Source organism: Canis aureus, chromosome 6 (assembly GCF_053574225.1).
Source record: "Canis aureus isolate CA01 chromosome 6, VMU_Caureus_v.1.0, whole genome shotgun sequence".
Taxonomy (NCBI): Eukaryota; Metazoa; Chordata; class Mammalia; order Carnivora; family Canidae; genus Canis; species Canis aureus.
Window position 1 is genome coordinate 42871560 of NC_135616.1, and position 113213 is coordinate 42984772.

At 49.3% G+C, this 113213-nt stretch overlaps 1 protein-coding gene and 4 long non-coding RNA genes across 9 annotated transcripts; 2 read left to right on the forward strand and 3 right to left on the reverse strand.

Moving 5' to 3' along the window:
* Positions 1–1358: 1358 nt before the first annotated feature.
* On the reverse strand, positions 1359–15810 carry LOC144315971 (uncharacterized). 2 transcript variants are annotated; one of them, XR_013381705.1, is made up of 3 exons: positions 15671–15810; positions 14901–15160; positions 1359–1961 (listed from the first exon to the last, which is right to left on the reverse strand). It is a non-coding gene; the product is annotated as an uncharacterized LOC144315971 (long non-coding RNA). The 2 variants fall into 2 exon arrangements; XR_013381703.1 differs by lacking the exon at positions 15671–15810 and having other exon boundaries at positions 14901–15648.
* A 17334-nt stretch (positions 15811–33144) lies between these two features.
* LOC144315972 (uncharacterized) lies at positions 33145–35771 on the reverse strand. Its single transcript, XR_013381706.1, has 3 exons — positions 35449–35771; positions 34171–35273; positions 33145–34070 (listed from the first exon to the last, which is right to left on the reverse strand). It is a non-coding gene; the product is annotated as an uncharacterized LOC144315972 (long non-coding RNA).
* On the forward strand, positions 35468–45785 carry LOC144315973 (uncharacterized). The gene is made up of 3 exons (XR_013381707.1): positions 35468–36651; positions 44475–44552; positions 45550–45785. It is a non-coding gene; the product is annotated as an uncharacterized LOC144315973 (long non-coding RNA).
* A 10017-nt stretch (positions 45786–55802) lies between these two features.
* On the reverse strand, positions 55803–66221 carry LOC144315185 (uncharacterized). Its single transcript, XR_013380946.1, has 2 exons — positions 65741–66221; positions 55803–56530 (listed from the first exon to the last, which is right to left on the reverse strand). It is a non-coding gene; the product is annotated as an uncharacterized LOC144315185 (long non-coding RNA).
* A 68-nt stretch (positions 66222–66289) lies between these two features.
* PSEN2 (presenilin 2) lies at positions 66290–91403 on the forward strand. Of its 4 annotated transcripts, none has more exons than XM_077901322.1 (12): positions 66290–66382; positions 71663–71746; positions 75493–75653; positions 78017–78231; positions 79446–79638; positions 81439–81506; positions 82131–82351; positions 82996–83094; positions 85662–85745; positions 86109–86210; positions 89640–89758; positions 90721–91403. In XM_077901322.1, the coding sequence occupies exons 3-12, from the start codon at positions 75513–75515 to the stop codon at positions 90874–90876; spliced, it is 1398 nt and encodes a 465-aa protein (XP_077757448.1). In that variant the 5' UTR covers positions 66290–66382; positions 71663–71746; positions 75493–75512; the 3' UTR covers positions 90877–91403. The 4 variants fall into 4 exon arrangements, with proteins under 4 accessions (XP_077757448.1, XP_077757450.1, XP_077757449.1 ...); XM_077901324.1 differs by having other exon boundaries at positions 79497–79638; XM_077901323.1 differs by lacking the exon at positions 71663–71746.
* The last annotated feature ends 21810 nt before the right edge of the window (positions 91404–113213 follow it).

Here is a 113213-nt window from a genome sequence, read left to right on the forward strand (position 1 = left end):
CTTCAGTGTGCTGCCCAGCCAGACATATCTCCAAAAGTGCAGAGAGGGAGAGACCCCAGCTTTCTACGGCCAGCACTCCATCCACTGAGCTTCCTGCCCCCGAGGTCCCCTGAACCCACAACGACACAGAGAGAAAAACAAACTGATCTCAGGTATAAGAGGGCAGAGTCAAGAAGTCACCCACCCTCCATCAGAACGAATTAAACCAACGGGTGCCCAGGGTGTGAGCAGATGGGAAGGAGAAGCCTCACAGCTATGAAAACAGGCCACAGAGGGAAGGGGGGATGCAGCAGGAAAAGGCCAGCCTCCACGTGAGAAGACATCATAACTCAAGCATCAGAAGAAAGTTCCAGAAGACAGGAGTTTGTGCTCTACAGCTTGATTTGAACACGAATCCAGCAAAACGAGGACTCAGAGATGAGACAACAAAACAGCAGGATGAGAGAGAGGAGGAGGGAGATCCCAAGGCAAGGTCATGATAGAATTAAAGTATCAACTGGAAATAAGAACAGAATAAATACTGTTGACATTTGAATTGTGATGTTCAGGAGAGGTTAGAGGCTTATGATCATCACCATGAATATAAATGAGAACAGGAAAGAAATAGATGTTGGAGAGAGAAAAGCAATATTAAATAAAAGGATGATTGATGGGCCTGAGAGGAGAGAGCCCAACACGCAGGACAAAGGTGTGTGCAGATGTATGATCAGTCAAATTTCCTTGAAAAGAAGGGCTGCGTGCACAATTGAGCAGAATAAACCGTGTTCCTAGAAAATGTCAGGTAGAAATGAGTGGACTTTGGTGATGAAGAAAAGATTCTTTGAGGCACCTGGATGGCTCAGTGGTTGAGCATCTGCCTTTGGCTCAGAGCATGATCCTGGGGTCTTGGGATCGAGTCCTGCATTGGGATCCCCACAGGGAGCCTGCTTCTCCCTCTGCCTATTCTCTGCCTCTCTGTGTGCGTGTGTCTCTCATGAATGCATAAATAAAAATATCTTTTTTAAAAAATTAGAAAAAAATTCTTCAACCATTTTCACAGAAAAACCAAACCACTCCAGGTGAGCAACAACAGGCCATGGGACTCTGTCTCCCACATACAGTGACATTCCAGGTAGGGAGATGGAGCCAGGGGAAGGCCGTCTACCATTGTTGCTGGCTTGTTTAACCTCTAACTATCTGGCATTAGCTGGCAAACCTGAATGTGTACCTTGGCTGCAATCTTACTGATTTCACACTTGGATATATTATATATATTCTACAAAAGTGATCGCAGTTATGCGGGAAGTCAGGCACAAGAATGTTCGTAACAGTACTGCTTGTGGTAGGGGAAAAAAAAAAAAAAACAGAAGCAACCTGACTGTCTGCTGAATGGGTAAGGACATTGCAGTTTATTCATAAATTCATACATTGATTATGCTCCTTACCGCAGCCATAATAAATGAACCACAAACACACACATCCGTGTTGCCGAATCTCAGAAACAGGCTGTGTTTATCACATTAAAAAGCAAACAAAATTAAAAAAAAAAAAAAAGCAAACAAAATTAGGTGGTGTATCACTGGAAGATAATGTCACGGTCAATCTCCGAAGGAACTAGGGTAGTGCTTCCCTGTGAGGACTGGAGTGGGAGGTGAGCATGGGAGGAGCACAGAGAGAGCACCCACAGCAGCGACGCTCCAGGTTCCAGCTGCTTGATGAGTTCATGCGGTGTGTTATGATGACTTTTCATCTGTACATTATGCACATTCCTGCAGGTGTCAATATTTCAGAAGAATAAAGGAAACAATATTCTAAACATTTCACAAGGTCTTTTTAATCACTAGGGAAATAACTAGGGAAGAAAGCAGCACTGTAAGGAGAGCATGACCAAGAAGGATAGCCAGACGGGGTGCCACTTCAGTAGGAAGACAAAAGGCAGGTGTTCACAAAGGGCTTAGGGAATGGAGCACCCTTAGTCCTTCCTGGAAAAAAAAAAAAATAACCTGCTTGTTATAAAATCAAGCCTGTAGGGAATGAATGAAATGAAGAACCAAGAATGGAGAGATCACTGTAAAAGACCTGGGGGAGAATACTGAATCCATTTAAATATAGAATTGTTGCTGGGATGCCTGGGTGGCTCAGCAGTTGAGCATCTTCCTTTGGCTCAAGGCGTGATCCTGGGGTCCTGGGATCGAGTCCCGTATTGGGCTCCCTGCAGGGATCTTGCTTCTCCCTCTACCTATTTCTCTGACCCTCTCTGTGTCTCTCATGAATCAATAAATAAAATCTTTTTTAAAAATACAGAATTGTTGCTAAAAAGAAAAGAAAGACTGCCTATAGAACATACATGTTATAAACCTGGACAGTGTGTAGAAACAATAATGCAATTTTCTGCTAGAAACCAGGGAAGGGCTTTCATATCTGGCCATGTCGGAGGGACAGGTACTAGAAATAGTGGGCAGCTTAAACAACAACAAAAAAAAAAAAAAAAAAATGGGCAAGCAGCTGAGACACCTGTTTCTAGAAATTGGACAACCAGCAACATGGGGCTGAGGTGGTAGAGAGCAGGGGCGCACACAGGTGGCCCCACATCCCCCAGGGCTTCTTTCTCCTGGAGCCACCCTCTAAGCCCACACAAGTAGATGCAGAGACAGATGGTCTCGGTAAACTGGGGGCAGAGCTCAGTAGTAAGGGTGGCTGAGGGCCCTGGAACTGGTGGGGACAGAGATGAGGAGAGGAGGGACACTGAACTGTCCAGAAGTCAGGGGGTTTGGCCCCTGCATGGTCTTAGACAGAGGGTGGATTCTGGGGGAAAGCCAAAAGCTGCCTGGAGACCCCCAAGGTGGAGCAGGGCTATGAGCAGCCTGCCTTCCCACCAGCCAGAGTGCATGGACTCTGCTGAACACCCACCCGCCTGGCTGGACCCTGGGAAGAAAGACACAGGAAGCGAAAGTGTTGTGGCCATGGAACCTGCTGATGGTCTAAAGTCTGAATTACCAAAAACAATATTGAGTTCAGAGGCAAAACATAAATCAGGGTAAGGAAACAAAACACTTTAAAAAATATTTTATTTATTTATTCATGAGAGACAGAGAGAGAGAGGCAGAGACACAGGCAGAGGGAGAAGCAGGTTCTCTTCGAGGAGCCCCATGCGTGACTCCATCATACAGGGATCACAACCTGAGCCAGAAGCAGATGCTCAACCACGGAGCCACCCAGGCATCCCAGAGCTGGTTCTTTAGGGCAATTAATGCCTTCTCTGTTTAAATGACTTGCATTTGGTATTTATTTTCTATGCATCATCTCTCCTTTCAATGTTTTCCATTACAAATGTCTACTTCAGGTAGAGATTTTTTTCATTACTGAAATATATAATCTACAAGCATCATATATTTCCTCTTAACAACCATAAATTGTGCATTTATTATTATATCCTTTTTAAAAAGGGCAGCTTCTGAAAAACCTATTATAAAACCCTACCACAGAAACATGACCCATCGTTTGTTATTATGTCATTCATTCACATTTAAAAACAAGTAAATTAAGTGTGAAAATGCAGGATATGATTTGGGGGACATCCCAAGAATTCCTGGGAATGATTTGTGCCTGAATCCCAAGGATTAATGTTACTTCTTTATCTGATAAAATTCTGCATGTTCTTCAAATTTCAGCTCACATGTTCTCTCCTTTAAATTTTTCTGTATTTAAAGTAGGCCAAAAATGTTCTGTATTAGCCAAGGCTGATTATTGCAAATGTGTGAAACCCAACATAATCTAGTCTTGGCAAAGGGGTGCTTTACCGGCTGATATAACTAGGAGTGGTTGTAGCTTCAGGCATAGCTGGCTCCAGAGGTTTAGAATGCCATGATTCCTCTCTGTGTCTCTCTGTTTCTTTTATCTCCCTGTCTTTCTCCCTCCCTCCCAGCTTTATCCTCTGACATAGGTTCAGTCTCTCTCTACTTACAGTTAGAGATAGTCACTAGGAGCTCTAGGCATGCCTTTTCCTTAAAACTCACGATCCTAGACCAAGAGAGAATGAAAGCTTTTCTGGTAGGTCTGATGAAAGTCCTCAGTAACTTTCTGATTGTCCCCTTGTGTGTCACCTGCTCACCCCTGAGCCAGTGATTGTTGCCGGGGATGTAGATATTGTGATTGGCCATACATGGGTCACCGGCTCTTATCTGGGATCAGCCCTACCTGCCTAGTGGAAGGGATGAGATACTGGGTGTAGGGGAGCCACGGATGTCCACCAGACCTTCCATTCTTCTCTCCCGCCCCAAAAGAGATCAGCACCTCCCTGTCCACACCCCCATAACTGCTGTTCCTCCTGGGTTACATCATCTCCCACGGTTCGCTGCTGTGCGCATGCCCTTCTCCCCTCCATCCGCTCCCATGGGGGCCGGCCTTCCTCCTTTTGGCATCGGGCATCTAGCACGTGCCTGGCCTGTAGCAGGTGCTCCACAGCTAAAGTTTATTGGCATTTTTTTGTAGGGCACCATCCACAGTTCTCTATGAACTGCTCACTCTTGACAGCCATACTATGATGTAGGTAGTATCAACCCCCATTTAAATATTTATGGAATAAATGGATAAAGATATGTCACGGCTTAAAAAGGTTACAAGCCGAACCCAAGGGGTGCTTGTCACAGTCCCATAGACTTGGTGCCATCAAAGAGGCTATTGTCTTATGAGCCCTTCCTTGAAGGTAGTGAGGGTGACCAGAGAATGAGGCTGGGGTGACCTCCATCGGTGGGTCTCCGCCATCTCCAGTGATGAGGGCGCAGAGACAGGGGGCCCCGGCTGCCAGTCACTCCCTGGCCCATAACATCATAAAATTTCCGGGCTCCCCCTGAGGCCAACAGACAAAAGAACAACTGCTTTTTGGAGTAAGTAATCCTGATACTGGACATAGTCCAAAACACACAGAAGGAATCCCTCTGGCAGATCAGCCGTGGAGTTCCAAAGCCAGAGAGACCTTAAAAATCACCTAAGACTATGCTATTGTTTTCAAGATGAGGAAGCAGAGGCCCGTAGAGGTTAAAGCAATCGTCCAAGGTCGCACAGCTAGTTAGTACGGAAATGAGAAACTGGAAGTAGAGCCCAGGTCACTTTCTGTGTTCCCCAAGGCTTCACCTCCCCTAAATCTTTGTTCAGAGGGTTCACAACCCCGACTGGAAGCATCTCTGGGAGGACAGCCTCCATGCGTGGTCCTCAGCTCCCTGCAGACACACTCAGGAGGAGCCTTGGCTCAGGGATAGTCAGAGGTGGGAGCCCCAGGACACGGCTCGGCAGCCTAGAACCTTCCGTGCTCAGAGTGGTGGAGCTGTGAGTGCACCCAGGACCTGGATGCAGCCCCACTAGAGAGGCGTGTGGCATTCCCTCCAGAGCAGGATGGTGCCGGGTATTTAGCCCCTGTTCGGATCAGCCAAGCAAGCAAAGGACCTTCTGCACCCCCCCCCCACCCAACCAGCCTCCACAGGGATCCTCCCCCTGCCTCCGCCCTCCCATCAGGGCCAGCCTGCATGCTCTGAACCCCTCCACTAACCCTACTGGCCCGCCAGGTGGCTTCTCCAGCCTTGGGATGACCTTTAGCAGGTTGCTGGGGTTTCCAGCTTAATTCGAAGCTATCATTCTGCCTTGTTCTGAAGTTTAGGTTTGGGCCTGACCAGAATATCAACATGTGTGCTGGGCTGGCTGCTGCTCTTCATGACACACCAAACACCCCAAAACCCTCAGTCTCCATGGTAACAGCCCCTCACCTGATGCACGTGGGCCCCAGGGCAAGAGCACAAATAGAGCCCCTCATGCTCTGTGTCTAAATAGTGAGAGGCAATAAATCACACCAATAAGCTCCTAAATAAGACAAATTCCACTCTTGTATTATTTTTATAGCAAAAACATTTAAAAATATGTGTAAAGCTATGATTTTTATGTGACCATAAGTCACCAAAATATCAAAGACATCCACATTTTATTATTATAGGACATGCCTGCTGTTTGATGATGGACTGGTGGCTTCTAGATGAGTAACAAGATAAAGACATGCATAATTCACATATTATCATAGTATTTGGTCCATATAAATTTTTTGAAAGACTTTGAGAGAGAGAGAAAGTCAGAGTCAGGGGGTGGGGACAGAGGGAGAGGTAGAGAGAGAGGGTCTCAAGCAGACCATACCTTGCCCCCCAAGCTCAGAGCCTGGCATGTGACTTCATCTCATGACCCTGAGATCATGACCTGAGCTGAAACCAAGAGTCAGATGCTTAACCAGCTAATCCACCCAGGCACCCCTCCATATAAATTGTTTTCATTTTAGTAACATTATTCATTATAATTATAATTAGATATTCACATAATTTATTTTCCAAACAGTAATGATCTAAAGGGTAAATAATAAAAGCAATTATATTCAAAGTACACAAAATTTTATTTTTTTCACAAAATTTTAGTATATTTTCACAAAAATATAAAGGAAACATAAAATGACATGTTTTTTTAGAAAATTATTTTTCTTTTTCTTTTTAATTTTTTTATAAATGTAATTTTATGTATTTATTCATGAGAGACACAGAGAGAGGCAGAGACATAGGCAGAGGGAGAAGCAGGCTCCCTGTGGGGAGCTTGATGTGGGACTCCATCCTGGAACTCCAGGATCATGACCTGAGCCAAAGGCAGCCATGCAACCACTGAGCCATCCAGGTGCCGAAAATTATTTTTCTTTTAAGATACTTAAATATCAAAATAAAATAAAATACTTAGATATCGAGTGCCTGGTTGGTTCAGTCAGTAGAGTATGTGACTCTTGATCTCAGAGCTGTGAGTTTAAGCCATGTTGAGCATGGAACCTACTTTAAAAAGCTAAATAAATAAAATTTTTAAAAATCTCTTTAAAAAAATTAAAAATGAAAAAATAAAACATATAAACTTGCCAATTAAAAGTAAAAGCCGGGATGCCCGGGTGGCTCAGCGGTTGAGCTTCTGCCTTCAGCTCAGGGCATGATCCTGGGGTCGTGGGACTGAGTCCGGCATTGGGCTCCTCGCAGGGAGCCTGCTTCTCCCTCTGCCTGTGTCTCTGCCTCTCTCTCCATGTCTCTCGTGAGTACATAAATAAAATCTTTAAAAAATAAAAAAATAAAAAAATAAATAAATGTGAAGACCAAATCATTCTAATTAATGAATATAAACATTTTTATCAAAATTATTTAAATAAAATTTTTATAAACTCTTGAAAATTTAATTAATTTAATTACATTTAATTTAATTAATTTAATTAAATTTAATTACATCTTTTTATAAAAATAAAACTATTTGCATCTTAGCCTTCCATACTTCACTAATTAACATAATAAGAAAGTCGGGGTCTCATTTCATGCTAGTTACATGGGGATCAACACACACGCCATCCTCCTTACTCATCATTGTGTGTGTATGAATTCACCTACGCACTAACATTTTTGTAACCCCTGATCAATACTTGTAGTGCTTCCTGAGTCATTTGCAGACATGCCCAGCCTCATGATGACGGATCGCCTGATGCGTGTGCTCCAAGCTAAGGTCCAATAAGATGGCACTCTGTCTCCTGTTTCACTCTTAAGTGCTGAGAACAAGTGTCCTTCCTGTGGTCTATTTAGTCCCACATTTCTCAACTTTCTGTGCTTTTTAGGGCGTGGCTTTGCTGTCTGAATTGGTCCCCAAGCACAGAGTGGTGTGCAGTGCAGCAATCCTGAACATAGAAGGCTGTGAAGTGCCTATAGAGAAAACTGTGTTAGCTACGTCTTATTCAGGCACGAGTTCAAGGTCAGTGAAACAACAGTATGTACTAAATATGGTTTCTCTATACAGAAACACACATAAAACAAGGTATGTACCAATCAGTTGACAAAGATACTGTGAGCAGAGACACGTAGGAATCTGGTCCTGCGTTTCCAGTAGGAACAACAGTTTGGAATCAGTCGCTCAATGTTTGTGGTGATCTTACAGACCACGATCACTGCAAGTCATGAGCACCAACTGTGTATACAGATTAAAGGGTTGGTTAGCACTGCAGAATGTTCCATGACCGGCTTGCTCAGCTGAGGCAAACTGCTCTCTGAGGGCCTCCAGAACCACATCTGGGAGCCCACGGTGCTGGAGGCCCTCCTGGAAATGCTGCTGTGTGGCCCATGAGCACGTCCCACCCACACTGGGCAGAGGGCTGAGCCACTTAACTAATTCATCTCTTACCCACATTCTTCCAGTGCTCAGATGTCCCTGCTCCAGAAACAGCATCCATCCGCAGTTTTGGCAGCCACACAGCCCATAAGCTCGTGGCCTTCAGATGGAATCACCTTGTGTTTTGAAAATACAGGGCAAGAGGAATGGAGAAGCCCTTCTCTGGGGGCCTGACCACTATTGGTCAACACAATGGACCTTTAGGGTTACAGACCCCGCTGTGTCAGCTCTGAGCCCCAGAGCCCAGGGACTAAGCCTCCTGTGTGTTGTTGGATACACCACACTTTGCTTGCCGGGCAGAATGGGGTGCGGGCTGAGGACAGTCTCCTGCACTCCGAGGCCTGGGAGGCATCCAGACCCAAAACTGCATCCACGTGGGTCTCTGTCTTTTATCACAACCCAGTGCCATCAGCTCTGAGGCTCTGGTGGTACGGTGAAATGCTATATGCAAGTTTTTTCAGAAGAGTTGTGTTTGTGTTAAATCGCCATTGTGGTCCCCTTTTTGTAAGAGGAAGTTTGTTGTTTTGGAGAAGGGACAGGAGATGGTTCTCTCTGGTCCCCCAGCCAATGGACTTTAAAACCTAGAGTAGTTTCTTTCTTTCTTTTTATTTTTTTAAGGAAAATGTGTATTGCTTGGCCCACAGTCCCTTGTGCTAGCTCTTTGCCCCAGCTTCTGGAAGACGAAGATTATCTCATTAGGGAATCCTAATGGTTTTCCAGGAGGTGTTATACTCTGCTGCTCTCTTTTTCCTCATTCTTCCCTCATTTGCCTTTTTGCTTCTTATTTCCATCTTACAGGGCTTAGCATCCAGGACTGCTGGTCGCTAGCTGTGTGACCTTTAGGAAGTCCCTCTGTGCCTCCATTCTGCATTCACACATTGGGGACGCTTGTGCCCAGCACAGAGCTGGTGAGACACTGACAGCCTCTCCGTTACATGTGGACCAGGGCTGGCACACATTCCGGGCCTTGTGGCAGGGGCGCAGAACTAATCTCTCTACTCTCCTCTATCAAGAGAATTTCATTGAGCCTGGAGCCCTTCACAGGTTAACAAAATAAGGAATCACTAAAGATTAATGTCACTTTCCTATGGTCCTGGTGGGACCCTGGGCAGAGCGGGGAGAAACCAAAGCTGACCCTGGGCAGGTCGCACTCCTTCTAAACTAAGAAAATAGTTTCTCATTACACATAGTGCCGGAGAGTGAAATGAAACATAGGAGCCTATGAACAAAAAAACATGGGTCTTGAGCTAATAGCATCTCCAGGTTTTGGGTCTGTCTCACGGGAGTGGGAATCCCAACAATCCCGGCAGGCCTGGGGAGTGAGGGCGGTATCCTGGGGCAGCCAGAGCATAGGGGAAACCGGGAACTGAACCCCGATATGTGCGGGGCAGGGGGAGCACTGGGGAGCCGGGTGGATCTCACCCAGGGATGGGGGGGTGAGGTGGAGGTCTGATGCGAGACATAGGAAGAAGGAAGCTGGGGTGAGTAGGCAAGAATCTGAGACAGGTTGGGGCTAGGGGTTTACTGGAAGGGTAGGTGGAACTCATGTAATTGACTGGGAGCTGGAGAACCGGACTGGGACCACCCAGGGAGGATGCCCAGCCCACCCAGCAGCCGTCCACTTCGGCCTCCAGTGTCATCACCCGGCACGCAGTTGTTGCTACCCAGACCCCTGACACCTGTCCATGTCCCCCAGGACACTTGCAGCCCACCTCTGTGCTGGATCCTCCACCATGGCCCTAACTGGTCCTGTGACTCACTGTGCTGAGTCCTGAGTAAGATGCTGCTGATCTCAAGCATCCCTGGCCCCTCCCTGGCCCTGACCTGTGCCGTGACTCCCCCAACTGAGGGCCATTCGGCAGCGGGTGACCCTTGTGTCCCTCTGCACACCTGGTTTTACCAAAGATTTATTGAGCTCCCACTCCCCATCAGGGGACAGGTCACAGCTTCCATTCTCAAGAAGCTTGCATTTAGAGGGGGAGAGAGAAATCGCCAGGCACATTGCAAACCGAGAGACAGATGTGATGAGCACAGCAGCCCAGTGAAAGGTGGTAAGAGGCTCTGGTCACCACCTTGGGGGTGGGGGCCTCCCAGGAGGGGTCTGAGCCAAGGCCCCAGAGTAGGGAGAATGGAGTGGCCTAGAGCCAAGGCATCTACCTGTTCTGAATTGGAAGAGCATGGTCTTGGGTACCGACTCCAGCGGAGTGGGCTGCTTAGAGCACTTGGCGGGGAGTAATTTTTAGACTGAATCACAGCTTGGTGGAAGAGTGTAGTTCCGAAGGAATGAAGTGGTGGGGGGTGGCAGGATGCCACCTGCGAAATATCAGGCCTGTCTTATAGGTGGTGGTAGGGGTGTAAGATACTGGTGCCTGTGTTGGAAGCTCCATACAGCATGACTGTGACAAGCACAGAGTGATGGGTGTTGATTCATGGGTCAGCTAGCACAAGGAGCTCTGCCTTAGCTGATGGGATTTCCTGAAATGGGGACCTGCTCTCAGTGAAGCTCTGGATAAAGTGGAGGCCAGTGTTCCCTGGAAAGCCTGTCTACTGTACATTGCGGAGAAGGTGCTCTGGGGGCACCTACCTGGCTCAGTTGGTTAAATGTCTGACTCTTGGTTTTAGCTCAAGTCATGATTGCAGGGTTGTGGGATCCAGCCCCATGTTGGGCTCCCCGCTCAGCATGGAGTCTGCCTGAGATTCTCTCTCCCTCTCCATCTGCCCCTCTCCCTGCTCACATGTGTGAGCTCTCTCTCTCAAATAAATAAATAAAATCTTTGAGAAAAAAAGAAAAAGAAAGGAAAGGTGCTCTGGGTTTTCACTTGAATGGATTAGCTTCTGGGCTCCATTGTCTGTAGTCAGGTGTATCAGATGCCCCGTGTCCGCTCAGACCCTCCTCATGTATGCACTTTCCATGGCTGCAGTAACAAATTTCCACCAAACATAGCCACTCCTAACATGCTTAAGTCACTCTTAACATGCTTATTCTCTTACAGTTCTAGAAGCCAGAAGCCCCAAACCAGCTTCTGTGCTGAAGTCAAGGAGTTCCCGAGGCTGTTTTTTCTCTGACTCAGACTCTCAGGGGCCGCTCTTATCAGAGGTGTGGTGATGCCATCAGGCCACACCAGATGACCCAGGGCAATCTGTCCACCTCAAAGTCCTGCACACGAGCACACCTGCAAAGTCCCTTTTGCTGCAGGGCAACACATACAGGTTCTGGGGATCGGGACCGATACTCTGCCTGCCAGACTGGTATTCCAGCTCTTGTGCTGCTCACTCCTGTGCAGACTTCGGCCTTTAGCAAAGGGGGGTTTGCCTGGGGGACACTCCAGGACTCCGACTTTCTGTTCTGGCTTCTCCATGTCGTGGCTGCTGGAGGGGAGGGGGGGCTCTCTTTTTATATATATATATATATATTTTTTTTTTAAGATTTTATTTATTTATTCATGAGAGACACAGAGAAAAAGAGGCAGAGACATAGGCAGAGGGCTTTGTGCACAGAGCTTGATGCAGACCTTGATCTCAGGACCCTGGGATCATGCTCTGAGCCGAAGGCAGACACTCAACCACTGAACCACCCAGGCATCACCCAGGGGGGCTCTCTTTTTTTTTTTTCTTTTTTTCTTTTATTGGTGTTCAATTTACTAACATACAGAATAACCCCCAGTGCCCGTCACCCATTCACTCCCACCCCCCGCCCTCCTCCCCTTCTACCACCCCTAGTTCGTTTCCCAGAGTTAGCAGTCTTTACGTTCTGTCTCCCTTTCTGACATTTCCCACACATTTCTTCTCCCTTCCCTTATATTCCCTTTCACTATTATTTATATTCCCCAAATGAATGAGAACATATAATGTTTGTCCTTCTCCGACTGACTTACTTCACTCAGCATAATACAGGGGGGCTCTCTTACAGCACATGCACAGAGAGGAGGTGGCAAGGAGTGTAGCCTCTGGATATTCTCAGCCAGCAAGGAACCATGGGTGGATGCCTTCGCCTCTCCTTCTTCAGGCAGGATTGAACCTATGACTACCAGTGGCCTTTCTCCTTCTTTATGTCACCCTCTGGATTAGTCAGTGTTCTTTAGAGAAACAGAATGATGGGAGACCTACATCTGCGGGCTTCCCCAGCTATCTGAAAGTAAAGTGTTCCTACAAAATCTTTCACGAGCCCAACGGTGTACGATGAAGAAGCAGCTATCTTAATTTATATGGAAAATTATTTGAGCATTCCCAGACCCCCCAAAATAACCCCTGCAGGCCTTTCTAATACCATAAGGACTCATCTTGCTAATGGATGCACAAACCAAGTCAAGAAAAAGCACAGAGGCTCACAGACACAGTTCAAGGTTCTGGCGGCCCGATGCTGAGATGCTGCGTGTGGGTCCTGAGGAAGGAGCCGGGGGGCCCTTCTCACTGCTCCAGGTGCTGCCCCTGTAACAGCCTCCTGCAAAATGGATGCTGAGGCAATTTTTTCTTTTCACCTTTTCTCTTAAAAGTGAAAATAGTCTGTGAATATCTTTCAGTTAGTGAGAACAGGTACTAGCACAGATCTTTCATTAAAAAGTACATAACATGGGGATCCCTGGGTGGCGCAGCGGTTTAGCGGCTGCCTTTGGCCCAGGGCGTGATCCTGGAGTCCCGGGATCGAGTCCCACGTCGGGCTCCTGGTGCATGGAGCCTGCTTCTCCCTCTGCCTGTGTCTCTGCCTCTCTCTCTCTCTCTCTCTGTGTGACTATCATAAAAAAAAAAAGTACATAACATGAACTTTCAAAAAGTGGGGGAAACCTTTATGTACATATCCTTTCATATACCTGTATATACCTTCGTGTGTGTGTGTGTGTGTGTGTGTGTGACACACAGGTGTTTTATTTATTATGAGGAACTAGAACTAGCTCACATGAGGATGGAGGCTGGGAACTTCCAAGATCTGCAGTTAGCAAGCTGGAGATCCAGGAGAGCTGATGGTGTAGTTCTATCCAAGTCTGAAGCCTGAGAAGCAGGAAAGCCTATAATGTACATTTCAGTTAGAATCTGAATCCAGGGCAGCCCCAGTGGTGCAGCGGTTTGGCGCTTCCTGCAGCCTGGGGTGTGATCCTGGGGACCCAGGATTGAGTCCCGCGTCGGGCTTCCTGCGTGGAGCCTGCTTCTCCCTCTGCCTGTGTCTCTGCCTTTCTCTCTCTCTCTCTCTCTCTCTCTGAATGAATAAATAAATCTTAAAAAAAATTCTAAAAAAAAGGAATCTGAATCCAGGACAGCAGAAGACCCATGTCCCAGCTCTAAGATGCAGAGAGAGTTGGACACAGCCAACTCAACCTTTTATCCTATTTAGGCCTTCAACTGATTAGATGAGGCCCACCCCATTAAGGAGAACAATCTGCTTTATACAGTCTATTAATTCAAATGTCAACCTCATCCAAAAACACCTTCACAGACACACCTAGAATGTTTAGCCAAATGTCTGGGCACTCTGAGGCCTAGTTGATTTGACATATAAAATTTATCATTAAATTCTCTCTGCTTCCTAAAATTGCCTCCTAAATAAGCCACACATAAGCTTATACTTTGAGCTCTGCTCCTTGGGACAACCCAGACTAAAACAACAGAGTTTTCACCAACATTGATGTCAAATAAGACATACATAAGTCTTGCAGGACTACAGAGTTCTCGTTGAGTAGAAAAGTCAACACATTACAGAATACTTAACATCCCTAGCACCTGCAAATGAAGTGCCAGGAACATGCACCATCCCCAATCACTGTGACAACCAAAAGAACCCTATACATCTCTGAAATGCCCCAAAGGGTAGTGCCACCCAAGCCACCCCTCTCTTCCCCCCCTTCTTTGATTGAAAAGCGTTTGTCTGGAGGAAGTAGCTTCAGGCACAGCTTAATCAGGATTCCAGATGTGTTTTCCTATTCTCTCAGCTACGCCCTCCCCCGTGGGTCAGCCTAATCCTCAGCCTGCCCTTCTTGGAGCTGCAGCTAAATCACCTGCAGCTGTTTTAGGAGCATATCCACATCCTACAGAGGACAGAAGTGAGAGCGGTCTGCCCCCACATTTCCAGCAAGATTCCTGAGATCCATCCTGACTGGGTCAGACGAAATCACGTAGCTGCCTCTCCTGCTGACTTGGTGGGAGTATAGAATTTTTTATGGGTTTTGGGGCCCCAGTCATGGTCCAGTCTGGAGTGGGACCCGGGGGGTGGAGTCTGTTGCTCTGAAGCCCATGGGGTGTGGCTGGTGATGTCTAGATAAAAATGTGTTGTCAGAAGGGGGAAAGGACCCTGGCTGGGGAGCTAATAAATCTGCACGATGGAGAATCTCAGTGCAGGCTGTTTGTGGGACCGTGGGGTGGGGATACGAGACCCTTGCATTCAGCAGATTTCACTGGTTCCCCTTGTTGCTTAGCCACGCCTACCAGACATCGTCCCCCATTACTCACCATCAGCTGGGAATGTCTGCCCGGTGCTGCTGGTGACCGAATTCCTCACTCTGAATCAACCCTGGGCACTCTGGTCTATACATCCATCTCCGTGGGACAGGGTGGCCTTAACTGGCCACTGTGGGAACACACACCCTCGTGGCGAGTGAGAAGAGGTTCCTGAGCCTGACCCATGGCAAATCTGCCAAAGCTAACTGTGACCACAGGAGGCCCTGTGCCCATGCCCCAGCAGCACCAACCCCCCAGCGACCCCAAGCGACCCCTGTCCATACCGCCACATTCCACTCGCCCTTGCCTTCTGCAGTGTTCTTAGTTCGATTTTCCCAACGAAGCAACTGAGTCTCACGGAGGCTCCATGGCTGTCCTGGGGGAACACGGCCAGTAGGTGAGCTGCCAAGAGTCGGAACCCAGTGTGTGTGACGACACGTCTCCTGTGATGCACACCCTGCCTCTCCTTCCATCAGTGACATCAGCCTGCAGAGTTCCCTTCTCATCAAAGAGAGAGTCCGCTGTGTCCACAAAAGCGATGGCCCTTCATAACACCAGGATGGACGTAAACAACATATGTACTCCCCCGTGTCTTTGCCTCATCTTCTGAGTTTTTTGAAGGACCTTCTGGGGGGTGCCTGGGGGGCTCAGTCATTTGAGTGTCCCACTCTTGATTTTGGCTCAGGTCATGATCTCAGGGTCCTGGGATCAAGTCCTGCACATGGCCTGTTCACCGGGGTATTGGCTTGAGATTCTCTCTCTCCCTCTGCCCCTTCCCTACCCGCTCAAATAAATAATTCTTTTTTTTTTTTTAAAACCCCTCTGTCCTTCTCTCCCCCATGTACCAACCAGCACAGTACGAGGGCCATGACTCAGCAGGGATGTTTGGTCGCTTCCAAAGACCAAATAAGGCCCGGGCCCCAAGAACAGCAATAAACCCCACAAGGTGTTGTCGATTTAAACAAAGTGAAAGCTGTGGTGGGGAGGATTTCTCTGCTACCACTGGAGCCTGTATGACTCCCAAAGGAAAAGACGGGGAACGGGTGCTGCCCACCTCTGTTTATTGGGAACGGTGCTCCTCTGCCAAGCCGCATCTCCATAATAGGGAAGAACAGTGCAGCCCTCTGGGGGAGTCTTTATTCCTGGAGCCGGAAAAGAGCTAACGGTGTTTCTTTGGTCTGCAGTGTGTCAGCCTGAGACTGCTCACTCCCGTCCTGTCCCTCTGCCCCACCCCCAACCCCTGGTGATTCTGGCCTGCTGCTGGCATGAAAATTTATCTCGCGTTTTGACACTGTTGAGACAATCCCCAGCACCTTCTTAGGGATGAGATGAACAGGAAGCTGCTGGAAATGGTATCAAAATTTCCACGATGTGGGCAGCTGATCTTCTGAAGAATAAAATGGAGAAATCTGAACCCTCCTTGGTGGGAAGCCGAGGCCTGGAGGGGCTCTGCTGCGGGGCCAGTACACGGGCTGCTGCGATCCCAGTTGTCACTGCTGGCCACTGCGCTGTGAAGGAGGCCAGAGGCAGGGAGGCCAGGGTGGCTTGGAGTCCTGACAGCCTCTGAATCGTGAAGACGGCTGGCCATGTGCTGCATTCCTTGCTTGCCAGTTTTTTCTTCCCTAACAGCATCCCAATGTTGTCCTAAGAACCTAGGAGAGAGCTCTTGTTTTTGAGAGTCCCAGAAGTCTGAGAGAACTGGTTCTGGCTTAGGGCAAGCACAGCTGGACAGTTCATGGCAGATGGCTGAGAAGACATGGATGCCACCTGATGGAGACCAGATCTTCTTGGGCCAGCTTCCCTGGGTGTTCAGGGCTTACTTCCAAGCTGTCAATCAGCATAAGACATGGGCTGGGTCAGCCAGCCCCACTTCCCCAATTACCAGGGGCCCCCAGTAGGAATGTACTGGGTGTGTGTGCATGTGTGCATTTGGGAGAGCATTGGTATCCTCCCTAAAATCACCTTGAAAATTTATATAAATCCCTGTATTGTCAGAAACTTTTCTGAAAACTCCACATACTGGAGCACCTAGGTGGCTCCATGGTTGAGCCTCTGCCTTCAGCTCAGGGTGTGATCCCAGGGTCCTGGGATCGAGTCCCACATCGGGCTACCCACAGAGAGCCTGCTTCTCCCTCTGTCTATGTCTCTGCCTCTCTCTCTCTCTCTCTCTCTCTCATGAATAAATAAATCTTAAAAAAACAAAACAAAACAAAAAACCTCCACGTAGTCATTGCCCACTGCAGGAAGCTGAATGTCTTGGCCGAGATTTACTTTTTCCAAGTCTCAGAGGAGACCACCCTGGTGAATTAATGAGTGTCTCTCATACCCAGGCCATGCTTGCTTCATCCCTCTCAATGGAAACCATTAGTTTCCCTCTCCTCCACCTCTCCAGACCCAGGGTCCTTCCTCCCACAGGCAAGCCTGGGGTTCTATGCATCCTTCAAAGTTGATTCCTTCCATGTGAAAGTGAAAAGGTCAGGAAAAAGACTCTAGCCAATGAGCGAGACGTTCTGCCTGGGAATAGAGGTGACCCTTCTATGCTACCTTCTAGAAGCAAGCTGCAAGCATATGGCAGAGGGTAAAGATGCAAAGCTTGTTATCCCCTTTTTCTGGGGCATACAGCTGAACTACACTTCCCTGCCTCCCTTACAGCTAGCATGCTCAGGTGATGAAGATCAAGATCTTCATCTTTCAGTAGAAGTGCTACATGCAACCTCTGCAGGATATCGAGAGAAGAGGCATCCCTCCCCAGGGCTTTTCTCTCTTTCCACCAACTGAGCAGTTGGAACTTGCAGGAAAAGCTTTGGTGAGCAGATGACAACAGTGTCCCTGGAGTGATAGAGCAATGACTTGGAAGGAACCTGGGTCTCTGAATGACCAGGCAGAGCAAAGCTGCCTAACCTCCTGTAATTGTACAGGAGAGGGGTTTAAACACACATGTTCTTTTTCCCTTTAATTATTTATTTATTTATTTATTTATTTATTTATTTATTTATTTATTTATGAGAGACACACTGAGAGAGGCAGAGACATAGGCAGAAGGAGAAGCATGCTCCATGCACGGAGCCTGATGCAGGACTCGATCCCAGGACCCTGGGATCACGCCCTGAGCCAGAGGCAGACACTCAACCACCAAGCCACCCAGGCATCTCTAAACACATGTGTTCTTAAAACCTCTGATGTTGAGGTCTCTTTACTACAGCAGTCTAGCTACCATCCCACTGATGCACAGAAGAAGCTCTACTCCCCTTCCTCTCCTAGAGGAGGGTGTGAGGCACAGGTTCAGACCTGTAGACAGCCACTGTTTGATGGAGATTTTGGCTTTTGTTTTCAAGGCAAAAAGAATGGATCGCCTAGCAGAAAAAGTTGCAAGATTCAAAAGTGTTTGAACCATATTCAATTCATTCCTTCATTCTGCTAACATTGCCTGAGCACCTCTCTGTGATAGGCAGCATGCTCCGATCCCCCATTCCAAACATTTTCTGCCCTCCCTATGCCCACCACATTCAGGAAAGCTCCTTCCCGAGTCTGCAGGAAGGGGACCCACAGGGACAAAATGTGAATTCCTGGTCAGATGCTTTGATGTGTGGGCAGAAGTTGGAGAACGAGGGTGGCATGTTTGGGTCAAGAAAAACATTCTCTGTCCTTGGGGACCAGGCTCATTCCGGCTTTTACAGACTTGCAATTGTTTCCTTTCATTTATCCACCATCAGATTTATTCCTGACACACAAAGCTCCCTCCTACCCAGACTCTGTCCTTCACTGTGGCTTTTGTCAATGGTAAGTGCTCAGTAGGGGCTAGATCTGGTCATAAGACCTGGCTTGCATCCTGACTCTTACCACTTCCAGTCAGGCCCCCTGACTTCAGCATTTAGGTTCCTCATCTATAAAGTGGGGAAAATTTTTTCCATCCTGTTTGTCTCACAAAGTTGTAAAGCTGAGAAACAAATGAGGATTATAATTATGAGTTTTTCTGAACCCTGCCGGGGGAGCTGAGTGCACTCTCAAACTGAGGGTGTTATGGGCTGACATGGTGATCCCAGGAGGATCTCGGTTCATATTTATGAGACCCTGTCTAAATTTACAGTTTTCCAAATAGTTCCTTTTGTAGGAACCTTGCTGAAAGCAAAGGGAATGGCCTAAAAGTTCACTAACAGATAAGCAAATTGTATTATGTGCACAGGATGGAGTATTTTTCAGCCATAAGAAGGAGGTACTAATATGCTCTACAATGTGGATGACTCTCGCAAACATTATGGTAAGTGAAAGAAGCCAAACACAAAAGATCTCATATTGTTTGACTTCATTTACATAAAATATTCAGAAGAGGTAAATCCATATGGACATAACACAGATTGGTGGTTGCTAGGGGCCAGACAAAAGGGAAGACGGGAGAAAGTGCTTAATGGGTTTGGAGTTTCACTTTGGAGTGGTGGAAATAAATATTGTGGAGCCAGGGAGAGGTGGTGGTGACACCACATTGTGAATGTACCAAATGCTATCGAATCGGTCATTATTTATTTATTTATTTATTTATTTATTTGAGAGAGAGAAAATGTGAGCAGAAGGAGGGGGAGAAGGAGAGGGAATCCAAGCAGACTACCCACTGAGCACACACCCAGATGCAGGGCTCCATCCCACAACACTGAAATCATGACCTGAGCCAAAATCAAGTCAGACACTTAACTGACTGAGCCACCCAGGTGCCCCAATTGTTTACATAATTTTAAATATTAGTCTATACACTGGTAAGAAATCATATTCATTCATGAGAACTTTAGAAGCCCATGTAGGTGTGGTGCTTATAAAATAAGGATGTCCATTCCCCAAGAGAGTTCATGGGGATAATCACCCTCTTATGATAGTAGAACCCTTCGTGGGGCACCTGTGTGGCTCAATCAGGTGAGCATCAGCCTTCAGCTCAGGTCATGATCTCGGAGTCTTGGGATTGAGCCCTGCATCAGGCTTCCTGCTCAGTGGAGAGCCTGCCTCTCTCTCTCCCTCTGTTGCTTGCCTGCTTGTGCGCTCTCTCTTTCTCTCTCTCTCTTTCTCAAATAAATACATAAAATCTTAAAAAAAAAAAAAAAAAAAGAAGAAGAAGAGGCCTTCAGAAAGTTATATAAAGACACAGCTCTATGGAAAGGTGTATGGATTCTACCTGGAGGAGGAGGAAAAGACTTTATAGGGCTATCACTAGAGCTAGACTTTGTTCCAGCCAGCTGGTCTACCCATTTCCTTCACTTCTCTGGTCCTTGAGGTCATTCCTTTTCCTTGCTTCTTAACCATACCCTCCTCCCAAGGACTGTAATTGTTTCCTCTTTCAAGTCACCTTATCACTTACTGATGACACCATTCTTGTGGCACATGTCCTATGCAGTTTACCTTTTCACACGTATTGTCCCAATTACATCATCATCTTTCTGAGGATGGGCACTGCTATTCTCTACCTTTCCATAACCACAGCATCCTTAAAAAGTGTGTCATTGAGAATTATGATATTGTACACGTATTCTGACTCCATCAATAATGTAATGGACATGCCAGAAGAATCTTCACTGTTTGGTTTTAAAGATTCTGAAGATGTAAGGAAAAGTCACTTTCATAAATGAAGAACCCGGTCAGTACAAAGCCAGGCTACTCACAAATGCTCTTTGAAGGAGACAAAGTAGGTGAAAGAAGTGGCTGAAAAATTAGTTTCAAAGGTCATCAATTCCATTAGCTGTGTCAAAACTGGAAACTCTGAATAAAATATGTTTCCACCAGTTCAGTCTTGTTTAAATATGCGAGGTAAGATCAGGCACTAAAGGAGTCATCATCTAGGTTTGAAATGATTCTTTCTCTAGAATGAGAGTGATTTCTGAAAACTCTTCAGATAAACAATACCATTTTCAATTTATCATCAGAGAAACTTGCTTCATTAGTTTGGTTTAGGCCTGGCGGCAAATACCAGAAGCCCAGAATAATAGCAACTTCAGTAAACTAGAAGCTTACTTCCTTCTCATATGACACAGCCTGGAGATAGTTGGTCTGGGGCTATGAAGCCCTCTACGTTGTCAGGGTCTTCTATCCTGTTGTGCTGCCATCTGTGGCTTCCATCCCCAAGGCCCAACAGAACTACTGCAGCTCCAGCCATTATGTCTGCAATCTGGAATCAGGAAGAAGGAAGAGAGAAAGAAGGACAGATTTCCTCTTCTTAAGGGCTCTTTGAAGAAATGGCAAACACCATTTCTATAACACAATGTTTGTCAGAACGAACTAGGAAGTGTCATCTCATTGTAGGCAGCAACATGCCCAGCTAAACAGGGATTTCTAGCCTCTTTTTTTGGGTGCCAGGACCCTTTTGGCAGGCTAATTAAGCTTGTGGACCCCTTCTCAGAATAATGTTTTTATAGAAATAAAATAAAACATGTAAGGTTACAAAAGAATCCAATTATTTTAAATATGGTCCTAGTGACAAACTCTCTGAGGTCTGTAAGACCCCAAGTTGAGAATGCCTTCTACAACATAGGAAAAGGGAGTGAGTTATCAGTGTCCCACATGTGGCATAGGAAATCCCATGGAAGGGTTTTACACACTTGGTTGGCAATCTCTGAGCACCAACCTTCCGGGTCAAGCCTAGCTCTGTGTTGTATGGTATGACAGACACAGAGAAAGTCCGGCGAGAATTCTCCTGAATTATGTCAACACATGCCAAATGGAAGTGTTCAACCTACAAGAATGGGTAGCTGCCCAGGAAGGGGTGGGCAACCAGGGGGTCGACGGAAGGAGCATTTCCACGGTGTTCAAGGGGAAGTGCTTGGCCAGGGCAGGCTCCAGTCTGTGCTGATTGCAAACAGAAAATTACCCTGACTCTTGAAAACTAAAGGCATGAAAAGTCATTGAGAAATGTCTCAGTGTGCATAGGGGGATATGTAGAAATACTTAACATATCCTAGAAATGGTCTTTGAGGATGCCTCATGAATAAATGGATGGAATCTTTAAAAAAATAATAATAAAAAAAGAAATGCTCTTTGCATTTCTGATAGCCATGGTTCTTGCATCTGGGGAATCGGATGGGGTGATGGTTTGAGGGGCCAAAGCCTCACATGTCATGTTTTATACTTTTAAAAATAAAATGAAAAAAAATAAAAATAAAAATAAAATGAGACTGGAGACAAATATGACAAAATGCAAACAATGAAGAGGAACTTTTTCTTATATTATTCTTTGGGCCTTTTCCCTCCTCTCTGTGTTTTTAAACATTTCACTAGTTTAAAAATAGCAGTCACCGCTTTAAAAAAGCTTAAATGCATTTTTCCTCTGATCTAGATACGATTGAACCTACCCGTTAAGTTCTGGCTGCGCGTTCTCTGAGGTTCTATAATTATTTTGAGAGGCGGGTCTGTCCGCATTCCCCTGGACAAGCCATGATGGTGCTTTTGTCAAATTCTTTCCCTAGTCTGGAGCCTGCTCTCGTCCCCTCCCTGCCCGGCCATTGTCTGGCTTCCTCTCAGGAGCTTCCAGCCTGATTTGAGTCTTCCCTCATGGGAATTCCAATAATACTGCTCACGTTAGCATATACCACTGGACTCTGAATTTTTCTTATAGATTTTATTTATTCATTCATGAGAGACACAGAGAGAGAGGCAGAGACAAAGGCAGAGGGAGAAGCAGGCTCCCTGTGGGGAGCCCAATGCGGGACTTGATCTTGGAACTCTGAGATCATGACCTGAGCCAAAGCAGACGCTCAACCACTGAGCCACCCAGGTGCCCTGGACTCTGAATTTAACCCACCTTTCCCATCATGCTCATTGAAGGCCTAGACCCTCACATGTTTGGAATGACAGGAAGGGCTTCCATCCCATATTCCCACGCCAGGCCCAGGGCAGACATAATTAATCAACCACATCACTGACTCCCACATGGATGTGGCCTGAGACTCCTCCTGGGAAGTCCAGCTGTGTACATGGAGCCTGCAGACCAAACCTCTTTCCATTGTTCCATCTCACTTTAGCCATATGCTGGTGGCTGATTCGGGGGTTTGGAAGTGTCAAGGCCTGGCCCAGACAGGGCCTCGGGCAAAGTCAAGAATGGACAATAGGGCAAGAGACGAACAGAGCCCCAAACACCTATATGCTGACTAGGACTGCTTGGCCCCCAGGCTGCAGGGGGGACGCCCAAGCCCAGAAGCCTGCCATCGCCATCAAGCCCAGCCAGAGCTCCCCACAGTCTCCGGAAAGCCCTTGGGCCAGGGAGGGGACAAAGATGTGGGAATGGCTCCTCTGTGGATCCAAGAGATGGCTGCAAGGGACAGTGGAGACGCAGGCCCTGGAGGGTTACCTGAGGCCAAGGCCCTTGAAATTCTCCTTCTGTCCCCAAGAGACACCAGCGTCCTGAAGAAAATCTGCCAACACGCTGTGTTGAACCCTTTTCATGATGAGATCGCGAGTGATTTTTTTTCCCAGACTCTTGAGGCTTTTTTTCTCTCTTTTTCTTTTTTTTTTTTTTTTTTTTTCTTCTTAGGGGGGAAGGAGCAGAGGGAGGGTGGAGGATCCCAAGCAGGCTCCACATCCAGCACAGAGGCCAACACAGGGCTCGGTCTCACAACCTCGAGATCAGGACCTAAGCTGAAACCAAGGATCCAACACTTAATCATCTAAGCCATCCGGTGCCCCCCACTTTTAAAAAATTTTTTAATATTTTTAAAGATTTTATTTATTTATTCATGAAAGAGAGAGAGAGAGAGAGAGAGAGAGGCAGAGACACAGGCAGAGGGAGAAGCAGGCTCCATGCAGGAAGCCCAACGCGGGACTTGATCCCTGGACTCCAGGATCATGCCCTGGGCTGAAGGCAGACACTAAACCGCTGAGTCACCCAGGCTGCCCCAGGTGCCCCTTTTCATCCTACTTTTTAAAATCCTTGTAATGACCATATTTTATTTCCATGGTGAGAAACTGAAAGAGGAAAACAAAGAAGAAAGCAAAATGGCCCCAAAGGAACATGGATTTTTTTTTTTTTTAAAGCAGTCTTTGGGATCAGAGGAGTATAGAAAAGCATATCACTCTCATCTCATCCTTACCCTAACCCTAAACTGGAAGCAAACAAAACGTTCAGGCTTTCTGAGAGTGCCCGGCGTGGTGACTGGTCACTTGGTTGTCAATCAGTCATCCACTCATCCATTCGGTCCTCCAGTAATCATCTGTGGAGAGGCTGCCGAGTGCTGGGGATACAGGAGAGAGGGAGGGCATGGAACCAGGGGTCCCCAGACCTTAGCCAACACCCACACTGGGACGGAGACACTGCATTATCTGGGGCAGGGGTTACCTGCCGCAGAGGAGAGGCTGGGATGGGCTGTGACAGCCAGGGTAGAGGTGAGGTCGCCTGTCATCAGCCAGCTCCTGCACAGGCTGTGGGTGGTGACAGGGCCTCCTCCAGCCCTCCCCGCCCAGGCCGCGCTGCAGCACCTCCCACCGCCACACCCCGGCCTGCTTCCCGCACCGGGAGCTCCCTAACACACTGCTGCTCCTTATTGCCCACTGTCTCAGTGTTAGAGAACTTTGTCAGGCTTGCGTGGTCCTGGGGCCGCTCACCTCCTAGGGCACTGATGGTGCAGATTTTTAAGAGGTGGCTCTTCTGACTCCTCCCAGGGACACTCTTGGAGAGCAGAGATGGGCTAAAATTTCAGTCCCACTCTGCTTTCCTGTTTTATCGTCACCAGCAGACTATATACCTCTTGAGCTGGAGTTTCACCCTTTTTATTTGTTAGTTGCCATGGAGCCAGCACTGGACATTGGCACCATACCTCACTGGGGACAGATAGGACAGAAGGAGCGAGTCTTACGTGACAGGAACGTGTGGACTCCCTGGGGTTAGCTTCCTCATTTGCTCTATGGTTTTGGAAAGGGCCCTCTAACTTTCCAAAGGCCTCTATTTCTTCATCTGCAAAATGGGAGGAACAGCTGAGCAGTTCATGAGCTGACGAGAGCTTTCTCCCTCGATCTGCGGGAGCTCACTGCAGGAACTGAGAAGCAGTTGGCTGCTTGGAGGAGGGTGCCTCTCACGAGGGCGGCCCCTAGTTCTTTGCAAGAGCCACCTCCTTCCTGGGCCCCAGCCACCTGTGGTTAACTGAAGCTCGAAAACGAAGTTTGACCCAACCGCACACCCCAACCCAAACACCACAAGACGTACTGGATTTTCCAGGGCAGCCCTGATTTTGAATGGTTTGTCTCACTGTCTCAATGTGATACCTTCAACCACATGTTGTAATTTGGGGCCAAAACCTCACCAGCTGCTGATCGGGGGGTCCCATGGTGGAAGGATAACGTGGAGGCCTGCACGTACTTGCATTGCACTCTGTGACCTGCAGCCACCCAGCGCCACCGTTCCTACTGACCCTCCATTCCCTTAGCTCTGCCATCATACCGTCAGCCCAGGCCTGGCCTCCACCACCCCTAGACTCATCTGGCCATCAGGCCAATGGCAGGTCCCCTGGGGTCTCTGGACGCCAGGACCCTCACTGGCTAGTTCCTTAGGGACTCTGGCAGAGGGATCTTCAGATCTAGGTCAACGGCTGGGAAGCAGAACTGTGGGGAGCTGTTTTGGGGTTGATGGGTCAGCAGGATGGGTGCTGAAAGCAGGTTCAAGTCAGGAGAAGCCCCTTTCCCTCCGACGGTGCATGGGTGAACAGAAACAGGAAGCAAAGATGTGACAGGGTTTGCAGAAGGCAGAGCTGAGTGTGACCCTTGCTCTGCCTGCACTACTGACTCTTCCCAGAGGCCCATTTTCTCATCTCTGAATAAAGCAAACACCTGCACCAGCTCTGGTGCAGAACAGCAACTCTGGCCCTTTCGGAGTTTGGGGGGCCCCGTTCCACATGCAGCCCACCTTCCCCCCTGCTGACTGAGCCTGGGAACCTGGACAGTCCAAGGCAGCCTTGTGGCCATAAGCAGAGATCCTCGATGTGGGCCTGCAGGAGGGCCGCAGCCACTGTCCCAGAGATCAGTGGAGGAGCCATGCAGAGGGGACTCCCATCGGGCACATAGCAGTGAGGGCATCTGTGGAGTAGCAGAAGCAGCAGCAGAGGGAGGGATGTAGAAGGCACAGAGCCGGGGGGGGAGCGGGGGGGAGGGCAAGAGAGGCACTTGCAGGCCCGCGGTGTCCCTTGGGCGGGACCCGCACACACACCGGCCACTGCAGGATCCCAAACACCATCCTGATTCTCCCCAAGGTCCTGATGTCCAGGCACCACAGACCTTGTGTTTCTTCATCTCTGGTATGTCTTTACAATCGCCCTCCCCAGCCCGGGGCAAACATCATTTGTCTCTACCCCCTGGCAACCTAGAAAAGTCCAAGCCAGGGCCTGCCTTGCAGGATTATTATGAAAATTGATCAAGACCATACACAGAATACGGCCTGTGAGTGGTCATGCTCAAGGCAGGTGGCCTGTGCAGGGTGGCTGCTCTTGCACAGTGCCCACTGCGGATCCCAGATGTCCCCGCAGCCCTGAGCAAAGAGTGGCTTCTCACAGGTGAGACTGGCCATATGGACCTAACCACCCTTTCCTGTTCTGTCCCCCAGGGACATCACAGCTTTACCAATGGCACTTTAGAAATGAAGTATGGGACCCGTGCTGGAACAGGTCACGCTGTGCCAGTCCCGGTATGTAGGGTAGTCTCGGGCACTGGACAGATGCCGACACATTGGATTTCTTGGCCATTTTGATGAGGACATCTGCAGACAATATTTAAAAAGAAATTAGGGCAGTCCTGAGTTTCCCAGAACACATGGGATAAAGTCATCTGGATCGTCCCTGACCTTGGCCTCCCTGGGGAGGGTGGATGGGATGGGAAGAAGTGGGAGCCCCATTCCATGGATACCAGGTCTGCACAGCTGGATGAGTGATTGGCGGCTGATCGCCTTGATGCTAGACTCATTCCCTGTGTTTATGTCCAGTAGATTTTCATGGCAGCCCCCTCCCATGCTGAACTGCATCCCCCAGGATCTCTGCCACCCTAAGAAAGTCCACACTGGGCTTGGTGGTTCAGCTCAGCTGTATAGAGGAGGAAACCCAGTCAGAGTGAGCAGTAGGTGCTGGAGGTAGGATTCAAACTCAGATCTGCTCAATTCCACCGCATGAGCCCCCAGTGCAAGTGCTGAAGAAGCGAACCCGAGGAAGTTAGAGCGCCCAGGGCAGGGGTGAGTCCCAGGAGCTACCGGGTTGTCACATTGCACTTTGGACCTGATGATGGAAAGTGGAAACATGCCAAATTGGTCTGGGAAGAGGTGGGGAAAGGAAGTGGTGGGGCAGGAGGCAGGGGGAGGGGGTGTCAGGTTGAAAATGCTCGGCTGCGTCATTAGGAGAAAGGAAAGGGGGTGCTCCCTTCATTTTTCTTAACAAAAGCAACACAGGAAGAAAACAGTCTATTAACACACTGGATGCTTGAGCAAGCGAGCAGAAACACTGCAGTTCTTAAGAAGGAATCTTTGCCAAAGAAGAAAAAAGGATAGTCGAATAGATTTTTTTTTTCCTTTTTAAGAAATCCTAAATGGATTGGGATCCCTGGGTGGCTCAGTGGATTAGCGCTGCCTTCAGCCCAGGGCCTGATCCTGGAGACTCGGGATCGAGTCCCACATCAGGCTCCCTCCATGGAGCCTGCTTCACCCTCTGCCTGTGTGTGTGTGTCTCTCTCTCTCATGAATAAATAAACAAAATTTTTAAAAGAAAAAAAAGAAAGAAATCCTAAATGAGCTCTAGCGAGCAAAAGCGTATTTGAGGTACTTTGTTTTACTTGAGATCATCCAAAGTGCACATAATAAGCTGTCAGGTTCTGGGGCTGAGGGCTTCTTGACTCACAGGTGGACCCCACTGGCTCAGGGAGGGTTTGACACACAGTAGGTACACAATAAGTGCTCAGCACATAAATGTGCCACCTGATTACCCACCAGACACCAACAGCTTATAGAGGCATCAAGGTCCCAAAGAGACAAACCCAATGTCGACGGGCCCCAAAGCCCCTCTCAAAGGTACCAGCCCTGGAAAGGACTCGCCTCAGAATGATCTTAAAAATAGGCCTCCAAGGAGGCCAGCAAGGAGAGAGATGAGCACTCTCTCATCTTTTTGAGATGTCCTGGGTGTTTGAGGGTCCTGGAGATCCTTTCTGCCCTCTGTGTCTCTAGCTGGCTCCATTCTTGGCCATCTTTCTTGGGTAGGACCTCTGACCTAAGGGACCCAATTCAGTGGTTAGATGTCAAAGGCAATGGGCAAAACCGTCCTCACCCATCTTTCGAAACTGAGTTCCACTGCCTCCTCCTCCAGGAAGTCCTCCAGGAAGTCTTCCTTGAGGCTCTGTCTCCTACCCCAGCTCTTGCCATTCTGGACTCAGTCCGTCTCCTTTGTGTTCCCAGCTCCCCCTGTGTAGCCATGCATCTCTACTCTGGTATTCATCATGCCAGGTTAGACGCTCAAGTCACTCGTCACTAAACAGCCAGGTCCTCCGGGGTAAGAGGTGAGTCTTCTTTAACTTTATATTCCTAATGCTTAGCCAGGGGCTCAGTCTACAGTAGGTGCTCAGTAAATGTTAAGTGAATAAATGTTCTGGGGAGAATACTCTGGGAAATAAGAATATTTCTTTTTAAAATTTTCTCCTTGTTATCTGCTGATCCTTGTCCACACGTGACATTTAAAGGCCTAGGTTCTGGGACACCTGGGTGTCTCAGTAGTTGAGTATCTGCCTTTGACTCAGGGCATGATCCCAGGGTCCTGGGATCAAGTCCTACATCCAGCTCCCAGCGGGGATCCTGCTTCTCCCTCTGCCTGTATCTCTGCCTCTCTCTGTGTCTTTCATGAATAAATAAATAAAATCTTATTAAAAGAAAAAAGAAGAAGAAGAAGGTCCCTATTTGTTTGAGGTAAGATTGAACAAAGCAAAGTAATCTGAAAGCATTTTCACTGGCTGAGATGACTTGGAATCTTCCAGATTTTCTGATGCTCCAGCTTGGAGCTGCACTCAGTTCTCCCCATCGGTGCGGTGGTCATGGGCTTGTGACCTCAGGACCCTGCTTGTCCTCCATGTGTGTGCACTGGGAGCAGCCCCGTGGAGGCCTCCAGTTAGAGCCCACTTTCTGAACCAGTCCTTTAATGGACCCCTTCCTGGCTTTCAGGGAGGGACCATAAGAACAGGGTTCTCTAGGAAGTGGGGGATGCTCTGCTGCTCAAACAAAAATCTTGTTTAAAGGTAAAATCAGGAGTAACCTGAGAGGGAAACCAAGACAGAGATAGCCTTGAGGGAAACCAAGACGGAGGGTGGGGGTGAGGGTTTGAATTCCTGCCCTCTGCTTGCAGGGCTACAGCGTGGGGGTGCATAGGTACCCACTCCATCACCACCCCTACCTCTGAGATGGCACCGACCCAGGGAGGAGAGCAACTGAGTCTAGCTAGGGGGCAGAAGGGCCAAGTGGAAGGTCAGTAAGCAAGAGGTGTGCATGGTGTCACCTGGCCAGTGAGTCAGTGGGATCATTAATGTTTCATGCCACACACGGTGGCAGAGCACTGCTGGATGTGTGCTCATTCACATCTGTCTGTCTCTGTGCACGGTGCACAATTCCATGCACCTCCGTGGATTCCTGCCTCCATCCCCTGACAAACCCTGGGCAGTGGCCGGTGGGGGTGGGCTTGAGAGTCAGAGCTGTCCCTCTAGGAACACCCACCAGGATTCATAACAAAGAAAGTCCACCCAGTTCTCTTCCACCTGGTTATCTTACCCGATTTGGTAGGCTTTGAATATTTTAACCAGAACCACAATAGAGTAAGTATCTGTTGGCTGAGATGGAAGGCATGTCCCATGGTGGCCATGGCTGTCCCTTCAGAGCCAAATAAAAGCTGGGTCAGGTGGCCTACAGGCCACTTTGACTTGAGAGCCCATCTGTCCTGCAAGCAGTTGGGTCCCATGAGCTCCACCCCAGCCCAGCCCTCCTGTCCTGGCTCTTTCTGCCAGCCTAGGCCTGTCCCCCACCGCTGAGCCAGGACACCTGGCCCATGGATGGCCTGGCTTCGACTGCAGTAGAGACGCAGGTCCCTGACACAGAAGGGGCCACAGGCATCGTGCAATTTCATCCCCTCTTTTGGTGGCCCAGGGAGGTAAGTTGACATGCTGGGTGGGGGTCACAAAGCAGTGAGGGCAGTGTTGTCAACCATGGTTTGTGGGAGGAATCAGCCCATACGGTGCTTTCAAAATAAGAAAAAAAAATTTTTTTTAAAGATTTATTTATTTATTTATTCATGATAGACATAGAGAAAGAGAGAGAGGCAGAGACACAGGCAGAGGGAGAAGCAAGCCCCATGCAGGGAGCCTGATGTGGGACTCGATCCCTGGTCTCCAAGATCGCGCCCTGAGCTGAAGGCAGATGCTTAACCGCTGAGCTACCCAGGCGTCCCAAAAAATAAAAATAAAAAAATTTTAAGATATATTCATTTGTGGGATCCCTGGGTGGTGCAGCGGTTTGGCGCCTGCCTTTGGCCCAGGGCGCGTTCCTGGAGACCCGGGATCGAATCCCACGTCGGGCTCCCGGTGCATGGAGCCTGCTTCTCCCTCTGCCTGTGTCTCTGCCTCTCTCTCTCTCTCTCTGTGTGACTATCATAAATAATAAATAAATTAAAATTTTAAGAGATATATTTATTTGTGAGAAAGAGGAGGAGAGACAATGCATGCGCAGGGGGACTGCAGAGGGAGACGGAGATGCAGACGCTCTGCTGAGCAGGGAGCCTGATGTGGGACTCAATCCCAGGGCCCTGGGATCGTGATCTGAGCTAAAGGCAGATGCTTAACCGACTGAATCCCCTGCTCCTCAGGGAGTCTGCTTCTCCCCCCCCCCCCTCCCTGCCTGCCTCCAGCTTGCTCTCTCTCTTGCTCTCTCTGACTCTCAAATAAATAAATTTTAAAATAAAACAAAATAGAACCGTATAGCATATAAGAGTCAGGTTATCATGTTTGTTACTGGTTACTGAGCCACGCATTGGTCAATTCCTTCAAATGTTTATTGAGCACCTAAATGTGCCAGGCACAGTTCTAGGTGTCAGGGACACAGTGGATGACAAAGTCCCCACCCACAGGCAGCTTCCGCTCTCGCAAGGAGGCAGAGAGCCAGACGGAACATGAGCGTATAATCCATAAAAGCCCCCCCGTGCTTTGAAGTAAATGGCAGCAAGCTGACCCCAGGGGCATGGGCTTGGAACCTGGTCTATCCCCCTGCTGACACTAGTGGAACCACCTGGCCACCCTCCCTCCTCACCCGTGTCGGGTGCTCACTTGGACCCTTGAAAAGGAAGCTGGCTGCCCATCTCCTCATCCAGAGATGGGCCCTCGGCCCCGGCAGGGAGGGGTGCCAGGGTGAGCACGGACTGGCTACCCCAAGGCCATCAGGTGGCTCTTCCTGCTGTCAGAGGCTTCTGCCATCTGCTCTGTCTGGGGTGGCCAGGTCCCACCAGGACATGCCTGCAGAGGTTGTCGAGGCCTCCGAGGACCTGGGCTGGGCCCTCTTTCTCCTCCTTGACTGTGTATATACTAGCTCCGCCAGATCAGGCCTTGACCACTCAACAGAGCCACTGTTGGAGCCTTCTGGGAAGATATATTTATGGCAAAATCTCGCTTCCTTCTGTTTTATGTATGACATTTCCCCACAAGGAAAAAAAAAAGGAGTTGGAATAACTACTATCATTATTCTTCCATTGCTTTTATTTTCCACCCCAGAACCATCTGTCATCAGAAGACAGTTTACTTTACACCTCTTGGGCTGATTTCCACATCCAGAGGACACTGGACAGGGGACAGCAGTGACCCCTGGATACCCCGCTGCAAGGGGCCAGGAGGGGCGGGAGAGCAGTGAGTCATCAGCCCTGAGGTCGCTCAGGAGAGAGCAGAGGTAGACGCAGGAGTGTGAACACCAGGGTGGACGGCCCCCGGGATGGTGAGAGGTTGTGTGCCAGGTGTCCCCTCCTGCATTGCTTCTCCCGCTTTGGTCCACTCGGGTGAAAACACAGTGAAGTTCCGCCATGGAAGGGGCACCATCTGTGACAGGAGGGGAAGCATCCATGGTGAACACTAGCACAAAATTGAGCTTCATCCTAAAGTGTGTGGGGTCCCTCATGGACCAAGAGAAAAGAGGGCCTGAGCTGGTACTGATTTGTTAGCCAACTTCGACCTTCTGTGCCATGCACGTGAGGACCCAGTGGGACCCCACATTGAGGCTGTCATAGGAGGCCCCAAGTGTGGGTCGGACTGGGGAAACGCGCCCATGTCCTCACACGCTCGATCTGCTTCATCAGACATCCAGCCATTGGACCGTGGATGTTACACGTCTGGGTTTCTGGGCTGATGCTAAGCCGAGGAACCTGACCTTGATTCTTCGTTTCAACTTGGGTGAGCTTCAACAAATGCATTGAGCTACAGTTTCAGGGAACCCAGATTGAGGACATTTCAGGCCTGGCAATTGGAACCCACGCTGTCCTTGCACTGTCCCCCTGACTGGAAGACTGGGGCTCTTCCCTGGCAGAGGGCCAGGCTAATCAGAACCTTGTTCTGTAACCCATGAGGAGCCCCTGGGGGGTGTTAGAAGCACAATAGCAAGGCCAGATCTGTGCTTCTGGAAGAGTGTGTGAGAGGTGAATTACAGTGGAGAGCTGCCATGGTCTGAATGTCGTGTCCCCCTAAAATTCATATGCTGAAAACCTAGCCCAAAGTGGTGTTGGGAGGTGGGGCCTTTGAGAGATGAGCAGTCTTGAAAGGAGGCCATCGTGGGGGCATTAGTGCCCATGCGAAAGAGACCCCAGAGAGCCCCCTCGCCCCTTCTGCCACATGAAGATACAGCAGGAAGAGCCATCTATGAACTACAATAGTCCTCACCAGATCTGCCCACCCCTTAACCTTGGACTTCCAACCTCCCAGAACTGTGAGAAGTAAATTTCCCCTGTTTATGTTGTAAGCCACTGTGTCTGTGGTATTGTGTCATAGCAGCCCAAACAGACCAAGGCAAGGGCCCGCTGGAGTGACCCAGATGGGAGGTGATGACGTCTGGCAGCAGGCGAGGGAGGAAGGTGCGGGCGTGGTGGGCAGGTGTAAGGTGATCAGGATGGAGAACGAGGAACATCTAATCAGGCCTCAGCCCACTGTCGCCTCCCTGCATAGGTCCTAGGGAAACATGCAGGGAACAGAAGCTGAGCAAGGAAGGGAATATACCCCTTCGGTGATTCCCCTCTCTTCATGTTGCCTTCCAACTGTGGGAAGGACCAGCTTTCCAGGTACCATTAGGGCAACGCCCTGGTCTCCCTCCAACCTGCCGACTCGGCCCCGGGAGACAGCACACACTGTGGTCTGCTGGTCCATGGTTCATGGTTTAGGGGAACTGGCATCTGCCTCTCTCACCATCTGGAGGCTGCCCTGGTCCAGAGTTGACTGTAAGGTAGGGGGGACCTACTCACTTCCAGGACAAGCCATGTTCTCCAATATCAGCTTTATCTATAACAGAGATGGCAATTCGATATCCATATGCCTTATTCCTCCTTTTTAAAAAATATTTTATTTATTTATTCATGAGAGACGCACAGAGAGAGGCAGAGAGACAGGCAGAGGGAGAAGCAGGCTCCCTCTGGGGAGCCCAATGCAGGACTCGATCCCAGGACCCTGGGATCACGACCTGAGTCGAAGGCAGATGCTCAACCACCGAGCCACCCAAGTGTCCCTGTCTGCATGCTGGCTCCTTTGAGGCTCAAGAGTAGAAGAAACGAACTCTCCTTTTCAGAGAATGCTTGTCAGCGCCAGCTTTCTCCTGGTATGAGCCTTAGGGAGGTGAGCCGGGAACCACATCCAGTGACAGGAAATTGATCATGCAGCCAGAAATGGAAAGTCTGTCTCAGGAGTGTCTTTCTGTCCTCCTTTTGCATGATTAAAAACTTTTAATATATACATAATTGTGTGCCTCCACCGGGGTGTGGTTAAAAGGGCAACGTCCAAGGGCCTAGCTCAAATACTAAATAAATGTCAACTGCGTTCCCCAGGAGCACCGGGAAGGATCAGCACCCTCGTGCCAGCATGACTGCAAGGAAGGGTCTTACCTGGGGATTTCACCTTGTTTGGGGAGGAAAGAGCCCAGCCACAACTGTCGCTAAGAGCTGTGTGGCTTCAGCAAGACACCTTGCAGGGGCCTCTCCATATCTGGACATGATGGGCTAACCAGGCTCCGTGGTCCCCACCCCAGTCTGTGCCTCAGAATTTCCTGGGGACCCTTAAAAACACAGAGTTGGGGCTCCAGGTCTGAAGACTTTGATTCACTGAGTCTGGGGTGAGAACCCAGGGGTCTTATTAATAAACAGCCTTTCGGGGCCGTACAGAGCAGGGGGCTTGTGAGGCTCAGGACTCCATTGTGACCAGCAGTGATGGGATCAGGATTGCTGCGGGGCTCTCAGCCTTGGGTCCTCAAGCATCTGAGAGAGAGAGCAAGAGTGAGACAACAGGAAACACCGGCTTCCTCCTTCTGGCGTCAGAGGAAATAAGTCAGGCCCGCCCCTGGGGATGCTCCCCTACCTGTAAGCCCCGCCAGGATCAGATGCACAGGTCTGGGTGGCAGGGTCTCTCTAGCTGGGGACTTCCTTGTCGAGAGCCTTGGAATAAATGTGGTTGTAGAGATTCAGGACACTAGTCGCTCCAGGGGGCTTGTAGGGCTGATTTCTCCACCCAGCCCCTGACCACACTTTGGGGAGGGGGGAAACAGGTGCTTCCCGCAGCTCCCTACGGAGGTGCTCTGCCCTTTCTGCAGCCTTCCCGCCACCAGCTCCCGTCTTCCTGGCCCTCCGCACAGCTGCCAGGGCCTGTTCCCTGATTCAGGAGAGAAATCCAGGCCTCTCTGGCTGGAGCTCCAGCCACGGCTCACTGGTCCAGGGCCACGGATCTGCAGGAGGAGTGCAGCCAGATCCACATAGCAGGCACGGCGGTGGGGGTGGGGGCTGGGGGGTGGTGACAAGCCAAGTCGGGATCTCTAAGGAGGGCTCAGCAGCCTGTCCTGGGCTGGGTGTCAGAGCAAGGTGGGGGTGGAGGAGCGCAGAGCACCACGCATTCAGAATCTGTGTCAGAGCATTCTTACACAGTGATCCCAGTCTTCTGTGGTGTTTGGAGGCACGCTCCCAGATGTCCGCATCACACTGGGCATAAGGGTGCAGGTGTGTGGCCACCGGGAGGTGCATCTAGCTGCTGTGTTCCTGGGAGACCAAACTGGGGACAAGTGAACACAGCTGGTTCCAGAAAACGTTGGGTACCCAGAAGGTTAGCAGAGGCTGACAGTGAGTGTTCTGGGGGTGCTCCGTCCGTCTCCCTGGCACTTCTCCAAAGAGCCACCTGCCCTGGCCTCCTGTGGCAGCTCCATCCCCAGACTGCTGGCTTGGCGGCACCCAGAAACACAACCCAGGTCTGGTTCAGGGTCCTGGGGTGCTCCCAAGTGCTCTCCGACTTGGACACAGGAGTCTTTCCGGGGAGGGTGGCTGGTCATGGGAAGGAGGGTGAAGTGATTCCGGATGCTCAGTTTTCTGTGGTATGATGGGAGCGTTCCTGTGCACCTCCTCTGATTCCCTTGGCCAGTCTCTGGTCAGTTTGACTCGCCAGGGCGATTTTTTGAGCGTCCTTGGCCAGAGCTGCTGCAAGGGGTCATGAGACTGTACTCACCAGGCTCTCCGGGAGGCAGGGCGGAGATCCCGCCTCCTCTCACAGATGGAAACACTGGGAGGTCATTTGACTCTTACAGAACAATCCCCCCCCCCCCCCCCCCCCCCCCCCCCCCCGTCCCCCCAAGACCGCTGATTTCCAGCTCACCACTGGAGACAGAGAGCGCATTCCAGGTCGGCTTTAGCAGTCACCAGGGAAACTGCCTAGTGACCGTGTCAGCAGCTGGGGGTGTGCTCTGCAGCGAACACCACACGGCATGCTGAGAAGCTGAACGCCAGATGACCTTGAGCCACTTCACTTGCGATTTCAAGTGTGCTGAAGACGAAGCCCATGCAGAGGGAGGGCGTGAAGAACGTGCAGCACCCAGATGAGTTCCTTGTGGGCGCCCAGGCCTGCAGCCCACGAGAGGCCCGAGGCCGGCTGTGGCCTCCCTGCCTCCTCTGCTTCTATGGGCATCTACGCAGTGGCCAGGAGGAACCTCCCACCACCCCAAGCAAACCCGCTGTCGTGGATGAAGGCCTTGTCACACTGGGACCGAGCAGATGGCCCACCACATCCATGACTGTCTCCCTACTGCTTCATCTTTGTGCTCAAATTTTCCCCTGTGGTCGATACCAGGGGCACACAGTCTCTTTTCCTAAAGAGAGAAAGAACTCCCAAAGTGAAAAAAATGAGGTCAATGGATATAGGAGTTTTTCTGACACTTGGCAAATTTCTTTCCAAAGTATGTGTGCCGTGTTATGACATCACCGTCAATGTGTGAGGAGTACCCAAGCCGCCCTGGCTCCGCTGGATATTCCTCTTTTAAAAGTATTTTTTGGATCCCTGGGTGGCACAGCGGTTTGGCCCAGGGCACGATCCTGGAGACCCGGGATCGAGTCCCATGTCGGGCTCCCGGCATGGAGCCTGCTTCTCCCTCTGCCTGTGTCTCTGCCTCTCTCTCTCTCTCTGTGTGACTATCATAAATAAATAAAAATTTTTAAAAAAAGTATTTTTCTAATTCAATAGTTACAAATGTGTGGCCTTATCAGTATTTCAAGCTGGATTCTTGGCCTACTAGTGATACTGAATATTTTTCCATGTTTGTTCACTGTTTTCCCATTTCTAACAGATTTTATTTATTTATTTGAGAGAGAAGGAGAGAGATAGCAAGAGAGAGCATGAATGGGGAGCAGAGGGAGAAGCAGACTTTGTGCTGAGCAGGGAGCCCAATGTGAGGCTCACTCCCAGGACCCTGAGATCATGACCTAAGCCGAAGGCAGATGCTTTACTGACTGAGCCACCCAGGCGCTCTGACTTCCCATTTCTAAATTGTGTTTTCTCACCCTTTGCCCACACATCTACTGGAAGGTCAGTGTGTTTTCTTGTCAATATGCCTGATGTTAATGCTTTGTGATGCTCACTATGTATGTATTAGGGGTTATAAAGCACAATTGGGTGTCCTACTCAGCTTTAATATGTCAGAGTGTGCCTGGGTGGCTCAATCAGTTAAATATCTGACTCTTGATTTCTGTTCAGGTCATGATATCAGGGTTTGTGTGATCAAACCCCACTTTGGGCTCCACCCTGAGCATGGAGCCTGCTGGGGATTCTCTTTCTCTCCCTCTGCCCCGCCCCGCCCCCACCCGCCCTGAGCACTCTAGCTAAAAAAAAAAAAAAAAAGATTTTAACATGTCAAGATGGGATCCTAGTTTTTCTTCTACAAACCTGCTGTACTTTCTCTGGTCACATTAGGTGATACTGCAATCCACCCTAGCCCAGAACCTGAGTCCTTCTGGATTCCTCTTGTTCCCTGATGCCACAAAACTCATCCACCGGCCAGGCTCCCTCCTCTGACCCTCCCCAACCACCCAGTCAGGGCCAGGCCCCTATCCCAATCACTATTCATCACAGAGCCCTATATTTTCTTCCTCAAAGCACTTACTACAATCAGAAATTCTTTCATTAGTTTGTAAATCTGCTCTGTACCTTTTCTAGATTCTGGAGTATAGAGCATAACCTCCATGAGGTCAGGTGCCATGGCTGCCAATCCATCATTACACATCCAGTGCCTCAAGCCGTGTCTGTCCCTCAGTGTGAGTTCAATGAATGAGTGAACAAACTTGGCCCCTGGAAGCCTATTTTAAAGATTTTACTTATTTATTGATATATGTATTTTAGGGAGGGAGAGAGCATGGGAGTGGGAGGGAGGGGCAGAGGGAGAGGGAGAGAGAGAATCCCAAGGAGACTCTGTGCCAAGCTCACAGCCTGGCCTGGAGCTTGATCTCACCACCATGAGATCATAATGTGAGACAAAATCAAGAGTCGGATGCTTGACCAACTGAGCCACCCAGCAGCCCCATGTAAGCCTATTTAAATTCATGTGGTTAAAAAAAAAAAGTTCATGTGGTGGAGAGCTCAGACAGAGGGTTCCAGCATTGGCTTTGGGGGCACATTCCAGATATAAAGCTCCACACCTTTCTGTATGATCTTGAGTGAGTTACTGGACATCTCTCTGCCTCAGTTTATTCACCTTTAAAAATGAGAACAATGGTACCACTTCCATAAGATTGGAAGATATACAAGATAATGTGGACAAAGTGCTTTAAAATTGAGACTTAGATGGTAAACTCTCAACAAATGTCAATCCTGGTCAACATTGCTTTATGATGTTCCCGTGTGGTTTCCAGGGTTAGTAGTTATTCCCTTCTTTTCATTAAAGCCTTAATTAATATTCATTTATATTTTATTTCAGTATCTATGATATATTTTTATTTATTTAAAAGATTGTTTTTCATCTATTTGACACAGAGAAGGAGAGAGAGCACAGGCAGGGAGAGCAGAAGAGGGAGAAGCAGACTCCTTGCTGAGCAGGGACCCCAATGAGGGGCTCAATCCCAGGACCCCAGGATCATGACCCGAGCTGAAGGCAGACACTTAACCGACTGAGCCACCAGGTGCTCCAATGATATACTTTAAAAATTATTTTAAAAAATGTTTACTCTTTAATTCATATGGAACTTACTTCAGCGAATTAAATAAAGTGAATTTTCAAATGCTATCGGTGGCATATGTTGACTCATCTGTCCCATCTGCTATGCTTTCTTTAGCACTCATTCAGTTTGTATATATAATAGGGCATTTTTCCTGGCTATCAGGTCTGTCCCCCAACCCCTCATGGGGTCGCCCTATTCCACTGAGCTCCTCAGGCTTCCTAACTATGTCTGTGCCTTGCAAGATTCAGGCATCCTCCCCAGATTGCAAAAACGTCACATCTGTTTGGGATGAGTGTTTGTTCTGGTTCCAGTCCCTCTCAAGACTGCTTGCCCATCTCACCCTTGGCTTCCCCAAGACACCAGTTTATCCTGGTGTAAATGCCTCCTTTTCACTTGAGCCAATTCAAACAGGTTTCTGCAGCTTGTGACCAAAAGAGTCCAAAAGTAAACTTCACCCTAATAATGTGCTTGAGGAACATCCCCAGCCAATGAGGCTGCTTTACTGCACCACGTGGAGATTAAAGTGCTGTCTCTAAAACGTCATCAGACAGTTATCGGCCAACAAGATCAGTGAAGGACAGGAAAGCCTTTGGGGCATGCACATGTCATGCCACACGCACCCACCCTGTGAGCACCTTGACCATGGTGGGTGCCCCAGCCCTGTGTCCCGGTGCTAAAGATTCAGGAGAATCCAGGAAGGCAGCTGTTGAGACACAGGAAATAATGTGTGTGCAAGTACTTGCAAAAACCATATTCAACATTTTTAAATATGTTTCGGGATCTGTGCTTTGAAAATATCAATATGGTTTCTCAGTCTATGAAGGTGATGAGCGTAGAGATGACTCTACACTCACCCTAGAGCGCAGCTGATCCTCCGCCCCTTCATTTTGTTTTAGAAATTCTTGACAGCTGCTTGGTTTTGCTAAGTACTTTATTCTTGCTTGGTTGAAGCGGGGAGGGTGTTTGTTGGCCATTTGACCATTTTTCTTAGACACTCGGTATGGGAAGAAAAGTGTATCATGGGAAGTGTGTTCTGGATTCTAGTTATGATTGGTTTGCTGTCCTTAGAGAAGGGAAGAGCTCCAAGGGAAGGGAAAAGATAGGCTGGCACATGGGAGCAGAAAATGTGTGGCGGGGCTCCTCAGGCAGAGGGAGGGAAGAGTGACTCAGTCTGATGCTCCATCTGGGCAGGAAAACCGGCCAAGCTTGCGCACTTCCCATCAGCCCTGCACCTGCTGGGATCTCCTGGCTGGAGCAGACTCTGTACGGTCACCTGGTGTCCCCAGCACAGGACACCCTGGGGCCTTTTTCCTATTCGGTCTGATGCCAGAGGGTGTGGCCATCTTCCAGTTACAGACAGAGCTAACAGCAGCCACTCTGCTCTCACTTGTGCTGTGCTTAAAGCACGGTGAAATGCTTGTACACAACAAAGAGATGGAGCATAAGCAAAGGGTCAAGTCCTTTTGATTTATCCCAAAATGATGGAAACCAATTTAGAATATGAAAACTCTGACCCTCTCGACTCCCCTTCTGTGCTGGTCTCACACTTACTGCTGGCCTGGGCCCTGCCCTTCCTTCATCTTTGCCACTCATCCATGGTATTTCTTGCAGGAAGCCTCCTGGGGTTGCCACATCCCCAATCCTTCCCCTTCCTCTGCTTCTTGGGAGAAGACTCTCCCAACGCCCACCACCGTGCATGCAGAGGGAACGTGAACGTGCAGACTATATGCTCAGACCATTGTAAACCCTGAGACTCTGAGCTAGAAGGAGAGAAGTATCCTCCTCTTCTGGGGTTCACCATTACTGGGTACTTCAGGTGAACCAGGGCAAGTAGTTTTGCTCTCTTCACTCTCCTTACCTAATTCAAAACAACCTCTACCAGCAGCTGATGTTATCAGGAAGCCCTGGTCCCCTTGTTTTTTGCCACCTGGCTATTCAAACATTCAGAGCAACAATTTACATACATCCTATTAGGAATCCTCCCAGATTCAAATGAGTTACTGCTAGAGGACATCTTTTTTCCATAACCTAGAGATTTGGTTGAAGATGATAGAGTCTTCCAGGAAAGAAAGGGCAAGTGATCTGCTTATGTTGGCAGCTGATACCTGCCCTGCCCTGTGGCTTAATGGTAGGTGAAGGCCAAATTCTCCACTGGCCAGATAATTTATCTCCAGAGTAAGTTTCCTGTGGCTCTCTCTGGTCTGGGGAGTGTGCCTAATGCCCCAGGAATTATCTGAGTGGGTCGTCCATGCCTGCCAGATACCTGAACACCAGTCTTGGGTTCCCTGATTCTAATAGGCCTGTGGATATGGCTCAGATGGCTCAGGAGAAACTGATTGATTTTAACAAACTGTGAGTCAGTGCGGCATGCGATTGACCATGCCAGGCCTTGAACATGGTTTCATAAGGGCGTTACTTTCCAACACTATTCCTGATTGCATTAGCGATATATTGCCGTGTAACAAACCATGCCAAGGCCTTGCAACTTCAGACAATAAAGATTTACTGTTTATTGTTCATGAGTCTATGGGTTGGCTGGGCTCAGCTGGGTGGTTCTTCTGCTCTGGGTCGGGTTGGCCTAGATCACCTGCTGCAATTGGCTGGCAACTTGGTAGGAATTAGAAGACCCAAGGTGGCTTCACTTGCATATCTAGCACCTTAGCTGGGGTCCCTCTCTACATGCAGACACCTGTCATTCAGCACTCTGGCCTGAGCTTATATGTAGTGACTGAACCCCAAGAGCCCAGAAGCAGGTACCATATGGTCTTGTAATGCCTGGGCCTAGACTGGCAGAGCACTTCAGCCATATTGTCCTGGTCAAATCAAGTTACAAAGACACTCTGGGTTTACTCATAGGGAGGGGAAACAGGCTCCACCTCTAGATGGGAGGAGCAGTGTGTGGTCTGGGGCTGGGAGGAATTGTTGGCATCATCTTTGAAAACAATTTACCACACTAGTCAAGGAAAGGAAGTCAACAGAGGGGTAGATTTTATGTGGTAACATACAAATTGCAATTTTTTTCAAGGTTGAACTGTCTCATGTGGTCCCCTTCCAGGGAGGGTGTCAAGCAGAAAATGTAGAACTCCACTTTTTTTACTACAGTATATTCTCATTAAAATCAAAGCCCTTCAAAGTGAGTCTATAGTGGCAGAAAGCACATCAGTAGTTTCCGGGAGCCAGGGGTGGGGAGGGAGGTTGACAGCAAAAGGGGAAAAGGAGACTTTTTGGGGTGATGGAAAATATTCTACATCTAGAGCATAGTGGTGGTTACACAGGTGTATACATTTGCCAAAACTCATTGAACCATATCCTTAAAACAGGTACATTTTATTGCATATAAATTATACCTCAATAGAACTGTTGAAAAAAAAAATCAAAGTTGACCTATGAGGACTGATCAGAAAGCCTGTGTTTGAAATGTGGTTAAACGAAGCTGGTGCTAGGAGTATACTCTATTTACAAACAATAGCAAATTCCTTCGGGGAGGGAAAGGAAGCTGGAGGCTAAAGGGGATGTTTTGTTCATTCCAAAGCAGGATATAGTTAACGTTACCATGTCCTCCTGCTGTGATTGTACTTAAAAACATTCGCTATCATTTGCAGAATGTTGAGTAGGTGATTCTTGGTATTTTATAGATTATTGAAGAGTGACTGCATCCTGCTTCCTGGGGTGCAGGAAGGGCTGGGGTCACCTCCAAGCAGAAACAAACAACAAAATGTGTGGGTCACTCCGTGTTAGACCATCTTGGAATTAAACTGGTGCCAGCATTGGGGAAAAGGAATTGGTGACCTTTGCATATCGCTCCAGGGACTTGCTAAGAACTTCAGGAGCCAGGATCCTGCAAAGCCGGGGATCCAAGGAAAGTCTGCACCTTGTTTGGATTCTGAGCGTCAAGGAGGGTTGTCTTGGAGAACCTGGAGATGAGGTGGGCGGATGGGTGCCTTGAGTTCCCGACTGCCAAATGCATCTCACCTGGGCTTGTGGAGACGGGGCCAAGGACTGCCAGGCTCTGAGATTCAGCTCCAGGGAAAGAGAGTGTCTGGGGTGAGCAGGAGAGGGAACAGTGTTTGGCTTTTCTTGAGGGGGCCAGAGGCTGGCCAAGAATGCCCATCAGAAAAGCTATGCAGTGGCTGCAGGACTGGGAAGGGATAGGGATCCTTGCTCCTGGGTGAACTGGGTGGGGATCAAGGAGTTCCTGGTTGGGAAAGGTGGCCCTGGGTCTCCTGGGCTTACTGCATATACCAAGTGGTGGGTTGGGCCCTGAGCTGGAGACCTTCTATAAAGAATCTTCTGTAAATGAAGATGTGTTTGGGAAAACAAGTGTTAAGTAGAAGTAGTGGAGGTGCCTGGGTGGCTCAGTTGGTTGAGCATCTGCCTTCAGTTCAGGTCGTGATCTCAGGGTCCTGGGATCGAGTGGGGCTCCCAGCTCAGCGGGGAGTCTGCTTCTCCCTCTGCCTCTGCTGCTCCCCCTGCTCATGCTCTCTCTCTGTCAAATAAATAAATAGCCTTTTAAAAAAAGAAGTTATTGTTCAGATGAAATTCGCTGTAGCCACATCTGCAATGATTGCAATTTATTACAACCTTGTCAGCAAAGCACAATTTTACATGGACCACTGATTCTTGTATCACGATGGGTGGTAATCTTGGTTACTATCAGAATTCTACTTGAACTTCTAACTTGTAGGGTCAGGCCCAGGCCAAACCCTCTCTGGGGTTAAACTTCTGACTATAATGAATAAAGCACGTGGGCCGTTAAGGAGGGGAGGCTGTGCCCAAGATGTCATTCTAGCTTTCCTCTCAAAAGGGCTCCCTGTGAGGGACTGGTTTTCCCCTAAGTATAACTGGCTTATCAGTTAGTGTCCTCATGTGCCCCCTCCCCCAATTAAAACACAACTGTTAAAATAAATTTCTTGGGAAATTATTCTGCTCAAGGGATGTTGGAAGAGTTCTGATCACATACATATCTTCATTATTAATTATTAATCATTAATTATTGGCAAGGTCTTCACTTTTACCCTTTTAGAGATTTTGGATTAGGGTGTTTTCCCCTCAGGCCAAAGGAATAAAAATATTGAAGGGTGGATTTAGGCATTTGTAATCCAAAAACCTCTCCTGGGGGAAAAAAAAAACAACCTCTTCTTAAAATATTTTGTAAGGAAAAAAAAAATCTTCCTGGGATTAGCATTCTTTCAGTGATGCCATATATAAAACCACTACTGTGCTTGCCCCTGTGAGATCCAAGAGAACACAAAGCATTCCCTGGAGGCTGTGGGATCCTTTTGAGCTGTGGGTTTGATTTTATAGTAGCTAAAACTGCCTTCCTGCATGTCCATGAACTATTTGTTACCCCTTCTTTAAATGCTTTTTAACTCTCAAAAGCCTCCGTGCAACATTTAATTTTCTGGTCAAGGCTCTGTGTTCAGGGTTTCCAGAGCATTCTTAGGAGCGAAGGCACAGTGTGAAGTCTCATTCCCAGAGACACTCACATAATACATCGGGTTTCCAAAGTGCTTATAAATTGTTGGTGGCTCCAAAACACCTAGGATGAATCCCGACAGCCCGGGGGGTGGGGGGATGATGACTTCAGGTGAAGCGGCCCTCATCTCTCTTACCCCTAACCGTGTCTCCTGAGCACGAGCTCCTGGGAGCAGAGGCGTAGGGAGGCTCGGCTCCCATCTGGGTGCCTCATCCACGAGAGCTCTCAGGCCCAGAAGTCAGGAACACCTCAGGCACTGTTCCCCAAACCGGACGTGGGGACTCCCTACCCCCCAGGGAAAGCAGCCCTGAAAGACGCTTCCAGCAGTTTCCTCACCGATGTCTGAGAACAGTGTGCCAGTGACCCGCGCCTCGCCCAGAGAGGCCTTTCTGCAGCCACAGAAACCCATGTAGAGCTTTCCCCTCTCTGGTGACCAGGGTCTCTCTCCTCAGCCACTCCAAGCATAAAGAGGACCAGCTGCTCTGGGCTGGCGGTGATGCTCTGCAGCTGTAATGAGCGTGAGCTCCAACACCTAGTCTGAGCAATTCTGTTGGTTGGAAAAGCTGAACACTTCACCTTCCAGCTGCTAAAATTGACAGGCTTCTGACGACCATGCCGTGAGGCGAGGTGGCAACCAGAGTCCTTAACTGCAAAGAAAAAAATCCACACTGCAAGGGTTAAGGAGCAAACCTATTAATCAAAGGACACCTTGTGGCTTGCAGAATCTTCCGGAAGGCCAGAAAATCAGGCCGGGAGACCCTACAGTGGGGAACAGCACCCAGATCATCTTCCCACCACTGGTGAGTGCAAGTGCCATTGGCACTTCAGAGACTCAGAGGGGACCCTGCCAGGAGAGCTCAGGGATTGCCCCCCTGAACCTAGGAGAGAATGCCTCCAGAGGCTTTCTCACCAAGATGCGTCTGATTGTTGGGCCCAGGTTACATGCTCATGTCCTAGCTGCAAGGGATCTTGGGAAATGTAGTTCTGGCTTTAAGGTGTCTCAAACTAGGGAAGGTTTTTCTAGAAAGGTCACTAAACATTCTTCACAGTCCCTCATTTTAGTCACTGTGGCCTGGAAACAGACATTACATATATTATTCATTTATTTTATATCCATGTGTTATTGGATATAATTCATTCCTTCAGTCATTTGAAATCTCTGTTGTTTCTTATTGCAGCTGTAGCAACCAATCACAAACACAGTGGATTAAAACAACACACGTTTATTATCTTATATTTCTGGAGGTCGGAGTTTTGAAATCAGTGTTGCTGGGATAAAATCCAGGGTTAGCAGGCTGGTGTTTCTCCCAGAGGCCCTAGGGGAGACTCTGTCTCCCCATCTTTGCCAGCTTCCAAAGACCACCCACTCTCCTTGGCACAGGGCGCCCCTCTCACTTCACTCTATCCTCTGGCCACCACGGTATGTCTCCTACCACCCTGGTCCTTCTTGTCCTGCCTCTAGTGACTCTTGTGATTCCATCAGCCCCACCCAGATTATCTCCCCACCTCAAAGTCCGTAATGTAATCATATCTGCAAAGTCCTTTTATACCAGGTTAGGTAAGTAGTTATAGGTTTGGGGGTTGTTCATCACCCTACCAAATCCTACGAGGCCAGCAGGCTGTCCACCAAAAGACCTTTGGGAGCAGAGTGAATTTCCTCTGGTTGGGGATCCAGTGTCCATCCATGCCGTGCCACAGAACCAATCAGATTTGGAGATTGTGGCTCAGGACCATCAGACACCCAGGACATTGTTGAATGTTCTTTATTCATTCATAGCTGGCCCTATTCCTTTGCAGGGGGTGTCAGGAGGTCCGCCTGGTTTCTGAATGTCTGGGTTCCAAGAGAAGGCTGTTTGGTGAACATGAACTCAAGCAACCAGTGGTGGATCCCTATTGCCATCCCACAGACCAAGCCATCTCACCTGGACCATCCTGACAGCCTCCTAATGGCCCTTCCTTGTCCCTGGTCCTGGTCCCCTTGCACTGAGTACTCCTCCTTGCAGCCAGACTGTTCTTTTCCAGATAAAATCTGATCACACTGCTCCCTTGTTTAAAGCACTTGAGGTACAATTAGAGTTAGGATAGAGCCTGTGTGAGTCCAGATCCTCCCAGAAGCAGACATCAGGTTAGGATTAAACATGCAAGGGTCTTCTTTAGGAAAACATTTGTGAATCAGGAGAGGGAGCTGGGGGAGGCTGGGAGAGCCATTGGGGCAAGAGAGGGGGAGGATACAAATGTCCTGTACTGCTGTGTGGCACCAGGAAGGCTCAGCAAAGCCACTGCATGGTCCTTAAGCCAAGCAGGTGCCTGAGCAGCCCCAGCTCCTGGGACTGAGCATGCCCCAGCCCCAATATCTCCCTCCCACCCCCCAAACACTCAGTCACAGCCTGGGGGCAGCCGGGGAGGCCACTTCCAGAGGGACTTAGACTATTGCAGCTTTTGCTCCCTGGGGTCAGAGGTCTGCATGGTGCCACCATCTCATCTTGGCCACAGCCCACCTCCTCAGCTCACACGCCCTGCTCTCCACACGAAGGATGAAGGATGTCCTCTTCCCTGCATCCAAGTCTGCAAATGTGGTTTGCTCTGCCTGGATTACCCATCATTACCCTACCCCCACATCCCCTTTGCCTTCACCTAATGAACCAGGGTCTCAGCTGGAACACCCCCATTCCTCTACCCTGTGTGCCCATCACCTTGGTGCTCCTTCCCCATTCATTCAACTGTCGATTTAATACCCGACTGGTTCTTTACACTGGATCTCAGCAGAGCCAGAACCATGATGGTCCTATTCACTGCCATATCCCCCAAATCTGGCATATACCAGGGGGGCTCCCTAAAGTTATGGTTGTCGAGTTAGCAAGGTCACCCGAAAGGCAGCATGCCTCCTGAGAGGACCTGCTGTGTACAAAGAAAGAACATCACATTTGGGAGAGTGGTCACCCACTGAGGCCCAGGAAAGGGAGACACAGGGAGGACAAATGTGACAGAGCCCATCCAGGCATCATTGTTCGACTGAGCCCAACATCGTGAGCACCTAATATGTGCCATTGAGCACCTACAATGTGCCAGATGCTGGTAATCAAAGTGTGGAACCCCCTGAAGCCTAATGAGGGGATTATAGTCAGTCCAGCTGCTAGAAATCTGGACTCCTGTAGCAGCTGTATGCTTACTTGTGGTAAAGGTGATGTTCAGAATATTTAACTGATATGACAGAGACACCAACCAAAATGGACTCCAGTCATTAATAACCGATACAGTTATGAAGGGCATTTCGGGTGAATGTCTGCTCTGACCAATACAAGCAGAGACCCCTGCTGAGTACAGTGGATCACACTTCCCACCGAGCTTGTTATGAGCCATGGCCACCCAGGAAAGGCCCCTGCCCCAGCCCCTGCCCCTGCCCCTGCCCCTGCCCCTGCCTGGTGAGTTGATTGGGCTGATGGAAGCATCCGATCTTATTTCTCACTGTAAGTGATGGCTTCGTGCGTTGGTTTCTTGTGAGCATCTGTGACTCCCAGTGCCAATGGAGCCATGGACAAGATAGTTTCCCAGCAGGCAAGGCCACAGTCTGAGACCTGAGCCCCAGTGGTCCGCCTTGTCTAGGGCCAGGCCACCTCAGGAGCCCCCTTCCCTGCGACCCGGGCCTGTGTGTGCTGCGTGGTCACTGTCGTTGATGGCTGCCCTTGGTGCTTCTGAGCTGATGCTTGACTGGGGGTCGTTGGAGGGACCTCTCCGAAGACTGGTCCAGGAGCGTCTTCCAAGAGATTGCCTCTTGACATTGGGGTCATATGGGGGCTTCAGGACCGGGTCATTACAAGCTGGCGACAGATTTAACCCAAGATCTCAATACCAGATCCAGTGAAGATCATTAGGGGCTGCTGACCAGGGAGGGGCTCAGGACTTAGTACAGGATAAAGCAAGGGAGAGCTGAAAGCCAGAAGTAGCGGGGACTGGGCATCCCTGTGTGTGTCCTGAAGGTGGAGCCCTCTGTGCTGCTGGGCATCTCAAACACACCATTTGTATCAGACTAACAGGGGCCTAAAGTCCCCCTCCCAATTACTTGTGGCTTGTGCATCCAGTTCTCCAAAGTGGGTTTTTGTCCTGCAGCAATCACCACTGGCTCTCCCCGACCTGGCTGGGGTAGCCACGGATTCTCAAGCATGTTGACATCCGCTTTCACCAAACACCAGCAGAGCAGGAGGCACCACGCAAAGCCTAAAAGTGAGCTGCAGTCCAACAGCTGGGCTGAGTTCCAAGAACTGTCACACCTGTCAGAGTACCGCAGCGTGTGCGTGTGCGGGCATGTGGGGGTGCGGGTGTGTGCGTGCAAGCATGTGTGTGCAGATGTGTACCTGAGTTCGTGGCTGGAGTTGAGGGAAGCCCTGACATTCAGGAGGGGGAGGCACAGGCCAGATTCTCATCACAGGGCTTCTGTCCCAGGAGGGCAGGTTTCTTCCAAGAGCTCCGTGAAATAAAGGACAGCAGTTTAAAAGGCTGCTAGGCCCAAGGGAGTCACAAAGCATCAGGGGTAGGAGGTAGAGCAAGGCGCCTGGAGGGCTCAGTCAGGTGAGCATCTGACCCTTGGTTTCGGCTCAGGTCTGATCTCAGGGTTGTGAGATCTTGTGAGATCGAGTCCTGCATGTGGCTCTAGGCAGACTCTGCTTGAGATTCTTTCTCCCTCTCCCTCTGCCCCTCTCACTCATTCTCCCTCCCTCTCTGTCTCTCAAATCAATAAATAAATCTTAAAAAAAAAAAAAAAGTAGGAGGCTGAGGGTCCTGAGTGGGAAGCAGAATTGAAGTGGGGCTTCTGGGAGACCCCACATTCCAGACCTGAGGTGAGGCCTGCTGGGGAGCCCAAGCATTACACAAGAGACTTGGTCTCTTACTGAAATATTAAAATGTGAGAAATCCCTGCATGGGTCTTTCCCTCCTGGAATACAGAATTTACATTTGAACTCTCAGGATGATGCGAATGGCACCGCAGCATCGAGTCCAGCGGAAAGTTTCTCAAAGGATTATCTGCCTGAGAATCAAATGAGGTGTTTGCCAAAAAAGCAGATTCTTGGGCCACACCCTGTACCTATTGGGTTGGAACCTCCGAGGGTGGGGCCAGAATATCTGCTCTTTTAACTGGTGGCTCTGAAAGCTTATGTGGTCCAAGTGCCACCAGGAGGCTGTGTGATCAAGTGATGGGGAAGGGGGGCGCCTTCCTGTGCCTCTCACACCACCTTCGGCTTTTAGGAAGTAGCACAGAGGGAGGCAGAGCTCATGAAGGTGCTTTCCTTCAGACCTTGCCGTTTTTTATTTCAAAATTGTACTTTGATTTTGGGAACTCACAATTCGAGGCTAAAGGTACACCTCTCTTCAGCCATGGGCCTTGGGTGGCCGGGGGAGTGTGGTCTGTTTACTCACCCTCGCAGCCGGTTCCCCCAGAGAGGGTCAGTGCCAAGGTCCCTGAGAGCGATGTGTGTTCCCTGACTCAGTGAAACTTCTGGGCCTGAAGGCCCAAGGCCCACTTAAAGGCCTAAAAAATAGACTCCAGAGGCCGGGCTCAACCTGCAAGAGTGAGAGGCCTGCCTCCCTGGGTTGCCAAAGAAGGATCTAGACAAAGGAGCCGGCTGCCCTCTAGTGGGAGGGAAGCTGCTTCCCCGCTGGGCTCAGGGACTAAGGTGCAGGAACCCAGGTGGACAGGCGTGGGAAGAGTTGAAAAACCCAGGGGGGCAGCCCTGGTGACCCAGCAGTTTAGCGCCGCCTTGAGCTCAGGGTGTGATCCTGGAGACCCTGGATGGAGTCCTTACATGGGGCTCCCTGCATGGAGCCTGCTTCTCCCTCTGCCTGTGTCTCTTCTCTCTCTCTCTCTCTCTCTCTCTCTCTCTGTCTGTGTGTGTGTGTGTGTGTCTCCTGAATAAATAAATAAAATCTTAAAAAAAAAAAAAAAACACAACCCAGGGACAGGGGCAACTGTGTGGCTCAGGCAACTCAGGTCATGATCCCAGGGTCCTGGGATTGAGCCCAACATCCAGTTCCCTACTCCACCGAGAGCCTGCTTCTCCCTCTCCCTGCAACTCCTCCTGCTCATGCTCTTTCTCTTTTTTTTTCTCTAATAAATAGATAAAAATCCTTTTTAAAAAAACAAAACAACCCAGTGATGATGGAAGGTATTCATTATTAAAACAGTAGACATCATAGTAACACATTCTAAAATCACGTGCCAGTTAGTAAACCAAGCAGCGCAACTTAAGGTGATATTATTATTATTTATTATTTATTTATTTTAAAGATTTATTTATTCATGAGATACACAGAGAGAGGTGGAGACACAGGCAGAGGGAGAAGCAGGCTTCACGCAGGAGCCCGATGCAGGACTCCATCCTAGGATCTCGGGATCACCCCCTGAGCCGAAGGCAGACAATCACTGAACCCCCCAGGTGCCCCACTTAAAGTGATTTTTAGAACATGTTGTCTGGGATGCAGGGGAATCACTGCTCAGAAGTCACCCAGGAAGAAAAGCGGTCATTCTTCAGGTTGGAAAATCGGCTTTGCATCAGCACCCCCCATCCTCGAAACCATCCAGTGGGAGCAAGAGAGGAAGAAACAATTAGAAAAAGAATGCAAAAATGTCAGAAGCAGCCTGCCATTTGCTTCCACTTTCAGCAGAGGAGGAGTCCACGAGCCATGTTCAGGGCCGGTACGCGCTACATCGTGTGGTGCCAAGGACAAAACTCTGAAAGAAATGCCACATTGGTGTGCAGGAGAAGTGGGACGATCAGCCCAGCAGGCCTGATGTGTCCAAGTGAGAGAAGCCTCTTGGGAATAATCTCCATGGGGGAAGCTACCAACAACCTGATGTCTGTCTGAAATTCGCCTGTAAAAATCAGGAGCCAACAGCAAGCTCCTCATTTAGAAAGGGAGGTCATTGACATAGGGCCTTGCTTGGTTTTACGGGTACAACATAACGATCTGATATGTGTATCTATTGCAGGATGATTACACAAGAAACTCGCTTAACACCCATCACCATCCACAGTTGTAATGCTTTCCCTGTGATGAGATCTTTCCAAGTCTACTCTCTTAGGAACATTCAAATATGCAATAAAGTATTGTTGACTCTCGTCACCGTGCTGTGTTACATGCCGAGGACGTATTCATCTTATAACTGGAAGTTTGTACCTTGTGACCCCTTCATCTACTTGCCCCACTTCCCACTCCCATTCCACCTCTGGCAACCACCAGTCTGTTCTTTGTATCTGTGAGTTAATTTTTTTCCTTTCAGATACCACATAAAACTGGGATGACGTATTTGTCTTTGTCTGACTTATTTCATGCAACACCATGTCCTCAAGGTCCATCTATTTGTTGCAAATGGCAGGAGTTCCTTCTTTTTATGGCTGAATAATATTCCCTACCTCTGTGTGTGTGTGTGTGTGTGTGTGTGTGTGTACATCACATTGGTTGGTGTATATATATTGGATACATCTTCTTTATCTTTTCATGTGTTGATGGACACTTAGATTATTGCCATGTGGTGGCTAGATAAATAATACTGTCATGAACGGGGGGGTGCACATAGGTTTTCAAGATAGTTGATTTCCAGCACATTCTTTTATTATCTTCAATGGTGGCAAGTCTTTGTTTTTACAGGGGCGGGTGGAATTTTTGGGAACAACCAAAAGTCATTCACAGCCAATGAATGTGAATGAAGAAAACCCAGCTGATGTCTCCCTTGCGGATCTTATGCCGATTCTGTTGGCATCTTTAACAGAAGAAATCCAGAAAGTACCCTGAGTCAGGCATCCATGCAGCACTCTTTTAGTGATTGAAAAAAGCGGGTAACAGCCATGTAGCTATGAGTTGTAGACAATTTTTCAAACAGCTTCATCATGTCGCATTTTGCAGCATTCACAAATCCCAAATAATTCTGGCTCACAGCTTGAAACACTCTCCAAGAGAGTGCTGTGAAGATCTATGGGAGATCAACAATAATTGCCTGGCTGCTTCTTGTACTTGAACCAGTTGTTGTTGCTAACAGCGGTTGCCATGTAGACCTGGCTTCAGAAAAGGCTCTGAGACACGAGTGTTCTTTTCAACTTACGCCAAGACCAGCTGCTCTGGAGCTGGAGGATAAAGTGTAGGTGCCACTAAGCCTGGCACTGAAATAACTACATATGCTTCCATGCACCCCAGCCCCCCACCCCGCATCTGATGCCACAGACTGGATCCAATCACTCAACGGTCACCACTCCTGGGGTTCGTGTATAATACGCATATATATTTCAAGATGCTTTTATTCCATTTAGAGGATTTTCCTGTGTTTTTTTTCCCCCAGGGGATGATTTCTGTTTTTTTTTTTTTTTTTTTTTTTGAGCATTTTCAGGACTATGCCTTTGTTTTAACTTCAAGAAACCAAGCTAATTTCAAGCTGTATGAACCAGAAAATGAGGCCATTTAGAGAAAGATGGTCATGTGCAGGGAAGGGACTGCGCCCCTTTGTGGAGAGGCTGACACTCTCAGGCTCTCCGCAAACAGCTGCCACCTCTTCCCTTTGGTTCAGGCTCTCCGCAAACAGCTGCCACCTCTTCCCTTTGGCCGGAGGCAGCAGACACCTAGAAGCAAGGAGCCCAGGGGAGGGAGCCCAGGGGAGGGAATGTCACTGTGAAAAGAAAGGCCTTTGCTCTTGCCCCATTGCAGTCAGGCATTCTTCCCTCCAAATGGGTTCTGGACAGATTACAGAGAAATGAGAAGAAAAAAAAATTTTTTTCCCCCAAATTTCTGTCTGGGCAAAGACTTTTTAAGCTTAGACTGTAGAGAAGTAAAGGCGAAAGAAAAGACAACATACAACACTTGAAAATCTTTATTATGTATTTTAACTTAAGGCATCATGTCTTTACTATGGCCAAAAAAAGAGGAAAAAATCGCAGTGACATGTATTTTATTTTCCTTTTGATCTGTACCTTAACTAGCACTTCTTTGGATATTGGAGTGCCCATAACAAATATATATATTTTTATGTGTTGCATATATTTATCTATACTACATATAATACATTAAATTTTATATACAGTGAAACACAGGTATTAAATACATAGTTGAGCGGACCTAGGTGAGTGTATACACCCATGTAACCACGACTCTGATGGAATATATGGTTCTAACACCCTGAAAGTTCTCGAATGTCCCTTTCAGGTCCCTTTCACCCCCACAGGAAATCACTGCTCTGATTTCTAGCCCATAGATGTTTTCATCCATTCCTACCCTTTATAAACATGGTATGGTACAGCAGGTACTCTTTCATGTCTGACTCCTTTCACTAGGATATCTTTGAGATTCACTCATGTTGTTGCACATGTATCACTATGTTAGTTTTATTCTAAGATTTTATTTTTTTAGTCATTTCTATTCCCAATGCAGGTCTTGAACTCACGAACCCGAGATCAAGAGTTGCACACTCCACTGACTGAGCCAGCTGGGCACCTCTCACTACATTATTCTAATTGCTAAGTATTCCACAACAATTTGTTTATCTATTCTGATGATAGATTTTGGAGCTGTTTTCAGTTTTTGGCAATTGTGAATGAAGCTGCTACAAAGATTCTTATTCAAGAGTTGTTCTGGACAGTATGTTTTATTTCTCTTGGAGAAATACTTAGGAACGGAAGTACAGGGTCATAGGATGGATGCATGTGTACATTTTCCAAGTTTCCATTTTACCCTACTACCAGTATGAGAGCTCCAGTTGCTTAGCCCCCTCAACACATCTGCTGTTGTCACTCTTTAATATTAGTCATTCTCGAGGATGACAACTTGTGGTTTTAACTTGCATTTCCCTGGCAACTAACGATGTTGGACATGTTTTCATGTTCCTTTTATCCATTTATATATCTCCTTTTGTTAGGTATCTGGACGAATCTTTTGCCCATTTTTAACTGGATGGTTGGTGTTTTGTTATTTGTTTGTAGGAGTTCTTTATAAATTCTGGATATAGGTCTTTTGTCGAATGTATGTATTGCAAATATTTTCCAACAATCTGACTTGTCTTTTTGTTTCATTGATGGTGTCTTTCAAGAAGCAGGAATATTTCATTTCAAAAATAACCAATCTAATCAATTTTTAATTTTATGTTTAATGTTTTTGTGTTTGTGTCTGCTCTGAGAAAACTTTCCCTTTTGCAAGGTCATGAAAATAATCATTTAATTTTTTTTCTAGAAGGTATCCAGTGTTAGCATTTACGTTTAAATCTATGACTTAAATAGAAGACAAGGTTCATTTTTTCCCCCTACATTTATCCAATAGTTCCAGCACTGTTTGTTGAAAAAACTTTCCTTTCCCTATTGAGTTACCTTGGCATCAATTGATTATCTATTAGACTCTATTCTGTTCCATTGATTCATTTGCCTATATGCTAGTACCATCCTGTCTTGGTTACTATAGCATTATAGGAGTCTTGAAATCAGGTTCGGTGAGTCCTCCTGTTGTTCTATTTATTTTCTTTTTTTTTTTTAAAGATGTATTTATTTATTCATGAGAGACACACACACAGAGGCAGAGACTTAGGCAGAGGGAGCAGAAGCAGGCTCCATGCAGGGAGCCTGATGCGGGACTCCATCCTGGATTCCGGAATCATGCCCTGGGCCAAGGGCAGATGCTCAACTGCTAAGCCACCCAGGATCCCCAGTTGTTCTATTTCAAGATTGTTTGGGCTATTCTAGGCTCTTTACATTTCCATTATAATTTTTTTTTTTTGAGAGAGAGAGAAAGAGTATATGTGTGTGCATGAGCTGGGGGAGGGGTAGAGAGAGAGAGAGAGAGAGAGAGAGAGGGATGCCCCAGCGGACTCCATGCCCAGCACAGAGCCCAATGGTAAGCTTGATCTCACAACCCTGAGATCATGACCTGAGCCAAAACACAAGAGTTGGATACTCACCCGACTAAGCCACTCAGGTACCCCTCCATTTGGATTTTTTAATCAACCTGTCAGTTTCTACCAAAATATATTTTAATTTAATTGAGACTATAATTAGTATGACATTGAATTTATAGATAATTTTGGGGAAACTCAACATCTTCTACTCCATAGACATGATACATTTCTCCATTTATGTGGGTTTTCTTGAATTTTCTCATGATTTTCATGTTGTTTCTATGGTAGAGTTTTTGCATGTACTTTGATAACTTTTTTCTGAAGTACTTTCTTCTTGTTTTGGATGCTATTAAAAAGGGCTTTAAAATTTTTCATTTTTCATTGCTTGCTGTAAGTATATCAAAATACACTTAATTTTTGTGTGTTAACTTTGTATAATGTGATTTTACTAAAGTCACTTATTAGTTCCAGTGGTTATTTTGTAGCTGCCTTATAGATGGTTATGTTAGATGCAGATATGGTTTTTCTCTTTCCTTTCTGATCTTTATGCCTTGTATTTACTTTTCTTTGCCTGATTGCAATCATTAGGAGCTCCAGCACAATGCTGAATAGAATTGAGAACAGACAGTCTTGCCTTCTTCTCAGTCTTAGGGGAAAACATTCAATATTTTACCTTTATTAGCTATAGGTTTCTCATAGATAGTGTTTGTCAGAATGAGGAAATTGTCTTGTATTCCTAGTTTTCGGAGATTTTTATTATGAATGAGTAAAGAATTTTTCAAGTTCTTTTTCTACATCTACTGAGATGGCCACATGGTTTTTCTTCTTTATTCTGTTCATACAATGGATGACAATTGATTTCCCATATGATACCAACTTTGCACCCAAAGGATAAATCCCATTTAGAATGATGTGTTGCTTTTTTTTATATATTGCTGGGTTCCATTCATTAATATTTTGTTAAAGATGTATGTAATGTATGTATCCATGTTCACAAGGGGTATTGGCCTATGATTTTCTCTTCTCATAGCATCTCTGTATATTTTGGTTTCAAGATGGTTGCTGGCATCATCAAACCGATTGGAAACTACTCCTTCCTTCTTTGTGCTCTGAAAGGGTTTGTGTGAGATTGGCATTATTTTTTCCTTAAATGTTGGATGGAATTTACTAAGGAAACCACCTGGCACGGGAGTTGTGTTTGTGGGAAGATTTTTATTTATTTATTTTTAAAGATTTTATTTATTTATTCATGAGAGACAGAGAGAAAGAGGCAGAGACACAGGCAGAGGGAAAAAGCAGGCTCCATGCAGGGAGCCAGACGTGGGACTCGATCCCAGGTCTCCAGGATCAGGCCCTGGACTGAAGGCAGCGCTAAACCGCTGAGCCACCCTGGCTTCCCTGTGGGAAGATTTTTAAATTGGGAGTTCAATATCTATAATAGACAATATTTGTTTTTAAAAAAAGTGCTGCTTATAGTAAAATTCGAGAAGTAACAGATATGTTGAGCAGGGGAGAACTGTTAAGATAAGAAGAGCCAACACTAGGAACACCTGGCTGGCTCATTTGATAGGATATGTGGCTCTTGATCTTGGGGTTGTGAGTAGGGATTTGCTTAACTAAATAAATTAAAAAAAAAAAAAAAAAAGCCAAGACTTGATTTGGGAAACTCTCAGGCTAACCAGATCACAGAATGCAAAATAAGGAGATTTGCTAGCTGTCCAGAAAGCAGACCACTTGCTAGTGTTGGAGCGACCAGCCATGTGAACTGTGGGTTCCCTCAGCCACTGGAACAGAGGCCCAGGGTAGTGATAGGAGAACTCAGGAAATGTCTGTGGAGGAAGCTTGTGTTTATGGTGTCGCACCTGTGACATGCACAAGGCGTTGGAGAATCCTGTGTCGGCAGAAGCCTGCAAGCTCTACCTGAAAGAGACAGAGGATTATATGAAAGAAGGCCGTCGGACTCCCTGCATTCTAGAGGCAGTAAACAGGCTGGCAAATCTGCTCAGCTACCCCTCAAGAAAAAGAAACATGACTCAGGGGGTCCTGGAGCCATAAAGGATCCCTCCTGGGTCTTGTGACCCAATAGAGTTTACCCAGATGGAGTTCAAAATTGCTTGGGGCTGGTGATTCCTTTCTTCCTCCATTTTCTCCCATTTGGAATGGGAGTGTCTGTACCTGTTATCCTGTGTTGGTCCCACAATTGAATTTTGGAAACAGTTAACTCGTTTTCTAGTTTTACTGGTCCACAGACAGAAGGGAACTTTGTTCCAGGATGCACCATGCCCAGGGTCTCCTCCTTACCTGATTAAGATGATACACATGATGACATTTGGAAATTTCAGACTGGGGAAATTTAGACACGATTTGGGGCTTGAGTTGATACTGTCATGGGTTGAGACTTGGGGATGCCAGAACGGGGTGAGTGTGTTGCATGTGGGATGGACGCGAATCTTTGAGGGTTGAGGGCTGAATAATGCCCCCCACCATATCAGGTCCCAATCCCTGCAACCTGAGTGTTGCCTTATGTGGATAAACAAAAGCTCAGTCCTCCTCTGGTCTCCTACTACCACCCCCATAATGCTTCTGACACCAGATTTGGTGGAAGCATTCCCCACACTGAGCAGTTCCATGACACCAGCAGCATGTCCTACAATTTGGCTTAATTCTTTTTATTTATTTTAAGATTTTATTTATTTATTCATGAGAGACACAGAGAGAGAGGCAGAGACATAGGCAGAGGGAGAAGCAGGCTCCCTGTGGGGAGCCTGATGTGGGACTCAATCCTAGGACCCTGGGATCATGACCTGAGCCAAAGGCAGGTGCTTAGCCACTGAGCCATCTAGGTGCCCCTTGGTGTTTCTTTCAAGTGCTCAGAAGCTCTAGGACCAGGAACATACATGGGATGGTGATATCTTCCTGATGTGTCTCTTTCACTGTCAGAAAATGTCCTTCATCTCTGCTAATATCGTCATACAGTTTAGGGAATGGCCAAGGATTCAAGGTGGAATTTATATATAGATTTGGGGAGCTCACCCTGCAATGGCTCCATCCTCAGGTTTTGGGTACCTGACTGTGCATCTCAAAGAAAGTCTGAATGTGGCTGTGACTCTGTCTTTCTGCTTGACTTTTAGTTACCCCATGCTGTCACAGACTGGTCATGCCCCCTGGGAAAAAACCATAAAAAACAAGACCCCACAGTGCAGTTTTCTTCCCCAAGTCAAGTACCTTCCAGTTTCTGCCTGCTTCTAGCTGCTCTTCCGTACTTCAAAATTATGTATTTCTAAACCACCTTGTCTAGAGTTATCATTGTTTGCTAGAGGAATAAACTAGTATAGGCTACTCTGTCACTATCATAATGAGAAATCCCCTGAATTACAATAAAAATTTTTTAGACTTCAAGAGTCAGAAAAAAAAATTAAATTGCAAACAGCTGCCTTGGAAAATGGAGAAGTAGAGAGGCTGGCTTGTGACAACTTCTCTGATTCTGGAAGGACAGGGAAAGTAAGAAGGCAGGTGACCTGGTCTGATCTCCTCATGAGGACATTGACAACTAGGTATTTGCTAGGAGCAGAGTGGTTAGTGATGAAACTCTTTCAGCATGGTGTTAAACAAGCATAGGCTCTATAGCTTTATGACTGGAGAAGGCATATTAGTTATAGAACTATCGGGGTGTAAGATGGAGATGTCTCAAACCTGAATGCCTCCCACCTTCTGTGTGAGGTGCCCTGAAAACCTTGTTAGAGACCTCATATATTACTGTGAGCCAGAGGGCACATGGGAAGAATGGACCTGGGGCCAACAAGGCTCCCAGCTTCAAAAACTACCAGGGGTACCTGGATGGCTCAGTCAGTTGAGTGTCTGCCTTCAGCTCAGGTCATGATCCCAGGGTCCTGGGATCAAGCCCCACATGGGGCTCCCTGATCCATGGGGAGTCTGCTTCTCCCTCTCCCTCTGCCTCTCCCCTCTGCTGGTTCTCTCTCTCTCAAATTAATAAATAAAAATCTTTTTAAAAAATTCTACCAAACTCTCGATGAAGAAAACTGTAGAAGAAATACCAGAAAAAGACATAAGATGGGCAAAGTGTCTTCTACAACGTATACAGTTTTCATAACAAGGAAACTGCTTGTTTTGTAACAAGAAATAACTGCTTATTTTTAAGTACCCACCATGAAAACCATAAGTTCATTAAATGAACCTTCCAGAAAAGTTTACAAGGAAAAATATTGCATGGAACTATAGGATGCCAAATGTCAAAGGTATAGATCAGATCAGCCTAAGCTACTCTGCAATGACAAATGGCTCTGGGTCTCAGTGGCTTACAACAACGCAGATATGTTTCCTGCACAAAGGACATGGCCCTCGTTATGCTAGCTGTGGATCCAGTCTAGTGGAGCTGCTTCTGTCTGGAACACAGCTGATCTGTCAGAAGGATAAGAGAGCAGGCGAAACATGCCCAGGATGTTAGAGCTTCTGTCCAGAGCTGCCACACAGCACTTCTGTTGACATTGGTCAAAGTCACACTGTCAGTCCTGCTCAACAGGACAGAGAAGTATGGCACCCCAGAAGTGGGTGGTGTAGAATATTTGTGAACAGTAAAAGTCTGTCATTTCAATGTTAAACAAAATCAAGCTCCCACCTCAAATAGAGGAAGGAGGTAGAGGCAGAAGGATGGCTTATATTTGCTGCAAGCCAGTTGTTCTCTGGCCACTGTTATCCTATTTCCCTTTTAATTCTCCCACCGTCTTCAGCAGATATCATTATACCCTTCCCAGATGAAGAATGTATGCCCAGCAAGACTAAGTACCTATCCTGGGCCATGCAGTAATAAGTGGAAGAGATGGATTTCTTTTGTTTTGTTTTGTTTTGTTTTAAGATTTTATTTATTCATGAGAGACACAGAGGCAAACATATAGGCAGAGGGAAAAACAGGCTCCCTGCAGGGAGCCCAATATAGGACTTGATGGCAGGACCCCAGGATTACACCCTGAGCCGAAGGCAGATGCTTAATGACTGAGCCACCCAGGTGCCCCAGAAGAGATGGATTTCAAGCCCAGGTGCACCTGGTTCTCAAGTTCATGTGGTCTCCACTACCCCCCACTGTCTCCCAGTGTTAAATACACACACATAATCGGGGTAGGGGGGCTGGTGGCACAGTCAGTTAAATGTCTGGCTCTTGGTTTCAGCTCAGGTCATGATCTCAGGACTGTGGGATCGAGCCCCACATTGGGCTCTGCGCTCAGTGCAAAGTCTGCTAAAGGTTCTCTCTTCTGCTCCCTCTGTCCCTCCCACTTGTGCTTTCTCTCTCTCTCTCTCTTTCCCTCTAAAATAAATAAATAAATCTTAAAAAAAGATTAAAAAAGAAAACATAACCCCCCAGAACACCAAAAAACCTGAGACAGAAGCCATCCCATCACAAACCGAGAGCAGGTCGAAAAAGACACTTCCCTATCCCTCACAAACCAGCATGTGAAAAGCAGCTGATGGTGATGACCTCAAAGGAGAACCATGAAGGGAATTAATTCATCAAGGATCACTTGACCTAGCACTGCTGGGGCCCTGCCATGGAAGTTTCTAGCGGGGGAGAGAGGTGTGTGGTGTCAGGCCAGGTGGACTTGAGTTCCATACTTAGCACTTCCGCTCATCATCTATGCACATTTGAGAAGCCTCCTTGTCTCTGTGAACCTCTGTTTCCTCATATGTAAAAGAGCAAGAACAATGTGCTGCCCCTCACAGAGTTTCTCCAACAATTAACAAATAAAATGTAAAGCACATAGAATTGGGACCCAACCAATGTCCATTCCTGATCCCACCCTTTCTTGCCTTAAAGAAGCTGATTGCATGGCAAGAATCTGAGAAATGGACAATCTTTGCTCTGGAGATGTTCCAAGGCAGTGAGGCAGGCAAGTGAGTAAGCCCTTGTAATAGCTTGCACGGGGAGTTTAGGGTAGCTGGTGGAGCCAGTGATGTAAGGGGAAGAGGGCTGGGATGGCTTGGTGTATTAAGTAAGCTTTGTTTAGCTGCATGTGAAGGAATCACAAAATAACAATTACCTAAACAGATAAAGGTTGTTTTTCCATCCCGAGACTAAGGATGTAAGCAATTCTGAGCTAGAACCTCCACAATTGTCAGAGTTCCTTCCATTTTGTGCTTCACAATCCTCACGATCATCACACTCCAAGATGGCAGCTTGAGCTCTGGCTATTACCTCTGTATTCTAAATAGGAAGAAGGAGAGTAAGGATATGCCCCTTCTTCTTCTTTTTTTAAAATTTTATTTATTCATTCATGAGAGACACACAGAGAGAGGCAAGGCATAGGCAGAGGGAGCAGCAGGCTCCCCAGAGGGAGCCTAATGTGGGACTCAGTCCCAGGACCCCAGGATCACGAACTGAGCCAAAGACAGACACTCATCTGCTGAGCCACCTAGGTGCCCCAGGACATGACTCTTCTTGTTCCATCCTTTTAGACAGAATTTACTTACATGGCTTTACTAGAATGGCCCTGTGGTATTTCTAAGTGGAACAGTCTGAGAGCAGTTGTCCACATGTCTGGGGCTCTAAGGACTAAATTGGAGACTCAGTGCCAGGCTTCATCAACACAGATGTGGTAGCTCTAGGAGTACTTGGGTTCCCCAAGAAAAGTGTATACAGTGAGGACAGCCCCTCCAGCCCCCAAGGCCTGGAAGCAAGGATGGGCAGTGGAGGTGAAGTTCACAAGACAGGAAGGAAATAAGAAAAGCATAGTATCAAGGACAAAATTTCAATCAATAGTGATCAGTGCTGAAAGTGAGGCTACTCAGGAAGATGTCATGGAAAATGGCAGATAAGAAGCTCCAAGCCTCAGTCCCTCCATTTAAGCAACCATTAAGTTGGCAAACACTGATAGAATCAGCTTTTTTGCTGTTCCCAGCAACAGCCCTGGGAACAACAATATGGACCTTGTTCTCAAACATGTGGTCGTGCACATTGACCTGGCTGGCAGTTTTCTGAGGGAGTGCTGAACTTTGCTTCATCCTCTGGATGGAGCCATTCCCAGGTAGTATCTGTTGAAAGCATTTAAAGACATGTACTACACATAGCTGTCTGGGGCAAGGGAAGGAAGATAGGGTAAGAAGCTGACAAACCAGAAAGACCTGGGAAAAGGAGACTGAGGAGGAAGGGTTTTGAAGGGCTACTTCATATACCAGGTAGTCGAGGCATAGACTGTGCCCAGGGCCAGAAAAATGCTGAGAAAAGACCTGAGAGACCCAAGGTATACACCTTTGGCTAATCTCTGGGCTTCATGCAAGCAGAAAGTAAAGGCTAAAGCAGAGTGGCAGGTGTCCTAGAAAGGCGGAGCAGAGATGCCCAGCTCAGAGACAATCTTAAAAGATCAAGAGTGTTTCCTTTTAGTTTTGTTTTGGTCTGGTTGTTTGCTTTTTGTTTTGTTTCTTCTTGCCTCCAGGTGTTTAAAGAAATCTGTGTTTGGTCGGTGGCTGACAGATAACAGAACAGAGACTTCAGTGACTACACATGATAAGGAATACAGTCTGCAAAAAACAGTTTGGAAATATCACTAAATAAATGGATGATTGTAACCCTTAACAAGAAATAACAGCAAACCTTCCAAAGGGGGAACAGAATCTAATTTCCAGAGTTATAATATTCAAAATGTGCAATTTTCAACAAAAAGTTACAAAGCAAAGAAAAAGAAATGCATAACTCAGGGGGAAAAAATGGACAGAAACCATCCCTGAGGAAGCCCAGATATTGGACTTCCTAAGACCAAGACTTATTTATTTATTTTTTAAGATTTTATTTATTTATTCATGAGACACACACACGTACACACACAGAGGCAGAGACACAGGCAGAGAGAGAACAGGCTCCATGCAGGAAGCCTGATGTGGGACTTGGATCATGCCCTGAGCCAAAGGCAGATGCTTAACTGCTGAGCCACCCAGGCATCCCAAACCAAGACTTTAAAGGAACGATCTTAAATATGTTCAAATAGTGGGGTGCCTAGATGGTTCAGTTGGTTAAGCGTCTGCCTTCAGCTCAGGTCATGATCCCAGGGTTGTGGGATCAAGCCCCATGTTGGGCTTCCTGCTCAGCAGGGAGCCTGCTTCTCCCTCTCCCCCTATCCCTGCTCATGTGTTCTCTCTCTTGCTCACTCCCTCTCTCAAATAAATAAATAAAATCTTTAAAAAATATGTTCAAATAGCTGAAAGAAACTTTGGACAGAGAACTAAAGGAAGCCAGAGAACAATCAAAATATAAACAGAGGGTATCAAGAGATATAGAAATTATTAAAAGGAAGCAAATGGAATAATTCTGGAGCTTAAACGTACAACAATTAAAATGAAAAATTTGAAAAGCTCAACAACATTGATGAATCTTTAGGTAAACTAAGAAAAAAAGGAGAAGATGCAAATAAAATCAGGAATAAAGGTGAGGGCATTACTATAATGCTTGCAGTGAGGAGAAGAGAATACTATGAACAATTGTACACCAACAAATTGGACAGATGAAACGGACAAACTCCTAGAAACACACAAATTATCAAAACTGACTCAAGAGGGAAGAGGATATTGGAACATACTTCTAAAAAAAAAAAAAAACAAGATTGAATTAGTGTTCAAAACTCCCCCCAAAGGCAGGACAAGATGGCTTCTCAGGTGAATTCTACAACATCCTTAAAGAAGAATTAACACTGGGGGGCCTGGGTTGCTCAGTTACTTAAGTGGCCGACTCTTGATTTCAGCTTAGGTCTTGATCTCGGGGTCATGAAATCGAGCCCTGTGTTGGGCTCCAAGCTCAGTGAGAATCTGAGGATTCTCTCTCCTCTCCTATGTCTTCCCTCTGCACTTGCTTGTTCTCTCTCTCTCTCTCTCTCTCTCTCTCAAATAAATCTTAAAAGAAAGAAGAATTAACATGAATCCTTCTCAAACTATACCAAAAAATAGAAAAGAAAATATTCCTAACTCATTTTATGCGTCTTTTTGTTCCATTAGGGTTGAAATTCAACCCCTCACTAATGTACAACACCAAAAGCTCCCAAAACAACAGATCTGGCTGAGCAGACCTTCCTTAGGGATTCTGCAGAGGGTGCTTACATATTAGCGTTAGAGTTTGTGACCCTCAAATGTCCCTTCCCTTTTAAGAACTTATTATTGTAGGGGCACCTGGTTGGCTCAGTTGGTTAAGTATTGGACTTGTGATTTCAGCTCAGGTCATGATCTCAGGTTTATGAGATTGAGCCCCATGTCAGGCTCTGTGCTCAGTGGGGAGAGTCTGCTTGAGATTCTCTCTCCTTCTGGCCCTCCTCTCACTTGTGCATGTGTGTGCATGCATGCATAAATAAATAAATCTTTAAGAAAGAACTTATTATTTTGTGATTCTGTTCATTGTAATTCATTTCCCTAATTTATCAAAGATCATTATTTGCATATTATTTTATCTGTCAAAATGTTGGCCTGTGCAAGTTCCAGCTTGGGTTGGGTTAATTTGCATTTAAGCAGCTTTTATTTTTTTATTTTATTTTGTTATTTTTTTAAAGATTTATTTATTTATTTTAGAGAGAGAGCATGGAGGGGAGAGGTAGAGGGAAATAATCTTGAGCAGACTCCCCACTGAGCATGTAGTTCAACCTCACACAACCATGAGATCATGACCTGAGCCAAAGTCAAGAGTCAGACACTTAATTAACTGAGCCACCCAGGTGCCCTGCATTTAAGCAGCTTTTAAATAATATTTGATTTTTTCCATTTGTCTATGGCTAATTGATTTCTGACAAGTGAGCCATGGCCATTTATTGGGGAAAAGACAGTCTCTTTAACAAATGGTACTGGGACAACTGGATATCCACATGCAAAAGAATTAAGCTGGACCCAGGCCTTATACCATATATAAGAATTAATTCAAAATGGATCAACCACCTAAATAGAAGTGCTCTTATAAAACTCTTAGAAGAAAACACAGAGGTAAATGCTCATGATTTTGGATTTGATGATAGGTTCTTAGATATGACACTGAATGCATAAGCGATGAAGGGAAAATAGATCAATTGGAATTAATAGACACTAAAGGCATGTGTGTTTTAAAGGACATTATCAGAAAGTGAAAAGATAACCCACGGTGTGAGAGAAAATATTTGCAAACTGTGTATCTGACAGGCGTCTGGTATCCCGATAGGTAAAGAGCTCATACCACTCAGCAATAAAAAAGCTAACTAAACTTTTTAAATGGGCAAAGGAAAAAAATAGGCAAAAGACTTGAATAGATATCTCTCCAAAGAACACACACAAATGGCCAATGAGCACATGAAGATGCTCAACATCACTAATTAATAGGGAAATGCAAACCAAAACCAGAATGAGGTGTCCCTTCATACCCACTGGGAAATCAATAATAATAATAGTTTTCCAAATAACAAGTGTTGGACAGTGTGGAGAAATGGGAACTTTCTATTGATTGCTTGAGAGATGTAAAATGGTTCATCCTCTGTGGGAAACAGTTTGGTGGTTCCTCAAAAAGCTAAACATAGAATTTCCATATGACCCAGAAATGTAACTCCTGGCATGTACACCAAATAATTGAAAAAGATACTCAAACAAATACATGTACACTTGTGTTTATAGTAGAAGGATGGACAATAATCAAAAGTTGGAAAGAGTCCAGATGTCGATCAGTGAGTGAATGAATCAACAAATAGTAGGACATTCCTACAACAGAATATTATTTAGCCATGGAAAGGAATGAAGGCTAAAAACACCACAGGAAGGATGAACCTCAAAGATATTATCCAAATCAAAGATGCCAGACCGCAAAGGGCAAATATTGTATGATTCCATCTATATGAAATGTTAGAAGAGGGAAATGCATGGAGATAGAAATCGATTGGTGATTGCCAGGGGCTGGGGGAGAAGGGGATGAGAAGAAACTATATAACACGTAGGAGGTTTTCAGAGTGGTGTAAAGGTCTGGGAACTACGTACATCCTGCAGTCCCGGGATCGAGTCCTGCGTCGGGCTCCCGGCGTGGAGCCTGCTTCTCCCTCTGCCTGTGTCTCTGCCTCTCTCTCTCTCTGTATCATAAATAAATAAATCTTTTAAAAAAATAAAAAAGTTAATTTTATGTTATGTGAATTTTACCTTAACTTAAAAAAATGGGAAGCCACTCAGAAATGTCAGATGGCCGACCATCTCAGCTCTGCCCGCAGACCCCAAATCCAGGAGTCACAGCTCCTTCGGCCAATTCACAGGTCATCGGTCGCAACGTCATCCCTGTACAGTTTTATCTAGAGCTCCTTCCTGGGGGCTCTGAGGCTCTAGAAAACAGAGCAGGAAAATTCTCCTGATGTTAGCTCACAGCAGGCCGCGAGTGCTCCGTTAACGTGAGCAAAGCCTCGGGGGGGTCAGAAGGGCGGAAGGTGGGGAGGTCGCGGGACCAAGCCCTCCAAGGAAAGCCATGTCTTCCAGGCAAACGCGCTACTGCTCCAGGGAGCTGCGGGCCCTGTGAGATGGCAGGCGTGGCCTCCGCTCCTCCGAGTGTCGGTGCCGGGCCAGACGTCAGGTGCACCCGGCGTCCCCGCCGCGCCGCACCCGCAGGTCAGGCCGCCGCGAGCCACCAACCTCCCCCCGCCGGCGAGAGCGCCCTGCTCCGGGCGGGGCGGGGCGGGGCGGGGGCGGAGGAGGGGGCGGGCCCGGGGCGGGGTCTGCGCCGGCGCCGGGGCCCGGGCCGGACGGGCGCTCCGCCAGCCGCGTAAACACCGCCGGGGCGCCGCGGCCGAGCAGGTGAGCGGGCGGGGCCGGGGCGCGCGGGCCGGGCCGGGTCTGCAGCGCGCGGACGGCGCGGGGTGGGGCTCGGCTCCCCGCGCGCCCCTCGCCGCGGCCGGTCGCGGCCCCTTCCCCGGCGCGGGGCTGCGGTGTGCGCGCGCGGGTACGGCCTCTGCGGCCGGCGTGGGGGCGGGGCGGGGCGGGGAGCGCGCAGGGCGCAGGGCGCAGGGCGCCGGCCCCGGCCCGGGGGGCTTAGAGGAGCGCGGGCCGCGACCCCCGGGCCTGGGCCTGCCTCCCCGCGGCCGGACCCCGCCGGAGGGCCGGGCGTTTAAAGGAGCAGCGCACGTGGGTCTGGGCGGCGGGGGCGCGGCGGGGCCGGGGCCGGGGGCCCTGCCGGGCGGGGTGCGGCCAGGGGCTTCCCGCCGGGGTGGGGAACCGGCCGCAGGCCCGGCCTGGAGCCGGCGATTCCGTGATCAGCGGCGCTTGGCCGTTTTATCAGGCATTTACAGATGCAGCTTTTGAAGCCGAAGGAACCTGAGACAGAGGCTGCCCCCCTCCACCCCCACACATTTTATGGATAAAGAGACTCAGGCCACCGCGCTAGCGAGGCTGTCCAAGGCCACCCAGGTGGGACCTAGCGGGGCCAGGCTCCGAACCCGCTCGTGGTCTGGCCTGGCTGCGTGCTGTCCAGCCCTGGCACCAGACCTCAGCCCTTTGGCGCTTGGATGACACGCTCCTGTCTGCTGAAGTAATGATGTCCCCTTTTAAAGAAATGAACTGTTGGTTAGGGGACTAACTGCATCCCCATTTACAGAGGCATCCTCTCCAGAACGTTGCAGAGGCAGCTTGACTTAGAATCCTCAGCCTGGGCTCTCAGGTTCTGTCCTGACAGGAACTTGATCAGGACAGACCCTGGCCTCTGCTATGGATGCCCTTGAGGTCCATTCTGTGGACACCTGAGCCTCCAGTGCTTTCCGCCAAGACCTTCAGCCCTAATTAAAGGCTCTGGATAAGCTGTTTCAGGTGTGGGAGCCTTAGGTGCCTCTGCGTGCAGGTGGCTATGTGGGAGCCCGGAGGTGTGTCAGCAGCTGTGTTTTCTGGGCCCAGCTGGTGAAGGGGGTTTCTGGCGGCAGCTCAGAGCTGCAGCCTCTGCCATCCATCGAGCAGACAGGCAGGCTGGCAGTCCAGATTCATCCCTGGGGTGCGTGAGGGGGCCTTTAGGTCAGGGGCTGGAAGTAGGGGGCTTGCAGGAGCATTGCTGCATGCAGAGTGGGATGAGGTTTCAGGTTTTCAGGGAACATTCCACTCGGTTGGGTGTTGAAGTAGCCGTGCACCAAGTCTGGAGTCTTACTTGGTGTATGTACAGGGGATGAATGAGATGAATGCTCTGTTCCTATGTTTGAGAAAGAGCCTGGCTGGAGGCTGCCTCTCTCATGTGTCTGGAGGCCCGCTGTGTGTTGCCATGCCTGTCACCCGTCCCCTCAACACCTCGATGGCTGCTCCCAGTCTCACTGCGCACACAGAGTTTGCCAAAGGAGAGGCTCCTCTTACCTTGGCCTCTGAGTTATTTTTTTACTTTTATTTTTTAAGGTTTTATTTATTTAAAGATTCTCTATGCCCAGTGTCACTATGCTTGAACTCACGACCCCGAGATCAAGAGTCACACACTCTTCCGACTGAGAACAGCCAGGTGCCCCAAGCCTCTGAGTTATTGATGATGAGCATGAAGTGTGTCATATGCAATAAAAAGCCACTTGGTACAGTACTTACGTCTCTTTACAGCTACAGTCACACTCAAGTAGCTACTATTTTTTATCTGCTACAGATCAAGAAATTGAAGTTCAGGGAGTTGAGCCACTTGTCCTGTTGGGTGACCAGAGCACCAGGATTTGAACCCAGATGGCTGGGTCTTAATCTTTTGAATTTTTGCATAGGGAAGTTTCGCACATTCACCCCCTACCGTGTCCCTGCTCTTCTGCCCAGGACATTTCTTTGTGCTTTCCATTAGTAACTACTTGACAAAGCAAAGTAACAATAAAAATTATTTTTTTAAAGATTTTATTTATTTATTTATTAGAGAGAGAGTGAGAGCCCCAGCATAAGCAGGGGGAGGGGCAGAGGGAGAGGGAGAAGCAGAATCCCAACTAAGCAGGAAGCCTGATATACAGGGCTTGAAGATCCCAGGACCCCAAGGTCACAACCTGAGCTGAAGTCAGATACTCAACCAACTAAGCCACCCAGGCGTCCCCCAAATAATTTTTTTTTTCAACAGATCAAAGCAGTGTGTGTGTAGGTCACATGCATGTTTTTGCCAAAGATATTTTTGGCTGTTTCTCAGCTGTTGCTTTGAGGTTCGGACACTGTTTAGTTGAGGACTGGCAGGACAACCAGTGTTTCTGCAAGTGTTCCCACCTGTTTCCCGACTCCAGCAGCTGAGGGAGGGTTGGTGGAGGGAAGGTCAGGGCTCCGAGGCTGGTGCAAGCTGCCCCCAGCCAGGGCCTGGGAGGGAGCTTGGCTGGACATGGGCTTCAAGCCTCGTGTGATCAACATTGGCTTCCGGGCCTGGAGGTGGCAAGGCTGCCATAGTAAAGTCTGGGGGAAAGTCTTCTTTCCAATCAGTTCTCAGGAAAGACAGATGCCAGGATGTCAGGGAGGAGATGTGTTTTGTCCAGTGTTTTTATTGCCTGGGAGGATGAGTTGCAAGTTCGTCTTTGCCACAGTATGGTCGTCTTCTGGAGCATGGGAAGAAAAATGGGAAGAGTGCTTTCTGCTACACCTTACCCAGGGAATTCTTGACTTTGTAGAGATAAAGGTCACACATGTTTGTTCTAGAAAATTCAGGAAATATTTTTTTTAATTAGCTCTCAGCCCTGAGATATCCACTCTCAGCACACATTTATTTACAGCACTTCACACATACACATGTATTCCTTTATTAAAGCGTTGGAGACAGGAAGCTGGAGATGAACTTTTTTTTTGAAAAAAGATGTTATTTATTTATTTATTTATTATTTATTTATTTATTTATTTATTTATTTATTCATGAGAGACAGAGGCAGAGACATAGGCAGAGGGAGAAGCAGGCTCCCTCCTGGGAGCCCGATGTGGGACTCAATCCCAGGACTCTGGGATCATGCCCTGAGCTGAAGGCAGACTAGTTTAACCACTGAGCCATCTGGGCATCCCGGTGGAGATGAAGTTTTGTATTCTGTTTTTTATGCAAATGGTAGGTCTTCAGAATGTTCCCTTCACGGGCATTCTTGTGTATAGAGCACACGAGTGTGCCATCACTTATCTGGAAGCAGTGCCCCGACTCTGGCCCCCTCTGTGCCATGTGGAGCCCTGTTGCCTACAGAGGGCAGGGTGGGCCCCCAGGCTAGGGTTGAAGGGTTCGGGCAGGAGACAGCCTGGGTGAGGCCACAACTAGGAGGCCTTTGTAATTTGGTGACCACTTGCCTGTGTTTGGAGAAGCTGTAAAAGACGCAGGCAAAGGCTTATGCCTTGTAGGTATGGGCGCGCCCCCAGAAAGCCCACGTGGGGTTGCTGTGCTGGCCGCCTGTGTGACTGTGGCCCTGGGCCAATCCCCGAGTGTGCCAGCCTCATGTGTGCTTGGAGTGGGCAGTCCGCAGACCTGAATCAGAGCTGTGGCTTTGGTCCCTGTGGGCTTCAGTTCCCTTAACTACAAAATAGGGCACTGACCAGATGGCCTTTCAGGTCTGTGCCAGCTCTGGCACGCGTCCTGTGACACGGTGTTCGTGGTGCCCGCGTGTTCAGGCTGGGGCTAGGTGGGAACGGTGTCTCCCCAGGGCCCGGGTGAGGGGTGACCTTGGTCTCTCAACTCTTGTGTCCGGAAGGGGGTGGTTAGCACATCTCATAACCTTCCGAGGGGGCATCAGCAGCTTTCCTGCCCCTCCTGCCATACACCTACATCTGTTCCATCTTCATGGTCACTACTGTTTACTGAACACCTGCTCTGCACAGACACCTTGCACAATCTCTCCAGTTTCCACAGGACTCTTGCAAGGTGTGCTCCTTCTGCTTTTTCCAGGAGAGGAGATGGCCACAGGAAGTTAACTCACTGGTCTTGGGCCAAGGAGTGTGTGCATCACATCCCACGGCTCCTTGGTCGCTTAAAAGAATCTTTTTTTTTCCTGTGCCCTATCCACAGGTGGTGCGTTAGGGCCCTGGCCTCTGCAGCTTTCCCCAAACTGCCACCTTTCCTGGCTCCTTGAGAAAACGAGGGAGATTGCTGGGTTTGGACAGTTCTGAGGGCCATCTAGAGCCTGGGTCAAAGTTTAGGAGGCCCCATCAGAATCCCCTGGGGCGTCTGATGTGGGAGGGCAGAAGGGCCCTCCATCCCTTCCACCTGGAGGCATTCTGGCCGGTGAGGCTGCCTCCCTGTTGGGGAGCGATGCACATCCCCATTTGGGCTCAGGTGGACAGATGGAGGAAGGCCAGCCAAGGTCAAATACAGAATCAGCTGCCCTGGGCCTGGGGAGACAGGCAGGCAGGGAGGCTGTGGGCGTTCCTTAAGGGAGTTTTGTCACCGTTACAAACACCTCCCCGGCTTTGAGAGAACCTCGTGGGGGCTGTGGGCAGGCTGCTAGGTCCAGATGACTCTAGGGAGGGGCCACCTCCTTTGAAAGTGAGGGTCCCCCGTTCAGTTAGGCCTGCTGCAATCAAGAAAGAAGGTACGTTGACAGAACCCTGACCTTTCTCATCGCCCCACTGTTCCTGGTAAATGTGGTAACTCCCACTTTGCTTTTGGAGTGGCGATTTCCATCTTTTTCCAGCAAAACGCCGGCGCTCACGGTTACTATGGCGTTTTACAGTCTGGCTCTGAAAGCAAGAGAAGGTCAAGGAAACTGGGTGACGGCGGGGTTTCCTTAATCGCAGGAGCTGCTGACACAGGCACACTGGGGGAATTCTCTGGGTCAGACTCGCCCGGTTTGGCCAATTCAGCATTTCGATCCCATTCAGCTGATTAATGGGAGGAAGCGGTGGCTTCCCCGGCTGTGTGGGTTCTGCATTCTAAGGCCGGGGGCGCCTGCAGTCCCCGGGAAGGCCGCCCTCCTCCCGCCCTCCCGCCCTCCCGCCCGCGGCTCCCTCGGCCCCCTCCCAGCCGAGCCCGAGGGCTGGTTGCTATGTGGTTGGTAGGACCAGCCTCGGCGCCCTGGGGAGCCACCCCGCCCCAGCCCCCCCACCCGGGCGTTCCTGACGTCACTGGCGCTCAGCGGCCGACAGATATCGAGTAAGATTGTTGATCCGCAGGCATTTAGGTGGTGATTTTCCCTCCAGGGATTTCAGATTGGCGTCAGGCTTCCATTCCGGCTTGGAAGCAGAGAGGTGTGCCTCCCAGCTGCTCTGTTCTCCAGGAGCCAGGTAAAAAGGGGCTGTGCGTCCACCTGCCTGCCCCCATCCAATGAGGGCATGCAGGGGCAGCAGGATGGGAAGGAAGTCTGTCTCGGTGTTGACATTCCATATTTCCTTTTAAAAAAATAATGTTTTGGGGCGCCTTGGGGGCTCAGTCGATAAAGCATCCGACTCTTGATCTCAGCTCAGGTCATGATCTCAGGTTCGTGAGTTCAAGCCCCATGTTGGGCTCCGCTCTGGGCATGGAGCCTGCTTTAAGAATAAATTAATGGCTTAAAAAATAAAACTCTAGAGACAATCCATGTTTATAATAGGTTTGAGAAAAGCAGAAAAATATGCAGTAATAGTGACCTACAGCCTTAGTGTCTAGAGGTAACCACATTTGGTGTTTTGTCATCTATCTCACCAGTCTTTCGTACACGAGCGTTTTTCTGAGACCGTTCAGATGGTCGAGTATGTGAAGTTTGACATCTGTTACGTTCAACATCCTGTCGTGTTGTTTCCTGTTATGAACTATTCTTTGAAAGGAGGTTTTTTAAGTGGTCCTATAACATACCCCATTGGACGGACGTGTCGTAGGCCAGAGTTGGCTGTTTTGGCAGTTTTTACTTTTTTGGACCATTACAAACAACCGCAACAAACATGTTTTTACAAAAATGTTTTATTATCTCCTTAGAACAGATTCCGAGAAGTAACATTTCAAGATCAAAAGGTATGAATGTTTTTAAAGCTTCCCCTGTTTACTGCCTTCAGAAAGGGCGGTCCAGGTGGCAATGCCCAAGGTGTGTGAGACCTAGTTTTTCCGCATTCTTGTCCCTGGTGGGCATTGCTTGGGGACTGTCTCTGTCTGGAAATCCCTTTCTCCCCCTGCAGCTCGGTTGGGTTTCAGGAGAAGGATTGTTCTTCCGCTCCGAGTGGAGCTGAGCCCCACCGGGGGACAGGGTGTAGACTATGACCTGACCCCTGTTGTCCTGAGCCGGGGGCCAGGCCTAGCCCCCTGACCGTCAGCCAAAGGGCCATCTCAAGGGGCAGACCCCTGGACCTTTGGTTGGAATGGAGCCTTTCACCCAGCGGTCTACCCTAACGCTAAGTACAGACCCATCACTCACTGCCTGCATTCAGGGGTGACTTTGAACCTGTCATGTTTCATACCTGTTACCTCATCTGTAAAATAGGCAAGAACAGCAGTACCCAGCTCCCCGGTCATTGGGTTCAGTACATGCTCAGGGCTCAGCTGGAGGTATCCCCCCTCCCCTGCCCCAGGTGGCATGGACCCCTTAGAGAAAGGGCATGTTAAGGGGCCCAGCCTGTCCTGAGTCCTCAGTCCCCTGTCAGGTGTTCACCTGTCCCTGCCCAGCCAGCAGACCAGAGGGTAGGGATTGGATAGGCCCCTTGCCCTGACAGCCGGCAGGGGCAGCCCTGGGGCAGCCATAGCCCCCTTGCGCCCAGTTTCACGGCAGGTTTGGGAGGCATTTTGGGGAGCTGGATGAGGGAAGGAATCTGCCCAGGGAGCCTTTGTTTTCTTGTGAGGAGGCCGTCATCCCTAAGTTAGTTCTGACTCCTTCAGACGTCAGGGAGCCGCTGGGAGGCAGACGTGCTCCCTGGGGACTGCCTTGTTAGCTGCTGGCAGCCGCTGAAGAATAGAAATTGGAAGGATTAAACCTTTTTGCTCCTGGTCCCCACCCTCCTTGAGCAGCTCCCCTCTCCCTCCCTCCCTCCCTCCCTCCCTCCCTCCCTTCCTTCCTTCCTTCCTTCCTTCCTTTTTTTAAGATTTTATGATTCATGAGAGACACAGAGAGACAGAGACACAAGCAGAGGGAGAAGAGGGCTCCCCGGGGGCAGCCCTATTCAGGACTCTATCCCAGGACCCCGGGATCACGACCTGAGCCCAAGGCAGACGCTCAACCACTGAGCCACCCAGGCGCCCCTCTTTTTCATTTTTGAAGTATAATTAACATACAGGGTCCCATCCGTCCAGATGGGCAGCGTAGCACCCTGGCAGTCCTGTACGACATTGTGTGTCGCGAGAAGCGTCTCTTCTTCCCCTTCCCTGCTTCCCGTCCCCGCACCCCACCTCCCTCTGGAAACCACCCTGTGGGGCTCTGTTTAAGGGCCTGCTTCTTCATGTGTTTGATTGTTCTGTTTCATAAACTCTGCCCTGTCGCATTTTGAGTCCTGCCTGGGAGCCTTTGGTCACAGGTCCTAATCCGTGAGGTGGGCAGATGCGGGCCTGTCATGGGCGGATGGAGGTGGGGTCCATTCTAGAATGATCCTGGCCAGAGCCCAGGTCATCGGCTTTGAATGGAGCAGCTGCCGCAGACCCTGCCAAGGCACACAGAGCTGGCTGCTGGTGGAAGGAACCTGCCTGCGTCACTTGGAGATCACACGTCCTGGGGGGACTGACATGGAGGCTTTTGTCCATCCCCAGCGCCCCAAAGCTCAGCCCCCAGGGCCTCTGGGAGTTTGGGGGGGGAGGGAAGAACAGGTCTGCCCAGGAAGCTGGAGGGACAGCCAGGTCTGCCAGGGCTTATCTGAAGCTCTTCTAGGCCCTTCTGCCACGTTGGCCTATAGACCCTCCAGCCCTGGCCTCCCTGGGGTGCCTGCCCTAAGCTGTGTTTTCCCACATATACACCCCGCCCTGCATGGTCTCACTCCTCCCCTGCATCCCAGACTCCTTGTGCCATCTTAACTCATGTAACCCCTTCCCACTCAGCAGGTTCCAGACTCCGTCTTTCCCCTGAGCTGCTTGTCTTCTGCCCGTGGCTCCATGCTTGGCTGTCATCCTGGGTTCTGGCCTGTGTTTCACTGCCACATCCAGCACTGACTGCTGTCTTCCTAACCCCCTCTGGGTCCGGTCCCCTCCCTGGCATCTACCCTGCTGTCCTGGGTCAGAGCCTGTCCCCTCCCACAGTGGTCTTCATGGGGGTCACCTTCCCTTCTGTCTTAGGGGATGTGGTGCAGGAGGCCCTACACCTCCCCAGGCCCTGACTGGAGTGTCTGTCATGCCCTCTGCCCTTTCCCCTCACCTGGAAAATTCTGTCTCCATCAGGGGTGCTATCTTCTCTAGAAAACATTCTTTTTTTTTTTTTTTAATTTTTATTTTATTTATGATAGTCGCACAGAGAGAGAGAGAAGCAGAGACATAGGCAGAGGGAGAAGCAGGCTCCATGCACCGGGAGCCTGACGTGGGACTCGATCCCGGATCTCCAGGATCGCGCCCTGGGCCAAAGGCAGGCGCCAAACCGCTGCGCCACCCAGGGATCCCTAGAAAACATTCTTGATCTCCCTCTTTGTGCTTCTGTACCTCTAGGTGAATGCTTAGATTATATGAGTCACATGGGATGGTTGTTGGGCTTTTTTTCTTTTCTTTCTTTGTTTTTTTTTTTTGTTTTGTTTTTTTTTTTTTAAGGACAAATGTATTTCTCGCCCATCCTCCTAACCCTGGAGCCCCACATGGTTGTTGTTAACTGCAGGTGCTCAGCAGATGTTTGTTGATTGAATGAATGAATGTGCTGGCAGTTTGGAATGGCCGTGACTTTTCTAGCTGGACCTTTCCCTCCAGAGGCTACCACGGCCCTAGAGGCAACCCATGGGAAGTCCTGCTTTCCAGCAGCTGCTTGACACATGCGTCCTGGGCGGTTGTCAGGCGGGACCTGTGTCCAGGTCTTCTTGTCGCCTCTGGCTGTCCCCTCGGTCCTGTGTGGCCTTTGCCTTGCAGGAAGATGGACCAAGCTCCCCTGTGCTGCTTCTTCCAGGCGCTTCCCGAGGCAGGGCCATGCTCACATTCATGGCCTCTGACAGTGAGGAAGAAGTGTGTGACGAGAGGACATCCCTGATGTCGGCTGAGAGCCCCCCGCCACGCTGCTGCCAGGAGGCCAGGCAGGGCCTGGAGGATGGAGAAAATGCTGCCCAGTGGGTAGGTTCCTGCCAGCAGTCAGGGGCCTTGAATCCAGGCCCTGGGCTCCTGGCCCTCCTGGGTGGAAGCCAGACGTGCCCTGATACAAGGCAGGTTGTGGTCCCAGTGGGTGAGGGCTTTGCAGTAGACTGTATATCTGCAGCCCACCAGGCTGGATGGTTCTGTCCCAGCCCCCACCCCGCAGGCTCCCCTTCCTAGTGCAGGTGCTGTGCCGCGGGAGCTCTGGGAGCATGAGAGTGAGTCTGGATGCTGGGAGGGTTGCACGGGCCCAGGGAGGTAGGGGGAGTGCTGCAGAGGGCCAGGGGCCAGACTGGGAGCCACAGGACCAGCATGTGCATCATTGGTGACTGTTGAGCTGTGACGTGCTGTGGTGCGTTCAGGCTACCGAGCAGGGGTACCATAGACTGAGGGGGCTTGTACACAATGCACATGTGTTTCCCTCTTCTGGAGGTTGGAAGTGTGAGTTCACAGTGTTGGCAGATCCAGTGTCCAGTGAGAGTTCACACGTGTCAGTGGCTTCTCCCTGGGTCTCCTTGTGGCAGGAAAGACAGAGAGCTCTCTGGGGCCATTTTATTTTATTATTGTATTTTATTTTTAGTTTCAGAGGTAGAGTTCAGTGATTCATCAGTTGCATATAATACCTAGTGCTCATCACATCACATGCCCTCCTTCATGCCCATCACCCAATTACTCCATTTGCATACCCACGTCCCCTCCAGCAACCCTCAGTTTGTTTCCTATGGTTAAGAGTCTCTTATGATTTGTCTCCCTCTCTGATTTTGTCTTGTTTTATTTTTCCGTCCTTTCCTCTGTGCTTCTGTTTTGTTTCTTAAATTCCACCGAAGAGCGAGATCATACAGTGTTTGTCTTTCTCTATTTCATTCAGCATAACACCCTCTGGTTCCATCCATGTAATTGCAAATGGCAAGATTTCATTCTTTCTGATGGCTTAATGGTATTCCATTGTGTACATACCATATTTTCTTTATCCATTTGTTGATGGACATCTGGGCTCTTCATAGTTTGGCTATTGTGGACATTGCTGCTATACAGATTGGGGTGTGGGTGTCTGGGGCCCATTTGTAAGAGCTCTCATCTCATCAGAAGGGCCCCACCCAAAGGTCCCAACCCCAAGTGCCATCACATTGGGGGTTAGGGTCCAACATGTGAATTTTGGGGGGACACAGGGGTTTAATCTTAATTCTGTAGCCCACAGGGCAGGAGGTTATAACCTCATGAAGGCAGGGGTGCCCTGGGGGGGAAGTATCTGGATTAGCCTGAACCCCCACCTCAGTCTTGTGTATTACAGTATTTAAAACCTTCCATGTGGACTTTTCCTGCCAGCCGGCCTTAGTCCCTATAGTTGGAATTAGAGCTCATTCCTTCCACCCTCTGAGTTCCCAGTGAGCTGGTCTCATTGTCTGCCTCTCAAGGCTACCGCCAGCCGCTCCTGACTGCTCACTTGTCTTGTCTCCCGGAGCTCGGAGCTCGTCTGTGCATTTTAATTGTTGACATTCCCGCTCCTTTATGCTTTGCCATTTCTTAGCTGAGCATCGGCTGCAGTTCTCCCTGCAAAGAACCAAAGCAACGTCCTTTTGAATTTTTGTTGTGCTTGGCTCTGTCTTTGGCGGTTAATCTAATTAACAAGGCAGTGAGTGACTGAATTGGCACAATTCTGAAGCAGAAATTCTCGCAGATGGGTTTGGGCCAGCGCGTGCGGGTGTCTTGCCCTCCCACCTTCCTGGAGGATGGACACCCCCTGCCCCTCAGGAGCTTGGTGCCAGTTAGCCCGTCTGGGTCTGGTTTGCTGCTGCCAGTTCTGCACGCCCAATTTTGTGCATGTTGGGGGAGTTCCAAGTAATGTCTCCTCCGCAAATTTCCAACGTCTTACCGTCAAGGACAGTCCCCATGTGAGCTCACTATTCTAGGGTGGGTGCAATCTGTTTTCCTCCTTTGTCACCTGGCTGGCTCCTCTTGAATCCTTATGGCTCCTCAGCCAGAACTGAGTAGCGTCTGAGTCCCTGAAGTAAGATGGGGGGGGGGGGCGATCCCTAGAAACACTTCAGGCCCATGAGCCGCATGTGCTAGGCCTGCAGGCTGCCCTGTCCTGTGGCTGCTGTGGCCCCTTCCTGCATGTGAGGTGGCTAGTGCCGGCTCTCTGCCTTCCCTACTGGTCCTCGTAAACGTTTCAGATGCCCTGGCCTCCTGGCACCCGTGCGTCTGGACCCCAGCCCGCAGGCTGGTCCTTCCGTCTGGAAAGCACCACTCAGACCGCCCATGTCCACTTCCACGACACCCGTGCACGGCGTCGCAGAGCCCACCGTGGGCGCAGCCTGTGGCCCTCACCGTGCGGTTTTCCACAGAGAAGCCAGGACAGCGAGGAGGACTTTGAGGATGATGCTGACCACTACGTCTGCGGCGGGGTACCTGGGCAGCCGTCGGGCCTGGAGGAGGAGCTGACCCTCAAGTATGGGGCAAAGCACGTGATCATGCTCTTTGTGCCGGTCACCCTGTGCATGATTGTGGTGGTGGCCACCATCAAGTCCGTGCGCTTCTACACAGAGAAGAACGGACAGCTGTAAGTTGGGGAGTGGCGTGGGGAGTCAGGGGTCCCCTGCACCTGCAGCTCCATGCCAGGGGCGTGTGCAGAGCTGGGCTGGTTGCTACCTGACTCCACACTCTGCTCTGTCCACTGCCTCCCGGCTACGTGACCTGCAAGGGCTCTTTCCTAGCTGCTCCCTGCCTCAGTTTCCTTGTTTGTATAATAGTCCCGATACTAGGAGAACTAGACAAGTTAAACAGTGCCTGCCCTCGTGCAGCACTAAGGCATGCTGGCTTTCATGGCAGAGGGCATGCTCTCACCCTGTGGCACGAGCGGGAGTCCCAGGTGCAGGGTCATGGGCGCGGGCATGCCATGCCACGCAGTGTGACTGGACAGGCGGTTTTCTCTCTGGGCCTCTGCTCTCGTGGATGGAAACCTGAGTGGTGGGCCGGGTGATTTCTTAGTGTGCTTTCAGCCTAGTGAGGGAGGTTTTGATCACTTGAGTGAGAAGAACACAGAAAGGGAGTGGGGAGCAACAGCACAGACAAGCTGCCTGTAACTACCTGCTCTGAACTTTTTATATTTTTTTGATTTTTTAAGATTTTATTTATTCATGAGAGACACAGAGAAAGAGGCAGAGACACAGGCAGAGGGAGAAGCAGGACTCAGTCCCAGGACCCCAGATCATGACCTGAGCTGAAAGCAGATGCTCAACCATTGAGCCACCCACGCATTCTTGTTTTTATTGTTTTTAGTTAGGGAGCTTTCCTTTCATCTTGGTTTGATTTTTCCAAAGAAAGGGGCAGGAGGAGAAGCCCCACCCTCTACTGGGCTGGGGTGCAGAGCAGGTGGGAGGGGCACAGCCTACAGTGTTCAGGGGAGGTGAGCACTTAGCAGGCAGCAGGCTTCTGCAGTCCGGGCAGACAGGTGGATAGGGCCAGGGGCTGGCTTCCCAAGTGTACTGGCTGTAGCAGGTGCCACTGCTGGCCTGTGCTGGGTGGGGTAGGGGAAGCAGTGGGCGAGTCCTGGGCTGGGTATGGGAGGAGAGCACATGGGGAATGGGAGACCTGGGGGAGGGGGGGGGAGTCCTTGGGGAGGGGGGAGAGCATGGGGGAGAGGAGAGGGAGGACTAGGGTGGGAGCCTGGTGGGGACGGGGTGGTCTGGTGGGGAGGGGGAGGCCTGGGGGGGGCCCCTTCCTTTTCCACTCGGGGCTCAGGCATCAGGCTGAGGCTGGGTGGCTCACGGGCAGGCCCTATGGAGCAGGCAGGGAGCAGAGCCTGCAGCCCGCCATCTCCCTCAGCATCTACACACCATTCACCGAGGACACGCCCTCTGTGGGCCAGCGCCTCCTCAACTCTGTGCTCAACACCCTCATCATGATCAGCGTCATTGTGGCCATGACCATCTTCTTGGTCGTGCTCTACAAGTACCGCTGCTACAAGGTGAGTGCCAGCCGTGCCCCGCTGCCCCGTCCTGTCTGCCCGGCCCCCAACGCCAGCCCTCCGCCCCCCAGCCACCCACCAGGTCACCTACTGCCAGAGCAGACGCCTCAGTTCGGTTCTGCCCCACCCTGGCCACCGTGGGGATTGCCCACTACCACCATCCTTGGCGCTTGCACAGAATCTCCCCTGCCCAAGCACTTCATTGCTGTGCTCCACACACCCCTTCTCATGTTCAGAAGTTATTTTATTTTGCAGCTTCTTCCAAAGAAGCGAGATGTTCTATTTTCGGGTTCCTTCACCCCACACTTCCCCTGCAGGTTTACTCAACCTTCCTATTTTCCTCTGCACAGGGTGTGCAGGTGCCGTGTGGGGTCCTGCAGCCCCGAGACTGGAGGGCCCTGTAGCTGCAGCATAGCCCCCAGGAGCAGCGGAGGAGCAGGGGCCGGGGTGCAGGCCAGTCTAGCGGCCCACCTGGCCTAATTGGGGGCCTTGTTTATCCCTGGGCAGACTGTTAACTTTCAGACTAGGGGGAGGGGTTGTTTAGGGTCTGAAACCCTGAGGCCTGAAAGAAAGATTTAACTGGGAATCGTGACTTAAAGCCGTCCTCATGCAGGCTGCCTGCTGCCCCCTGGAGCAGATAGAGAGCAGTGAGGAGGCTCAGCCCAGGGCCTGGAGCCCATCCCTGCTGGCGAGATGCCAGGATAGATGCCAGGAGGGCTGTCCACAGGGGCTGATCAGGATGCTGGGGCTGATGAGTGCATAATTACCTGTGGAAATAAGGCAATTTTCACTGGGGCTGGGAAGCAGCATAGGGGGCTGCGTGGTTGGAGCAGAGGCCACAGTGCCCTTGGAAATAAGCTGGTCAGGGGATCGAGGAGCTGGGAAGCCAGTACTGCTGTGGTCAGTGGGTGTCAGGCAACCAGTCCCAGGACTGGCAGGAGGCAGATTGGTGAGGTTTACCTGCAGGTTCCGTGGCACTCAGGCAGGAGGTGATGGCAGTCCTGGGGGGCAGGGGTGGCTGGGATGAGGAGGGTCAACACATCCCAGAGGTAGCTGTGTCCATAGCATGGCCTGGGCTGCTGTTTGTTCTAGGTAGACCAGGTTCCCACTGAGGTCCCTGGTGGGTCAAGCAGGTGACTGACCGGTCCATCCCCTGAGGGGAGGCTGGTGGTCGTGACACCCCTGTGCCACGGACTGCCGGCTAAGGGACTGGCTTAGGATTACTCTACTGTCATCCTTGACCCTCCCCGGTTGGCCAGGACAGGAGGCATGGGTCTCTCTGAGGGCCTCAGGTGGGAGGGCTCCTCCTGGGGTGACCAGAGAAAGCTCCCTTAAAGGCTGCCCTGGCCACTCCAAGACAGCACCCCAGCAGGTCTCCTGCCACTTTGTCCTGACGCTCTTTTGCTCTTAGACATATTCACAGGTAGTCACGAGGGCTATGTGTTCCCCAGCTGAGGCCCTCACGCTGACACACGGCAAGTGGGACTCCACTAGCTTCTTCCCTGGAGCCTAGGGCTGTGCCTGGTGGGTGGGAGTCATCCAACACATCCTCTCTTGGGGTGGGGGCGGGGGAAGGTAGGGGGGACAGGGGTCTGGCTGCTTGGACCTGAAGGATTTTCATTCCGTGCACTTGCCAGGTGACCTTGAGAGAACTGTAGGAACTTCTTTGCACTCTATGTCTGTCCAGTGGCCACTCCTTCCAGTGTCATCACAAAGGAGCCTAATGAAGATTCTTGAAGCTTGGGCGGTAGTCCCACAAGCTGGGTACCCATGCTCACTGTACCCATTTCTGTTGTCTAGTTTATCCATGGCTGGTTGATCATGTCATCCTTGATGCTCCTGTTCCTTTTCACCTATATCTACCTCGGGTAGGTAGCCCTGAGGTCCTGTCAGACACGCAGGATCTGGGTGGGGAGGGGCACCCCACCACCACCGGCCTCCAAGAGCCAGACCTCCTCCCAGGGCCTTGATGGGAGGCAAGGGTGCTGTGAGGCAGGCCATATCCCTTTCTGCTCCTGATTTAAAACAAATGAGCCCAATCACTATGGAGGAGGATCTCTATGAACCCAAGAGATTCCAGTCTTTGGGCCAGGCTTGGGAACTTCCTCGTTTGGAAAAGTGATCTGCTCTGTTGCCTTTGATGTGGGTTAGCAGCCTGACCCTGGGGCCCTGAGAGACGGAAGAGACAGGAGGCCTTTTCCCAGGGGCAAAGGGTCTTTCAGGTGGTACCAGCACACCTCTGTGTGAGTTGAGTCAAGCATGAGACATTGGTACATTCACCCCCTTATTCCAGAAAATACTTGACGTGATTAGATGTGGGACTCACAGAACCGGGCAGTGGGGGGTGTGTGTGTCTATAATGAAGCCAGAGGTCAGGAAAACCCAGCTGGGGACTTAATGGTCAGGAAACAGGGGATGTTGCACTGTGTGTGATTGGGGTCTGACGTCTCTGCTGAGTTTCTTACCTCACAGGCTTGGCTTTGGTCATGCAGGGAAGTGCTTAAGACCTACAACGTGGCCATGGACTACCCTACCCTGTTCCTGACTGTCTGGAACTTTGGGGCAGTGGGCATGGTGTGCATCCATTGGAAAGGCCCCTTGGTGTTGCAGCAAGCCTACCTCATCATGATCAGTGCCCTCATGGCCTTGGTGTTCATCAAGTACCTCCCCGAATGGTCTGCCTGGGTCATTCTGGGCGCCATCTCTGTGTACGGTAGGCGGGTGTGGGTGGGCCCAGACCCTGGCAGTGGGTGGCGGGGGCAGCGTCCAGGATGACGAGTCCTCACTGGTGGATACAAGGGGCGGGTGCTGAAAGGTACCCCCTTCCTCCCTGACTAATCCTTCGTGAGGCACGGGGGCTGTTGGACTTGGGGCCATGGATGTGGTTACTGCTGATAGCACGTCTGGTAAGCCCTAGGCACGCTGTAAGCATTCACTCCTCAGAGCAGCTGTAGGGCTGGGCACAGGACCTATAAATAATGAGCACCCAAAACTTGAGTATTAGCATGGTTTTGTCTCTTGTGTCTCTTGGAAGTGATAACTTCCATTTTAAAAGGGTAAGGAAAGGGAGGCTCTGGACACCAAGCCCAGCATGGGGTCCCTGAGTCACATAGCAATTTCCTGTTTGCAGTCCACCCCGTTTAGACCCCATTCTGGGCTTCCATCAACACAAACAAACTCTTAAGGGTATGGCTGTAAACCAGTGGGTTGGGAGCTGGCATGTGGGACACACTCTGAGCCTCACTCTGAGGCTCGGGGCTATGTTTCCCCAGGTGTTAGCAGGCTGGCTCCTCTCTCTTTGGGCTGCTTGGGAATAAATGTCACTTACCACATGCCGTGACATCTTGGCTCTTGCAGATCTAGTGGCTGTGCTGTGCCCCAAAGGGCCTCTGAGGATGCTGGTGGAGACCGCCCAGGAGAGAAACGAGCCCATATTTCCTGCCCTGATATACTCCTGTGAGTGACCTCTGTTTCTGCTTTCGAGCTGGGAACCAGGGGCTGCTTCCCCGCTGCAGCTTTCGGAGTTCACTAGGGACTAGTTGTCTTTCCTAGATTAAAGGGGAGGAGGTGGCCTTGGTGATCCCGGGGTGCCCCACCCTCCAGGGACAAAGAGAAGCTGCATCTCCATCTCATTAGAAGGTGCTTAGAGAGTTGAGGCTGGCTGGGGCTGCAGAGGACGTGGTCTGCCCCACAGTTCCATCCCATCCAACTTCCAGTGGCGTGTGGGGAGTACTGCCCACGGCCACCCACTTAGCTCTCCACATTCCTGAGAGGGTGCTTTGGAGAGGGGCTGTCGAGGGCAGGGTTCTGGAGGAGCAGGGTGCACCTGCTTTTCTTTTCTTTTCTTTTTTTTTTTTTTAAGATTTTATTTATTCAGGGACACCTTGGTGGCTCAGCGGTTGAATGTCTGTCTTTGGCCCAGGTCATGATCCTGGAGTCCTGGGATCGAGTCCCGTGTCGGGTTCCCCACAAGGAGCCTGCTTCTCCCTCTGCCTATATCCTGTGCCTACAAATGAATAAATAAAATCTTTTTTTAAAAAAGATTTTATTTATTTATGAGAGATGCACAGAGAGGCAGAGACATAGTTAGAGGGAGAAGCAGGCTCCCCGTGGGTGACCCAATGTGGGACTCGATCCTGGGACCCCAGGATCATGACCTGGGCCGAAGGCAGATGCTCAACCGCTGAGCCACCCAGGTGCCCTGGGTGCACCTGCTTTTCACTGTGCTTCCTCGACAGCTCTGTGGCTGGGTGAAATTAAGTCTCTGAAGGGAAGTCACACGGGTTTGCTGCTGGTTACGGGGCCGGTGTGTAGGGATTTGGATTTATATGCTTATTCAACAGATGTGTGTCAGATCCCCACTTTGCGGCAAGCACAGTGCTGGGCTTTGGGGGTGCAGCAGGAAACAAGACCCACGTGGCCCCTGGCCTGACAGGGCTCACAGCCCTGGGGTCCTGATGGCCTCCCATCTGTTGATGGGCATATTTACGTCATGAGCCTGAATGCTGTGGCTCAGGCGTCTGCAGAGTGGACAGTCTGGATGCAGAGTGCTGGGTAATGTCTACAGAGGCAGGACGGAGTCTGGAGTGGACATGTCAGCAAGTGGCCCGTGGCGTGAAAGCAAGTTGGAGGCACGCTCTGAGGAGGAGCAGAGACCCTGTGAGACAGGGCTCAATTCTGCATTCACCATCTCTGCTCCGGGGGAGTGCACATTGTTAGAGGGGAGATGTGCTTGGTCAAAAGTGAAGTGGTAGGGGACCCGAGGACTTTAGGGTAGTGGGGGGTGCTGTTGTGTGGCAGGTGGTCAAGGAAATCTCTGTCATAGGTGGCATTTGACCTGAGACCTGCCTCAGGAAGCCCAGGGGACAGAGTTCCAGCAGAGGCCCCAGGGGAGCTGAATCTGGCAGGGGCAGAGGGGAGGGGAGGCAGATCCCGGGGTGGGGAGCAGGTCCAGGGACACTGGGCCTTGCAGGCCATGGCGAGAGCTCGACTTTTATTCCTGGGTGAGCTTCACACTCCTGGAAGGTTTTGGACTGAGCTGATGTTAATATTTTAACAAGATCACGTAGGTTGCTAAGGGGGCAGAAAAGACATGGTGGCAAGAGTGGAAGAGGTCCTGGGTTAGGGGGGTAACTAGCACCCCAAGAGGTTGGGGGTGCTCAGGCCCCAGGGCAGCGGTGGAGGCTGTGAGACGCAGATCGTTCTGAAGATATTTTGGAGGTAGAATTGGCAGGATTTGCGACGGTAAGGGTGCGAGCTACAAGGAAGAAGCCAGGATGTCAGTGGGGGTTCGGCAGGGCCACCATGGGGAATGTTCTAGTGTTCACGGGGTGGCCAGATAGAGACTTGGAGACACTGTGGGCTGGGAGTTCAGGCAAGAGTTTCTGGGCCAGGGAGACAGAACCCAGGGGAAACCCCTGCCTAGCGAACCTACCCTGGATGGAACCCAAGGGAGCTGGAAAGTTGGTGAACACGTGCCATGGACTATCATTCAGCCCTAAAAAGGGAGGAGTTGTGCCACATGCCCTGTGGATAAGCTGGAGGCCACCAGGCTGAGTGGATGAAGCTAGTTATGAAAGGATGCGTGTGATCCACCTTTCTGGGGTGTCTGGAGGAGTCACGTTCATAGACCTAGAATGGTGGGGGGCAGGGGGAAGAGAGGAGGTGTCCAGAGGGTGCAGTCTCAGGGCTGGAAGGAGAGCAGTTCTGAGGTCTGATTCAGTGACGTGAACATACTTCACGTGTGTGGTTAAGATGGTACCTTTCAGGTTGCATGTTGTTTTTTTTTTTTTTAACCACAATAAGACAAAATTCATTCACCAGACTGTTCATTGTCTTCATGAGGAGTGTCTTCATGTGGAGGCAAAGAAAGCCCAGGAAAGGCATGGTGTGCCCACATCTGGCCAGTCCGGACCCCTCCCCGGGGCCCCCTAAGGAAGGGCGGGTCCTGCGCGGGCCCCAGGGGCAGCTGCCCTTAGCAGCGCCTGAGGCACCACCTTTGGCACCACCTTTTGTCCCCACAGCTGCCATGGTGTGGACAGTGGGCATGGCCAAGCTGGACCCCTCCTCCCAGGGAGCCCTGCAGCTGCCCTACGACCCAGAGATGGGTGAGTGTCCAGAGGCTGGTGGCCTGTCGTCCTCAAGGGCCGCTGCCCGCCCGCGTGGCCTGGCCTGGCCTCCCTGGGAGGTGCGGGGTCAGAGGGTGCGGAAGGGAAACCCACCCTCCTGGTGGGCCTGTGCCAGGCACGTGGCAGCAGGGAGACTTCCAGCTCTGCTTCCCTTCCCTTGTTCCACGGAGTGGGGAGAACCTGTCTGTCTGCGTCAGGGCTGGGCTGGCTGGAGGGTGGGGGGCCAGGGAGCCCGGGCTCAGCCTCATTCCTCAGAGATCAGAGATCCCCCTGACTGGGCTTTTGTCTCTCTCCCTTGCCCCCGCCTCACACCATGATGGTTGCGTTCTCATGGACACCCAGAAGAAGACTCGTATGACAGTTTTGGGGAGCCCTCGTACCCGGAAGTCTTTGAGCCCCCTCTGCCTGGTTACCCAGGGGACGAACTGGAGGAAGAGGAGGAAAGTAAGGTGGTCGTGCCCAGATGGGTCTGCATGGGCCCAGGGTGGGGGTGAGGGTAGAGCTGGGGCTCCCTGAGACCAGGGGAGTGTACATGCAAAGAAGCCCCTCTTCACATCAGAGAGAGATGGGCACAAGAGTCCAGGAGAAGCCAGCAGAGGTGGAGTCTTGGTGGCGGGCCATGGGGACTCATGATCTGGCTAAGCCCTATATTTCGCAGATGTGAGTGTGGACTGTGTGTCTGTGTCGGGAGCAGGGAGTAATGTAGGCCTGGCTTGGGTCTAATGGCTGTGGACCCTGATTGCCCTCCCTAGGCCCGGGTCGCAGTGACCCAGCTCCTAGACCTGGTCTCAGGGGCTCAGGAAGTTACCTGAGGTGGGGACCTCGGAGCTGAGCTCCAGGGTTGAACTCTGGGTCAGGGGTGGCGGGGTGGAGGTGCGGGTAGTGGTGTCGAGGCCGTGGGGTAGGCAGTCCATAGTGAGTTAGAGGAAGCACAGGCAGGACACCAGATCAAGGGTGCAGACATGGGACTGGCCGGCTTGTGGGGGCTCAGAGGGCCTCCCAGAGATCAAAGTGAGGGTTCTGGTCTATGCACCATGCACAGTAGGGGCCACTGTGTGTGGGGGGTAATTTTGTGGGAGGAGGGATGTGATCCAGAGAGGGCAGAGTTGCAGCTGGTGGAGAATTCTATCCCAATGTGCACTGGCATGGCCTGAAGGAGGCCCAGTGTAGCCCTTAGGGCACAAGGTGTGGTGTCTGGGCCTGGGGACAGGTTGGGCAGGGCACTAACAGCACTGTCCCCATGCTCAACTAGCCATGGGCTCTGGAGCACAGGACAGAATTGGGTGGCGACCCCCAGGAACAGACCGATCTGGAGAGACCCGTGTAGAAGACAATCTTGAAGACACACCTAGGGGCATGTTCCCAAGGACACTAGGACACGTGTGGGGCCCACTACTGTGTGCCGGGTGGCCTATGGGACCGAGGGATACAAGGTGTTAACCTCTGCTTTGCGGTGGGTGCCCTGGGGAGGGCTTAGGTACAGGGGAGTCAGGGCAGGTGCAGGGAAGAAGACAGGCCTGGTGTGGGCCATGGAGGATGAGCTGGCGGTCACCCCACAGACAGATGCGGGAACCAACCACTGGGCTCAGCACAGGCCCCACTAGTTACAGGGCACAGTCCACGGCCACCCCAGTCACAGGTTTGGGGAGTCTTCAGGCCACTGGCTACAAATCTGGGGGTCCCACACTTTTCCAGTGTCAGTAATTCACTAGGACAACCCACAGGGCTCAGGGAAGTGCTGTATTTACGGCTTTATTATAAAGGAGACAACAGAGGGCTAGCTGTATGAAGAGACCCAGGGGCAGGTGGGGGAGGGCCTTGAATGCACAGCCTGTGTCGTCTTTCCACGTGGCATCGGGACAGGTTATGCCCACACACCTGGCACATGGATATGTTTGTCAGGCTTCAGAGTCTTGCTGGGGTTGTTTCATGTAGGCGTGATTGAATCCTCGCTCGGGGCCTAGCTTTGTCTCCAGGCTTGGCCCAGTCCCGGCCCCCTTCTCACACACGTGGTCTTTCTGGTCTGGCAACCCCTCCAGCCCCTCCTACTTGCATGAACTCAAGTGTTTAGGATCCTGAATAACAGACACTCCTGGTACTTGGGAAATTCCAGCCATGTGGTCTCCCTCCCAGGAACCAGGGCCAGAAAAATTCTTCATGACCCAGCAGCCCTGGCAGAGGCTTGAGGAGGGAGAGGGGAGTCCCAGGGAGCTCAGAGAGCCGCTCAGGAGGGCCTACCAGTGGGGGGTGTGTTGCACCCAGGGAGTGGCTCCAATTCTGCCCCAGAGGCAGCAGGGAGGCCTTCGTGGTGTGTCGGCAGGGACGTGAAATGAGCAGAGCCACGTTCCAAGTGGACCCCTGGCTGCAGAAGGAGCTGACCCTGCAGGGAAGCTAGGCCCCTGGTGCAGCAGGGCTGGGAGGAGGTGCTGTGGTAGGGGCCGGGGAGACGTGGGGGCGACCCAGGGGAACACGGAGTGGGTGGCTGGAAGCACCTCAGGACCTCCAGGGGGACATGCAGCAGCCACACAGAGGGTCAAGGCCAGGGTTGGAGTCAGAGTTGGCATCATATATATGTTGAAACCTGGGCTTGCAGGGGGATCCTGGGGAGGGTTCAGGGTTGGAATGGAGACAGAGGGGCTGCACCCGGGTCTTGCACAGTGAGGATGAGGGGACGGTGCCAGGGGAGGATCAGAGGAAGATGGGAGCTGGGCAGGGAGCAGCCTGAGGCCATGTGCATCTACAGGCTGAGTACTGGCCTCCCCTCTGTGCACAGGCTGGTGGGTTCCCCCAGCTTCTGGACCTTTCAGGTGCACAGGACGGGAGCATGGAGCTCTTTGGGGAGAGAAGTGATGGAAAAAAGAAAGAAGGAAGAGGGGAGAGCAGGAAAGCAGGGGGTGGGTGTGAGCAAGAGCGAGACCTGCAGACCACAGTGAGGAACGGGGTGCAGACAGGTACAGGGCTGAGGCCACAGAAGTCAGGCCGAGGGAGGCGGTGGACCAGAGGCATGCCAGTGATCTGGGGGCAGGAGCCAGCCAGAGGGGGTCCTGCCCCAGCCAAGGAGCCCCGTGAGCAGGAGGAGGCAGGAGAGGGGCCTACGAGGCACATCCTTGTTCGATAAGCTTTCTTACTGTTCACGGTGAGCAGTCTCCTGTAAACGAGCACACCGGCAGCCTGCCTAAGGGAAACGAGCATTCTGTGAGTTCTCATTTACCACCAGCAAGAGATAAGCTAATTACCTGTTAAGCTGCCCTATTTTTAAAAAATATTTTATTTATTTATTCATGAGAGACATGGAGAGAGAGGCAGAGATACAGCAGAGGGAGAAGCAGGCTCCCCACAGGGAGCCCGACATGGAACTCGATCTCAGGTCTCCAGGATCACACCCTGTGACTGGGGCTGCCCCAGCTGCCCTATTTTTAAGAGGAAGGGTTGCCAGAGGAGCTCTGAGCATCATGTGTGTTCTTGAAATTAAATTTCCTACAAAATACTCATAACTTAAACTTAGAACTGAATCGTACCGCCTCCCACCAACCCCTGATGATATATTTTGTTTTTTTTTTTTTCTTACTCAACTAAGTGTCAAGCACCAGTTTTACCTGAATTGTCAGAAATGCCAGCTTTTCACAGCCCAGGTGGCAGGTTGCCCAGCCCAACGGCCCCCTTTACCCACTGGCAGCAGTCCTTGTCCCAGAGGCCAGGTGAGGTGGGCTGGCGGTGACACTGCCCCACCCGACCCCCATGGGCCACAGGACTCTGGCCCCCAGGGTCCCGTGGGCCAGGCAGAGTGGCCGGGCTGTGGACTGGTGTCTTCCTTCTTTGCCACTTCCTCTTGGGGCTCCCGACACCAATGGGCTCGCCGTCTTCCCTGCACAGGGGGCGTGAAGCTCGGCCTGGGGGACTTCATCTTCTACAGTGTGCTGGTGGGCAAGGCAGCGGCCACAGGCAGCGGGGACTGGAACACCACGCTGGCGTGCTTCGTGGCCATCCTCATTGTGAGTGGCTGGGGGTGCACCTGCCCCGTCTCCTGGGTTGGGGGTCCCTGGATCCCTGGGGAAGTTTCAGATGCTGCTGCCCCCTGGAGGGGCAGAGTGATGGGGGCTGGGCAGAGCTGCCAGGAGACCCCTGAGATGAGACCAGGCTTTTGGGAGGGTCTGGACAGGGCAGGTGTGGCTGAGGGGCTCTGGCATTACTGACCATGCGCACAGCGGTGCCACCGGCTTGGCCAGGCTTGTGTGCTGTGAGGTAGGGAGGGGCCCCATCACTTTATACCCAGGCAGTGACTCAACGAGGTCAGGTACCCGTAGTGGGGGAAGGAAGTGTCCTAAGAGGGTGGGGAGGCTCCGAGCGGCATATACTCCATGCCCTGGTGCAGGAAGGCTGAGGCTGTCTTCCTGAGAGATTGCCTACCTGCTCACAGCATGGGTGGGGGTTGGGGTGGTGGGCCCCCCAACTCTTCCACCTCCGTACTGTCTGACCTGAGGCCCTACCCAACCCAAGGACAGGGCGGGTGCTCTGGTTCACCGTCCCTTCCCTGGACCCTGTCTACACCAGCCTGGTGGGACAGGACAGCAGCCACTTCCCAGGGGATGGGTCCCACAGCATCTTTGGTTCCCTCCGTGCCAGCTGCTGAGACCCTCACTGATACTTCTGCAGAGCTCATCTAGTTCTTTATAAATACGTGTCCCTTAAGGGGAGCCCGCCTGCCACTGGTCACATGTGCTGCTGCCGTAGCCAGGCAGGGGAGGTGGTCTGAGGGTCAGGGGGCTCACGCATTAGCATGCAGAGTGTTAAACAAGAGTGAGAGCTCCCCCTCGGGCACGTCACAGAGCTTTGAGGGGACCTGGGAAGGTGGCATGTCCAGCGCTGTTGTCTGACCCACCTGAGCCCGGCGGAGACCTCACTAGCTGCCCCCCATCCAAACTGGTGGTCACCACTTCCCCTCTGTGTTCTGCAGGGTTTGTGTCTGACCCTCCTGCTGCTTGCTGTGTTCAAGAAGGCACTGCCTGCCCTCCCCATTTCCATCACATTTGGGCTCATCTTTTACTTCTCCACGGACAACTTGGTGCGTCCGTTCATGGATACCTTGGCCTCCCATCAGCTCTACATCTGACATGAGGCCAGGCACTGGGCTGGCAGCCATGGGAAGTTGTAATGGGTGCCCTCGTGTCGTTTCACACTCTAGTGCCATATGTTTTTAAGACTTTCCTTTCCTTAAAAAAAAGTATCGTGTTTACTTGACGAAGAGGAAGAACCAGCTTTTTGGTGCTAGTGGTTTTGTCACCTGACCACCGCTCACCGACTGGAAGCACCGGTGGTCTATCCGTAGGAACCGAGGACAGCTGTGCCACGTGGGGAGGGTGTGAGAAGCTGTCTGGCCTCGTGCCACAGCCCGGGATGCTCCGAGGGCCAAGGTGAAGGAGGGGACCAGGAGTTCGTGCTTGGGATGGCACCTAGCACCTGCCTGCTCTGGTAGGAGAAGAAAGCCAGTTTGCCCTGCGTGGAACATCCCCAACGCTTTGTCTATGATGTCATCGTTATTTTATTACCTTTAGAAACCAAGTCCTGTTCATGTCACAGCAGATACTGCTGGGAAGTGGCTTAATATTAATATCAATAAATAGATGAATCCTCTTGGAATTCTTGGAGTTTGGTGTGTTTGTAGGTGTGGACTCTGCTCTCTCCATCTCGTGGCCGCTCCTGGGAGGACCTGTGCTGTGAGCACAGACGGGAGATTGGCCCCATTACAGAGGAGAGAGGTTAACCACTCATGTCTCTCTGCAGTCATTTCTCCAACTAGAAGCTTCCCGAGCTGGGCCATGTGGAGCCGGGACAAGCAGTATCGTGCCTCAACAAACCAGCGCACCGGGGCTGGGTGGGGGCAGGGTTTGGAACCCCGTGGTCATCCCTTCTGTGTCCATCTCTGGGTGCTGTGATTGGGGCATGGACTGGTTGGCTTTTCCCTTTCCTGTCCATATTGTCCCAGGCCACAGAATCTCAGTGATGCTTCTCTCATACGTGGATATAGGTTTTACCCCTGATGTGTGATACAGATTACCAGCGTATTATGGTTTGGCTTCACCCTACATGTGAGATCATGGGCAAGGAGCTTATTTTCCTGACACTTGTATTCTTTAAGATGTGGATGCAGTATCGACCTAATAAAGCTCCTGTGAGAAACGAGGTAATGTATGTGATGTGTTGCACAGTGCTTTGCAAATTGCCCACTTTAATAGATATTGGTCCGAAAAAAAAAAAAAAAAGCCATGAGGGCTGGTCCCTGGTGGTCTAAAGGGGAGGAATACCTGGGTTTAACTTGTTCAATTTGGCAATTGAAAATAGTTTGGGGGGCAGGGGGCATGTCCCAAAGATAAGCTACAGTAAGTTCCAATTTTTTGAGTGCAGATAGGTCTTTGTCAGAAGCCTGACCAGGGTGCTGGGGGTACAAGCTACATTTAGGGGTGCAAGCAGAAGGCAGAGGGCCTGCATCCATGTGAGCAGGTCACAGCGTGGGAGCTGTTGCAGGGGACATAGCTACTTGAGGAGGCCAGCCTGGGGAAGCTGTCCCCATAGCTGGCAGCAATCTTGGGCCCCAACACAGTGTGGGGCAGGAGGAGGAGGACACCAAGGTGATTCCAACATCCTGGAAGGAACAGAGAGGGGCTACCCCTGCCTGGGTCTCCCCACGTCCCCAACCAACTAGTCCTAGTATTTTTTCCATGTTTGCTTCAGATTTGTTTTTAGAAATAAAACCTTATGATCCAAAAGTCATATTCACTTTATAAAAATGATTACATGCTGTCCTCACTTGACAACTTCTGAAATTTTATTACTTCGTTCCTGAGACATGAATGTAGCGCGGGTTCAGTTACTCGAGGTGTTTAATGTTCTATTGTGTGACGGTCCACCGTGGACTGGTTACACCATTGATGGACATCGTGGGTTTGGCAGGTTTTTGAGTTAGAACCATATCGCGGGGAGCAGCTGCTTGGTTGCATCCGGGTGAGTGCACACAGGCCCCTCCCTGACAGCATGTTCCCCTCCCTCCCCAAGCTTGTGGGACCCTTTGTCCTCAGCAGTCTGACAGCTTCTGAGTGGCCATGCCAACAGCAGATCCTTACCCAGGCACATAGAAAGTAAGTTGTGTGGTTAATACCTTTAATCCCGGGACGCCTGGGTGGCTCAGTGGTTGAACGTCTGCCTTCAGCTCAGGGCGTGAACCAGGGGTCCTGGGATCGAGTCCCATATCGGGCTCCCTGCAAGAAGTCTGCTTCTCCCTCTACCTATGTTTCTGCCTCTCTTTCTGTGTCTCTCGTGAGTAAATAAAATCCTCAAAAAAAAAGAATCTTTAACCCTCATACCCGGGAAAGTGCATTAACATTGCCTGGAGAGAAATTAGGGTATCCACCTGCCAAGGGAGGGAAAGGAGCCAGTGGGAGGCCCACAGCTGCACTGTGGTATGACCTCACCCGAGCCTGGAGACTTGGTTCTGGGGATGCACCTTGCACAGTGTGTGCGCTGGGGACTCCAGAAGCTGAGGGTCAGAGTTCCCTCACCCCCAGGTGCCCTCTCCGTAGCCCCGTGGCCCTCCTGAGTGAGCACTGTGTCTGCTTGGAGCTTGAAAACATTCTCTTATTTCCTCAGCTCTCGCTTTGAGGGAGTTTTATTTATTTATTTTCTAAAGATTTTATTTATTTATTCATGAGAGACAGAGAGAGAGAGAAAAGCCAAGACACAGGCAGAGGGAGAAGCAGGCTCCATGCAGGGAGCCCAACATGGGACTCGATCCCGGGTCTCCAGGATCACACCCTGGGCCGAAGGCAGGCGCTAAACCCCTGAGCCACCCAGGGATCCCAGGGAGTTTTATTTTTGAGACCTCTGTCAGATTTCTCAGGCTGTTCCTTGTTTTCTCTGAATGGTTCTCTTCTCTCCATCCCTTGTGTCCCCTCCCTGCCCCCATTCTAGAATCGCTCTTTCAGCCTTGCAGCATTTTTTTTTTTGGCAAATATATATATATATTTATATATTAAAATATATATGTATAAAAATACATTTTAGATTTTATTTGCTTATTCATGAGATACACAAAGAGAAAGGCAGAGACACAGGCAGAGAGAGAAGCAGGTTCCCTGCAGGGAGCCCGATGCGGGACTCGATCCCAGGACCCAGGGATCACAGCCTGAGCCAAAGGCAGATGCTCAACCCCTGAACCACCCAGGCATCCCTAGCAATTATATATTTTTATTTTAAGTAGGCTCCTTATCGAAGGTGGGGCTTGAACTCAAGACCCTGAGATCAAGAGTCACGTGGTCCACTAACTGAGCCAGCCAGGCACCCAAGCAATCATATATTTTTAATGGGGGTGTCATTGCTGTTACATCTGAGCCACTGCATGCAGCGGGGAGGCTCGGGACTTACCTGTGCTGTGCAGTGACCCACCCCATGTCCAGCCGGCACTGTCGCTGTGATACGTACAGGATTGTTGCAAGGAAAGGCGATTATTTTAAAATTTCCCAAACCATTCATCTCCCTGCTCCTCCCCTGTGGGACCAGTCACTTTTCATATAGGTTATGTCTTTTCAGATTTCCCTGGAAAAGCAAAGTCCCTTTAATTCCCGGAATCCCATCCGTTTTCTCCACAGTCGTCTCAGTCTGCCTTGTCCTTTCCTTTCTTTCCTCTTCTCAAATGGCCGAGGGTGGGATTTTTGAGTGAGGAACTAGTGCAGGTGCCGAGCGTGACATCCCCGTGTTCCTGGGAGGCTGAGGGGCAGTGCTGCTCAGGTGTGCCCTCTCCCAGCCCTGCTCCAGGTGGGCTTCTGGGGGGCAGCTGAGACCAGTGCCTCCCCCGACATCACCTGTGGCCCCCTCCCTTCTCATCAGGCAAAGAGACCATTCCTAACATGAACGCATGTGAGACTCCCCCATAGTCATGGTTCCCTAAGAGTAGAAGAGTGAACACAACCAAATGCATGCGAGTTTGGTGCCTAGAAGGCTGATTCCTGTTCTGCCACCAGTAGCTGCCACCCGCTGGCTAGTTCAGCTCTCTGGGCCTCAGTTTTTCTCATTTGTAAAGTGAAAGACATAAAACATGTTAGTGATAGGGACATCTGGGTGCTCAATCGGTTAAGCGTCTGGCTCTTGGTTTTGGCTCAGGTCATGATCTCAGGGTCCTGGGATTGAGCCCTATGTTGGGCTCTGGGCTTAGTAGGGAGTCTGCTTGACATGCTCTCTCTCTCTCTCTCTCTCTCTCTCTCAAATAAACAAGTAAAAATCTTTTAAAAAACCACACACATTAGCGATCCTCAGGCTAGTGATTTGAAGTGTAGTGAAGGTGATCCTGATGGCATTTTAAGTTTTTAGGAAGCTCTGATGAGGCTGCTCAAACTGTTGGCTAGTACTTACAGTGAGTCCTGAGACCAGAATGAAACACAGGGTGGGTGAAGGACACAGACCTCTTGGAGGGGGGAAGGAGGGACCCTCCACACCAGTGGAGCTCTGCCCACCCCTGCCCCTCATGGAGGACTTGCGCTCGCTGCCCCAGGCTCCGCCCTACTGGGGGCCCCGTATGTAGGGGGTGGTTTGGAGGGGCTGGTACAGGCACAGGGAGACCCAGTTGTCACCACAGACACTCTTCCGAGTACCATCTGCTCTGATCCAGGAGGGGATTACTTGATTCATCCCAGAAAACTTCCTGTACTTGGTATATTCCAGGCAGTGTGGAGATACAGAAATGAGAAGTCTCTTCTTAAGGGGCTTGGAGTCTGGTTCACTGAAAGAATTTTTAGTTTCCAGAAGCCCAGGCCAGATGCAAGAGGGCCACAGTGGCAAAACCAGCAGCAAAGTGGAGCTGTTTGGAGATGCCTGCATGGGCCCCCAGGAGACCGCCTGAGGGCAGAGTCTGGCCTCCCTGGCTCCAGGAGGCCAAGGTGAAGAAGTATATCAAATGTTCAGATGCTTTGGCTGCAAGCACCTGCAGGCCCTCATGGTGGGTAACAAATTGGTTAAATTGCTTAAGCCTTGGCTTAATTTAGGCTCCAAGGGGCTCACACTGTCAGGAGTTTCTCACCCAGGATAAGAATGGAGTGCACTGGTCTGGTTTGCTTTATTCAGCAGTTCAGTGAAATCCTCATTGATAATTCCCTTCTTCTTTCCATTTCCCTCTCTGGCGTTCCCACCTGCACAGAGCCAGTTGCACAGAGACAAGAGGGGAGGGAGAGGCGGAGAAGGAATCTTCCTCTGTCATTCTTGAGGTCAGTGGAAATCACCCATAGCAGCCCCCTAGGTGGGCTTCCTCCTGAATCTCATTGGTGGGATCTGTGTGATTTCCTTAGATGACAAGTGTGGGCGTGTCATGGCCAGTGTAGATCAGTCAGGACATGACCCTGAGTCTTATGGGGGCACAATGTGCACTTGAGTAAAATCAGAGTTCTGGGACACCTGGGTGGCTCAGTGGTCGAGCATCTGCCTTCAGCTCAGGTCATGATCCTGGGGTCCTGGGATCTAGTCCCACATTGGGCACCCCACAGGGAGCCCGCTTCTCCCTCTGCCTGTGTCTCTGCCTCTCTTTCTCTGTGTCTCATGAATAAATAAATAAAATCTTTTAAAAAAAAATCAGAGTTCTGTTGGTGAGGAATGAGAGAGGAGAGGGAAGGCTCTACATGGACAGCCACCAGCAGCTGCAACAGTAACTTCCTCACTTTCGGGCAACTTCAACCTCGTTTTGTTTCATGTTGGAAAATAAACTCGCCAACTCAGTTTTGTGAGTTGTGCCCTGCTCCTGTCTCCCAGGAGTAGCACCTACGTGAGTCATGGGGCAGCCCTGGTCTTGGGGCACACCTGTCACAAAATGTATCACCTTAATCATCTCACTGTTTCAGGGTGATAGTGTTAGGGGCTTCACCTAGTGGTGGGGAGGTCTCCAGAAATTCCATCCTGCAACCCTGAAACAATGTACCCAGTGACAACTCCCCGGTCCCATCCCCCACCCCTGGCAGCCACCATTCTGCTTTCTGTCTCTGTGATTTGGGCTGCTCTAGATGCCTCCTGTAAGAGGAGTTGAATGGTATTTGTCTTTGGGTGACTGACCAGCTTCACTTAGCATAACGTCCTCCTGGTTTATCTATGTTGATGAACTTGTGACAGTTTTTCCTTTGGTTTTAAGGCTGAATAGTATTTCATTGTGTGTATAGGCCAAACGTTCTTTGTCCATTTGTCTGTCGCTGGACATTTGGGCTGCTTCCACCTCTTTGCTACTGTGAATAATGTAGTGAACATGGGTGTGCAAATGCCTCTTGGAGACCTTGCTTTCAATCATCTTGGAGGGACTCGAAGGTGAGATGGCTGGATCCTGGGGGTAGTTTTATCTAACTTTTTGAGGAACTTGCATACTGTTTTCCCCAGCACCTGCACCAGTTTGCATTCCCACCAGCAGCACATGAGGGTTCCAGTTTCTCCACACCCTCACCAGCACTGGTGATTTTCTCTGTTTGGTTGCATCCAACCTAACAGCTGTGAGGTGGTAGCTCTTTGTAGTTTGGGTTTGCATTTCCTTGGTGAAGAGTGATGTTGAGCATCTTTTTATGTGCTGGTGTGCCACTTATGTATCTCCTTTGGAGAAATGTCCTTCGCCCATTTTAAATCAGATTGTTCTTTTGTTGTTGAGTTGTAGGAGCTCTTTGTATATTCTGGGTATTAACTCTTTTTAAAAAGATTTTATCTATTTATTCATGAGAGACATAGAGAGAGAGGCAGAAACATAGGCAGAGGGAGAAGCAAGCTCCATGCAGGGAGCCTGATGCGGGACTCGATCCCAGGACTCCGGGATCACTCACTGAGCTGAAGGCAGACACTCAATCACTGAGCCACCCAGGTGTCCCTAAATAAATAAAATCTTAAGAAAAAAAAAGAGAGAAATATGAAGATGTAACTAAGTGCCACTCTTTTCATCAAAATGTAGCTATTTTTCATAACCGTGTAATTTATGGTAACATAAAATATTATTTTTTAAAGGAATTGAGACATCACTACTTAAAAAAAAATTCTCAGCTGTAATTTCTAAATAGGATAGAACTATTCCACATAACAGAAGACCTCTGGAGCCATCAGGAATATTCTTGAGCATACAGGGGTCCTGAACTAAAATGTTGGCAGGACTGCTGCTTCCATCTGGTGGCTTCCCATTCAATCTTCCTCCCACCACAGTTTCCCACCAAGGCCCGATCCCCAGGGGCTCCATGTGCCTGACCAGCCTCTTTCGTTAAGGGCCCTGGTCACAATGGCCACATGAGGGCAGCAGATTCTTTCAGGAGCCAGGGTTTCAAGGTTCGGCCTGCAGCTCTGGATTCCTGTCCAGTCCCTGGCTGGTGGTGCTCCCCACCCTGAGGTTTGCCCAGGCCAGAGCCTGATCTCAGGGCAGGATTGACATGGTCAGTGAATGAGCCTAGCTCATCATCTTGTGCAGCTGAGCTGAGAAGCCAGTTTTCCATACTCTCAGCGTCTCCTGGAAGGGCTAGTCTTTGCGTTGCCTGCCAGGGAAGGGCACCCCGCATTCCCTTGTTACCAAGAGGGAAGTAAATAGCTCTTTGTTACCATGCAGGGAAGTGGGGAGGCAAGGCAGGGAGCAGGGACATTCCACCTCCCCTGCATCTCATCTTGCAGGAAGCTGGTGGTAAAGGGACATATGTGGATTTTACACAAACATAGGATCTTGTTTCTCTTTGGTTGTGGACATGGACACCTCTAGCAATGGGAAAGGATGCCTGTGGCCATTTAACACAGATAATCATCTCCCTTCCTTTTAGCTCTTGCTTCCAGTGACCTCTCCTAACGATATTAAAGCAACCTGGCACGTATGGCTGGCTCCACTGCTGGTCAGTACAAAGGTCTCATGCCACCAAAGATTGCAAGACAAGTCTTCAAGGCCTGAGACTCCTGGCTACTATGCTGGGTTCCCTCCCTTTTACCTGTAATGCCAACCCCACATTGGTTTTGATCCCAAGAATTTGTCATCCTACAGAGTCAACCCAACAATACACAAAAATTCAGCAATTTTTTTTCAAGATTTTATTTATTTATTCATGAGACACACACACAGAGAGAGAGGCAGAGACACAGGCAGAGGGAGAAGCAGACTCTATCCAGGGAGCCTGATGTGGGACTCAATCCCAGGACCCCAGGATCATGCCCTGAGCTGAAGGCAGATGCTCAACCACTGAGCCACCCAGGTGCCCCCCAAATTCAGCAGTTTTTGTTCACATATGTATGGCTTGATGCAGTGTAGGGCTTTGAAGGAGCAGGCCAGTAATACTCCTGGTTCCACCGCGTGTTAGCTCTGAGACCTTGGGGAAAATGGCTTCACTTCAGTCTCAGTATCTCTGCCGTAAAATGGGGATTAGGGAAAATGTCATGAGTTTGCTGTGTCATAATGCTTTTCATAACTAACGTGCTTAAATCAGGGCCTGGCTCATGGTAAGGAACTTGTAAACATTCAAATGTAAACTACATTTGAAATTCATAACTTTTTCAGATACCAGAGTCTGAAAGAATCTCAAAAGTCATCTAATTCAGTGTCCTCTGAAATGTGTTTGAAATGCTCTCTCCCTTTAAGACGTTCCATGAAAAAGGGTTCTGTGGCCAAGCATGATGGGGGATTTAAATTTCAAGTAGTATATTAAAGGCTCACAGAGTTCACGGGGTCAAGAAACTGTTCAACTCTGTTCCAGCATTGGTCAGGCTGATCGACCACAGGACCTTTACACATGGTTCCTTTTAACTTCTGCATTGCTGGTATCGGCTCCTAACCATGCAGTAGTCTGTCTTGTGACTCCACCTGTTAGTGATCATGCAGATTCTGTCAGGACATCCAGCGATGAGGCGCTGTGTCCCCATGAACACCACTGCAGATAGCAGGTAGCAGCGGGGGAGGGTTTGCTGCACACCAGGCGCCATCATAAGCACCAAGCATGCATTAATTCTTACAATAACACTACGAGAGAGTCTATCTCCTTCTGTGTTTGAAGAAACCAAGGTTTAGAAGAGTTCAGTAATCTGCCCGAAGTCATGTGGCTAGAAAGCACCAGGATGCAAACTCAGGTCGGCCTGGCTCCCTGTGCTGCTTCCTGCAGCCTCCGTGTCCCCTCCTTCTGTTGGAAAGCCCTCCCTTGTCTCGAGCTACCCTCCGATTCCCACTGCTCCCCTTTCTCCCCGATGCACACACATCGGTTTCAGTTCTGACATCCTCTGTTCGCTGTTGTTTCTAGAGCTTTAGCCATTCTGCTCCGTTTTCTCCTGACTTAGGTACTTTGTCATCCCTTTTGGACTAAGATACTCAGAACTGAACACAATTCCGTCTACTCCAGTATTGTGCGATAATTGCACTGGTAGGGAATCACACATTATCAAAAAACATAAGAAAAAAAATTTTTGGACAAGGTTGAGGGATAGAAACTTTTAGATGTTCAGGAACAAAAATTTTCCATCAAGACTTTCGATGAGAGCTGTTTCTCATAGCTCCAGTGGTATTGCTCTAGAAGCTTCAGCCTCACTTGGTCACCCCGGCTTCTGCTCTGCCCTGCCTCCCCCAGCACTGGTTTGCAGTTTCTCACCAGGCTCACCCCTTCTTTTATCCTCATGACTCATCGTTTGGTAAACAAGGCAAAAGCCACTAAAACCTAGCAGCTGGGCTCTTCCTGACAGGCTTTCCTCTCCCGAGCAGCTGTGATCTGCTTATAACCAATAGCAGTGCCCAGCAACGCAAATTGCTCTTTTCTATTTAATCAATCGTATTATAGCCAATTCTAGTTCTGAAAACACCACTGAGGGAAGAGCACTGGCAATCTCAGGGTGATTTGACCCTCGTTCTGAGCCTTCTACTTCATTAATTCAGCTCAGGAGCTTCACTGTTTTGGGGAGCTGCGTTACCCCAAAGACCCACATAGAGCTTGTCTTCAACCAAAATTAATTCCCCCACAATTCTGGCATCCATCTGCGGGTGAATTTTGGAGGTCCCACTGAGGATAGTATGTTTACATCGGCTCAGGTTGCTGGAGACCCAACTCTAGACTGGAGATGCTCCTTCAGTGCTTATCAACCACTTAGCGTTTATAAAAATTGAGTTACACTTTCATAGTGTTGGACTTTGCTGGATGCCTTGTGAAATCCACACCTGCCACATACGTGCAGCTGCCTTGTTATACCAACCTGGTGATTATTTTTTAAAGAAAATAGTTGTTGTTTTTTTCTATCTGTAGAAGTAATTCATGCCCACTGTGGCAAAATGCAGGAACGTGCATCAAGGAAATTATCAATGACCCATAATCCTGCCATCGGAGACAACTACTGTTCACATTTCAGCACATAGCCTTCGTCTCCCTTCCGTGGTGGTATCTTCATATCACTGAGTATATATGTTCTCTGATATTTGCATACAGATTTTTTTCATTACCAGTATTTCATAAGTACTTTCTCTTATCATTAAACATTCTTCCAAGACGGTCTTAAAGACTGTATAATAGTTCATTAGATTAATGACTAATAATTTGCATAACCATTCCCCTACTGCTGTACTTTTGGGTTATGTCTTTTTTGCTATTATAAATAAAGCAACGGTAATATGTTTTGGTCCAAAATAGGTTTGTTTATACTTCACATTGATTCCTGAGCAGTATGAGTAAGTCTGAGGATATAGCCATCGTTAAAGCGAATTCTTTCAAGAGAGAATGGGAAGTTAGCCTGGACCACATGCTGGCTCTTCACAGTCAGTGCTTTCCTTCCGAATGTGAATGTCCTGACCCACCTATTGATTCTCTCGTAGCCCTCATCCCACGTTCACGTCAAGTCCACCAGTGGATGCTTCTTTGATTCCAGTTCCCTAGCCTTTGTGAAAATCAGGGTGACAGTGTCCTCTTCAGTTCTCCAGCAGCACTTCTGTGTATTAGAGTTCGTCGATCAGGAGGTCAGCTTGTCGTGAGTCCCCTCAGTACCTTCATTCATCCTGTGTTGTCCTGCTGCCTCCTTCCGCACTCAGAGCTTCAATTCTTCTTGCTGGTATGGTTCTTCCACTTTCCACACTGGTTTCTCCCTAATAAGGAAAGTGGAAGGAGCGTGTGGCAGAGACTGCCCATCACTGGACAAAATCTGCATTCTTCTCCAGCTTCTGAGCACACACCTGGAGAACATTCCCCAGATCCCCACAGTTGGGTGGCCATGTGATTGAGTTCCAGCCAATGGCCTGGCCCATTAAAACCTATCCTGTGGGATGGCCCCATCTCCCAGGCAACCCTGGAAGTCACATGATGAAGATGCTAGTGCTTCTGTTAATGGGTGTGCAAAGGAATACCCTGCTGACCTATTCGCCCAACTATAGTTGTGTTTGATTGTGGACCTGCTTTCCTCTTTTCCCTCTATGGGGTCATCTGCAATTTATAACTTCATTTAGTCCTGCCTGAGCTGTCTTTCCTTTATTCTTGGATCGTGCGATCAATCAAACTAACTTTTCGCCAATTATCTTGGAGGATAGTTGGAGGATTCTCCATCCTAAGTCTTGGCACACACTTGACCTTCCAGTAGGCCCTCCTCAGCTGTCCCAGATGCCTGGATGACTGGGAGCTTTCTTTCACTGTACCTTACAGACAGATGCCCCTGATTCAACGTGGAATTTGATCCTAAATGGTGCTCCTCTTCATTTTCTTTGCTTTCTAAGGAATGGAATTGTCAATGTGGCAAACACTTAGCAGAAATTGTATTGTAGTTTTGATCAAGTGAGGAAAAAACATTGACAGCCAGAACTGCCTGCTACCTAAGGAAGGTAGATTTTGCTGAGTGAAGGGCCATTCCCTGATGGGTCTGATGGCAAAGTTTACCAGGAGGAGTGGTAGACGAACACAGAACTCCATAGAATACGGTGAGGATTTGGCATCCTGGAGGCCATCTGAAAGGGAGAGTTAAGGTCGAGAGGTGGGCCAGGGGGGACAGGAGAAAACTAGACCATGTCCCAAGGGGAGTCAGCTGCTAGAAGTCCTCAGAGGAGGGGCACCTGGGTGGCTCAATGGCTGAGCGTCTGCCTTCAGCTCAGGGCGTGATCTGGAGATCCTGGGATTGAGTCCTGCATCAGGCTCCCTGCATGGAGCCTGTTTCTTCCTCTGCCTGTGTCTCTGCCTCTCTCTGCATGTCTCTCATGAATAAATAAATAAAATATTTAAAAAAAAAGAAGTCCTCGGAGAATGGGATAGCCAAAGAACCCTGGGGAACAGATGTGTCTAATAGTGACCGTGCAGCTGTCTAGATCTCTCCATTCCCTTAAACGGCTTGGCTCAGCTCTGGACAGGGACAGCATGCAGATGGCAGGATGGCTACGGCCTGACGGGACTCGGCAGCTGCAGGAGCTCAGGGCCGGAGGTGACCATGTAGATATAAGCCTCCTCTTGCCTTCTGCCCTGGCCTCCCAGGAATTGGCCAAACTTCTGGGGAGGATGTTTTGAACCCATTTTATTTAGGGAGGCTTCAGCTGACATGTGAGATGCAAAATAAACCTAGCCATTGCTGAAAGAAAGAAAGAAAAAAGAAAGAAAGAAAGAAAGAAAGAAAGAAAGAAAGAAAGAGAAAGAAAGAAAGAAAGAAAGAAAGAAAGAAAGAAAGAAAGAAAGAAAGAAAGAAAGAAAGAAATCATAATATCACAAAGTAAAATGAAGAATTAAGTAGGTGGTCAGATATTTGGCATCTCAGAACACTGAAGCCACAGAGAGCTTCCATGATGTGCCTAAGGGACCTGGTGTGAAGGCAGAGCTTGGCTTGTTCTTGAGTTCTCTGGCTCCTGGCCCCTTGTTCTCACAACGTGCCCGGGAGGAGAAAGGAGTGCTGCCAGGGTAGAAGGGGCCAGCTCCTCAGGCACCTGGTGCTCTCGAGTCCTCATGGACTCAGCTCTTCCCTAAGCAGCTCCCACAGGGGCTTGGGGTTGATAGCGCAGAGCTTGGGGGGTGCCTGGTGAGAGTGCAGAAGGGGTCCTTCCCTTGGGGACATAAGCGTTCCCCAGGAAGGAGAAGCATGTAGGAACCGAATTCAGGAGTAAGCCCATCAGGATCATAAGACTCTCTCTCCTGAATGTCAGAAACTTTCTTCATTTCAGTCAAAGGCTTTGGGCTCCCAGCCAAAAGTATGGAGACATTGGGGCCATTCAGGCAGCCATGGAGGAAAAGAGTTTATCAGACCCACTGTTCTCTGTTCCAGATAAGGATGTGTGTTGACTGGTGTGGAGAGGGGGAGGTTTCCTGAGTGCAAAGTGCCGAGGTGCAAACCCTGAGATAAAAAGTCATAAATAGACCGAGGGCCTGACGGGTGCCAAGCTCAGTGCCCTTGGGCCGGTAGGACACACAGGCCAGGTCCCAGGTGGGGGGGCTGGGGGCTGAGCAGCTGCTGTGGAAGTTTCCACGGGCCATCCACCAGCTCTTGGGAAACTCTGAGGCTCCTGACAGCATGGGGTTATGAAAGAGACACAAGACGTGGTCCCGGCTCGCAAGGAGCTGGGCCCCTGGAGAGGAGGCTCAGGGATGCTTGCCAAGAAAGCAAGTGAAAGAGCAGGTTGGAAGAGCTTAAATAATGTCAAGGCGTGGGACCAGTCAAGAAAATGTCAGTATTTCCTCCCAAGAATCAGAACCCCATCTCACCTTATAAGGAAGATGTTGAAAATACAAATTTCACATTACAGTAAAAGAGGATTTTGGGGTGCCTGGCTGGCTCTGTGGGAAGAGCATATGACTCTTGATCTCGGGGTCATACTCTTAGGCCCCACATCGGATGTAGACATTACTGAAAAAAATAAACTTTAAAAATAAAGCTGAGTTTATTACTTCAAGTACTAAAAAGGGTCACAAACAATATATTATTATTATTTTTTTTTTCACAAACAATATATTAATTTTTTTTAAAGGAAAAATATTTTACAATTTGTTACCAGTTGCTAGAATCTGAGATAGTCTTAAGAATTCAGGTTAAAATTGCATAGTCATTTTAAAAAATATTTTATTTATTTATTTATAGACAGCATGTGTGACTGGGGGGAGGGGCAGAGAGAGAAAGCATCTTAAGGAGACCCTCTGCTAAGTGGGGAGCCCTAGATGGGGCTCAATCTCACGACCCTAAGATCATGACCTGAGCTGAAACCCTGAGATCACTGATTGAGTCATTCAGGTGCCCTGCAAAATCTTTTTTTTTTTTTTTTTTTTTAGATTTTAATTTTTTTAGAGAGAGTATGTGTGTGCATGTGTGCACAAAGCGGGGAGGGGCAGAGGGAGAGGAAGAAAGAGTCTTTCTTATTTTTTTAAAGATTTTATTTATTTATTCATGAGAGACACAGAGAAAGAGGCAGAGACACAGGCAGAGGGAGAAGCAGACTCCAGGCAGGAAGCCCAATGTGGAACTCCATCATGGGACTCCAGGGCCAAAGGCAGTCACTCAACCACTAAGCCACCCAGGCGTCCTCCCCCAAATTCACTTTTAATACAGAAAAGTATTAAAAGACATCAGTTCCATGTCTTAGTAATTGTTACCAAAGGAGGTGTGTGTGAGGAGTTCCCCTTCCTGGTGAGGTTGCATGCGTGTGTGTGTACATGTGTGAACCCACAACACTCACCACAGTGCAGCATTCCCAATATGCTGGTTAGGATGATGCTTTGGGTTGCAAGTAAGAGAAACCACGAAGAGAATTTATTGGTTCACATGGCTCAAAACGTAAGCATTATGGCAAGCTTCCAATATGGCTTGACCAGAGCTCAACTATGTTTCTCTGATTCTCTCGGCCCTGTCCTCCTTTGTGGACCAGATTTCTTTCTAGGCTGGCTTTCTCCCTGGTGAAAGATGCCCACTGGAACTGGATGGCTTAGTTGGGATTTCTTGACAGCTAGTCTTGGGAGAGTGGGGCTATTGCTTCCTGTAACCAGTGAGCACAAGTCCTGAGTTTCCTTCTGGCCAGACCACCCAGGGCCAACAACTATGGACATGCCACGTGCTGATCAGCTCAGGCTCAGAAAAACCTATCTCCTGTGGCAAGTGGGTGGAGGTTGGCTTAGACCACAGGGGACCATGTGTGGAATTGGGTGAGGCCAAGGCCTCTGGCACTGGTGGTGACTACACTGTGGGGAGGAGGACAAGAAGTATTGCAAAGGCATTCCCTACATCTACCACACCTTGGTAGCGGTGTTTTGTAAGATTTTATTTATTTATTTATTTATTTATTTATTTATTTATTTATTTATTTATTTATTTATTTGAGAGAGCTCACATGTGTGCACAAGCAGGGGTAGGGGCAGACTACCCTACAAGCAGGAGAGAAGCAGACTCTATGCTGAATGCAGAGCCCGACATGGGGCTCGATTTCATGACCTTGAGATCATGACCTGAGCCAAAATTGAGTCAAATGCTTAACCAGCTGAGCCACCCAGACACCCCACAATTTTTTTTAAATATAAGGGATACTTTCTAGGTACAAGGCCCTATGGGAAATATCATGATACGTGGTTTTTTAGATATAAAAAGATGAGCTGGCTCCTAACTACAACACACTATTACATGTAATGTAAAAAAGAGGCACGCACTTGCTTAAGCAAAGTCCTCCAAAAGTGAGAGGGGCTGGGTCGCATCTAGCTGAGGCGACCAGAGAAGCATTGTGTAGCAAATAGTGTTGGAATTGGGTCTTAGAGAGTGAGTAGGAGTGTGAGGGAGGGCATGGGAGGCAGGGGGCAGCAAGAGCAGAGCCTCACAGTCAGAAAGCCGAGGGGAGTGGCAGTCCAGGGTGGCTGGGCGCATGTTCTAGAAGTTGCTGCCAAAGCAAGAAGTATGAGTTCAGGACAGAGAGATCCCTGGGTCAGGTGGTACCCGAGTGAGTAAGATGAACCGTGCCACCAAGTCAGGGTACGGGGTGATCTTGTCTTGTATGGACCCCCATAAAAAGCTGGCTTCATCCCCCATGTGCCTGACTAGCAGCAAGTTTAGTAGGTCTTCAAACCTGGGCACTAACACATCTGACCGGCCGATGCGAGTGGGGACCGCTGGTCTGTAGTCCAGCAGCCCTCCTACAAGTCTCTGAGTCTCTGTGAGCCCTCAGGAAGGACAGTTGTCCTCCTGTCACTTTGAGCTTGGTGTGCAGTACCCATCACCTGTGGTCCAGAGCTGGGATCTCAGAGCTCTGCTCTTCAGGTAAATCCATGGCTCCCTACTCCCCGCCCAGGCAGCTGCTGCCCCAGGGACTCTGGGTAAGAGGTACTGTAGGGCACCCCTGTGGATGCAGAGCTCCTGCCCTTTCCCCTTCTCTGGGGCCCTCAGTACGCAGAAGGCGGGGAGCTCCTCTGGGCCAGCTGAAACTCCCCGCCGGTCTTCTGCCCTCCCTTCTACCACAGCCTCCCTGCACACCCTTCCCCACCGCACACACTCCTGGGGGCCCCGAGGTGGGAGCAGCTGTGTGAAATGCTTTGCCATGACCAAGCTGACTGTCTCACATCTATTTCTTTCTTTTTCAAAAAAAAGATTTTATTTTTTTATTTATTTGACAAAGAGCGAGAGAAAGAGTGTGCACACAAGCAGGGAGAGCTACAGGCAGAGAGAGAAGCAGACTCCTCACTGAGCAGGGAGCCCCACGTGGGGCTCGATCCCTAAGATTATGACCTGAGCCCAAGGCAGACACCCAACTGACTGAGCCACCTGGGCACCCCTGACGTCTGTTTCACTGACACAGAAAAAGGAAATAGAACCCAAAGTTCAATCGCCAGGGGGACATGTTGCAATACCCAGATTAGAAGTTTCATGCCTCTTTGTTTCCCCCTGGAATGCTTGCTCTACCTGAGGGAGCCAGGCTCTCTCTGCCCCTTCACTGAAAGCTCAGATTGACTCCCAACCTCCTTGGTCATTGGCAAAATGGAGTCCTCTTGGCCTGTCCTCTCCTCCAAGTTGTAATTCCTTTTCCTGTAGGCCTCCTCCCTGCCTTGGGCACCCAGCTCCTGCCTGTCTCAACCCTGGCTCTGTGTGTCTCAGAGGGACGTGGTATGAGACCACACACTGTGAGGCTCCACCCATGGATGCCAGGTTCCAGCACGTTGCTGCTTCTCTAGTCTATGAACTTGGGGCCCAAGTCCAGAAACTACACTAAATACAAGAGAATTTAGAAATAAGTTTGAAAAATATATTTATTTATTAGAGAGAGAGAGCATGAGCAGTGGGGAGAGGGAAAAGCAGACTCCCCAGTGAGCAGGGAACCTGACACAGGCCTCGATCCCAGGACCCCAGGATCACTACCTGAGCCAAGGACAAATGCTCAACACTGAGTCACCCAGGCGCCCCCACCCCCAACAGAAGAGTTTTGAGAAAGTATCCAGTGGCTGAAGAAAACAAAGACAAATATATAGTCAGCAATTAGGATGGCTTCCCCCACAAATTCCATAATTTAAGGACACAACAATGAATTACATACCCTTTTGATTCAGAGGACGTTCCTTCCCAATTCCTGTCATATGATTAGCTATTTCTCCCTTAACCAAATCAGCCTAGAACAGTTGTCTGGGGTGAGGTGGGGGGTGCTTGGGAAGAGAGCATGGAGGAACATTTTGGAGGGAAAAGAATTGTTCTGCATTTTAATCAGGGTGTTGGTTGCATGATATATTCATTTGTACAAACTGGTGAACTCTAGACTTAAGATCAATGCACTTTACTACATGTAAATTATATCTCAGTTTAAAAATAGGAAAAAAATCAAACCAACAAATAGGCTTACTTGGCTAATGTCCATAGGCTACAGTGGGTTGACAAGAAATTAATCAGAAAAAGAAAAATAACACCCTATTGAGAAGTAAGACATGTGTGTCAAGCATAGGCGGGTGTAGTTCACGGGCTGGGCTGGGCTGTCTCAACTTGCGGGGAGCCTCTTCTGTAATATGCTTAATTACTTCCAATTGTACTGTCAGCTAATTACAGTAATTAGTTTTCTCTTCACTGAGCAGGTGTGGGGTTTCCCTGAACTCATTCTCTTAGCAGGACTGGGTTGGATTTTCCCAAGTCTGGTGACCTCCTCAGATTGTGATCTGTGATAGTGCATCTCTGGAAATGATCTGTTTTCACTGCAGGGTGTTTGGGGGGATGTGTGATTAATCTCGGAGTCAGCGAGTCATGCATGTCAGGCCTCTGGGCACAGTGAGGGTACTCATGGGTCCTGCCCTGGCATAGCACTCTCTGCCCGCCAACCCAGCTTCACCCAGGTCCAGGCTAATCATACCTTGGAAACAAGGTTATGGGATGCCTGGGTGGCTCAGCGGTTGAGTGTCTACCTTTGGCTAAGGTCATGATCCTGGGGTCCTGGGATCGAGTCCCATATTGGGCTCTGGTCATGGAGACTACTTCTCCCTCTGCCTGTGTGTGTCTCTGCCTCTCTCTCTGTGTCTTTCATGAATAAATAAAATCTTTTTTTAAAAAAAGAAACAAGGTTATTCATTACAGCACCATTTGAAATAGCAGAAGAATAGAGATAGTCTGCACATATATCGGTGGGAGACTAGTTAAAGAAGTAATGGCCCATCTGAATAATGGGATACTGAAAAAACAGTGAAGATTCTTCTCTGTGTACACACTTGGAAAGTTTCAGGCTATATTGTTCAATGGAAAAACAACAGAGTGTATAATATGACTGCATAAAATATGAGTGTGTTTGTCTTTGCTCATATATATAAAGACACATTGAGGAACGTTTGGGAAGCGCAGTTCATTAAACTTCTGACTCTTGATTTCGGCTCATGATCTCAGGGGTGTGTGGAGCATTGGGTTCTGGGAATCGGGCGGGAGAGAGAGGGGCCAGGGGAGACTTAAAAATAGTTTTTAAAAAGTCACACGACTATGTTACCTAATGGAATATGGAATACAATGAGTAAAATGTTCAAAAGTCTTTAAAACTAGGGAAAACTTTCAGGGGGAGGAAGACCCTCATGATTGCCTGAACCAGCATTTTCTACACTGTGGGTTGTGAAGATGTCGTGGGAAATTCATGTATTTAAAGTAGGAATGGAATTTGTTTTAAGTCCTACTTTCTTATATTCAGTGAATGAAATGGTTATTAAACAAGTGTGTTAAAACAGACACATAGATCAATGGAACAGAATAGAGAATCCAGAAGTGGACCCTCAACTTTATGGTCAACTAACATTTGACAAAGCAGGAAAGACTATCCACTGAAAAAAGACAGTCTCTTTAATAAATGGTGCTGGGAAAATTGGACATCCACATGCAGAAGAATGAAACTAGACCACTCTCTTGCACCATACACAAAGATAAACTCAAAATGGATGAAAGATCTAAATGTGAGACAAGATTCCATCAGAATCCTAGAGGAGAACACAGGCAACATCCTTTTTGAACTTGGCCACAGCAACTTCTTGCAAAATACATCCATGAAGGCAAGAGAAACAAAAGCAAAAATGAATTATTGGGACTTCATCAAGATAAAAAGCTTCTGCACAGCAAAAGCAACAGTCAACAAAACTAAAAGACAACCTACAGAATGGGAGAAGATATTTGCAAATGACGTATCAGATAAAGGGCTAGTATCCAAGATCTATAAAGAACTTATTAAACTCGACAGCAAAGAAATAAACAATCCAATCATGAAATGGGCAAAAGACATGAAAAGAAATTTCAGAGAGGAAGACACAGACATGGCCAACAAGCACATGAGAAAATGCTCCGCATCACTTGCCATCAGGGAAATACAAATCAAAACCACAATGAGATACCACCTCACACCAGTGAGAATGGGGAAAATTAACAAGGCAGGAAACAACAAATGTTGGAGAGGATGCGGAGAAAGGGGAACCCTCGCACTGTTGGTGGGAATGTGAACTGGTGCAGCCACTCTGGAAGACCGTGTGGAGGTTCCTCAAAAAGTTAAAAATAGACCTGCCCTACGACCCAGCAATTGCGCTGCTGGGGATTTACCCCAAAGATACAGATGCAGTGAAACGCCGGGACACCTGCACCCTGATGTTTCTAGCAGCAATGTCCACAATAGCCAAACTGTGGAAGGAACCTCAGTGTCCATCAAAAGATGAATGGATAAAGAAGATGTGGTCTATGTAAACAATGGAATATTACTCAGCCGTTAGAAACGACAAATACCCACTATTTGCTTCGATGTGGAGGGACCTGGAGGGTATTGTGCTGAGTGAAATAAGTCAATTGGAAAAGGACAAACATTATATGGTCTCATTCATTTGGGGAATACAAAAATTAGTGAAAGAGAATAAAGGGAAAGGAGAGAAAATGTGTGAAAGTATCAGTGAGGGTGACAAAACATGAAAGACCTAACTCTGGGAAATGAACAAGGGGTAGTGGAAGGGGAAGTGGGCGGGGGGTTAGGGTGACTGGGTGATGGGCACTGAGGGGGGCACTTGGCGGGATGAGCACTGGGTGTTATGCTATATGTTGGCAAATTGAACTCCAATAAAAAAAAAAAAAACAAGTGTGTTCATGTAATGCCACACTCTCTGAGAGCCCTGCAGGCATAGGGGGAGCACACCAGGAGGCCTGCGGAGAGGACTCCTATACAGGTTGTGACTCAGTGGCTCAGGTATATTCCTGCTTTGGAACAAGTGCTTCTGCACTGGTGGTTTTGACTATCACACAGTTTTGAGTTTTTTATTCTTAGCCACATGTTGTTTGATTTCTACCCCAAATGTCCCAGGAATTGGCAAAGGTTCTTTGCTTGATCAAATTTTAGTTGGGCTCCTGAACCTTCCTCTAGGCTGATATGTGCACTTCTGTGTAAATCCAGAAAGTTAGGGGAAGGTAGCATTGTCAACTGCCTAGGTCAGTGTCGAAGGCATGCCCCATCATGCACACAGTCCATCACCAAAAGCTGGGTGATTTGTTGGTTTCAGGCATTCAAGGAAATTCTGGATTATCATTTGCTGGCCACTAAGGTAACTGAATAGAGACCACATTAGTGGTCACATACAATGAAATTAGACTACTGAATTCATTTCCAAAAGTCACTTCACAAAGAACAGCAGCTTCGTTAAGCAGCAGCAAAAACAAACCTTGGGAGGAGGAGAATCTGCATTCTCAAGAAGCCACAGTATATCGCTTAAAATGTTTAGTTTTTAATAAAAAACTATGAGACAGGCAAAGAAACTAGAAAGTATGGCCCATGTATAGAAAAGAAAGCAATAGAAGCACAGAAGATGTCCCAGATGTTGTGCTTACTAGCCAGATATTTAATTAATTAATTAAGATTTTATTTATTTGAGAGTGAAAGAGAGAGTGTGAGCACAGGAGTGGGAGGCTGAGGGGCAGAGGGAGAGGGAGAAGCAGGCACTCCACTGAGCGGGGAGCCCAGTGCAGGACTTGATCCCAGGACCCTGAGATCATGACCCGAGCCCAAGGTAGATGCCTCACTGACTGAGCTCCAGGCACCCCCAGACTTCATTTTTTAAAAAGATTTGAGAGAGAGAGAGAGAGAGAGAGAGCAGAGGGGAGACTCTTTAAGCAGACTCTGCTGAGCACAGAGCCCCAAGTGGGGCTGTCTCAGGACCCTGAGATCACGACCTGAGCTGAAACCAAGAGTTGGACGCTCAACTAACTGAGCCACCCAGGCACCCCTACTAGCCAGGCTTTAAATCAGCTATTTGAAATATATTTAAAGAGCTAAATGAAACCATGTCTAAGTAATGGAATAAAATTTTGAGAATGTTGTCTTAACTAGAGAATATCAGTAAAAAGATAAAATGAAAAATAATCAAGTAGGAGTTCTAGAGTTGAGAAAAACAGGAACTGAAATGAAAAATTCACTACTGGGGCTCCACAGCAGAGTTAAACAGGCAGGAGAAAACATCCTGACTTGTGGAAAGATCAATTTAGATGATCCACCTTGAAGAAAATTAAGGAAAAAGATGGAAAAAAAATGAACCCAGCCCCAGAAATGTGTGAGATGTCATCCAACATACTGATATACATGTAATGGGAGTCCCACAAAGAGAAGAGAGAGAGAGAAATGGAGGATATAAAGAATGTTTGAGGGGCACTTGGGTGGGTCAGTTGGTTAAGTGTCTGACTCTTGATTTTGGCTCTGGCCATGATCTCAGGGTCGTGAAATTGAGCTCCACACTGGTTCAGTGGGGGGTTGGCTTCCCACAATGTCCTTTGGTCCCCCCACCACCGCTCACTCTTTTCCTTTCTCTCATAAATAAATCTTAAAAAAAAAAAAAAGAATATTTGAGGGGCACCTGGGTGGCTCAGCCAGTTAAGCATCTGCTTAACCGGGGATCAAGCCTTGCGTCAGGCTCCCTGCTCAGTGGGGAGTTTGCTTTTCCCTCTCCCTCTGCTGCCCTCCCTGCTTGTGCTCTTTCTCTCTCAAATAAATAAATAAAATCTTAAGGGAGCAAAAAAGAATATTTGAAAAAATAATGGCAGAAAACTTCCCAATTTTAA

Coding starts and splice junctions, on each gene's coding strand:
- PSEN2 (XM_077901322.1), top strand. CDS start 75,513: ATGCTCACATTCATGGCCTCTGACAGTGAGGAAGAAGTGTGTGACGAG. Junction 75,654..78,016: donor GAGAAAATGCTGCCCAGTGG/GTAGGTTCCTGC, acceptor GGTTTTCCACAG/AGAAGCCAGGACAGCGAGGA. Junction 83,095..85,661: donor TCCTGCCCTGATATACTCCT/GTGAGTGACCTC, acceptor TTGTCCCCACAG/CTGCCATGGTGTGGACAGTG.